This window comes from Musca domestica, unplaced genomic scaffold, assembly GCF_030504385.1.
Source record: "Musca domestica strain aabys unplaced genomic scaffold, Musca_domestica.polishedcontigs.V.1.1 27, whole genome shotgun sequence".
NCBI classification, from domain to species: Eukaryota; Metazoa; Arthropoda; class Insecta; order Diptera; family Muscidae; genus Musca; species Musca domestica.
This window is the reverse complement of record NW_026712286.1, coordinates 5,650,647-5,794,825: the sequence shown is the minus strand read 5'-3', so window position 1 is coordinate 5,794,825 and position 144,179 is coordinate 5,650,647. Positions and strand designations below refer to the sequence as shown.

Sequence of the window (144,179 nt, the reverse complement as noted above, 5' to 3'; positions counted from 1 at the left end):
ACCTCTGAGCTCATCTATTGCGATAGAAGACCTCTGAGCTCTTCTATTGCGATAGAAGACCTCTGAGCTCTTCTATTGCGATAGAAGACCTCTGAGCTCTTCTATAGACATAGAAGACCTCTGAACTCTTCTATGGACATAGAAGACCTCTGAGGTCTTCTATTGACATAAAAGACCTCTGAGCTCTACAACTGATATAGAAGACCTCTGAGCCCTTCTATTGACATAAAAGACCTTTAAGCTCTTCTATTGCAATAGAAGACCTCTGAGCTTTTCTATGGACATAGAAGACCTCTGAGCTCTTCTATTGCGAGAGAAGACCTCTGAGCTCTTCTATTGCGAGAGAAGACCTCTGAGCTCTTCTATTGCGAAGGAAGACCTCTAAGCTCTTCTATTGCGATAGAAGACCTCTGAGCTCTTCTATTGCGATAGAAGACCTCTGAGCTCTTCTATTGCGATAGAAGACCTCTGAGCTCTTCTATTGCGATAGAAGACCTCTGAGCTCTTCTATAGACATAGAAGACCTCTGAACTCTTCTATGGACATAGAAGACCTCTGAGGTCTTCTATTGACATAAAAGACCTCTGAGCTCTACAACTGATATAGAAGACCTCTGAGCCCTTCTATTGACATAAAAGACCTTTAAGCTCTTCTATTGCAATAGAAGACCTCTGAGCTTTTCTATGGACATAGAAGACCTCTGAGCTCTCCTATTGCGAGAGAAGACCTCTGAGCTCTTCTATTGCGAGAGAAGACCTCTGAGCTCTTTATTGCGAGAGAAGACCTCTGAGCTCTTCTATGGCGATTGAAGACCTCTGAGCTCTTCCATTGCGATAGAAGACCTCTGAGCTCTTCTATTGCGATAGAAGACCTCTGAGCTCCTCTATTGCGATAGAAGACCTCTGAGCTCTTCTATGGACATAGAAGACCTCTGAGCTCTTCTATGGACATAGAAGACCTCTGAGCTCTTCTATGGACATAGAAGACCTCTGAGCTCTTCTATGGACATAGAAGACCTCTGAGCTCTCTTCTATAGACATGTAAGACCTCTGAGCATTTCTATGGACATAGAAGACCTTTAAGCTCTATTTCTATCGAAAGCCTCCATGGTGCTCTCCCTCTTCTGATGGCATTTTATGTCTTTAGAAGGTCTTAAGGTTCTCGTATCAATTTCTTTGCCACTTCTAAGTAAAAAGTTTAAAATGCCTAGTAAATTTCTTTTTTCATAAAGTTCCCAACATCATAATTCAGCCTTTTGCTACGCTCCTACCCCTGCTCTCCACATTTTCTAAAAAATATGATCCATTTTCCTGCGAAGTAATGCCATAACTTGAAGCAAGTTTCAAATTACCAAAACTCCATTAATTCTGGGGCTTTAGCTTTAACTCCCCTGCCACAAAGAATATATCAAGAGGTTTATGCGACGTGTCTATAGCCTCATCCATTACATCTTGGTTGACCTAGTTTCCAAGTGGTCGCCCTCCCTTCTTTTGCAGTGGAGAAAAAAATCCACCCTTAAAAAAACAACTTCTTTGCAAGTTTAGCCACAACAAAGCCCTGTTGTCATTCTCACATGGCCCAGATCCTGTTGCAGGAGTACAGTTGTGAATGTTGGAGTTTTTTTTTTTTTTTTTTGGCATCCCAACTCCTGTACGCAGGAGTTTTTTCCGCTTGTTGTTTTTATCAACTACGCAGTTTGAATTCGCCGTCCTTCCAAAAAAAACATAAGGTTATTATCACAGAATCCAATAACGTTTTTTTTGTACCTCTTCTTCCTTCAGAACATTCCATTTGTTACATTCATTAATTCAAAATTTCTTCCGACACATTCACACGAAATCTGTTTTGGTGTGGTGCAGGCTAGGTCTTTGCCATTAATTCCTACGCATATTGCGTTTTTTCTTTCCCAGTTTCCTTTCCCATCAGCAAAAAACTCCCGCAAAACAAAAACTTCGTTTACGAGGGGTGGGGGATGCTCATTTCATTCCAGCACGTGTCTGAAATTTCTGCAGGTGGTTGGGGAACTGCTGGGGTTCGATAACATTTGCCATTGCACAAAAAGGAATTAATATTACTTTCATTGGCTTTAGAAATCCCCCCCCCCCTGCTCGCCGAGACCTCTTCTCAAGGAGTTTTCCTTGAGTTTATTGCCATTTATGGTTGATAACCTCTCACAACAACATTGCCATTTCCATTTCCTTAAAGCAAAGGAACATCCACCCTCCCCCCCTCTTTTGTCGTTGGCGGTGCGTTCATTGCCTTACACAACAGCTCTTCCGTGTACAGGGGTCTTTAGAACTTCAAGGTTATCCTTGGCTAAGGGTAGTTCCTAGGGCCACAAGGAGAGAGAGGAGAGGTGGAAAGAGAGAGAGATAGAGAGTTGCTTGAGATTCTCTGTCGACAACCAACAGCAAGGTTGCCTTCTCCCCCCCCCCCCCCCTCCTTTCCGGGAAGCAGGCAAGGCAAGCGGAACCCTGGCATTACTTTGCCAAAGACTTTTGCGGAAACTTCCTAATGCTGGAGTCATAATAAAAAAAACGCCTAAAAACACCACCAACAAGGGTGGATTTTCTCTCTGCCACATTGCCAAGCTTGAGCACAAAAGTCACTGACATGTGTGCGCTGCGGATGCCGTCAACATTTCGGGCTGAACGTTTATGCAAACCTGCCCTGCGTGTTGGCGTCGTATGGAAAAAAAACAAATTCAAGGGTGTGGTTGATTTCACCCCAAAAACACATACCGCCACTTGTCATGACGCCAAAGAAAAAATAACAGCAAAACAAAACTGTTTACGAAACTTATTTCAGGACTAATGAAAGCTTAGCCTTACAGGAAGCACGCCGCGTCCTTGATAAGAATGGCAGACAATTACACATATATATAAACAGCACTGGGGCACAAGAGCGTAGGGGGAAAAGAGAGCCTCAATGGGGAAGGGCACATCTATCCAAAAATAGACATAAACGAAGAAGTTTCAAAACCACTTCAAAAAATTAAAAAAAGTAAAAAAACTTGCCGAGTTTTCTATGCAAAAAGTTAGCCTATGTTAACCTTTTCATGTGAAAAGTTGACAGTCTGTTAATATTTCCATGCAAAATGCTAACAGATATTAACGAATGTAATCTCTGTTAAAATTTCTGTGAGAAAGGCTAAACTCTGTTAACATTTCTATGAGAAATGTTAAACTATATTAACATTCTAAAAGAAATAGTAGGCACTGTTAGCTTTTCTATGTTATGTTAACCACTTCAAAATTTTTTGAATAATGTTAACTTCTGTTGACATTTCCATGATGACTCTGTTAACATTTGGGTGAGAAATATTAGCACCTGCTAACATTTCTATGAAGAAATAGCCCCTGTTTACTTTTTTGTGAAAAATGTTAACCTCTCCTGACATTTCGATAAAATCTTTCAAAATTGGTTTGAGAAATGTAAACCTCTGTTACAATTCTATTAGAAAACCTAACATTTCTAGAAGAAATATCAAATCTACAAACATTTCAGTGAGAAATGTTAAGGTATGTTAACTTACAAGTCGACCTCTGTTAACATAATGTTAACCTATGTTAATATTATATGAAAAATGTTAACATTTCTATGCGAAATGATCAACTCTGTTAAAATTTCTGTGAAAAATGTTAACATTTACATAAGAAATGCTAAACAATCTTAACTTTTCTATGAGAAAAGCTTACCTCTGTTAACATTTCTATGAATAATGTTAAATTTTTTGAGATATGTTAACAATGTTATGAGAAATGTTAACACTTACATGATAAATGTTAACCTCTTCTAATATTTATACAAAAAAAATGTTAACTTATGTTAATATTTATCCACGAAATGTTAACCTCTGTTAACATTTATCCAAAAAATTCTGGAGAAAAAAATGACCTATGTTAACGTTTCTTTGAGAAAGGTTACCCTCTGCTAATATTTCCATGAAAAATGTTAACCACCGTCAATAATTTTTTTCAAAGTTCATCCAAGTTATTTGACCTCTTTAATATATTTATAAAAACTCTCTTTTAACATTTATCCAAAAAAATTGTTAACCTCTGTTAATATTTATCCAAAAAATGTTAACCTCTGTTAATATTTATCCAAGAAATGTTAACCTTTTTTAACACTTCTGTGAAAAAAATTAACCTCTGTTAACATTTCTTTGCGAAAGTTTCATGAAAAATGTTAACCACTGTTAACATTTTTCCAAGTTCTTCCAAGTTTTTTGACCTCTGTTAATATTTCTATAAAAAATGTCTTTTAACATTTATCCAAAAAAATGTTAACATCTCTTAATATTTATCCAAAAAATGTTAACCTCTGTTAGTATTTATGCAAGAAATGTTAACCTCTGTTAACACTTCTGAAAAAAAACTTGACCTCTGTTAACATTTCTTTGCGAAAGGTTAATCTCTGTTAATATTTTCAAATGTTAACCACTGTTAACAGTTTTCTTAGTTCTTCCGATTTTTTTGACTTCAGTTAATATTTCTATAAAAAATCTCTTTTAATATTAATCCAAAAAAAATGTTAACCTCTGTTAATATTTATCCAAAAAATGTTAACCTCTGTTAGTATTTATGCAAGAAATGTTAACCTCTGTTAACACTTCGGAAAAAAATTGACCTCTGTTAACATTTATTTGCGAAAGCTTAACCTCTGTTAATATTTTCCTGAAAAATGTTAACCAGAATTAACAGTTTTCTTAGTTCTTCAAAAATTTTTTGACCTCTGGCAATATTTCTATAAAAAAAATTAGTCTCTGTTAATATTTCTAGGAGAAATGTTATCGTATGTCAACATTTCTATGAGAAATGTTGACTTCTGTTAGCTTTTTTATGAGAAATTCTTTGCGAAATATTAATTTCAGTTAACATTTCTATAAGTAACGGTAACCTCTGTTAACGTTTCTATGAAAAATGATAACCTCTGCTACCATTTCTATAGCCTTCTCTGTGAAAAATGTTAACCTCTGTTATTTATTTATTTTTTTTTTTTTTTGTTTTTTTTTTTTTTTTGAGAAATTTTAAGTCTGTTTATATTTTTTATGAAAAATTTTAAGATTTGTTTGAGATATGTTCACCTCTGTTAATATTCTATGAGAAATGCCAAAATCTGTTAAAATTTCTATTCGAATATTAAATTCTGTTAACGGTTCCTTGGAAATATGGATCCTCTGCTAACTTCTCTTAAGAAATCTTACCTTCTGTTAACATTTATATAAGAAATAAAAAACAGTGTCAACTTTTCTTTAAAAAAGCTAATCTCTGTTAACATTTCTATGAGATATGTCACACTCTGTTAACATTTCTATAGGAAATGGTAATCCCTGTTAACATTTCTCTGAAGAAACTCACATCTGTTACCCTTTTGTAACCGTTTCTGAAAAAAATTTTAACTTCTATTTACTTTTCTTTGAGAAATATTTACGACAGTTAACATAACTATTAGAAATGTTAAATTCTATTAACAGTTCTATGAAAATTGAATCCTCAGTTATCTTCTCTGAGAGAAATGTTAACAACTCTTAATATTTCCATGAACAATTTTAACATATCTTTAACATCTCTGTTAACATTTCTATAAAGAAAATAGTAAACTCTGTTAAAATTTCTATGAAAAAATTAACATATATAACCCCCTGTAAACTTTTGAGTGAGAAATGTTGAACTCTGTTACCTTTCTTTAAGAAAAGTTTACATATGTTAACATATCTATGAGAAATGTTAAATTCTGTTAACAGTTCTATGAACATTGGATCCTCTTTTAACTTCTCTAGGAGAAATGTTTACCTCTGTTAGTATTGTTAATAATATTTCAAAGCGCAATTTTAACACTTCTTTGAGATATGTTAATTTCGGTTAACATTTCTTTGAGAAATGTCAAACTCTGTTAATATTTCTATAAGAAATGGTAACTACCCTGTAATCTTTTCTATGAGAAATGTTAGCATCTGTTAACTATTCTTTAAGAAAGGCTTATATCTCTTAACATATCTATGAGAAACGTTAAATTCTGTTAACAGTTCTATGAAAATTGACTCCTCTGTTAACTTCTGTGGGAGAAATGTTAACATCTGGTAATATTTCTATGAACAATTTTAAAATTTCTTTGAGAAATATTAATTTTTTAACATTTCTTTAAAAAATGTAAATCTTTTTTAACGTTTATTTAAGAAATGTCAAACTCTGTTAACCTTTCTATAAAAAATTGCAACCTCTGTTAAAATTTTTATGAAAAAATTAACGTATGTTACCCCCCTTGTAAAATTTCTGTAGGAAATTTTGAACTCTGTTAACTTTTCTTGGAGAAAAGCTTAAGTCTGTTAACATATCCATGGAACCATTAAATTCTATTAACAATTCTATGAAAATTCTGGGAGAATTTTTAACCTCTGTTAATATTTCTATGAACAATTTTAACATTTCTTTGAAAAATGTCTAACTCTGTTAACATTTGTATAAAAAAATTTAGCCTCTGTTAATATTTTTATGAAAAAATCAACATATGTTACCCCTGTTAAATTTTCTCTGAGCAATGTTGACCTCTGTTAAATCTTCTTCAAGAGATTGGACGCCCTGTTAACTTCTCTGGAAGAAATGTTAACCCCTGTAAATATTTCTAATCGGAATTTTAACATTTCTTTGAAAAATATTAATCTTTGTTAATATTTCTATAATAATATGAACCTCTGTTAACTTTTCTGTGTGGAATATTAAGCTCTGTTAACTTTCCGGTGAGAAATATTAACCTCTGCTAACATAAAAAATCTTAACTTTTTTTAAGAGATCAGTGAACCTCTGTTAACATTTCAATGAAAACTTTATTTTTATTTATTTATTTATTTTATTATTATTTTTTATTTATTTTTTATTATTTTTTCTCTTTATTTTATTTTTTTTTTATTTTTTTTATTTTTTATTTATTTTTTTTATTTATTTACTTTTTTTGAGAAATATTTACCTCTGCTAATATTTTAATGAAAAATGTTAACATTTATCCGAGAAATCTTATTTTTTCTACGAGAACAGTTGAGCTCTGTTAACATTTCTATGAGAAATGCCAACCGTTCTTTGTGAAATGCCAACCTCTGTTAATTTTTCTGTTAACATTTTTTATTAAAAAAATATTATTTTTTGAAAAACCTTAACAACTGTCAACAAATCTCTGGCAATCTTTTACCCTTTTTAAGATAAATTCTAACCTCTGTTAACATTTGTTTAACATTGAGAAATGTTTACCTCTGTTAATGATAACCTATGTTAAATTGCCTAACATATTAAGCTTCTGTTAACTTTTTTACAAAACAAAAGTTCACCTCTGACTGTTTAACTGTTTATCTTAACATTCTGCTCTCTCTCTCTCTCTCTCTCTCTCTCTGAAATGTCATTGAACTTGATGCCATCTTATTAGGTCATTGACTTCTTCTGGACTCCTATTCCCAAAAAAGTTCCTCCCTTGACAATGGATTTTCTTGGAATTTCCCAAATTGCTACATTTCTTTTTTATTTCCCTGGGAAACGGAAACTTATTTACCCGATTACTACCAGAAATAGCACAATAACTATATGAGGCCAATTTTAATTTTTCTTGCCTCTCCCCCCAAACAAAAAAAAGTGGAAAGGAAACAACATAGTTCCTGGCATTTCCTTTCCTCTGCGAAGCATGTAAAAAATCTCTACCCCAGGTCTTTCGTATCGAAGGTCTTGGAACATGATTATGATATCATCATACCTACGCCGTTTCGTTAGAGGCAGCTTGAAGCAGAAAAGAAAAGACGTAGTAGGAAATGACAAAACTAGCACGAGGACAATGACCCAAAATATACGAGGACAATGACACCACTATAAAATGGTAACAACAAAACACACACACACACTCACAACAGAACAGAACAAAACAACAGGGCCAGCAGCAGTGGTAGCTGCCGCACAACCTCTCTGCCCCACGCCGAAACATTTGTCAAAGCCTGGAAGTGTGTTTCGTTTTTGGAGACATGATTAATAGGATTTTGTTGCGAACATGTGTATGTTCAGTGTTCGGCTCTGTTATGGAACACTAGGCTAAGGAAGCGACAAGTTCTTTCAGAATGCGAGAGAAAGAGAGCAACACAGAGTTCAAATACCTCGAATCGACGGAAGTCCTGCGAATGAGTAAAAGAAATGGCATACAAAATGATAGGGTATGTAAAGGTCAAGCAAAGGAAATTGTAAAGTTCATCGACCCTGAACAGGGTGGTGAAGAGCAAAAGAGAATTGAGAGCTACGCAGGGGGGAGACGGAAAAGAGGGGAAGCAAACATAAGCAAGGCAGTAAACAAATTCCAGTGCGGTACACGTGTCGGCTCAATCTTAGGGCGTTTGCACTTGACTAGGGGTGCGTATGAGTGTTGATGTTGCTTATACGTGAGCCCGTACTGGAGTGAGAGGAAATAACAGAGAGAGGGAGAGAGAGAGATGAGGGGAATTGTTAAGAATTTCACATTTTCAATGGGAAAAGTAAATAGAACTCCCAGTAGAGCTTTGGAGAGATGTACAATTCTATACCAAATTCCATTAGGGAGATAAAAGCAAATGCTTTTGCCTAATGTTTGAGTTGGAAGTGATACAGATCAATGAGAAATGGTCTTAGACTAATAAATACCAACGGTTGCCTATATACCAATCAGTAAATTCGATATGAGAAAATGATAGAATTTTTCTAATGAGGACAGTAAGAGCACTTTATTCGTCACTTAGTGTAATCGCAAATTTCAAAATCGATTTTTAAAATTTCAAATTGTCCCGAAAAACTTCCATTTCCTAATTCGAATTTCTTCTTCCACCGAGATTTTTGCTTTTTTTGTGCCTGGGACACTCAAAACTCCGCCGAAATGAAAAATGTAAATTGATTCCGCCGTAAGGTTGGTGTTGAGAATTTTGGGCCCCATAATCATTTGGAGCCATAGAAACTTGCTCAGTACCATATGACAGTGACGTGGGATGTAAAACGTATTACAACACCCAACCATTTTTAGGCCTGAAGCACATTCTCCGACTTGATATTGCCAACAGAGAAAATGGTGGGTTGTATCATAGATAATGGGATTTTTGGTGTCCTCGACGGGAAAGAAGTGAGAGTTTGAATCCTAATTTCCTTTTGAGCTGTAGCAACTTGCTCAGAACAAAAAACAGTGATGTATGGCAGTAAAACCTGCTACAAACACCCTATCAATTTTAGATCAGATTTCGAGGAATTGCCATCGGTTTTCTATGGCAAACACATTCTCCAGATTTCTATGGATAACATAGAGAAATATTGAAAGACTTGGTTTCGTGATACAGAATGAATATATAGATTAATTTTCAGAGAGGAAGATGAGGGGTTTGGATTCAGAGGCAGAGCCCTACTATAACACTTGGCATTTCTTAAGTCAAACTTTTTAACAGAAGTACACCAAAGAGAGACTTCAATTTGTAAAGAATAATGAGTGGTCGAAAGGTGTGAGGGCTTGGACTCAGTGCTCTTTTACTTGTCGTAAAATTTTACATGGCTTTCTCGCATTTTCGCTGAGCCTGCAATAGTCCATGGCACTATCTACCAATAAGGACTCCAAGGCTCTTATGTTTCACATACCTCTTACAAAAACCTACAAGTTATAGGTCCGATCTCGTTGTGTAGAGTAGTCCTCGCCATTATGTACTCAGCAAAATATCGACATTATCTTTTTAACAGAGGGCCACTTCGGTTGATGAATGCGAGTTTAAATTTGGTCTTCTCCAGCATCGGCTTTCTCTAACCAACAAAGTCTCCTTCCACTTCTGTCTATTTGGAAATTATATTTTCTTTATACCGCAAGAACCTTCGTTGCCACTAATGCCCTCCATAAGATCCTACATGTTATATGCTCGATCTCGTTGTATAGAGGAACACAGGTAGTCTTCGCAATCCTGTGCTCAACAAAGTGTCCTGCTTTCATTTTTTAAGAGAGAGGCATTTTGGTTTGAAGAATGAGAGTTTTAATTCGGTCCTCTCCAGCATTGGCATCCTTTACCCAACGAAGTATCCTACTACACCTGTCTACTTGGGAATAATATTTTTTCCTTTACAAAAAAGGCTCCGCTCTCCAGAAAATCCTACATGTTATATATCCGATCTCGATGTGTAGAGTACCTCAGGTAGTCCTCGCCATCCATTATACGACATACGTTGTTTTAAAGAGAGGCTGAAAGCTAAGAGTTTGAGATTCGGTCCTCTCCGACATCGACCTCCCCCCGTCCTCCAGTACCATGGAGCCTCTTTATTATTTATCGCAAAGATATTTCGGGTCTATGAATCCAAATTGGGTGCAAATCCTAAAATTTTTATTAGTTCTAGGTCAGGAGGGAAAAAGGACAATATCGACCTATTCCATTAAGTACCTACCTCCCCCACAAAAAGGGTCTCAATTTTGAATAATTATAGCTCTTATAAAATGTGAAATAAGAGTCCTACTGACTTCAAATTTCACACAATATTTCTACTAACACAAGATATGGTATGAAGAATGGTTAGAACGGATCACTCCTTCTGGTAACGCCCTCACAAAAGAGGTCAAAATTTAGTATAAACAAAAATGCTCATAAAATGCGGAATAAGCAACCGATTGTTTTTTAACTCTCCATATCTCACTATTTCTATCAGCACAAGATCTGGTGTGAAGATGGTAGATATCGGGCCACTACCTCTGGTACCTACCCCATAATGGGTCAAAATTTCGAATAATTATAACTCTTATAAAATTTGAAATAAGAGTGCGATTGGCTTTAAAATTCACACATTCCAATATTTTTGCTCACACAAGATCGGGTGTGAAGATGGTAGATATCAGGTCACTCTTTCAGGTACCTCCCCCACTAAGGGGTCGAAATTTTTGAACAAACAACATTATCATAAAATGCAAAATAAGCAGCCGATTACTTTTTTAACTCACCAGATCTCACTATTTATATCAGCGCAAGATCCGATATAAATATGATAGATATCGGACCACTCCCTCTGGTACCTCCCCACAAAGGGGTTAAATTTCTGAGTGACCAAAATACTCATAAAATACGAGATAAGCATCCGATTAATTAGCACATCTCGATATTTTTACTAACAGAAGAACTGGTGTGAAGATGGAACATATCGGCTCACTCCTGCTGGTACCGCCCCCACAAAATGGTCAAAATTTTGAATTAACAGAAATACTCAGAAAATACAAAATAATCATCTGATTCTTTCTAAATTTCACACATCTCAATATTTTTACCAACGTAAAATCTGACCTGAAGATAATAGGTATCGGCCCACTCTCTCAGGTACATCCCCCACAAAGTTGTCAAAATTTTGAATAACCTAAATACTAATAAAAAGCAAAATAAGCATCTGATTCTTTCTAAATTCCACACATCTCAATATTTTTTAGCACCATAAGATCTGGTCTGAAAATGATAGGTATTGGCCCACTCCTTCAGGTACATCCCCCACAAAGTGGTCAAATTTTTGAATAACCAAAATGCTAAAAAAAGAGGAATAAGCTTCCGATTCTCTTCAAATTTCACACATCCCAATATTTTTACTAACTTAAGATCTGGTGTAAAAATTAAAGATATCGACCGACCGAAATTTTGCACCTTTGGGTATTGAATAAATCCCTCAAAATGTCCAAAAATTATTTCAAAAATTTTACTCCCAGAAAATGGCATTCTTTGTCTAATTCTAATCCCGCAACGCTCACCTTCCGTGACTTATTCAATGGATGTGAGTAATAACTACCTATGACGTCTTCGGCAACATGTCGCACATGGCGACACATGAACAGGCCATACCGGCCACCGGTCATGCCAGCCACTAAAATATCGACCATAAAATAATACCACAGTCAAGGTTGAGGTTGAGGTTGGTCAAGGCTAACAACAAACGACCGGTCTCTGTCGTCCAGTGTGCCATTTCAAGCAATGGTTGCGTGATGAGTAGGAACACCAAGGCAATTAAGGCGACACGATATCCTTAAAATAGAATTCTGTTTTTTTTTATTGATATATAAAACTTGGAGGAATTTGATTGATTTTTTGAGGGAAATTAGAAAAAAAAAACGGACAACAATGGGGCTGTAGGAAAATTAAAAAATTATCGAAATAAGTGTGGGAGATATAGGATAAATTATGAATGGGAAAAATATTGAAAGAGGCATAGATAATTGGAGAAAAAATATAATTGTTTAGGTTTTCGATAATTGGCAAATAAAAGCAGAATTTTCCAATGAAACATAGCTTTCAGAAGACAATTGAAATTTTCAGAATTTCTTAGGAAATTCTCTTAGGTTCCGGCAAATATTAGATAAAATGTTGCCAAGAAGCCCCATTCCTCCCAAAAAAAAAAAAAAAATACTGACCCCAATTTCCTTCGTTTTATTCTTCTTCATTCCCTTTCCCTAAATCATGTTCTTACATCTCTAACTCCCATCCATCCCCACACATGTGACCTAAATCTATGCTTCAATAGTTTTCAAAAGTTGTATTACAACCTAAAAGTATGCTCTCATCATTTGTGCCAAAACAATGAAACATAAATCCACCACCTCCCCCAAAAACACAACACTCCCAAAAAAATTGTTTTTTTTTTTTTTTTGACATTCATTTATTTCATCATTTATTATTATTATTATGTTCTGTTTACTTTTAATGTTCTTATCCTGAAACACACACACACACAATTTATGCGCCATGCGATGACGTTGCGAGTGAATAGGCAACATATTTTTTGGTAACCTTTGACCAACAACTGTCTAAAATAAAGTCGAAATAAATGGACTTAGCAGCTCCTTCGATGTTGTTCCAATGATGATGTATAGGAAATTTTTCATTAATGGTCATTTATAATACCAGGCACGTTGTCGAAGCGGCCGAAAAAAAAATGTGCAAATAAACATAAGGTATATCATAACATGCTTAATAACAAAAATATGTGGGGCATACTTTTGGGCGTTAACTGTTTGCATTGTTTTTTCCGGTGAAATTACAAGGTAAATAAATACCAGGGAAATAAAAGTAATAGAACAATACACTCATACCGCAATTTATACAACTCCTACCCCATACACACCTTAAGAGCTTCTCATTACCAATATATCTCTCTTTAGGGGTTTCCTCAACCAATTATTATTTATCCATGAGTAAGACCGCATAAAAGAAGAATTGAATTTTTTTTAACAAATTTGTTGTAAAAATTTTCAAATGCTAGTTTACACATCACATTGGAGTCATATGTAAACATAGTTTTCCAGTTTTATATTATGCGTTTTCCTAGCATACTTTTAGGAGTACATTTCTCCGAATGAAGTTTTAAAAAAAAAATATTTTTTGGGGGCATATCTGTTGTGGTAGACACTTTAAAAATATATTCAGCGACATTTCTGTCTTTCTTTCTAGAGCTTCTAATCTTCTATTTGGACATCTATAGCGGCCTCATATAATTTTCGTAGCTCTTCGACGACTCTTCAAATTCTTCAAACTTTAAACCTGTAAATAGCTCATCTATTCGCATCTATTTTTAGGGGGCCTTAACTTCTATTTGGATTTCAGTAGAAGAGGTCACTGTATTCTATTCGAACCTCTACATAGCTCCTCTTGTTCTACTCTAATCGTTCTATGTATAGAGCTCCCTATCTTCACATACAACACCTCAACTTCTAATCGAACCCTACAAAGCTTCTGCAAGCATCTATAGAACACCTACAAAGCTCCTGCAAGCATCTATAGAAGTATCATCCAACCTATACAACGCTCCTCAACTTATTTTTATATTATATATTAGAAACTCTATAGAGCCTCTTTCTTTCAATCTCTATAGAAACCCTCATCTTCTCTTCGAACCTCAACAGATCTCCTCATCTATTATTCGGATCTATATAGAGATCCTAATTGTATATTAGAATCTCTATAGCTTCTATTTGAACCTTATTAGCGATCCTCATCTTTTATTCGAACCCCTACATTGATCCCCTACATTGATTGTTCAATTCGTATCTCTAAGAGGTGCCTGTCTTTACATACCACTGAAAGCTCCTGCATACATATATGAAACTCCTTAAAGTATCTTTCAACCTACACAGAGCTCTCAACTTCTTTTTGAAACTTATCCGTCATCTATTCGGCATCTCAACCTCTATAGAACGCCTCATCTTCTCTTCAAACCTATACAGATCTCCTCATATATTACTCAAATCTTTATAAGAGACCTTATATTATTTTCAAATCTTTGCAGAGCTCTTCAACTTCTATTCAAACTACTCAAATTTTCTTCGAACACCTCCAGAGCTCCTCAACTTCTGTTCGAATCTCTGTAGAGCTTCTAACATTACTTTCAAGCTCCTAAAAACTCCTCAACTTCTATTTGAAAATCTATAAAACTCCCTAAATTATCTCCGAACCTCTAAGGAACTATTCAACTTCTATACAAACCTCTTTTGATTCTTTCATCTTTTATTTGAACCTCTAAAGAGCTCTCAATCAACATTCCGTCATTCTATTCCGTCCCTAGTATCTTATTAACTTCTATTCGACCTCTATTGATCCAGATATTTTCCATTTTAACTCTTCAAAATTAGAGCCTTTCAACTAATCTTTCTGTGCTCCACAACTTTAATTCCGCCTCCTTTAATTATCTTCCATACACATGCAAAGCTCATCATCTTTAATTCGAACCTCTTCATACGACTCTCTAACTTCTATCCGAACCCCTACAAAGCCTACATATAGGCTTACTTATCTTTAATTCCAACCTATACAAGGCCTCTTAACTTCTCTTACAACCTCAACAAATATCCTCATCTTCTACGGAGATCTCTATAGAGCTCCATATATTTTTGTCGAGGCTCTTCACAGAACTTTCCAACTTCTATTCGAAAACCTATAAAGCTCTCATCTTCAATTCGGTTTCTATAGAACTACTTATTTTCGATAGCAACCTCTATATGGCCTCTCAACTTCTCTTACAACCTCAACAGATCGCCTCAACTTCTATTCAAACGCATATAGAGCCTCTCAACATCCATTCGCACCTTAGGAATGAACCTCTCAACTTTTAGTTCAAACTATTAAGAGTTCAGCAACTTCTATTCGAATATCAAGAGAACTCTTAACATCTATTCGAAGTTCACATATCTTTTATTTGGACTTTATTCCATACCTTCGGTTTTTCCTCTTCTTTTGTTCGATCCTTCGAAAATAATCTTTCAAACTCCGACTTCTCATAGAGAGTCTCATCTTCTATTCGAATCTCCATAGAAAATCTAATCTCCCATTCGAAGCCATACAAAGTTATTCATCTTCTATTACATACCTTTCGTATTTCCTATTCTTGTGTTCGAACCTCTCTCTACAGAGCCTCTCGATATCCTCAAATTATATTTTTGACCTCCAGCTTTCATATAGAGTCTCACCTTCATTCGACCCTATATGTATCTTCTTAACTTCACTTTCACACTCCAACGGGTCTCTCAACCTCTATTTAAACATCTATAGACTTCTTCAAATTACCTTCAAACCTCTATAGAACTCCTCAACTTCTATTCGAGGTTCACCATCTTCCATTGGAGCCTCAGAACTCCTTTTTTAACATCTACAGAGATTTCCAACTTCGATTTGAACTCATAAAATTTTCTTCGACCTGTAGAAGTCCTTAACATCTATTCCTTCTATTCTATTTCGTCCAATCTTAAACTCTACATATCTCCTGATCTTTATTCGAAATTCTATAAAGGCTCTTATATTCTGTTTTTTTTTTTTTTTTTCTTTTTTCATTTTCCATTCTAATATCTATAGAGCCTCTCATTTGCCATTTGAACTATTAAAGAGCCTCTTAAGCATCTATTGTTCAAATTTATTCTAACCTGTTCAGAACTCATAAACTTCTATTCGATCTTCTAGAGGGCTTCTCATGTTCCCATAACTGCTACTCTATTCATCAAATTCAAATTCAAAATCAAATTGTAAAAAGTATTAATTCCCCGAAAAATTATTGCATATTTTTAGGCCCATACAATGCGTATAAAACTCATTTAGTTTCTGCTTGCAGGCTTTCAGCGAAATCTTCATTTTCAAAAACCAATTTCCATTGAAGGACCTTTCGGCACAACTCCCGACAAAAAATATGCAAATTTTCCTTTTAAATAAACCAACGAAAAAAAACTCATTTCAATTGTTATTCAACAAAGGATCACATTTCCCTTTTTCCACAGAATTCGATATTTCCCTGGCATACCTTAAGGCTATGGGATTTTTCCAAATAATCAAGAAATTAATGGGGTTTTTTTTTATTCAAAAACTTCCTAACTTTTGCTGCTGCTGCTGTTTAAATTTAAATTAAAGAAGGAAAGCGAATAAAATTAAGCTTTACAAGCTTGCAACTCTCTACTAGGCTGTGGGTAGAAAGCTGGAAATCTATAAGCGTTGGCCGGCTGGCGTGTTGTTTTTTTTTTATTTTGTCAAACAATTGACCAAAATAGACATAAATATCCTTGACTTTTGAGCGCGCCACTCTTCACTTGGCCACCCAAGCAGCTGGCATTGGAGGTTATTATTAGGGGATGATGGCAATCTCCCCCTACCCTTGAAAAAAATGTGTATACTTTTTTGTGTGGAGGCGACCTCAAGCAATGACAACAGTCAATATCCCCGCACAAGGATGAAAAAGGAGGTAATGAACGTAGGAAAATATAATAAAGGTTAAAAGAGAAATATTAAAATCTTGTTGGAAAGCTTTTTCTCTAGTAATAGAGAAGAGAAAGAGCAAAAGAGAAGAGCAAAACACAACAATATTTCAAATTGGAAAGAGAAAAACTGCTAAAGAGTTAATCAATTGCTGAAATTAATAAAAGAGCTTCTCAAAATTTAAGAGAGGCATTATAGAGGTAACATTATAGGGTTATATGAACTCATAGGCTACAAAACATTCATGGTAACTGAAACTTCAGGAATATATTTAAAAATTCCAAAAAATAGGATTTTTATTAAATATTTAATTACAAGATATACGTCAATATCTGTTATACCCTGGCACCTAGCACTGATTTTAAAACTTTTATACACTGTCATACATTATATTATAACTGTTATACGATTGTATAACTATTTAGAACTATTAAAACTTTAACTGTAAAAGTTACTATATACTGGTATAGGTGCTATACAGTACTGTCATACACTTTGTAAAACTGTTATAAACTTGTATAACAGTTTTAGTTACTTAAAACTATTACACTATTGCAATTTTATACTCTATGTAAAACTGTCATACACTTGTATAATAGTTATAATCTTATATAACTGTTATACATTTTGTAAAACTGTCTCCTAGAGAGCTTCTTAACATCTATAACTGTTATACACTACTATAACTGTTATACACTATGTAAAACTGTCTCCTAGAGACCTTCTTAACTTCTTTTCTATTCAGAGCTCCTCAACTTATTTTTGAAGCTCTCCCGTCATCTATTCGAACCTCTCAACTTCTCCCTCAACCTCTACAGTACTGTTATACACATTTTGTAAAACTGTTATACAAGTGCATTAGTTACTTAAAACTATAATGCTCTTGCAATGTTATACTCTATGTAAAACTGTTATACACTTATATAACAGCTATACTCATATATACTACTATAACTGTTATACGCTGTTATACACTTAGTGGAACTGTCTCCTAGAGAGCTTCTTCTTCTATTCAGTGCTCCTCAACTTCTTTTTGAAGCTCAACCGTCTTCTGTTCGAACCTCTCAACTTTTAACTCAACCTCTACAGTACTGTTATACACTTTGTAAAACTTGTATACAAGTGTATAACAGTTTTAGTTACTTAAAACTATTATACTCTTGCAATGTTATACTCTATGTAAAACTGTTATACACTTATATAACAATTATACTCTTCTACTACTATAACTGTTATACACTGTTATACATTTTGTTAATCTGTCTCCTAGAGAGCTCCTTAACTTCTATACTATTCAGAGCTCCTCAACTTCTTTTTGAAGCTCAACGTCATCTGCTCAAGCCTCTCAACTTCTCTCTCAACCTCTATAGAACGTCTCATTTTCTCATCGAACCAATACAGATCTCCTCATCTATTATGCGAGTTTCTAAAAGGGCCCTTATTTTTTATTCGAACCTATGCGGAGCTTTTCAACTTCCATTCGAATTCGCCAAATTATCTTCGAACACATCCAGAGCTCCTCACCATCTATTCGAAGGCCTATAGAGCTTCTTATATTCCATTCGAACGTCTATAGAGGCAATCAATTCTCTTTCAAAACCCTAAGAACACTTCAACATCTACTTGAAAGTCTATATAACTCCTTAAATTATCTGCGAACCTCTATAGAACTCCCAAACTTCTATGCGAAGTTCACCCATCGACCGTTGGAACCTCTCTGGATCCATTCATCGAGCTTCTATAAAGCTCTCAATTAAACTTTTTTCCGAATCTTTTTAGGGGACATTATCTTCTATTCGTATCCCTTTTGAATTACCCATTTTCTATTCGAACTTCTATAGAGATCCTAATCTTCTATTCAAACTAATATTGAGGTCCTCAACATTCGTACTTATATAATGGACCTTATTTTCTATTCGAATTTTGATGGGGCTCTTAAACTTATATTCGGTCCCCTAGAAAAGTTAAGAAACTCTCTAGGGGACCCTCTATAGATCTTGTCATTTTCCATTATACCTTTTCATAATTAGAGCCGCTCGATTTCTCTTTCAGAGCTTCTCAACTTATTTTCTAACTCCTCGAATTATCTTCGAACCTCTACAGAACTCCTCACATTCCACTCCTCACATTCCGCTCCAAAAGTATTTCTCTCTTAGGCTCTGCCTTTGGATTGGTATTTAGACAATATTTCTTAAATTCCCTTCCGTCATCTAACCGTACCTCTATATAAACCACCGTTTTTTAATTATTTAGGCATCTGCCGGAAACCCGCAATTTCCAGCAGTCAATCTTTCAACTTCCGACCTCTTAAGGCCCATTAAACCATTAAAAATTGTAACCAATTAGAATTTGAATTCTGTTCTCTCTCTCTCTTTCTTCTCTACCTCTCTTAGTTATGTCTGTGATTTTCCATCTCTTTTCCTTAGAGCTTTTACTTTACCTCCCTCTCTTCACTTACCCCTGATATCAAACACTCTCCAACCCAATCCCAAGGTCTTTGTCCTCAAACTTGAACGGCAAAATTTTCCAACTTACTATTATTGCTTCAGCTTGTGGTGGTGCTCCTGATGGTGGCAATGATGTTTTATGGCCAAGAGCAAGAGAGCGGCCAGGGGAAGGCATACGCGTGGCAAAGTAAATTACTTTTATGTGGCTCCCATACTCCCTCCACTTGGCCAACTTGTTCTACTTCTTTGCTCGCTTATTCGTTTGTTCGTTCGTCTATGCTCTCAATGTCATCCATTGGGAAGGTATGTGAGCCGTGAACCTACCAGCCTGCCTGCCTGCCCGCCTTGTTGGCCATCATATTCTTCATGGCCCCAAAACACACAGTTGAAGTTCAAGGTTAGCTGGCTGTATTAGTGTTCGCGTGTGTGTGTGAGTTTAAGGCCGATGTTGCTGTTGTGGCTGCAGCAGATGTTGATGCTGCTGCCTCTGCCTCTGCTTTGCCTGATGCTGGGTTATTAATACAGATTTTGACAAATGTTTTGTATTTTGTCTCTCCCTCTCTTTTTTGTGCCTGGCTTGGGGCAAATGCCACGAGTATCCTTTGAAACCCAAACCATACCCAAACCTCTCCCTTTACTCTCATGCCAGGAAAATCTTGTTACTGACATTACTGCACGACGGTGTGACAGACGTAACGGGCTGCCAGCCAACATGGATTTGGCTCTGCAAGTGTTGCAGGCTTGGAGCCTTGCCTTTACAGAGATTAATAATTGCCTGGGAAGGTAAGGGTGTTTTTTAAGGCCTTACATACTCCAGGTCCTGTTGGATCCTTAAAACGATGTTTTTGTTTTGCTGCAAATTCCCTCTCTCTTTACCCGGCCCCCTCCTCAGCTGCTCTGCACTTTCGACACAACCTTGAGTTTGAAAATGTTTGTGGTAGGCTCCTCTGCCAACCATTCCCCCTGGAAGCCATCATCCTGTTATTCCCGGCATTTGAAAAAGTGGCGCGTGTTTTTGATTTGATTTTTTTTTCTCATTCTGTTGTTCTAAACATTTGGCTTGGTTTTTGTTGTTGTTGTTTGCTGCCTTGTTTGCCATTGTCGATTGTTGTGTCTTATCATTAAGGTACACACTGGATTTCAGCTTTCAACTTCACAGTAATGTCAATGTGTGTGTGTGTGTGGGTGAGTAGGTGGCTGTGTATGTGTGTGCGTGAGTGTGAGTGTGAATCTCTGTTCACCGCTTTAACAGATACAGATGATAATACATATTTCGAAGGATGTTAAAGGTCAACAAAAGGACATTGATGCTTATGCGTCAGTTTTTCCATTTCGTTTACGACCAAATAAGTGGCTTGCCTGCTGCCAGCAAAAGGTAGATGAATTGTCCAATGCAAAATGAGGACGAAGTAAGGACATAACAACACCAACACCGACACACACACGCATGTACGCACGCACTCTCACACACTCCGAACTTTACTTGCGACACGTGTCCTAATAAATGTTGATTTCTCGGTAATGGTGTCGGCTACAGCTCCATAAGTGGCTGCTGACTGCTGACATTTATTTACGAAATGATGACTGCAATAAATTTAAGATTTATTCGGGAGATAAATTTGAGATGGAGATGGAGACAGGCACTTCATTAGGCTTCAAACACCAAACAAAATTACTCTATGGAATTAAGGAACTTATCACCTTGTTATCGATTTTGTAGGGGACCATATAGTTCTTCATATTATCCTGAAAATGTATTTTTCTCAACTCAAACGTCTATCAAACTCCTTTCAACAGCTATCATACTTCATATGTTTTTATCGAACATGTTTTAAACTCGTCATTTTCTCTTCGAGCATCCCTCTGATTTCTCAATTTCTCTTCGAACATCCATTAAACTTCACATTTTCGTTTCGAACCTACATCGAACTTCTAATTGTTTTCCTCGAACATCCATCAAACTTTTTGGTTTTTGGAGAAGACCAAACAGTTCCTCATATTTTCTAGGAAAAACCTTCGAATCAAATTTTTACTTCTTCGTCTATCAAACTTCTTCCAACAACGATCATACTTCATATGTTTTTATCGAACATCTATCAAACTCGTCATTTTCTCTTTGAATATCCATTAAACTTCTCCCTTTTTCTTCGAGCATCCATTAAACTTCACATTTTCGCTTCGAACACACATCAAACCCCTTATTTTTTTACATACTTCATGTGTTTTTATCGAACATGTTTCTAACTCGTCATGGTCTCTTCGAACATCCTTCAGATTTCTCAGTTTCTCCTCGAGCATCCATTAAACTTCATATTTTCGCTTCGAACCTCCATCGAACATCCGTCAAACTTCACATTTAATTTTTGAATATCTATCAAACTTCTCTCTCTATTTTTAAACCCATATGGTCGTCCTCACATTTCTACTCATCCTAATATTTTCATCAAATTATCCTAATGTTACATTTCTATTTCTATAAAACTTTTTCTTCCTTTTTCAAACCCATACAAAGTTTTTAATGTTCCCTTCAAACCTGTTCAGATCAAATGTCTATAAAATTCTTTCGAACATCTATCATACTTCTTTAGTTTTCATCGAACATCTATCATCTTTCATCGAACATCTATTATCTCTTTGAATATCCATCAAACTACTCACATTCGCTTCGAACATCCATCAAACTTCTAATTCCATTTACAAACCTTTATGGTCGGTCTCATATTCCCACTCATCCTAATATTCGCATCAAATCAACCTCGGATTACATTTCTATTCTTATAAAACTTGTTCCTTCCTATTTCAAACCCATACAAAGTTGTTCTGTTCCCTTCAAACCGATGGAGCTCATTATGTTCAGGTCAAACGTCTATAAAACTCCTTCGAACATCTATCATACTTCTTTTGTTCTCATTGAACATCGATCAAAATCGTCATTATCTCTTCGATTATTCGTCAAACTTCTCATACATCCTTATGTTGTCATCAAATCACCCTCGCATTACATTTCTATAAAAATTTCGAACCAATTTCGTATTTCGAACAACCACAACGCTATTCATGTTCCCTTCAAACCGATGGAGTTCATTTCATTCAGATTAAACGTCCAAACGTCAAAACACCTTCGAACATCTATCAAACTTCTTTTGTTCTTATCGAACGTCTGTCAAACTCGTCGTTATATCTTCAAATATCCATCAAACTTCTCACTTTCTCTTCGAGCATCCATTAAACATATCATTATACCCTCCACCTCGGAAAGAAGGGTATATTAACTTTCTCATTACGTTTGTAACATCCCTTAATATTCGTCGTAGACCCGATAAAGTATAAATATTCATAATCAGCATAAAATTCTAAGTCGATTTAACGATGTCCGCCTGTCGGACTGTCCGACTGTCTGTATGTTGAAATCACGATACTGCCCAATTTGTTTGAGGTAGACCTTCGAAATTTAGCAAAACAATTGGGTATTGGGTCTAGGTTGATTGATACTGAAAATGAGATATATCGGTCCACGTTTTGGTATAGTCCTCATATAACGGTACCTCCCGATAATCGGTATTTTGATGATTTTTGCCACATTTTTTCACGGATTTGTTCAAAAATTGGTATTTGTAGGTCTTAATGAGTTCTAGCTCCGATGGCGAAACATTGCATGCATAGGTCACCGTTTTGTTATAGCCCCCATATAACGATACCTCCAGATATTCGGTGTTTTGATGGTTTTTGTCACATTTTTTGACGGATTTGTCTGAAAATTGGTATTTGTAGGTCATAATGGGTCCTATAGCCCCCATACAGCAGTACCTTCCGATATTCGGTATTTTGTTGTTTTTTTTTCACATTTTTTTTTACGGATTTGTCTGAAAATTGGGACTTGTAGGTCATAAGGGGTTATAGCTACGGTGGCGAAACATTACATGTATAGGTCCACGTTTTGGTATAGCCCCCATACAACAGTACCTCCCGATATTCGGTATTTTGATGATTTTTTTCGCGGATTTATCTGAAAATTGGTATTTGTAGGTCATAATGGGTTCTAATGTTTCCTTCACCCTAAGGTGGAGGGTATTAAAAGTTCGGCCCGGCCGAACTTAATGTTTTTTTTTACTTGTTTTATTTTCGAACATCCATATAACCTCTAACTCTATTTTCAAACTTCTATGGTCGGTCTCATATTCACATGCATCCTTATATTCTCATCAAATCATCCTCGTCTTACATTTTCTTTTTTCCTTCGAACATCCATCAAACTTCTCGCTTTCTCATCGATCTTCCATCAAACCTCTCATTTTCTCTTCAAATACCCATCAAAGCTATTATTTTTTTTCGAACCTTCATCAAACTTCTAATTTCTCTATCTCTCTCTCCCTCTCCCTTCCCTTCTCATTTTCTCTTCAAATACCCATCAAACGTATTATTTTTTTTTCGAACCTTCATCAAACTTCTCATTTCTCTCTCTCGAAATAAATTAAACTTGGACTTATTTTGAGCATCGGATGTCTTACCACGCTCTTGTATGGCTTATCATATTATTTTCGAACATCTCTAGTCCCCTGGTAATATATTCCAACTTCTTAGCCTTAATATTTCTTTATTTGGAATTTTGAATATTCCCTTCGAACATCCATCAAACCTCTCATTTTCTCTTCAAATACCCATTAAAGCTATTATTTCCTTCGAACCTTCATCAAACTTCTCATTTCTCTATCTCTCTCTCTCTCTCTCCCTCTCTCTGAAAATAAATTAAACATGGGCTTATTTTAGCAGCAGAGGTCTAACCACGGTCTTGTATTGCTTAACATATTCTTTTCGAACATCTGTAAGACCCCTCGTAATATATTCCAACTTCTATGGAGACTTACTTTTTAATTTTTCTTTATTTGGAACTTTGAATATTCCCTTTGAACTCCTATAAAACGTCTCATAATTTACCTGAACACCCATCGAACTGCTCACATTGTATTCGAAAATATTTAAAATTACTCATGTTCTCTTCAAAGCAAAACGGAATTGTATAAAAAATCCTCGGAACTCGAAATGGAAATCTATCAAACTCCCCATGCCCTATTCGAACATCTATCCAACCACTTATGCCTGTTCCGACCCAATATGGGATTCATACAGTTCGAAACTGTATTAAAATACTCCGTCCATAAATCTTTTATTCTTTCCATTAATAAAATTCTCCTCCCGTCTCTCTCCCACAACATGGCGCCCAACATGAGCAAATTTGATTATTGTTGTCAATCTTCTTAAAGCCCCAATTATTATATTATCCTGTCTCACACTGCCTCAAATTGAGTTTAAACATAATTATAAATCAACTTATTCCTCCATATCTCCCTCCCTGCATTTTCATACCCCTCGCCAACTCCTACACCACATCTTACCTTCGCAGTCAAGTCATCTTGGCATTTACAGCCATCATCAACGTAACGAACACATTTATCTTTCAATATTTTTTTTTTTTTGCTTCTTTTTCATTCCTTGCGATTATTTTCTTCTATTTGTGACCTTTTCTAATTGGAAATGTATAAAAAAAGAAAGTCGTGGGGGTGCGGCGAGAGGGGGAGAGACAGAGAAAAGGACCTTCAGAAAATTGAAAGCGAAAAAGAAAAATCTTTTGAAATTAAATAAGGGATTTCCAAGAAGGCACAGAAAAAAACGAACTGGCAGCGGCTGTGACTGGCAGCCGAATTAGAAAAGAGATACGAAATGTATCTGCGACAATGGCTAAAGAATAGAAAATAATTTTGAATGAATGCTAAGCACAAAGAGCGACCAACCAAAGTTAAATCAAAAGCAACAAATGTTTGGAGGGATATGGGATATGAAGATGGAAGGCAATCTAAGGTAAGAACAAAAGGCCATATTTTTCAGGGGTAGAGCTGGGGGTTTCTTGGGGTAGAACATTTGTTTATTTTATTAAAGTTGAAGAGGGATGCTTAAAGTTTTCAGCCCGTTCCAACCATTTTAGATCCGAGAACTATAAAATAGAAAAAAACTCTAATAAGTCATCTTCATATTTTTCAGATGTTAAAATTGTCGTATCTTAAGAGAGTCAGGAGCTTCAGGCATTCCAACCATTTTAGATCCGAGATTTATAAAACAGAAAAAAACCTCTAATAAATCCTCTTTATCTTTTTTTAGACGTTAAAATTGAGATATCTATACACTTATTCTCCCAATCGGCTTCCTGGTGTTAAATAGAGCCCCTAATCGTATTCTTCTCAGAGAGTCGTATCTTAAGAGAGTCTCTTATCTTCTCTGTATCTCCTAATATTATATTTAGGCCTTCCACAACAAAGAATCTCCTCCCATTTATTGAATCTCCTCTGAAGGCCAACTCATATTCTGTGTAGCCAACTTCCTATATTTAAGCGGCACTCCTATTGAACTCCGGAGCTCATTAAATTATATTTTCATCAAAAAAGAACCATATATCCCACCTTAGCCCATACAAACCTTCACACATGTCTTCCTAGACTATTCCTATTCCTTATAGGACCTTTTACTTTTATCTAGAAATCCCTGCATTCAATTCGAACTCCTTTAGAATAACATTTGAACATCTTCCGAACTTCTGGTTGGATTCAGACATCCATCGGATTCTCTTGCTTTCGTATATTCCAGTCAAACCTCTCCGAAACTTTTTAGAACCTATTCGAGCTCTATAGATCTTAATTTCAAACTTATTTTGAGCTATAGTCTTTTCGAACTTTTTTGGAGATCTTTAAGTTCTCTTTGAGCGTCCATACAGTTCTTCATTTCATATTCGAACTTCTCAGTAGCTCTTGATATTAGGTTCGAACCCGTATACAACTTCATATTTCATTTAACCCAATTACTTTCTGATCGAACTTATTCAAACCTCGACGTATTTACTAATTTTTATTTTTGAGCCTCTTAGGTGACATTTATATTCGAAATACCCTCATAGCCGGTCCAAACCCTTACACAACTTTCCATATTCTATTCGATTCCTTCCTCATATCTATTAGGTGATCTTTACAAGGTGAGATGAAACAAGCTGCAACCAACTTCAGACTGATGTCATTTTCAAGCCATTCATCCGACAGCTGTTAAAATTATTCCAGTGACAGGTCATTACATTATTTACAAGCGTACAAAAGCATTTTGGTGAGAATTTTCCAGAAAAAAAGTTATACGTGATCGAATTCAAGCGTGATTCAGGTGTGATTTTTTAATATTTGGCCGGAAAACCACAAGTGGCTATCGTTAGAGCACTCCAGCATTTAAATGTGAATAAATCTTTTGTGTCTCGTACCATCGCTCGTAACCGTGATGCTGGTAGTGTGGCCCGACGTCAAGGAAGTGGACGGAAGAAAACAGCAACATCAGCAGAAATGGTTCGAAAAATAAATAAGCGACTTAATCGAAACCCGCATCGCAGTGGCCGAAATATGGCTCGTGAACTGAACATATCGCAATATTCCATTCGGCAAATATTTGAAAATGAGCTCGGGATAAGGCCATTGAAATTCCAAAAAGTGCAAGAACTTACACCGCAACAGAAAGAAAATAGACTCAGAAGAGCTAAAGAGTTGCTTCGCTTGGTCGAAAGTGGTGAACTGCCGAATTTGGGTTTCTCCGCTCTCCGATGAGAAAACATTCGTTGTCCAGCAGTTGGTAAACAAACAAAATGATCGCAATTACTGCCAAAGAGGTCAGCTGAAAATGTGCACCTTCGGTTGGCCACCATAACTGAAGTGCCGGCCATGGTGATGGTATGGCGCCGGCAGCCATAATAGCCGATGGTCGCTCTCCGCTCATATTAATCGACCATGAAATCAGAATAAATACCAAAAATTATACCGAAAATATTCTGGAGGGTGTACTAAAGTCTTGGACACGCAAACATTTTGGTCGCAGACATTGGATATTCCAACAAGACTCAGCACCATCGCACTCTGCACGCGCCACCCAAGAATGGTTACAAAATGAGGTTCCTCGCTTCATCTCCAACGCACAATGCCCACCAAAATCTCCGGATACCAATCCGTTGGACTATTGTGTCTGACGTATTCTGGAAAGCAAGGTTGGCACTAAAAAATACCAAAGTGTCGATCACCTCAAGCAAGCGTTTCGCCGGGAATGGGCCAAAATACCGCAGAGCAACATTTGGGCAGCGTAATGACGGTTTCATTGGCCATTTAAAGGCCATAATTCGTGCCAAAGGTGACCAATTCGAACAAATGTTTGAATGAGCTTTAAAGCTCTGTAGGGATCCGAACTTTATGTAAGTGGATCTTCAACTCCAAATAGGTTCGATATTCGAAAAAAGATATCTCCAATGCTTTATAGAGGTTTGACGCGAACATGAGAAGCTCAAAAGCTCTATGGGTTTAAAAATATTATTACCGACGAAATCTACTTATATTTCTATAGAGGTTCGATTAGGATTGCATTTTTATACCCTCCACCATACTATGAAAATACTCATGTCAGACCCAACAAAGCATATATATATTTTTGATCAGCGTAAAATTCTAAGCGATTTAGCGACGTCCGTCTGTCTGTCTATTGTTATCACGCTGTCTTTCGAACGAATTGAGATAGAAGGCTCAAATTTTGCACGCATGTTTATTTTTCCAGTAGGCAGGTGAAGTTCTTAAATGGGCCATGTAGGTTCACGTCTTCATATAGCCCCCACATAACTGTACCTCCCAATATTCGGTATTTTGAGGATTTTACCGACACTATTCACCGGAATTGTTTCAAATTTGGTATTTGAAGTTCGAAATGGATACTACAACCTAAAACAGAATATTGTCTGTGCAGGTCGACGTCTTCGTATGGCCCCCATATAACGGTACCTCCCTACAGTCGGTATTTTGATGATTTTAGCGACATTATTCACCGAAATTGTTTCAAATTTGGTATTTGAAGTTCGTAATGGATACTACAGCCTATGACAGAAAATTGTCTATGCAAGTCCATGACTTCGTTTAGCGCCCATATATCAGTAACCTCTCTATATTCGGTATTTTGACGATTTTAGGTACAATACCCACCGAAATTGTTTGAGATGTCGTATCTGAAGTTTGTAATGGATGCTACAGTCTGTGACAGAAAATTGTCTATGCAGGTCCAGATCTTCGTATAGCGCCCCCTATAACGGTACCTCCCAATGTTCCGTATTTTAATGATTTTAGCTACATTATTCACCGGAATTGTTTCAAATTTCGAATTTGAATATGGTAATGGCTTATGACAAACAATGCCTATGTAGCTCCACGTCGTATGGACCCCAACGGCTATATTCGGTATTTTTAAAATTTTAACCGAATTTTTTCTGGATTTTATTTTTTTGAAAATTTTCAAATTCGTTCCTAATGGTGGATGGTATTCAAAGTTCGGCCCGGCCGAGCTTACTGCTTTTTAACTTGTTAAATTTCAATATTTTCCTATTCGAACCTCTAAAGAGCTCCCCACATCCCAAAACTACCCACTCTCAGGTCACACTTCCCACGCCATTGGCTAGGTTTTTTAAATTTAATTTCGAAATCTAAATGACAAGGTCAACAATAAATGACACTACGGCCCCACTACAAAAAAAAATCACACACACACACACACACACATACACAGAGACACACATATGTTGTATATCCTTATTGTATAAATGTGTTAGTGTCTATACATATTTTTAAGAGGAAAAATGGCCAAACTGTGTTGGATGAAGCAGCAGCAACGGCAGCAACACCAACAAATGCATTTACTAGGAGACCTTTCTATTAGAACAACAACAACAACAAAATCAAAACCCGTCGAGCCAATGATGAAAAGAGGGCATTGACAAACCTTAAACTTGAACTGAACACAGTGATGAACAAGGTTCTCCCATGGAAATGTGGTGGTGATGGAAACAAACACGAGCCAACAATGCGATAGCTTTTACAGTGTGATAAAAAAAACACTGAGCGCCCAGAGAGGGAGAGAGGTGGCAAAAACCTTGAATAAATTTCAAGTGTAAATGTGAATGTACGATATTTTCTCACTCTCTCTCTCTCTCTATGGATTGTTTGGCGCAGAGAAATAGAGAGCTCTCTCTCTCTCTCTCACACAATATGTTTGGGGTTTAGGGCAATCAAAGGCATAGACAAATGAAGTTATAGACAACGAAAAGTTAGTTTTGTCTTTTTATCCAGGTGGCTCTCATCATGTTTTGCATAGTCAACATGCTGATTTACGCGTTCAACCCACTCGACTTCGAAAACACATTTTATCGTTTTTCAAGAATTTTACTTGATTATTCCGGAATTTTTTGATGCCATCACGTAATTTTCACATTTATTTTATTATGGAACAATTTCCATCTGACAAATATCCTACAGTTTTTGTTATTTTTAACGTTTTAGAATTGAGTGACTTCAATATTCCCACTCAAACCCCTGAAACGATATAGACGACATCTGCTGGTTCGATTTTTTTCGAAGATAAACGGTGAGAGCATTTCGTTGTCTATATTTTCATTTGTCTATGTCAAAGGTCGCTTGTACGTCAAACTCAGTTGTGTTTTTGGAGGAGAGCACAAAATATATACATTTAGAGAGGGAAAGGAGTCCGGAGATGGGAAGGTGGCTTTGGCCTTCAGACACACATACACACACCCACAAAGCTTTTTTTCCTGGCTGGCATTTTTATTGAATTGAAGGTTATTTACATTGTTATTGTAAGGTATGTAAATAATAAGAAATTTCACAAATAAATATACAAATGTGGCTAAGAGAACCCAAAGAGAGTGTGCCATTAAAAAGAGTATTCATCACTCTCTTTTCAAACGAAAATTCCCATTAATGTTATGCATTCTCACAACCTTAAACTTGACAACATCCTAAGTTGCCTGCTTCGTGGCCATGATCCCCCAACCCCATATATCATTTGCAAGGTCTACCCCTAGCAAATGGCATTTTGCCGGCCGGTTTTAGCCACAACAAAAATAAAAGAGAATGCAATCAGAAAAAATAAAAACAAAAACAATACTTGGCTTTATTTTTAGTAGCCTTACATGAATGAATGTCGAATCGAATCTGCTGCCGCCGTTCATGCACTGCAAGTGGGAAGACATTGACATTGACGTCAAACCAATGGCCAACAACACCAACAACCCCAAGTATTCTAGCTATTGTCATTTTCAGTTACTGGAATCTATATTTTTATAGAATGCGGTGGTTGTTGTTTTTTTCCCCTTCTACGTCATAGTCCCGAAAATAAATTCCAGAAATTTGTTAAATGTCATTTGCAATTTTTTGTTTCAAACGTAGGTTGCATCAAGGCCATGACAGGATTCTTGAAAGTGTAGGAACCATTTCTTTGAGATTTTTGGAAACAATTTTTTTTTTTTTTTTTTTTTTTGGCTCCATCTGGAGTTAGATTTTCCAAATAATATTTTTTAATGTTCCATCCACAACTCGATCTTTAAATTATATGTTAAGGCTCTATCCAGACGTGGATTTTCTAAAGCATATGTTTCCAGGTTTCATCAGAACATTAGCATTTTTAGAGAATATTTATTTAGGGCTCCATTTTAAGGTGCCTTTCTTAAAGAACATTCTCTCATTCAAGGCTTTGGTGGGATTCTGGAGGAATGTAGAAACCATTTCTTTAAGAATTTTCGAAACATAATTTTTTTTTTGGCTCCATCTCGAGGTAGAATTTCTAAATAATATTTTTTAAAGTTCCATCCACGCCTACATTTTTTGAAGCTTATTTTTTGGTTCCTCCTAGACGTGGATTTTCTAAAGTATATTTTTTCCAGCTCCATCTCAATGTGGACATTTTTTAATCAATCCCTTATTAAATTATTGACATCCCATTTGAATCCTTATAAAGTTCTGCTTCGAGCCTTGAACCCCAATAAAGTCCCCGATATCATATCTGAACGTCTCAGAAGCTTTTGATATTCTCCTCAAACCCATATATGACTTTTCATACTTCCACTTTGTGTTCCTTTCAAACTCATTTAAACCTCTACTGAAGATCTAGATATATTTTTGCATTTATTTGGTGAACGTTACATTCTTATCGAACCTGCACGAGTTTCTTATTTCGCATTAGGGACCCTCCTAAGGCCCTTATTTTTTCGTCTTTTGAATTTTTTTTCAAACTTTGGGTACTACAGGGCGAGTTGAAAAAACTGCAGCCAACTTCAGACTGCTGTCATTTCCAAGCCACTCGTCCGATAGCTGTTAAAATTATTCCAGTGACAGCTTATTATATTGTTTACAAGCGTACCAAAGCATTTTGGCGAGAATTTTCCAGAAAAAAATTATTCGTAATGGAATTCAAGGGTGATTCAGGTGAGATTTCTGGACAACCATAAGTGGCTATCGTTAGAGGACTCCAGCATTTAAATATGAATAAATATTTTGTGTCTCGTACCATCGCTCGTTACCGTGATACTGGTAGCGTAGCCTGACGTCAAGCAACTGGACGGAAGAAAACATCAACATCAGCAGAAATGGTTCGAAAAGTAAAGAAGCGGCTTAATCGAAACCCGCGTCGCACTGGCCGAAAATGGCTCTTGAGCTGAACATATTGCAATATTCCATTCGGCAAATATTGAAAAATGAGCTCGGGGTAAAGCCATTGAAATTCCAAAAAGTGCAAGAACTTACACCGCAACAGAAAGAAAATAGACTCAAAAAAGTTGCTTCGCCGAAAGTGGTGAGTGGTGACTGAGAGAACTTCTGTTACCTTTAGCATTTGGGTGTCACGATAGGTATTAGACGTTTTTTCCTTAAATTGATGGTGATTTGATTATATTTAGGCCCAACATAGGTGTCATACGTCATTAAATATTTAAATAACAAGAAACCTCCGACAGACCATGAATACTGTCATTGCACTCTGCATTCGAGGTGGCACCAATCATAATGAATTCTTTGCTATTTGGACCCCACGAGGGATATCAGCCATATTTTTTTTTATCCGCACATAGAATTTTTCACGTTGGGCGCCACAATAGATATAAACGTATGGACTCCATTTGTCTGCATTTGGGCACCTCAATGAGTACCAAATGATGTCGCAAATCACTGAAATATATATAAACTTGGGAAACCATTCACCTATTGAATGTGATTATCGGTGTCTCTGATTTGCAATTAAAATTCCGAATAAAGATTTCATATTGGGCGCCACAATAAATATGTAGGGTTGAGGCTTTTATAAATGTCTTTGGTAACCTTAATGCTCATTGCTACACAAATCCACTCAGGAATCCGGTGAGCTCTTGGGAAAATGACATTTATGGCGCCACGAAGAGTTCATGTTGGGCGCCATCGAGTTCTCAACAAATATTCGCGTTTTTATACCCTCCACCATACTATGGAGGGTATATTAACTTTGTCATTCCGTTTGTAATAATCAAGGCAGACCCAGCAAAGTATTTATATTCTTGAACAGCGTAAAATTCTAAATTTAGTGATGTCCGTCTGTATGTCTATCTCTCTGTCTGTCCGTCTGTCTGTTCTAATACGCTATCTTTCGAACGAATAAAGATAGAGGCCTAAAATTTTGCACACATGTTTATTTTTCCAGTAGACAGGTAAAGTTCGTAAATGGGCCATGTAGGTTCACGTTTTCATATAGCCCCCATACAACGGTACCTCCCGATAATCGGTATTTTGATGATTTTAGCGACATTATTAACCGGAATTGTTTCAAATTACATATTCAGAGTTCGCAATGGATACTACAGCCTATGACAGAAAATTGTCTATGCAGGTCCAGGTCTTCGTATATGCCTCATAAATCTGTACCTCAATATATTCGGTATTTTGACGATTTTAGGTACAATACTCACCGAAATTGTTTGAGATGTCGTATTTGAAGTTCGTAGTGAATGATACAGCCTGTGACAGAAAATTGCCTATGCTGGTCCAGGTCTTCGCACAGCTCCGATATAACGGTATCTCCCTATATACGATATTTTGATGATTTTAGCTACATTATTCACCGTTTATTTTAAGTTTCGAATTTGAATATGGTTATGGCTTATGACAAGCAATGCCTATGTATGTCCAGGTCGTATAGACCCCAATATAACGGCTATATTCGGTATTTTTTAAATTTTAAACGAATTTTTCAAGGATTTTTTTTTTGTGAAAATTTTTTTCCAAATGGTGGAGGGTATTCGAAGTTCGACCCGGCCGAACTTGCTGCTTTTTTAACTTTAAACTCTCAAATTTAAATACCACCCGGATTCCTGATTACATTTTCAGACATTTTTTGCACATTTTGTTTGGAAAAGTCAATTTTTTAAAAGTTTTGGTGACCTTTCCCGAACTTCCAGACCTTATTTGAAAATTCAAATCTGGAAGTTGTGCATCGAGAACAAAATTATAATTGCAAATTGTTATATTTTTAATATATTTTAATGCATTTTTTTATTAATTATACTTTCCTGCAAAGTCATTGTTTTTTTTTTCACCCCAAGGCAAAGGTGGAGGTGGAGATTGTGGGGGTAAATTTTTATTAAAAATACCTACTGGTTAAGTAAATGAAAAAAAAACAACAACGAGGAGGACTTGAAGAAAATTTACAATGCATTGACTTTGGCGTTATGTTTTTGTTGTTGCTACTGTTATTGTTATTGTTGTTGTTATCGTTGCGGTACTTTTATCGCAATGAACGCTCTTGAACTTGACGATGATGGTGATGGTGGTGGCGTTGACAGTGAATGCATCAGAATTACCCAAAGAAAACAACAACAGCTCCAGAAGGACCAGTCGGCAGGTCATTGGAAAAAAAAACGAAAAGTACACCGGCCGGCGGGCAAATGTGTTTGTGTGTTCGTGTGAGTGTCTTGAATTAATAACAAAAATTAAGAGAATTTACCATTATGGAGAAATCCAGACCCAATTAAAATAAGAAGAGAGTGAGAAAGAGAGAGAGAGAGGGAGAGAGAGCAGTAACTGATATTTGAGCAAAATTCCATTGTCAATATATCCTCATCGATGCAGTTGCTTATAGTTGCTGTGTCATTCCGTTAAATCTCATTTTTCCAAGGTCTCATCACACCAGATGCTCTTCAAAAAACTTTGACATTATTTTGAGAATCTCAGCCTCCACAAAAAGAAATTGATGCAGCAGGCCATTATACTTAAATTCCATTAAAAGTGAACTTTGTCCCACTTCAGAGAACAATAGAGACTGCAACCTATACATACACATTTACACACATATGTATGTTTGTATGTATACATGTATTTAATTACCCATACAATGCACCCATTTAATAATTCCCTGCCAAATCCCTTGTCACTGCATTTGTCCTCCAGGCCAGAGCAAAGAAATGATGAAGAAGAAAACTCATCATCATCGACAATCATTGCTGTGGCTGGATTTTTTTTATGACTCGCCGAATGTCTGTCTGCCTTCTTGAGGCCCAGTACTGATTTAATTAATTCACAAATGTGCGGTTATCCATTAAGCAACAACAACGACGACAGCGACAAAAAGGAGGCGAACAATAAAAATAACTTTAATGGAGCGGAAATCTTCAACTCTACTTCAGAGGCCAATACTCTCTGGTGACCGCAATGCCATCAATGACAACGGTCCGTTTCTGCCATCATCAATGAATGAATGCCTGGCTGGCTGACTGAAGACGAAGAAATAAATTAAAGCTCAGGGTCTTTGCCGTTCAATTCGAAAAGGGCATATGCAAAAGGGCATCTTATGCACCGCCTGAAGTCGAGCAAAAAAAATAAATATTTGCAGACCACAAGACCAGTAGACAATGGGGGAAATTTTGACTGAAAAGGGTACAAAATAAATCAGGATAGGATATTTTTCCATACATAAAGGAGGAGGCTATTGTATGAATAGATGAAGGGAAGGATCTTCGATGAATAAGAGAGGAAGAGGCTCTTCTAGGGATAGAAGAGGGGATAGATACTCTATGGATAGAAGATAGGAAGGCACTTCTATGAATAGAAGAGGAGAAAACTCTTGTATGGATCTTTCATGGATTGGAGATGGGAAAGGTCTTCTATGGCTAGAAGAGAGGAAGGCTCTTCTATGGCTAGAAGAGAGGAAGGATCTTCTAAGGCTAGAAGAGGGGAAGGTTCTTCTATGGCTAGAAGAGGGGAAGGCTCTTCTATGGCTAGAAGAGGAAAACACTCTCCTATGGTTAGATGAGGGCAAGGCTTTTCTATGGCTCGAAAAGGGAAAGGCTATTCTATGGCTGGAAGAGAGGAAGGCTCCTCTATGGCTAGAAGAGGGAAAGGCTCTTCTATGAACAGAAGGCGAGGGAAAGGCTCTTCCAGGGATAGAAGAGGGGAAGGCTCTTCTATGGCTAGAAGAGGGGAAGGCTCTTCTATGGCTAGAAGAGGGGAAGGCTCTTCTATGGCTAGAATAGGGGCTCTTCTACGTATAGAAGAGAGGGCAGGGCTCTTTTATGAATAGAGAAGGGGAAGGCTCTTCTGTGGATCGGAGGCGAGGATAGACGACAAGAAGGCTCTTCTAGGGATAGTAGAGGGCAGGGCTCTTCTATGACTAGAAGAGGGAAAGGCTCCTCTATGGATAGAAAAGGGGAGGGCTCTTCTATGGATAGAAGAGGGGAAGGCTCTTCTAGCCTCTATGGCTAGAAGAGGAAAAGGCTAGAAGAGGGGAAGTTTATTCTATGGATAGAAGAGCTAAAGGCTCTTCTGTGGATAGAAAAGGGGAAGGCTCATCTTTGGATAGAAGAGGCGAAGGCTCTTCTGTGGATAGAAGAGGCGAAGGCTCATCTTTGGCTAGAAGACGAGGGAAGTCTCTTCTAAGACTCCAAGAAGAGGGGAAGGCTCTTCTATAAACAGAAGGCGAGAGGAAGGCTCCTCTATGAACAGAAGGCGAGAGGAAGGCTCCTCTATGAACAGAAGGCGAGGGGAAGGCTCTTCTGGAATAGAAGAGGTAAAGGCTCTCTTATGGCTGGAAGAGGGGAAGGCTCTCCTATGGCGAGAAGAGGGGAGGGCTCTTCTATGAATATAAGACGAGCGGAAGGCTCTTCTATGGATAAAAGAAAGAAAGGCTCTTTTATGGATAGAAGAGGAGGCTCTTCTATGGATAAAAGAGAAGAAGCGAGGTTCAGATTGGACCTCTGGGGTTCTCCTATGGGCCCCGGGGGTTCCCCTATAGGCTCCGGGGAGATTCCCCTATAGGCCCCGGGGGATTCCACTATAGGCCCGGGGGGTTCCCCTATAGGCCCCGGGGTTCCCCTATAGGCCCCGGGGGTTCCCCTATAGGCCCCGGGGGATTCCCCTAGAGGCCCCTGGGGATTCCTCTATAGGCCCCTGGGGATTCCCCTAGAGGCCCCTGGGGATTCCCCTATAGGCCCCTGGGGATTCGCCTGTAGGCCCGGGGATTTCCCTATAGGCCTCTAGGGATTCCCCTATAGGCCCCGGGGGATTCCCCTATAGGCCCCGGGGATTCCCCTATAGGCGCCGGGGGTTCCCCTGTAGGCCCGGGGATTTCCCTATGGGGCTCGGGGGTTCCCTATGGGCCCCACCTTTCTATGCATCCACAGAGTTTTCCCCCTCTTCTGTATATCCTCTCCCACATATATACAAGAGAGACTTTCTCTCTGCTATATATCGAAGAGAGGCTTTCAATCTTTCTCCCAGCTTCTGTCGATAGAAGAGAATAACAAATATTTTCTCTCTCTAAGCCTTTCTTCCTTTATCAAGTGGTTTTGGAGACATTTTGGATAACTAAAAGTATCTGTCATTAATCGGAGAGGCCAAAAGCGTCGTTCATCTGTTGGATATGACTTAAAATCTCTTCTGACAATTCAGAAGCCTTTGTTGTCTCTTCTATCTATAGAAGAGGCCCAAAAGCTGCTTTTGTCAGTCGTTGAGGCCTTAAAGTCTTTTTCATCCCCCGAAAGTGGCCCAGATGCCTCTTCTCTCACTGGAGAAGGACTGGAATCCTTTGCGATCCATTGAAGCCATTTCTTCTTTAGAAGCAGCCTAAAAGAAGGAGACTTTAAGCACCTTCTGTCAACAAAACAGACTAGAAGACTCTTTTATACTTAGAAGCGGCCTAGGCGACTCTTTTATCTGTGAAAGATAGCTAGCAGTTTCCTCTTTCTAATGATAATCTATCTAATGATAGAGGATGCTACTAGCACTCTTCCACAGCTAGAAGACGCTTCTAGGCTTCTTCTAAGTATAAAAGAGTCTTCTAGTCTGTTTTGTTGACGGAAGAAGCTTAAAGTCTTCTTCTTTTAGGTCGCTTCTAAAAAAGAAAAGATTTCAATGGATCGTAAAGGATTCTAGTTCTCCTCTAATGAGAGAAGAAGCATCCAGGCACCTGCTGTGGAAAACTGGGTTTAAAAGCCTCTTATGCATTTAGAACATGACTGAGAGCCTCTTGATTTTTTCCAACTAGCCTAAATGCCTCTTCCATTTTTAATAGAGGCCTTGGAGAACCTTTCATCTATCGGGGGGTATTATAAAGTGACCTGGAAGGATAGCATCCTACAAATTAACACCAAAAATTTATGTTCCATCTTAGCTTTTTTATCCTGGTTCACCAATGTCCCTTCGATTCAAAAGCGCACAAAAAAACCATGCGAACAAAAGACTTTAACGTACTTCGGCCAGTTGGGGGCACAGGAAATGATTTCAGAATCTCGGTATGACAGAAAATCGTGCACTTTCCAAGTTCTTCTGCTGCTTCCTTTTTCATCGGCAACGACAGTTGAACCATTCTTTGGTGATTTCTTTTAATTTATTATTGTTCGGGTGTTTGTGTGCATGGCGAAGTGAGTGCAGAACAATAAATACCGATCATCATGAAATACCAGACAATAACTGACCTTGAGTGTTACTTGACTCCCATGCAACGACGACGACGAAGACGACAGGCTTTGTCGTTGTTGTCGCATCATCTGCAAGCAATGCCTTTGGTTCTGCGTTCCCCATTTATGCTGTGGGAGAGTAGCAACAACAAATTCATCAACAGACCAGCCATATGACCATTTATTTGTTCTTCACATTAGCTATCTGCCAGCCAGCCAGCCAGTCAGACAGACAAGCCCAGCCAAGAGTCATTGCTCATGGCCAAGATTTGTCAGCTGAAGACTGGGGGAAGCAGAGGCAGATAAAACACAAATAAACTAAATACGAAGTTATGACGGGAATTACAAACGAGGTCAGATTATTTCTGCTGTTGCGTTTTCTTTTTTTTTCAAAATTATTTGATTTAGCTGGGAACTAGAGGACCATAGAGCCTGGTGACGGAACAGGAAATAATTCTGGATCCAAGGCAAACCTCTAAACGTCATCAATTTCAATATTATTTCTGATATTAGCTTTGACTTTATTTTAGAGAAAAAGAAACTTCCCTTTCGGGGACCCCTTGCCCTACTCCCAAATTGTCCTGGCAATCAAGTAACCCTTTGTAATCAAATTGAATTAAGACATTTTCGAAACTCCCTCTTGGAAAATTGCTGTAAATTCTGTAAATATTAACATAATTGAGACCTAAAGAACCCACCTTTATTTAAAATCAACCGCCATGAGGGATATCTCCTTCTCCCCTCTGGAGATGGTCTTCCAACATGTATGATGAATCATCATACATGCAATGGCCATGCATGGTTCTTATGCTCGCTGCAAGAAGTTAATCATTATGCCAACAACAAAAATAACAACAATCAATAACCTTCGGGCCATGCAACGGATGATGTGTCAGCCAACTCTGCGAAGGATTTAACAATGGCTGACTGGTGTTGCAGTTGGCACATTAAGTCAAAACATAGGCAAATGAGAGCTTCACCTTTTTTTTGTCGGTTCGCCGTATAAGCGCTCATAAATAACAAACAATAATTTTTGTTGTTACATTGAGGGCTGCTTTGGGTTCTCCCCTCCTTGGCACGAGGAATAGTAGTATTTATGTCAGGGATGAATGATTTAAGACTTCTTCATCTCCAAGGGTATCGATTGCAAAGGAAGGAAATGCATTTTTTTGAGTGGATGAAAGCCCCTTATAAGAATACACTACAAAGAGGAGAGAAGAGGCTTCCCTCCTCTTGAAAAGGATGGAAGAGGAGCCTCTCATTTTCTAAAGAATATAAGGAGAGGCTCTTCGTTTATGTCTCTCGCTTCTATAGAATAGGAATAAGAATCTCTCCTCTTCTATTCAAGAGAAGAGGCATCTCTCTTCTTCTATTGAAGAGAAGAGGCGTCTCTCTTCTTCTATTCAAGAGAAGAGGCTCTCTTCTTTTCCGATTCCATAGAAGAGAAGAAGAGGCTCTCTCTTCTCCTCCTCTTCCATAGAAGATAAGAACAGCCTCTCTCTTCTTCTCCTCTTCCATAGAAGAGAAGAAGAGGCTCTCTTCTTCTCCTCTTCCATAGAAGAGGTGAAAAGGCTCTCTCTTCACCTCCTCTTCCATAGAAGAGAGGAAGAGGCTCTCTCTTCTCCCCCTCTTCCATAGAAGAGAGGAAGAGGCTCTCACTTCTCCTCCTCTTCCATAGAAGAGAGGAAGAGGCTCTCTCTTCTCCTCCTCTTCCATAGAAGAGAGGCTCTCTCTTCTCCCCCTCTTCCATAGAAGAGAGGCTATCTCTTCTCCCCCTCTTCCATAGAAGAGAGGAAGAGGCTCTCACATCTCCTCTTCTTCCATAGAAGAGAGGAAGAGGCTCTCTCTCTTCTCCTCCTCTTCCATAGAAGAGAGGAAGAGGCTCTCTTTCTTCTCTTCCTCTTCCATAGAAAAGAGGAAGAGGCTCTCTCTCTCTTCTCCTCCTCTTCCATAGAAGAGAGGAAAAGGCTCTCTCTCTTCTCCTCCTCTTCCATAGAAGAGAGGAAAAGGCTCTCTCTCTCCTCCTCTTCCATAGAAGAGAAGAAGAGGCTCTGTCTGCTCCTCTTCCATAGAAGAGAAGAACAGGCTCTCTCTGCTCCTCTTCCATAGAAGAGAAGAACAGGCTCTCTCTGCTCCTCTTCCATAGAAGAGAAGAGGAGGCTCTCTCTGCTCCTCTTCCATAGAAGAGAAGAAGAGGCTCTCTCTGCTCCTCTTCCATAGAAGAGAAGAAGGGGCTCTCTCTTCTCCTCTTCCATAGAAGAGAAGAATGGGCTCTCTCTTCTCCTCTTCCATAGAATAAAATAAGAGGCTCTCTTCTTCCATAGAATAGAAGAAGAGGCTCTCTTCTTCCATAGAATAGAAGAAGAGGCTCTCTTCTTGCATAGAATAGAAGAAGAGGCTCTCTTCTTCCATAGAATAGAAGAAGAGGCTCTCTTCTTCCATAGAATAGAAGAAGAGGCTCTCTTCTTCGATAGAATAGAAGAAGAGGCTCTGTTCTTCCATAGAATAGAGGAAGAGGCTCTCTTCTTCTATAGGCTAGAGGAAGAAGAGGCTTTCTTCTTCTATAGGCTAGAGGAAGAAGAGGCTCTCTTCTTCTATAGGCTAGAGGAAGAAGAGGCTCTCTTCTTCTATAGGCTAGAAGAAGAAGAGGCTCTCTTCTTATATAGGTTAGAAGAAGAGGTTTTTCTCCTCTATAGAATAGAAGAGGCTACTCTTCTTCCACTTTTTAAATAATAGAAGAGGCTCCTCCCCTCTTTTATTACGTAGGAGAGGCTCTTCTGGGCCCATTTTCTCCTTGGAGCCAATCTACTTTGCAGCAGACGATCCCGGAGCATATTTACTCTTTGTTATGTAGCCTCGAAGACATCTACTCTGTACACGGCCTCGGAGCAAATCCACTCTCCAGTAGGTGGCCTCTGAGTCCATCTACTCTACAGTAGACGGCCCCTGAGTCTATCTACCCTACCGTAGACAGCCTCTGAGTCCATCTACTCTACCGAAGACGGTGTCTGAGTCCATCTACTCTGCAGTAGACGGCCTCTAAACCCCCATTCTCTACAATAAACGGCCACGGAGCTCATCTAGGGAATCTGATGCCTCTACAGTTCTTAGAACTTTTGCCTCTCCAAAGAAATAAGAATATTTCCTCTTCTATTTGTTATGCCTCTATTTTACAATATTTCCAAACATTTTTCGTTTTTTAGCCGTGAACACCAAAAGGTCACAAGTCTAACCTTAAGCGTAGCTTTTAAATAATTTCAATGTAATAGCATACATTTGACAACAACAGCAACAACAACAACACTAAAACGTTTTCCATTGCCCCTGAAAGTATTCATGGTGTGGTTTGGTGTTGTTGTTGTTGCTGTTTCGAGCATTACTTCCTGATAATCTACCATTCGCCGGCACAACAATGTAGGGTACCATCGACAAGCGACAACGAAATGGACCACAAAAATGTTGTAGACATTGTCGCACAATGTTGCAGTCATGTATGTCGGAGTGTGTGTGTGTGTGAGTTTGCCCGTTCATGATCACCGGTTGTGATCTTATTTTCAATGTGAAAACGATCGCACACCGCACAGCTCACCAATGTTAAGTGCAAACAAAAAAGGTCACCAAAATTTTGAAAAAAAAAAAAATCAAAAAAAACAACACCAACGAAACAAATACCTAGTGCCCCAGACACTTTGTGACTGAACATACGTTCGTCCGTCCGCCAGTCTGTGATTGCCTCTGTGAGTAGTTGAAATCTGTAGTTTTTTTTTCTTCATTTGGTTTCTTCCTAAAATAATAACAAGAGCAACAACAACAACAACCAAAACTAGGTCAAGTATACGCAAACACATTTTTTGAAAGCAGCCAACAAACGGCGAGGCTTCATGTTTCCACCATCCAGCCAGCCCGCCATCAACATCATCATCATCGTATCGAAGAGGCGCGACTTCAAAAGCCAGCGAAAACCAATCTGACATATGGAGTCTTAAATGTCTCATTTTTCCTTCCTTCATTCCATCCGGGAAGGAACAAAGAACACTTGAAGGGGAATTTAAGCCCTAAACTGCTGAAGCTGCATAATTTTGGAAATTCTTCCACAATACGATACCCTAAATCCCTAACCAAACCAAAAACTCAATTTGACCCAAAACCGTTCAAGGTATGTTTGAGCTAAAAAAAAATAATTTTTTTGAAGAAAAAAAAAAACTAAATCAAACAGCCAAACTTGACAACCAAGTGTCGACAATAAACAAAAATTTAACACATTCCGAAGGTTTCGCCCACCATTCAAAGCAATTCCTCTAACATTTCAAATCACGGCAATGGCTGGGCTATGACTTTGGCTAAGACCCCCAAAAGATTTACTTTTAATAATAACTTGTTGTTGCCGTTGTTGTCCCATTGTGATTTGCTTGATTTTTCATTGGGCGAACGAGCGAACGAGCGAGCGATCGCTGTGAGCAAACGTCACCGAACAAATATTGAAAAACAAAAACAAAAACAACAAAAAAACTTCATCGATTAGACAAGACGTGCGTATCGATTACTCACAGTGATTTATGTTCTGCTCGTCATCATTGTTTTGGGTGATCTCTTGCCCCCCCCCCCCGCTCCCTGCCTCTGGCTTTGAAGTACCCACTTAACTACCAAGTTTGTCTGGCTGGCCGTCCATAGAGGTTACTTGTCTTTAGCCAATAACAAAGATTTTTGTTAAACTTCACTGACCTTTGTTAATGGCATTTGAAGTTTATTGCTTTTGACGAGGAGGAGCCGGGGAGGTAGGGGAGAGAAAAGCAAAAAAAAATATCTCTAAAGGAGTAGTTGAAGTAGAAACCTTCCTTACTTAACTATATACGGACCTACTTACTTGCTGCCTTACTTACAAAGCAACATGATTACTTTTATTACTTACCTATCCCCTTACATACATACTTACATATATACTTACCTATTATACCCTCAGCCATATGGCTACAGAGGGTATACATACTGGGTAAGATAAAAATACTGCAACAAAGTCAAACGTCATAATTTTTACATATTTTTTTAAATTTTATTGAAAGCAAAAAATGTCGGAAATATGTGGCCACAGAGGGTATACATACAGGGTGAGATAAAAAAACTGCAACAAGGTCAATTTAATTTTTACATTTTTTTTAATTAAAAATGTCGGAAATTGTACAGGGTTGTCCATATTCGACAGACCCATCTGGCAACGCCATAACTTTTGACAGAGATGTCACATCGCTTAATGACATACCGCGTTTGAAGCGTCAGTCCAAGCAGAATGTGAGAAGTGCGCCTTCTAAGAACACCATTAAGCGTTTATACGAAAAAATTTCGACTGGTAAGGCACTTTTTAATCCGATGAGGCCATATAAAAGTCGACCAAGGCGATCGGCCGAGAATATCGCTGTCGTACAAGCCAGTGTTGAGAGGTCCCCAAGAACATCCCAAAAACACCGTTCTCAGCAGTTGGACATGGGTCGGTCTACTTTACAACGGATTATTCGCATTGATTTGCATTTGTTTCCGCACAAACTGCAATAAAGCCAAACGCCATAATTTTTACATTTTTTTTTAAATTTTATTGAAAGCAAAAAAATTCGGAAATATGTGGCTACAGAGGGTATACATACAAGGTGAGAAAAAAATCCGCAACTAAGTCAAACGCCATCATTTTTAAATTTTTTTAAACTTCATTGAATAAAAGCAAAAAAATATCGGAAATAGCATCAAATTTTAGAATAAGTTTAGATTTGTTCCAATTGACCACCTTTGGCACGTATTATGGCCTTCAAAGGGCCAATGAAACCGTCACACGCTTCCCGAATGTTGCTCTGCGGGATTTTGGTTCATTCCCGGCGAAGCGCTTGCTTGAGGTGATCAACATTTAGGTATTTTTTAATGCCAACCTTGCTTTCCAAAATACTCCAGACACACGGACATAGTCCAACGGATTGGTATCCGGAGATTTTGGGTGGCCATTGTGCGCTGGAAATAAAGGGAGGAACTTCATTTTGTAACCATTCTTGGGTGGCGCGGAGTGCGATGCTGCTGAGTCCTGTTGGAATGTCCAAGATCTGCGGCCAAAATGTTTGCGTGCCCAAGGCTTTAATACACCCTCCAGAATATTTTCGCGATAATTTTCGGCATTTATTCTGATGCCACGGTCGATAAATACCAGCGGAGAGCGACCATCGGCTGTTATGGCGGCCCCCAACCATCAACCCTATCAACCTATTATACCCTCAGCCATATGGCTACAGAGGGTATACATACTGGGTAAGATAAAAATACTGCAACAAAGTCAAACGTCATAATTTTTACATATTTTTTTAAATTTTATTGAAAGCAAAAAATGTCGGAAATATGTGGCCACAGAGGGTATACATACAGGGTGAGATAAAAAAACTGCAACAAGGTCAATTTAATTTTTACATTTTTTTTAATTAAAAATGTCGGAAATTGTACAGGGTTGTCCATATTCGACAGACCCATCTGGCAACGCCATAACTTTTGACAGAGATGTCACATCGCTTAATGACATACCGCGTTTGAAGCGTCAGTCCAAGCAGAATGTGAGAAGTGCGCCTTCTAAGAACACCATTAAGCGTTTATACGAAAAAATTTCGACTGGTAAGGCACTTTTTAATCCGATGAGGCCATATAAAAGTCGACCAAGGCGATCGGCCGAGAATATCGCTGTCGTACAAGCCAGTGTTGAGAGGTCCCCAAGAACATCCCAAAAACACCGTTCTCAGCAGTTGGACATGGGTCGGTCTACTTTACAACGGATTATTCGCATTGATTTGCATTTGTTTCCGCACAAACTGCAATAAAGCCAAACGCCATAATTTTTACATTTTTTTTTAAATTTTATTGAAAGCAAAAAAATTCGGAAATATGTGGCTACAGAGGGTATACATACAAGGTGAGAAAAAAATCCGCAACTAAGTCAAACGCCATCATTTTTAAATTTTTTTAAACTTCATTGAATAAAAGCAAAAAAATATCGGAAATAGCATCAAATTTTAGAATAAGTTTAGATTTGTTCCAATTGACCACCTTTGGCACGTATTATGGCCTTCAAAGGGCCAATGAAACCGTCACACGCTTCCCGAATGTTGCTCTGCGGGATTTTGGTTCATTCCCGGCGAAGCGCTTGCTTGAGGTGATCAACATTTAGGTATTTTTTAATGCCAACCTTGCTTTCCAAAATACTCCAGACACACGGACATAGTCCAACGGATTGGTATCCGGAGATTTTGGGTGGCCATTGTGCGCTGGAAATAAAGGGAGGAACTTCATTTTGTAACCATTCTTGGGTGGCGCGGAGTGCGATGCTGCTGAGTCCTGTTGGAATGTCCAAGATCTGCGGCCAAAATGTTTGCGTGCCCAAGGCTTTAATACACCCTCCAGAATATTTTCGCGATAATTTTCGGCATTTATTCTGATGCCACGGTCGATAAATACCAGCGGAGAGCGACCATCGGCTGTTATGGCGGCCCCCAACCATCAACATGGCCGGCGCTTGAGTTCTGGTGGCCAACCGAAGATGCATATTTTCAGCTGACCTCTTTTTGTTTGTTTACCAACTACTGAACAACGAATGTTTTCTCATCGGAGACCAAACCAAATTCGGAAGTTCACCACTTTCGGCCAAACTAAACTACTCCTTAGCTCTTTTGAGTCTATTTTCTTTCAGATGCGGTGTTAGTTCTTGCACTTTTTGGAATTTCAATGGCTTTACCCCGAGCTCATTTTTCAATATTTGCCGAAGCGAATATTGCGATATGTTCAGCTCACGAGCCATTTTTCGACCACTGCGGCGCGGTTTTCGATCAAGTCGAATAATAATTTTAACAGCTGTCGGACGAGTGGCTTAGAAATGACAGCAGTCTGAAGTTGGTTGCAGTTTTTTCATCTCACCCTGTATATCATTTAATACGACCCAAACGTGCCTCAACGAAATAATTGTTTTAGACTCTAGGTATCTTTGGACCAAATCCGTTTCAGGACATTTGGAGTCGATCTAGCGATGTCCGCCCGTCCCTTCATCTGTCCATCTGTCTGACTGGCTGGTGTGCACGATAACTCTCGAAGGGATCATTCGATTTGGTTCAAACTTGATACATCGCAATATCGGCCCACTCTTTCTGGTAACTCCCCCACAAAAGGTCGAATCATTCAAAAAAAATATTTTACTGTTTATTTTATGTTTTACTGTTTATTTACTGTTTTTGCTCCAACTTTAATAATTTGCTTGCATTACGAGCCTTTATCTTTCTGTTTCTGAAATAAGTGCACAAGTGGCGCCCAACGTTGCATTTGGTTCAAAATTCTAAAAAGTCAAATTCCAGAAAGGTAGGGTTTAAAGAGGTATCACTCAACCTTGGGGCAATGTCTTTTCCGCTCCTTGAGTTGACAATTTTTTGCTGGTGCCATTTACGTACAACTGGCGCCCAACGTGTTTTTTTAATATTTTTGTAAAAATTCTAAAATTTAACCCAAATGTTGGTTGATGGACAGTTACTTCTAGGAGTTAAAAAATAGGCTTCGATCAATTAATTTGCTCCCCTTTTTGGATGGGGGTTCAACTTCTTGTTTCTGAAGTACAACTGGCGCCCAACGTTTCTTTAAATAATTTTATAAAAATTCTAAAAATTAAACAAAAAGTTGATGGGCTTTAACTTCAAGGAGTTTAAAAATAAGCTTCGATTAATTAATGTCTCTTAAGTACGAGTGGCGCCCAACGTTTCAAAGGGGTATTTTATCCTTACATTTGCATCAGTGCTAGGTCAGGTGAGAATGTGGACAATATCGGACCACTCCATCAAGTACCTCCCCCACAAAGGGTCAAAATTTTGAATAATTATAACTCTTATAAAAAGTTGATGTAAGAGTTCGATTGTCTTCAAAGTACACAAATCAAAATATTTTTATTAACCCAAGGTCTGGTGTAAAGATGGAATTTATTGGTCCACTCCTTTTGGTACCTTTCCCACAAAGGGTCAAAATTTTGAATAACCAAAACGATTATAAAATCCGAAATAAGCATCCGATTCTCTTCATATTTCACACATCCCATTATTTCTACTATCGCAAGATTTTCTGTGAAAATGGGATATATCGGCCCACTTCTTCTGGTACCTCCCCCACAAAGGGTCAAAGTATTGAATAACCAAAACGATCATAAAGTCCGAAATAACCATCTACTATCGCAAGATTTTCTGTGAAAATGGGATATATCGGCCCACTTCTTCTGGTACCTCCCCCACAAAGGGTCAAAGTATTGAATAACCAAAACGATCATAAAGTCCGAAATAACCATCTACTATCGCAAGATTTTCTGTGAAAATGGGATATATCGGCCCTCTTTTTCTGGTACCTCCCCCACAAAGGGTCAAAGTATTGAATAACCAAAACGATCATAAAGTCCGAAATAACCATCAGATTCTCTTTATATTTCACACATCCCATTATTTCTACTAACACAAGGTCTTCCGTGAAGAAGGGATATATCGGTCCACTCCGTCTGGTACCTCCCCCACAAAAGGGTAAAAAAATGTGGACTGAACTCTAGTTTAGTAAGAACTTTTTTTTAATTTTTTTTTGCAGTGGTAGGTTTTTTTTCTTGGGGAAAGGACCCAGGATGTTTCACCCGAAAGTCTGGGTTCAAGACCCCCACTGGGATAGGATCCACTTATCCGTTGTAGACAATATAGGTATTAGCACAAATTCTAGCATTTTGGAAAGGTAAGAGTGCAAGCTATAATTTGGCATCAATTTCATTGACCCCCATAGGACCCATTTGACTTTTTGGGGCTCGTATAAAAAATTCGGGTCCAAAAAATCGATAATTTGACTATAACTTTCGAACCGCTTATAATGTGATAGATATTTTCATACGCTTCCTAACGATACATATATTGTCTATATCGGGTAAGTGGATCCGGGTCTTGAGCCCGGACCTTCGTTAAAAAAAATCTGGTGTCCCAGGTCCGTCCACCAAGAAAAAAGTAGTTTCCTGGAATCAGGGTAAAAATACCCACATCTGGAAAAAATTTCGAAAAAAATCGAAGAGTTTCTCATTTCTCTCTTTTTACCTCCTTCTTTGAATACCAGGTTTGGCAATATCGTCTTCAATTTCCATCATTTGGCCCATACTCCTTTCTGGAGGAAGCATAAAAAACCTGAAAATAAAAAAAGAGGATCTCTTTCTTCTCTTAAAAAAAACCTCCATCATCTAAGACTTCGTAGCAAAGAGTTGAAGAATGATCTTAAGTAATTCTCCATCCCGTGTTTATCATACTCACCTCCTTTACAACTTCATCTCCGTTTGTGACTACCATTTATGGGTTACAATTCAATTTTGAAATAATGTATGCAAGTACCACACAACCGATGATCAGACAATAGAAATTATTTATTGCCAATGGTGGTTATTTTTTTTTTTTTTTTTTTTTTTTTTTTTTTTTTTGTTTTTCTCAATTTCAATTAACATTTTGTCGATATATTGAAATCTACAAAACATGGGTTTAACAAATTAATTAATTTGATTTTGGGCGATTGAAATCCAAAAAAAAAAATAAAATGAGAACAACAAACTTGACATAGAAATTAAAATTGGCGCGCAAAACACGTGCTTTGGGTGAGAGAGAGAAGGAGAGAGGGAATTTCTCATTTAATCAAAGCCAAAGTATAAAGTGCAACGGCGTCAGAGTTGCAAAGTAACAACGGCTTTGCTTTGTAATAGCATGTTTACATAATAAAGTAATAGATAAATACGGGGAATTTAAATTTTGATTTATATTTGATGTTCCTTCATGGAAATCTCCATACAGGACGTTTACATTATAAGCCAGTCAAAAAAGTGTTTTATATATTCTCACCTTTATACCATATTGACCTTATTTCAAAACAAATCAAAACCCAATTCCAAGTTCACCAGACAATGTTAAATGACCTCTACTCTACTTGAATTGCAAATTTTTTCTTGATACAACACAACTTTTTTTCGAAAATCATTTAAATCATAACATCTCAAATCAGACCCCTTAAGCGCAACGAAATATGACACATCAAATATGTTTGGCCATACGTCAGCTACTTCATCTCTGTACGTCAGTCAACCACTTGTTTATCCTTCACACATAAATTTGTATAGCTATCGTATGAATACTCCATGAGTTCATACGAAACAAATTGTTTATACATTCAAAAAAAAAGTTGTTGTTTCAAAAATTTGACATTCAGCTGAAAAGTGTTATAGAATATAATTTTGATTTAAAGAGAAAATTCAGTTTTCCAAGAAAATTAAGAGGGGAAATGCATTTTTTGAACCATTTACTGGAAATAGCATTACTTGTAGACAAAACTTGCGATTCAGTGGCTAATTTATACGAAAAACAGAAATTTATTTACAAATATGACACACGTCAACATTAAAGGCACACGCAGAATATAAGACATATATGTAAACAACATATAAATAGAAGATGTCAAATTTGCCATTATTTCTCCAGCAAAGCTTCTGAAGGCGTTGTAAAATACATGGCAGAACAATACAGCTACAGGGTGAGATGAAAAAACTGCAACCAACTTTAGACTGCTGTCATTTCTAAGCCATTCATCTGACAGCTGTTAAAATTATTCCAGTGACAGCTCATTTGTATTGTTTACAAGCAAAAGCATTTTGGTTGGAATATTCCAAAAAAAAGTTATTCGTGATGGAATTCAAGCGCGATTCAGGTGTGTTTTTTTATATTTGGCTTAAAAACCACAAGTGGCTATCGTTAGAGCCCTCCAGCATTTAAATGTGAATAAATCTTTTGTGTCTCGCAGCATTGCTCATTACCGTGATACTGGTAGCGTAGCCCGACGTCAAGGAAGTGGAGGGAAGAAAACAGCAACGTTAGCAGAAATGGTTCGAAAAGTAAAGAAACGACTTGGTCGCAGTTGCCGAAAAATTGCTTGTGAGCTGAACATATTGCAATATTCAATATTCCATTCGGCAAATATTGAAAAATGATCTCGGGATAAAGCCATTGAAATTCCAAAAAGTGCAAAAACTTACACCGCAACAGAAAGAAAAGAGACTCAAAAGAGCTGAGGAGTTGATTCGCTTGGCAGAAAGTGGTGAACTACTGAATTTGGTTTGGTCTCCGATGAGAAAACATTCGTTGTCAGCTGAAAATGTGCACTTTCGGTTGGCCACCAGAAAAAAATAACTCCAGCACCGGCCATGGGGATAGGGTGGGCCACCATAACAACCAATGGTCGCTCTCCACTCGTATTAATCGACCGTGACATCAGAAAAAATGCCGAATATTATAGCAAAAATATTCTGGAGGGTGTATTAAAGCCTTGGAAACATTAAAGCCACACAAACATTTTAGCCGCAGACATTGAACATTCCAACAGGACCATCAGCACCATCGCACTCAGAACGCGCCACCCAAGAATTGTTACAAAATGAGGTTCCTCGCTTCATTTCCAGTGCACAATGGCCATCAAAATCTCCACATACCAATCCCTTGGACTATTGTGTCTGGAGTATTTTGGAAAGCAAGGCTGGCACTAAAAAATACCAAAGCGTCGATCATCTCAAGCAAACGCTTCGCCGTGAATGGGCCAAAATACCACAGAGCAAAATTCGGGCAGTGTGTGACGGTGTCATTGGCCGTTTGAAGGCATTCATTCATTGCCAAAGTTGACCAATTCGAACAAATCTAAGCTTTTTCTAAAATTTGATGCTATTTTCGTCATTTTCTGCTTTCATTCAATAAAATTTAAAAAAAAATGTAAAAATTATGGCGTTTGACTTTGTAGCAGTTTTTTTATCTCACCCTGAACTCCTACCATGCTCTCAAGTCAAGTTGAATTGAGAGTTGAAATCTATTTATTTATTTTGTTAAACTTAAATCTGCTCTCTCCCTCTATTTCTATCTCTCACTCACTCACTCTCTCTCTCTCTCTCTTCCAAAAAAGCATACTCTTCCCCATTTCCTTTAACAATGCCAAACAGCTGATTCATCCATATCCGGTAAATCTTAAACATGGACGTACGTCACATACGCCCAAATATAAAGATTTTATTCATTTTATTAGTTTATTTATAACTATTTATGGAAAAATCATATCCCGTTACACTGCCAGGGGCAATATAACCATTATCTGACAAAATATCGCATCAAACAAACCGGTTAAAAAAACCTCAAACGGAATTTTAAAATAGTTTTCAAATATTGACATTCATATCAACTTCCTCAAGTAATTCATCGGCGAATCTTCAAAAACGAAAATCACGACAAATTGGAAATATGCAAAAGTCAATGAAAACCAAAGAATGGCGATCAAAACAAAACGTTCAAAACAGGCCCGACCCAACCTATGAACGAAAAAAAAACGGAAAAAAACATCAATGGTTATAAATGATGTCCCATCAATGATGAATCAGAAAAAAAAAATTGCAATTTTATGCAAAAGATATGGTCCGAAGACGAAGAATATTATTAATAGTTTTTTTTTGTTTTTTGTTTATTTTTTCAAAAAGCTAACGGTATCAGTTGCAATGTATGATAGTGAAACATATTTAAACAAACAAGAAATGATAATATCAACATAAATACATAAATAATGAGGAAATAAAAGACGCGAAAGGGGTTAGGATGGAGACGTCATAGGAAATTCAAAAAATGTGGCAGCTACAAGAAACAGGTATTTTATGGACCAATTTAGTACTGGTTAAAAGAAAATGTTCTCTCCGATCAAAAGCTCGTATTTTCAATGTGATACTTAGCCAATATCTGAAGATATTGATACCTCACTGTACATTCAAAACAGGCATTGAACTCAAGTTTATAATCCAGTTTTTGGGTAAATTTTTAATTGAAAAGTTTTCAATATTATATCCCTATGCAAGGGCTAGCGTCACTACTTTTAAAGACAACCTAATTCATAAAGATCGAATAATTGCCTCAGAAGATATGGTGTCTGGAAAGGGATCACTCACAATAATAGAAATATTGACCCATTTCCTCATCTGTCTTCATTGGCCCATATCTCTGTTATCTTTAGAGCTACATTAACGCAATTTACACTGGGAAAATTAAAATGGTTCTCCTTTAAGTTCATCTAATTTATTTTGGATCCATAGATTACTTTAGAATATATAGCCTTTGGAAACCGATTACCCAAAATGGTCACAACTATGGCGCATTTTTGCACCAGTTTTCATTTGGACATATCTCAGGTATTTTTAGAGCTATGTTGATGTAATTTTAAATGTGCAAGGATAGATGGTCCTCATTTAAGTTCACCTTATTTCATTTGGATCCAATGAATGCTTTAGAATCTATAGCCTATGAAATAGCATTACCCAAAATTGTCACAATTATGGCGCATTTTTGCACCAGTCATCATTTGGCCATATCTCCGGTATTTTTGGAGCTATGTTCATGTAATTTTCAATGCGCAAGGATAAATGATTCTCATTTAAGAACACCTTACTTTATTTGAATCCAATTATTACAATAGAATCTATAGCCTCTCGAAACCGATTACCCGAAATGGTCACAACTGTGCCGCATTTTTGCACCAGTCTTAATTTGGCCATATCTCCGGTATTTTTGAAGCTTCGTTAGTGAAATTTTCAACGCGCAAGGACATATGGCTCTCCTTTAAGTTCACCTAATTTAATTTAGATCCATAGATTACTTTAGAATCTATAGCCTGTGGAATGTGATTACCGAAAATGGTAACAATTGTGAAGCATTTTCATTTGGCCATATCTCTGGTATTTTTGGAGCTATTTTCATGTAATTTTCAATGCGCAAGGTAAGGTAGGTCTCATTTAAGATCACAACATTTTATTTGGATCCAGTGATTACTTTAGAATATATAGTCTCTGCAAAGTGATTACCGAAAATGGTCTCAACTATTGCAAAATTTTGCATTAGTCTGCATTTGGCCATATCTCTGGTACTTTTAGAGCTATGTTTACATAAATTCCACAGGGTAAATTCAAGAAAATTTCCATCACACATCAAGTCGTATGGTTACCTTACATCGGTTACTCTAAAATTATGACCTCTAGAAAGTGAATACCCAAAACTATCAAAAGTTTGACACATTTCAAAACCTGATTTTATTTAGCCATATCTCTGGTATTTTGGGAGCTATATTGATATATTGTTTACACAGCGGAAAGTTAAGTTTGTTCTCATTCGAGATCCGTATTTTTCACTAAGATAAACCAATTACTTTTAAAGTTATGGTCTTCAGAAACTGATTACCAAAAATAATTAAAAATTAAAATAATGTTTGCACTTGTTATAATTTGAACATATCTTGAGTTTTTCAAGAGCTATATGCATATAATATACACAAAACGAAGGTAGGGTAATGATTATTACAAATGAACTTGATTCATTCAGATTTACCATTTACTTTAGGAGTTGTGGCTTCTAGAAAGAGATTACCCAAAATAATGAAAAAGTTGTCATATTTACGCACCACTTCTAATTTGATCATATCTCTGGCGTTTTCGGAGCTATATGAATATAATTTACACTGAGTGGGTAACATACATTACTCGCTTAAGCTATTATGACCTTCAGAATGTTGTGAATCAAAATAATAAAAAATTGGACACATTATCGTAAAACTTCTAATTTGACCATATCTCTGGTGTTTTCGGAGCTATATCAATATAATTTCCAATGTGTAAGGGTTAGATGACTCTCATAATAATTTAATTGGATAAAGTATACCAGTCCCTTAAGCTATTATGGCCTTCAGAATGTTGTTACCCAAAATAATCAAAATTATGTATATTTTCGCAACAGTTATACTTTTACCATATCTCTGGAGTTTTGTGAGCTACATTATTAAAATTTCCACTGCGTAATATTCAGACAGCCCTCATTTGGAAACAATTAATTTGGGAAGATACGCCTGTAGCTTATGCTATTATGACCTTCAGAATGTTGTTACTCAAAATAAGCAAAAAATATTTTTATACCACTTCTAATCTGACAATATCTCGGGTGTTTTCGGAGCTATATGAATATAATTTCCACTTTGTGATGATAAGATGGATCTTATCTAAAAACAATTGATTTGAATAAGATATACCGGTCGCTTAAGCTATTACGACCTTCAGAATCTTGTTACCCAAAATAGTAAAAAATTAGGTACATTTCCGCTCCAGCAATAAATTTACCATATCTCTGGTGTTTTGGGATCTAAGTATATATAATTCACATTGTGTGAGGCTCAGATAGCTCCCGTTTAAAAACCATTCACTTGAATAAGATGCAAAACTTGATGAAGAAGTTATAACCTCCAAAAATTGTTACCCAAAATGATACAAAATTAGCCATATCTCTGCGTCTCTTATCATTTGACGATATCTCGTGAATTTTGGCAGTGACATGATTATACTTCATACTACGTAAAGGAAAGATGACTCCTTTTAAAAATTATAAATTTCGTCAGGATACACCGATTATTTCTGGAATTATGACCTCTAGAATTTGATTACTCAAAAAGTTTGAAAAATTTCAGTGTTTTTGTATGTGTCTTCGTTTGGTTATAGTTCTGGTGTTTTGTGAGTAACATCGACGAATTTTAGCTGGTGTTAAGCTGAGATAGTCTTAATCTTATAACAGCTTATTTCATGGAAATACATAACTTACTTCCCAAGATATGGCCTCCTGAACGTGGTTACTCAAAATAATAAAATATTTGTTTCATTTTGACACTTGCCTGCAATTTGGATTTATCTCAGGCATTTTGCAAGATATCTAATAGTTATTGAAGGTGCATAAACAAAGCAGAATGCCTTCTTTTAATGCGAGATTTTTTTTTATTTAGATATAACTTTTAATATAAAAGTTATGGCCTCTAGACAATGATAACTTAAAGAGGTAAACAAAAAACACTTTCAATTCGACTTTTGTATTCTGGAGCCTCTGGAACTTTTTTGGGCTTAAATAGGATTTTTTTTTCTGTTACAATTCAGGGTATCCTTCTTTGAAAACCAATTTTATGAAGTATTTTATGAAGATCTTTTGATTACTTTGGAATTTTGGGTCTCTAGAAAATGGTTACTCAAATTTAACAAAACCTTGCCACATTGCAACACTAGGTTTTACGTCATTGTATCTCTGGCTTTTTCGGAGTTGCCATATGATAAAAAAATGCTCGAAACATAAATTCCAAATCAACTTTGTTTGTGTCACCACCCTAATATACCCGCACATGCATCAATAGTTAATAAATGATATTGATTTCAGATTCAATGCTAAACCTATTTCGAAGACCTACTTATCACTGAAATTCTAGAATTTTTCCTTACCATCATTTTTTTTTTTTTTTTATTTTTTGGTTAAACAAACCTCGGCTCATTTAGAACATTCGCATATATATTAATCTTAACAAGAGAAGACTACAGCGGAAGTCACAGCCAGCCGTGGTGCAGAAGGACAACCTAAGCAAACAAGAAACTTGTTGGCCTAAGTATTGCCAAAAGATCTTTCTTGGCTATTTTCGCACAAGCAATTGAAGGTGGATTAGCGCGCCGAATAAATGTCACTGACAATAATGTTTGACATTCCGCAAGGCCGCCAGTCGCAATTTCAGCGACTTAATAAACACGAAGAGCTAGAGCTAAATTAACAAAATCAATATTCGTTCAGCTGAGATTATTTGAAAAATAAATTGAAGATTCAAACGAAAAAAAAAATCGAAAATAAAAAATAAGTCGGGGTTATGTCCCTGGCACAAAACTATTGAATATTTATGTGGGAATTAAATGGCGTCAAAAGGGAAGTTAAGCTATGGCTGCATGCAGATTTGATTTTCAAATGCAAGCGCACAAATTAAGACGGATTGGAAAAGAATTTGATTAAATCTATGCTCGGGGTTAGATGCAAATTAAGACCGTTTAATATTGAATGCGCCAAACCCAAGCTAAAATGAGACCAATTCCGATTAGAATAAGGGTTAAGCCAAGAAAATTCAATAGAGTACCAAAATTTTTTTCAATTGATGCCTTTCATCCCAAAATCCTTCCTAAAATAAATATTTATTTTTTTTTCCAAACATTCCCCTCCCGTCTTATCTGAAATAACAGCAATAATACTAAAATTTGATTTCTGATTGATTGCTTGATTTATGCTTTCCGATTTCACCAAGGTTTATTCTTTAAAAAAAAAAAAAGAAACCATTTGACCGACCGGTTACTAACGGGCCTTTCAAAATGTGTTGTTGAAGAAAAAACTCAAAAACACGAACTCAACAAATTGAAATTCTATTAATTTGATCTTGATCGTTCTGCCATTAAATGGCGATCAAATTTGATTTCTTTGCCGTATAATTTGTCATATCTGAATTGGTCAAAAGAAATATGTATGCTGTTCCGTAACTGATATTTGAGGCAGAGCACAGTGGCTTGAAGTTGAAAAAAAAAATATTAAAAAAAAAAAAAAATTGGAAATAGTGAGAAATGAAACCTCCACATTTCGATCCTATTGTAATTTCAAAAAAATGGAAAATTGAGAAATGAGACCTCAACATTTCGACTCTGCTGTAATTTCAAATCTCCTGTGGCTCGAAGGACCAATGTTATTTGAGATATAAACGGCAACCCATTTCTGAGTCAATAATTCCAATTCAATTTTTTTTTGCAAAGATTTTGACATAAGTGCTACATTTACTAACTAAGCTTAATCCGAGCCATGGTAAATTTAAGAATGTAAAGTCATTACAAATAAGCATATCCATCTCTGCATTTTTCTACCCTGTGGAAATCACTCTATCTTCCGAACGAAATGAAGTAGGTTGATTAAATTTTACTCAAATGTATATTATGTCTGCAGGACTTTTGGTATTGAAAATGGGCCATGTAGGTTCACGTTTTGGTATAGCCCCCATATAACTGTACCTCCTCATTTTCGGTATTTTGATGATTTTAGCCACATTATTCAGCGAAATTGATTAAAAATTGGTATTTACAGTTCGTTATGGATACTACAGCCTATGACAGAAAATTGCCTGTGCAAGTCCTCGTCTTCGTATAGGCCCCATATAATGGTACATCCCGACTTTCGGTATTTTGATGATTTTTGGCGAGATTATTCACCAGAATTTTTTCTAATGTTGTATTTGAAATTCGTAATGGATACCGCAGCCTTAGACAGAAAATTGTCTGTGCAGGTCCACGTCTTCGTATAGCCCCCATACAACGGCACCTCCCTATATTCGGTATTTTGATAATTTTAGCGACATTATTCCCCAGAATTGTTTTAAATTTGGTATTTGAAGTTCGCTATGGATAGTACAGTCTAAGACAGAAAATTGTCTATGCAGGTCCACGTCTTCGTATAGCCCCCATACAATGGTTCCTCCCGATATTCGGTATTTTGATGATTTTAGCGACATTATTCACCCGAATTGTTTCAAAATTGGTATTTGATGTTCGTAATGGATACTACAACCTTAGACTGAAAATTGTCTGTGCAGGTCCACGTCTTCGTATAGCTCCCATATAACAGTACCTCCCGATATTCGGTATTTCGATGATTTTAGCGACATTATTCACCAGAATTCTTTCAAATTTGGTATTTGAGGTTCGTAATGAATGCTACAGCTTAAGGCAGAAAATTGTCTATACAGGTCCACGTCTTCGTATAGCCCCCATATAACTGTACCTCCCTTTTTTCGATATTTGGATGATTTTAGCGACATTATGCACCAGAATTGTTTCAAATTTGGTATTTGAAATTCGTAATGGATACTACAGCCTATGACAGAAAATTGTCTGTACAGGTCCACGTCTTCGTATAGCCCCCATATAACGGTAGCTCCCGATTTTTGGTATTTTGATGATTTTTGGCGACATTATTTCCCAGAATTGTTTCAAATTTGGTATTTGAAGTTCGTAATGGATACTACAGCCTAAGACAGAAAATTGTGTGTGCAGGTTCACGGCTTCGTATAGCCCACATATAACCGTACCTCCCGATATTCGGTATTTTGATGATTTTAGAGACATTATTCACCGGAATTGTTTAAGATTTGGTATTTGAAGTTCGTAATGGATACCACAGCCTATGACAGAAAATTGTGTGTACAGGCCCATGTCTTCGTATAGCCCCCATATAACCGTACCTCCCGATATTCGGTATTTTGGTGATTTTAGCGACATTATTTATTTCAAATTTGGTGTTTGAAGATCGAAATGGATACTACAGCCGAAGGCAGAAAATTGCCTGTGCAGGTCCACGTCGTCGTATAGCCCCCACATGAAGGTACCTCCCGATATTCGGTATTTGGATGATTTTAGCGACATTATTCACCGGAAATGTTGCAAATTTGGTATTGGAAATTCGTAATGGATACTACAGCCTAATGGATACTAGCCCCCATATAACGGTAGCTCCCAATATTCGGTATTTTGATGACATTATTCATCGATTTTTTTAAGTTTCCCATATGAATAGTTTAATATGACAAAAGTTGTCTATGCAGGTCCACGTCGTCGTATAGACCGTAATATGACAGCAACATTCGGTATTTTTAAGATTTTAACAGAATTTTTAATGGATTATATTTTTTTATTTATTTATTCATTTTTTTTTTTTTTTTTTTTTTTGAAAATTGCAAAATTCGTTTCAAATGATGGAGGATATTCAAAATTCGGCCCAGCCGAACTTACAGCTTTTTTAATTCTTTATAGTTGCAAAATACCTTTTAACGCCCTTTAGGGAAAAAATAAGACATTTGAAAGCCTGCAATTGCGATCTTTTAAAGACCTTCCGTATGATTATTTAATCTCTAAAATCTTTAGCTTTTCTTCATTTCGCACCACTGTGCCTGTGCCACTGCTTTTAATTTGTAAAGCAAATGATTGTCAGTGTCAAAATTTATTATCACCTCCAAATGATTGTTTTATCAATATCAGGTTTTCCGCATCTGACATTGGTTGAGCTCAGTTGGCATGAGGGTGTATGAAGCAGTAATAATAGTGCTCTGCCATGTGTTGCGTCTGACAGAGAGAGGGAGAGAGAGAGCACAAATGAAGGGCAATTGAAAGGCCGTTTATTATTAAAACATGCCAATAAGATCTCCTCTCCCATGCTCAAATCATTAACTCTTTTGCTCTCTTTGCAAATGGGCTATGGTAAACAACAATAAATATCATTGAAAATTCTTAAGAATATCACGATTTCTCTTGGTCATTCTTGATTTTTTTGATATTTGTTGACTAAAATTCGCATTTCATTGTTAACAAATAATAATAAAAGAATTAAGCAGAAATGAAGACTCGATTGGATTGATGGCTGCTGCAGTTCGTTTTTTTTATTTTTTGCTGTGTCTCTCTGGCCTCTGCCGGACAAACGTTCACGTTTTCTGTTTCCAATTGTTTGCGCCGAGTGCTGTTGCTATAATGCCGCCGTTAACTTCGCTGTTTGCCTTGATCTTGGCAACATGATAACCCTAACCTTGAAAAACTTTATTTTTTTCATTTGTGTTTTTGTTTTTTTTTTTTTTTTTTTTTTTTTTGTGTGATTCAATGTTGTTGTTGTATCCAAATACACGTCGGCTAATATCGTTTGGCCGTTGAAGTGTTATTGTGTGTTTGCCGCTGCCTCTAGACAATTTATTAATACATTTTTGCCATTTAGTACAGGAAAATAAAATACTATTGCTGTTGTTGTTGCTGTAGTTGTTGTTATTTGCTGTCATATGAATATTACGTAGGTAATTGTGACGTCGTCTATCAATACGCGCCTCTTCTTCTATAGCTTCGCTCTTTATTTGCTTGTCTTCTGTCTGGTCGTCTATTATATTTTTTGTGTGTTTTTTCGTCTTCTTTTTCAACATTTTTTTTTTTTTTGATAATTCTTTGTATTCTTTGAAAAGAATATTTGAAATAATTTAGTTAACATGCCATTGAATAAAGGTGTCTGGAAAATTCATTTAATATTCTAAAGCGTAGCTCCACAAAAAAAATACGTGTCTTTCATTCAGCCACTCCACTCGGGGAGGTATTAAGTAATTCTATTATTTTGAAAAGAAAAAAGAAAAAAATTATGAACATAATGTACTCCGAATATGGGGTCTTATGATGTGTGGATGACATCAATATGAGACTTACAAGGTCTTTTTAAAAAACAATTAAAAATTATTAAAATCTGTAAAAAAAAAGGTTTGGAATTTTCATTAGAACACCTGGGAGAAGACTTATGGATATCTATGGCAGGAATATGGGATTTTAGGTTTCAGAGCTCAAAAATTGGTAAATGGGACGGAAAGATTTTTACCTTAAAATATTGTTTCTTATCCTGAAATTTGTTCATCCACGACGAAAAAAAACGTTAAAAATTCTGTTAAAATCTTAAAAATACCGAAAGTAGCCGTATATTAGGGTGTATACGACGACGTGAACCTGCATAGGCAACTTTTGTCATAAGCTATTATAAAATTCAAATGCGAAACTTGAAAAAATCTTTTTCTAATAAAAATACCGAATACAGGGAGGTACCATGGGGGTTATAAAACGTGGACCTGCACAGACAATTTTCTGTCATAGGCTGTAGTATCTATTACGAACTTCAAATACCAAATTTGAAACAATTCCGGCGAATAAAGTCGCTAAAAGCATTAAAATACCGAATATCGGGAGGTATAGTTATATGGGTGCTATACGAAGACGTGAACCGGCAGGGGCAATTTTCTGTTGAAGGCTGTAGCATCCGTTACGAACTTCAAATACCAAATTTGAAACAATTCCGGAAAACAATGTCGTTAAACTCATCAAAATACCGAATAAAGGGAGGTACCGTTATATGGGGCTATACAAAGACGTGGACCTGCACAGACAATTTTCTGCCATATGCTGTAGTATCTATTGCGAACTTCAAATACGAAATTCGAGACAATTCTGGGGAAAAACTACGCTAAAATCATCAAAATACCAAATATCGGGAGGTACCATAATATGGGGCCTATACGAAGCCGTGGACCTGCACAGACAATTTTCTGTTATAGGCTGTAGTATCAATTGCGAACTTCAAATACCAAATTTGAAACAATTCCGGTGAATAATGTCGCCTAAATCACCAAAATACCGGATATCGGGAGGTACCGTTGTATGGGGGCTATACGAAGACGTGAGCTTGCACCGACAATTTTCTGTCATAGGCTGTAGCATTCATTACGAACTTCAAATACCAAATTTGAAACAATTCCGGTGAATAATGTCGCTAAAACCATCAAAATACCGAATATCTCGGGGTAGTATTATATGGGTGCTATACTTAAACGTAGACCTATATAGACAATTCTCTTACAGACGGTAGAGTACTCAGAAGGAACTCCTTGTGTGGATTTGAAGTCAATTTCATTGAAAAATGTCGCTAAAATCATCAAAATACCGAATATCGGGAGGTTTCGTTATATAGGGGCTATACCAAAACTTGAACCTGCAGAGACAATTTTCTGTCATAGGCTGTAATATCCATTACGAACTTCAAATATCAAATTTGAAACAATTCCTGGGAATAATATCGCTAAAATCATCAAAATACCGAATTTTTGGAGGTACCATAATATGGGGCCTATACGAAGCCGTGGACCTGCACAGACAATTTTCTGTCATAGGCTGTGGTATCTATTACGAACTTCAAATACCAAATTTGAAATATTTCCGCTGAATAATGTCACTAAAATCATTAAAGTACCGAATATCGGGAGGTACCATAATATGGGGGCTATACGAAGACGTGGGCCTGCACAGACAGTTTTCTGTCATAGGCTGTAATATCCATTACGAACTTCAAATACGAAATTCGAGACAATTCCGGTGAAAAATTTCGCTAAAATCATCAAAATACCGAATATCGGGAGGTACCGTTGTATGGGGTCTATATCAAAACGTGAACCTGCAGAGACAATTTTCTGTCATAGACTGTAGTATTCATTACGAACTTCAAATACCAAATTTGAAATAATTCCTGTAATCAATGTCGATAAACTCATCAAAATAACGAATATCGAGAAGTACCGTGGTATGGGGGTTATACGAAGACGTGGGTGGACCTGCACAGACAATTTTCTGTCATAGGCTGTAGTATCCATTACAAACTTCAAATACCAAAATTTGAAACATTTCCGTTGAACAATATCGCTTAAATGACTAAAATACCGAAAAAGAGAGGCACAGTTATATGGGGGCTATACGAAGACGTGGGCCTGCACAGACAGTTTTCTGTCATAGGCTGTAATATCCATTACGACCTTCAAATACCAAATTTGAAACAATTCCGGTGAATAATGCCGTTAAAATAATCAAAATACCGAATATCGGGAGGTACCATTTTATGGGGGCTATATCAAAATGTGAACCTGCAGCGACAATTTTCTGTTGAAGGCTGTAGTATCAATTGTGAACTTCAAATACGAAATTCGAGACAATTCCGGTGAAAAATTTCGCTAAAATCATCAAAATACCGAATATTGGGAGGTACCATAATATGGGGCCTATACGAAGCCGTGGACCTGCACAGATAATTTTCTGCCATAGGCTGTAGTTCCCATTACGAACTTCAAATACCAAATTTGAAACAATTCCGGTACACAATGTCGCCAAACTCATCAAAATACCGGATATCGGGAGGTACCGTTGTATGAGGGCTATACAAAGACGTGGACCTGCACAGACAATTTTCTGTCATGGGATGTAGTATTCATTACGAACTTTAAATATCAAATTTGAAACAATTCGGGTAAACAATGTCGCTAAAATCGTTAAAATACCGAATATCGGGAGGTACCATTATGTGGGGGCTATACCAAAACATGAACCTGCATAGATAATTTTCTGTCATAGGCTGTAGAATCCATTACGAACTTCAAATGCCAAATTTGAAACAATTCCGGTGAATAATGTCGCTAAAATCATCAAAATACCGAATATTGGGAGGTTCCATTATATGGGGGCTATATCAAAATGTGAGCCTGCAAACACAATTTTCTGTCATAGGCTGTAGTATCTATTACGAACTTCAAATACCAAATTTGAAACAATTCCGGTGAATAATGTCGCTTAAATCACCAAAATACCGAATATCGGGAGGTACTATTATATGATGGCTATACCAAAACGTGGACCTACATCACATTTTTTCAATACCAAAAGTCCTGCAGACATAATTCACATTTGAGTAAAATTTTTTCAACCTACTTCATTTCGTTCGGAAGCTAGAGTGATCTCCACAGACGAACGGACATAGAATTTTCTGCTGATCAAGAATATATATACTTTGTGGGATCTAAAATGTATATGACAAACTTAATGTATCCTCCATACTGTGGTGGAGGGTATAAAAAAACAGATTCTTTTTTTTTAAACATGACAATCTTGGAAATGCCTTTAAAATATTTTTTAACGGATTTTATTGTTTTTGAGAATTGCCAAATTCATTCGAAATGGTGGAGGGTATTCAAAGTTGGGCCCGGTCGAACTTATAGCTTTTTTACTTGTTTTAATTTAATTTTTTATTTTTTTCTAAATAATTCAAAATACCTTTCATTGCCACAGAACAAAAAAATTTTTCAGATTTTTTAAAAATAAATAATATATTTTTTTGGATATTTAATTTTTTTTAATATTTTGAATTTATATTTTTAATATATATTTTTAATTTAAATAAACATTTTTTTGTATATACTTTTAATTTAATTTTTTATTTTTTTCTAAATAATTCAAAATACCTTTCACTGCCACAGATCAAATAAAAATTTCTGATTTTTAACAAAAATAATATATTTTTTGGATATTCAATTTTTTGAATATTTTTAATTTAATTTGTTATTTTTTATATATTTTTAATTTATTTATTTTTTTTTTTTTTTTCTAAATGTTTCAAATCGTTCAAATCATCTTTCATTGCCACAGATCATAAATATTTATCGAATGACCCAAAAAAAAAAAAGACGAAACGAAACAAAAATTAAAAATCTTGACTAGAATAATTCTTTATTTAGGTTTTGAATGTCAAAAAATAGAAGATGTGAAGTCTGTCAAGGTTCGTTGTCTTTATTTGGAACTAAAAAAGCCAGCAACTTGTTTTACCTTAACGAGGGTCATGAAGTTGAAATAAAATTCTAAAACCAAGAGCTACAACAATGGCAAAACGGAAAACCTTGTTCTGCTAATATTTTGGGGGTCTTCCTTGTTGGAAGCCAGTTCGTTTTGAGAATGGCGGGGGTCATTGGCCGTAAGGTTAATAATTTTTCTGCACGTGTATTGATTGGTTAATTTGATTTTTTTTTTTTTGTCAAGACTAAGAACAAATTACAAATTAAGCGAATACAATTTTTACAATAACAACAAATTGAAAAAAAAATATTTAAATCGTCAAATAACCATATTGAGAAAATCGAAATAAAAACAAAGGCAAAACACTAACGCATAAAGGTCAATGAATTAGTGAGAGTCCGAGAGAGAGAGCGTACGAGTGAGTGAGTGAATGAATGTAAGTGAGGTGGGCTTGCCCAATACAAAAAACTATGATAAATATACTCACGCACCAACACATAGACACATACCTAGCTACCTACACTCTTAATAGATATTATCATAATTATTTTAGTTGAAATTGAAAAAAATCTTGATCTGACATTTAAACATTTTCTGCCACTTTGATGGCCAGCAACATTGACGGGAAGTCATTGTTGATGACAATCAGGCAACGAATTAGGCCCAAATCGGGCATTGGCATACATAGAGCTTGACCAGCTCTCGTGCTTGCTGGGAGCTAAACCTAATTCGTAGGCAAACAAAAAAATGCTAAACTACTTTACTTCCTTTCAGCCCCTCCCATAAAAATACAAACATACATCTATTCATATTCAAATAAATAGGCTAAACGGCTGTTGGCATTATTATATTTTTCAAGCTAAGCTTTTAAATCATTGAGGTGGTTTTGTTGTTGTTGTATTACTGAAATTTAATTAAACACTCAGGTAAACTTTATTTATTTTTGTTGGCTGCTTATTACCTTGACTATAACCTTTTTTTCAATGGGGGAATACTTGATTGTGTGTATTGGTTTAAAAAAAACAGCAAACAACAACAAACATTTAAAGTTTAATGAGCTTTGGCGCGTTAAAAAATCATTGAAGCTTCTAACAACAGCAGCAGAACAGAACTGATCAAATTCATCGAGTCATTGCCATGATGCTCATTATTCGCTTAGAAGGTTCTGTAAATATTTGAAATTGGATGTGATTCGTGGGTTCATGGTTGTTTTTGAGGTAAAAAAGGCGTTATAATTATTTGACAGGCCGAATTTGCTTCAGAACCTCTACAATTTGAAAAATACATAATTCTGAAATCAGTGGTTTAAAAATTCCCCATTTTGCGACTTAGGACTTGAGATTTTATGGCGATCACCTCAAGCAAGCGCATCGCCGGGAATGGGTCAAAATACCGCAGAGCAACATTCGGGCAGCGTGTGACGGTTTCATTTGCCGTTTGAAGGTCGTTATTCGTGGCAAAGGTGACCAATTCGAACAAATCTAAACTTATTCTAAAATTTGATGCTATTTCCGACATTTTTTGCTTTCATTCAATAAATTTTTAAATTTTTTATTGTAGTTTTTTTATCTCACCCTGTAGATATCTATAGATCGAGTTTTAAACAAGGATTGTTTTCCAGAGGGTGTTTTAAGGATTTTTTTTTAATTTATTTAAGGATAAGTTAAAGTAAATTTTATTTTAATATTGTTGCAAAATAGTTAGTCTTAATTCCATAATTGTTGTTTAAAAAAATGCAGAGATGTTAATGTTTACAAGGGGGTAAGTCTAGTTCCGAAAAGAGCCAAAATCCTTATTAGTTCTTTGGGTTTTTTGCGAATTAATGCTATTGTTTTTTGTTATTGCGTATTAATGTAATTGTTTTATTCTTATGCCGACAAAATTAAAACAATAATAATATTTTGGTTTTATTTTGACATTCATAACTTCGCAGAAAATTCCCTTTTCTCTTCTCTGAGTCGAGAATTTTCTGCGCCATCAAAGTGTCATTTAAACTTTGACGATTTGTTATTGATTTTTTTTTTTTCATATATATTTAATAAAACATATGTTCTTGATTTCATTAATCATTCAATTTTATTTCCCAGTAGTCGTTATTGTTTTAGGTTACTAAACTTTTAAAAAAAACAATAATTTTTTATCTGCGTTTTTTGTTATTGAATGTTATAAGACAATATTCCAAGTGTGAACCTACCTATATACGTACATACATACCGACAGACAGACATACATTAAAAGCATTCAACAATTATTACAAATACAAATTAAACCAGGCAATGCCAACAACCAAATTTACCAATGACAATGACATTGCCTGGCCAAGTGACTGACTAAATGTTGCTGGTGGCCGCTGTTGTTGTTACTTCTGTGTTGCATTGACCCAGTAACAAAATAAAAAGTCATTGGCAGATAAAGGCAAACAACAACAACGAACCAACACACAAGGAGGGCAGGAATGTTTCTGTTTCACTTTTTGTTGGTTGTCATCGCCATGTTTTTTTTTTTTTTTTGGCGGGGTTGCTGTTTTGACTTTCCACTTTGATAACCGTTTTTTCTTCTTCTTCTTCTCTTTAAGGCAACAAGGAGAGTGTAATGACCAGTAATTGTTTTCTCAATAAATATAACCCTGAATGGGGTTATTGAGAATAAAAATTTTGAAATTTTGCAAATATTTGTTAGTTTGAGAATTTTTAATAATTGATAAATAAATAAAATAAATAAAAATAATAAATAAATGAAAATATAATAATTAAAGAAATTAAATATAATTAAATAATATAATAATAATAAAATAATAATAATAATAAAAAATAATAATAAAAAAATAAAAAACATTAAAATAATAATAAGATAAATATAATTAATAAATATAATTAAATAATATAATAATAAATAATAATAATAATAAAAATAATAATAATAAAAAAATAATAATAAAATATAATAATAAAATAATAACAAAAAAATGAAAAAATAAAAATAATAATATAATATAATAAAATAATAAAAAAATAATAATAAAAAATTATATTAAAATAATAATAAAAAAATAAAAAAAATAAAAATAATAGTAGGATAAATATAATTAATAAATATAATTAAATAATGTAATAATAAAAATAATAATAATAAAAAAATAATAATAAAATATAATAATAAAATAATAACAAAAAAAATGAAAAAATAATAATAAAATAATAATAATATAAAATAATATAATATAATAAAATAATAATCAAAATAAAAAAATAATAATAAAAAATTATATTAAAATAATAATAAAAAAATAAAAATAATAGTAAGATAAATATAATTAATAAATATAATTAAATAATATAATAATAAATAATAATAATAAAAATAAAAAAATAAAAATAATAATAATAAAAAAATAATAATAAAAAATAATAATAAAATAATAATAAAAAAATAAAAATAATTATAATATAAAATAATATAATATAATTAAATTAATTAAATATAATAAATAAAATAAAAATAAAAAAATATATAAAAAAGAATTGATATATAAAATATAAAAATCAAAACAACAGATGTAATTTTCTTATAACCAAAAGATTTCCAAAGAAAATTATACCCCAACAAAATTTGTGCCCGAACTTGAAAGCACCTAGTTAGGTGGGGTACAATGACCTGCCCATAAAAAGAATTCTAACAAACATTTGAATGTTTGTCTTTATTCAGCTTGGAAAATACATGACATTAAACATATTTACACAAGCCAAAAATAATTGAGGAAGTAATTCAGCCCAATGTTATTCATTATTTAGATAATTATGCAAATAAAGTGATAAGCTCAGGCAGCAATGAGGCAGAGGTCAGAAGTCACGTTTTTATCATGACTATGGGGAATCATAAAAAAATTAAAAAAAAAATACAACAAAGAAGAACATAAACTTTTTTGGGAGCTTTATTGATTAAAAATTGAAGTTTGGACACGTTTTGTTTTGGGAAAAAATTGGAAAAGTAATAATAACACAGTGCACCCAAAAAATAATAATAATAATAATAATAATAATAATAAATAATAATAATAATTAAATAATTGCTGGGAAAATCCAGCGTTCTGAAAGTTTCCATCCCAAAGTAACCTAAATAAAGCGGATAAGTTCCCTTCTTCCACACTTTTGGAAATGTTCGGTTAAAGATTTCTCAAAATCTTCATCAATATTGCATATAAAAATGCGGAGAATATTTTGGATAAAAATTTTAAACCCCAAGCCCGGCAAAAGACCCCCTTTTTGGTCCATTTATTAAAATAAGGTAAAAACTTCCTTTAAACGGCAACGTGGAGATTCAAAATATTCTACAAAATTATTTGTCAAAAAATTCTACCATAGGTCCCAGAAGACGTCAAATGTCTCAAGCTTAGTCATACAGGGTGAAATAAAAAAACCGTAACAAAGTTAAACGCCATCATTTTTACATTTTTTTGTAAATTTTATTAAATGAAAGCAAAAAATATCGGATATAGCATCAACTTTAAAATGAACTTTAGATTTGTTCGAATTGGTCACCTTTGGCACGAATTATGGCCTTCAAAGGGCCAATGGAAGGGAATGTTGCTCTGCGGTATTTTGGTCCATTCCCGGCGAAGCGCTTGTTTGACGTGGTCGACACTTTGGTATTTTTTTAGTGCCAAGCTTGGTTTCCAAAATACTTCAGACACAATAGTCCAACGGATTGGTATCAGGAGATTTTGGGTGGCCATATGCGCTGGAAATTAAGCGAGGAACCTCATTTTGTAACCATTCTTGGGAGGCGTGTGCTGAGAGCAATGGTGCTGAGTCCTACTGGAATGTCCAAGGTCTGCGGCCAAAATGTATGCGTGCCCAAGGCTTTAATACACCCTCCAGAATATTTTCGCGATGATATTCGGCATTTATTCTGATTAATACGAGCGGAGAACGACCATCGGCTGTTATGGCGGCCCACACTATCATCATCACCATGGCCGGCGCTTGAGTTCTGGTGGCCAACCGAAGGTGCACATTTTCAGCTGACCTCTTTGGCAAGTAAACACGAGCGGATCACTTTGTTTGTTTACAAACTTTTAGACAACGAATGTTTTCCCATCGGAGACCAAACCGAATTCGGCAGTTCACCACTTTCGGGCAAGCGAAGCAACTCTTTAGCTCTTTTGAGTCCATTTTCTTTCTGCCCTCAAAAAAAATCCTTGTTTTCAATCCACTCGACTTATAAAAATAAATTCGACTCTGGACTTTGTCTCTGTGGGACCTCCAATTAAAAATACCTATATAATAAATTACAGATGTTGAACTTCCATTCTGATGGGTCAAACATGTAATGAGTACTCTCTCCACGTCAATCACTCATTGACGCAGGCATTTTTATTTTTTCATTTATATTTATATTTAATTTAAATTAAAACAATTACATTTAAGATATTAAAAAATGCATTATTTTTTTTTTCCCAAAGTGAAAGTAGATCATTGGCCTAACAGAAATTATTTTGTAATTAGAATTTTAAAATTCCAACAGAAATTCAAATGGTATTAATGCGAAAGCACGTGGTTCCGTTGCCGGCAACACAACTATTGTGACGCCGACAAGTCATTAGTTTTTGTTGGTTTGTTTGTTTGTTTTCTAGATTTGGCGCGCAAATCTTCTAACAGAACTCAGTGTACCCAGTTCTTATTGTGTTTCTCATTACTCTTCTCCCTCTCCCTCTCCCTCTCTCTCCACCAAATATTCAACGCAATATGGTTAAATGATATCATTTAGACTTTTTTGCGTATATGGCGTAATAGTTTGTTTGTTTGTTTGTTGTTTTAGAACACTCAGAACATTTAGTTTGGCCTTCATTTTAATGTGATATAAAAAAAAATATCAGAAAACTACATACTTAAACAAAAAGAGGCCGAGTCTTAGAACAGCATACACACAGCCACATACATATATAAAAAACATGGATAGAACATAGCAACAACAACGCCACCTTATGACTACCAAAAACAACAAACACACAACAAATGCCAACGGCAAATATAATTTTACTCAAGGTCATTTGACAATTATTTCCGCATTTCTCAGAACAGCAGTAGTAGTAGTGGTAATTAACACAAAGCCAATAAACCTTACTCTCCATGGTGGGGGGGGAGGGGAAAGGGAAGTGAAAAGCAAATGATGTCTACAAATGCTCATAGGGAGAGAGGGGGTTGGGTTGGAGAATCGATAATTGTATTGGGATTTTTTTTTTGTTTATGCAAATATCTTCATATGTTTATAAATATCAAAGTATGATTGTTTTGCCTCCCGCTCTCTCTCACCCATTATCTGAGTTGCTCTCCCAGTGTTTTTGCGCTTTGAAACAATAGACTTTCATATAAAGTAGTTTTGACCTTGCAAGGTGTTCTTAATGAAATTATACATGCCATTAAATGTTTTGTTTTTTTTTTTTTTAATGAATTATGAAAGTAATTGAGAACCTGTTTACAGGTAGGAGGCAATATGGCAATAAAAACAATTACTTTTTAGTGGGTAAAATGGGAATCCAGTGAGGCAATTAGAGAATTTGAAAGTAATTTTGTGTTTAAAAATTCTAAATTTAATTGAATGATGTTTTATAAAGAAACATTTAGAAAACTTTAAGGAACATTTTAGGATAAAACTTTCATAAAAATATATTTAAAAAACAATGAAATATGTCAAAGGAATTTTTATTTCCCTCGGTCATGGATATAATTAAAGCAAACAAGAAAAAAATCCAAATCATTGTTACATTGGGATGTTTTATTGTGAGAAATGATCAGTAGGGGTAACGGTTCACCGAATAAGGCAATCGTTTTTTTACTGAGAAACCACAACGAACATCCGACAAAGGACAATTAACATTGACGTTTTCGCAGCAAAAGAGAAAAAGAGTTACCAGATCTTAACTCGGATAAACTTTGACGTTAACAAACGCGATTATAAAAATACTTAAAAAATGTTTTAAAACATTTAAACTCATAAAATATAATTAAAAATACTCTAAATAATCCATGCTTAAAAAAAAATCTTTGAAAAAATATTTAAAAATATCCAAGAAAATAAAAATCCCTAAGAATAAAATTAAAAAAACAATCTCACAACAAAAACTATTTGGTTCGAAAATTTCTAAAAATTCAAGCTAATTAAAAAATTCCTACAAAAGAATTATAAGTACCTTCCCCACATAGGGTCAACATTTTGAATAATTGTAAGTCTTATAAAATGTGAAATACAAGTCTGATTGTCTTCAAATTTCGCACATATCAAGACTTCTACCCACACAAGGTGTGTTATGAAGAACAGAAAGATAGGGATCACTCCACAGCAACATCAGCAGAAATGGTTCGAAAAGGAAAGAAGCGACTTGATCGAAACCCGCCTTGCAGTGCCCGAAAAATGGCTCGTGAGCTGAACATATCGCAATATTCAATTTGGAAAATATTGAAAAATGAGCTCGGGGTAAAGCCACTTCCAAAAAGAGCAAGAACTTACACCGCAACAGAAAGAAAATAGCCTCAAAAGAGCTAAAGAGTTGCTTCGGTTGGCCGAAAGTGGTGAACTGCCGAATTTGGGTTTTCCGATGGGAAAACCTCCGTTGTCCAGCAGTTTGTAAACAAACAAAATGATCGTGTTCACTTGCCAAAGAGGTCAGCTGAAAATGTGCACCTTCGGTTGGCCACGACATTTTTTGATTTCATTCAATAAAATTAAAAAAAAAAGAAATTTGTTGTTTGATTATCTTAAAATTTTGCACATCTCAATTTTTATCAGTTTAGATTAGTTAGAATACTTCGGTCATTGAAAATTTTATTTTCAAATTCATTTTTTTCAACATTTTTCTTTGCTGTAAAATTCAGCAAATTTTACAAAAGTCAATGTTCAATATCAAGTTCACGCCCCATACCAATGCAAATACCAACAAAAACAACACTGAAGACAATAACCTAAATAACAAAAAATCATACGACAAAATGAGTAAACAAAAAAAAAAAAAAAAAAAGAATTGTGAAAAACAGACGGTTTCAGCTTTCGCTGAAAATGCGTTTTTTAATGGCAATACCAGGCGAGTTTTAATGCCTGAAAGTGGGGCGGGATTTGGGGGGGGAGTTTTTTGTTACACATAAATATTTATTTGTGGCGCACATAAAAATAGTCAACAACAACAACAACAAAAATGGAGCCATAATCAAAATATTGAATTACAACGAGTGAATTAATGGCGTTGAACTGTAGGTTTGGGGTTCGCAAAATGAATGGAAATCGAAAAAAGTATTTTTTTTATTTTTTCTTTTTGGATTCCCATTTTTTTTAATTTCTTAGAAAACAAAAAATCAGGTGGCGCATTATTCTAATTCATTTTTTTTGTTTGCTATTGGAAGCTATGGCCATATAGTCAGAACAGAACACGCGGTATTTTATATTCGCAATAAATAAATAAAAGAAAAACAAAAACAAAGCCAAGAAAACACGAAAAACAAAACCAATGACCTTGAAAGTATTATTTGTAGTTTTTATTTTAATTTTATTAAATCATTTCTACGTTGTGGTTGATTTGCGGGGGCTGGGAGAAGGGGGCGTGGGGGCAAAGAGCAGCAAATATATTGATCCCGTTGGGGATGGTGGTGCTTTGTATTAGTTCGCACCACGGAACCTGTTCCCCGTTCTGTTCTCATGAAAATCAAATGAAACGTAAAAATATATAAAATAACAACAACAAAAACAATAAACTTTGATTTTGTTTGTTTTTATTTTGCTATGAACAGTAGTTTATGACTTATGGAATGACTGGAATTAAAGGTGGCAACCAGGGGACTCTATGGGGGGAGCACAAACGCCCCTTTCTCTCTCTCTCCTACTTCAATCTTCTTTCAAAACATCAACACCACCACACATAAAGTACACGTGTCAGATTAAATTGTTTATTAACAATTTTTTTTTATTTATAGGAAATGTGGTATATTTTTTGTTTCAAAACGCTCACAGACACACACACTGACATGGAGAACGTGCTTACGCCTTAAAAACAATTATCGCCAACAAAAAAAAAAAACAATCATCATCACCATCGTCATCTCCATTGTTGATGTTGCTATTGCCACTGCTGGGTTTTGTTAATGATATTTTTTTTTGCTTGAATTTGTTTTTTATTGCTCGTAGAACAAGTAATGTGTCTGTTAGCAAATAATTAATTGTTCACACAGTTAGCAATCGTAAGATATAATTAATAAATTATCCAAAAATATCCACAAAAATTTGGAAAAAAACAAATTGTTATTTTATTTTTATCAATATAATGAAAAAACGACATATTTTAGTTATTAGAGAAATTCCCCCAACTAACGAATAGAAAGAATTGAGATATGGCAACGCCATGCAAATGTCATCACTCTCACAAAATGATGCAGAGAGTGTTAATACTTGGAGCTAGCAGAAAATAAAAGAAAAATAAATCTAAAGAAAGTATTTAATTAAAAAAGTAATAAAAGCTTAAAAAATATATAAATTAACAAAAAAAAATTAAATCCCAACTAAAAAAATTGATCTTTAAAATCATTTAAAAATAAATAAAAGGCATCAGTCAATATTTCCTTCAGATGTGTACGCTCTGCAAAAGGCCGTTTGCTTAAATGACTTGCGTTTTGATGATTCAAACAGTTGACCCCTTTAGGGGGTGGATCCGAACGAGAACGAGGTCAATATTTTCCTTTTCGTATTTGATCTAAAACATATTACCATGTGGAAAATCTGGACTATATCTACTTCCTTTACTTAATGTGAGACATGTGATGATTTTTGGAAAATATTGAAATGTGCGTGTGCGGTACCAGATATAGCGGACCGAAATATTTCTTTTTCCATTCTAATTCATCTAATACTGATAAACAATTTTTGGCATGTGCAAAATTTAAAGAAAATTTAACATTTATATCCAAATTTATGCGAATAATTTTTTTAAAGTTTTAAGCTTTTTGTGGGGGAGGTACCAGAAGGAGTCGGCCGATACACCCCAATTTCACAGAAGATGTTGTGCTTGTAAAATTATTGCGATGAGTTATCTTTGAAGTGAGTTGAATGCTCATTTCAAAATTTACGAGGGTTACAATTATTCAAAAATTTTAACCCGTTGTGGGGGAGGTACCAGAAGGAGTGAACCGGTATATACTATATTTACGTCAGATCTTGTGTTAATAGAAATATTACGATGTGTGATATTTGAAGAGCATCGAATCCTTATATAACATTTTATGGGCATTTTGGTTATTTAAAATTTTGACCTCTTTGTGGGGGAGCTACCAGAAGGAGTGGTCCGATATCTGCCATCTTCACATTCAATCTTGTGTAGGAAGAAATATTGTAATGTGGGAAATTTGAAGAGAATCGGATGCTTATTTCGCATTTTATGAGACTTATAATTATTCAAAATTTCGACCCCTGTGTGGGGAAGCTACCAGAAGGAATGGTCTAATATCTACCATCTTCGCATATAATCTTGTGTTGAAAAAAATTTTAGGATGTGTGAAAGTTGAAGAGAATCGGATGTTTATTTCACATTTTATGAGAGTTATAATTATTCAAAAATGTTGACCCGTTGTGGGGAGGTACCAGAAGAAGTGATCCTACATATTCCATCATCTCACCAAATCTTGTGTTGAAAAAAATATTGGAATGAGCGATATTTGAAGAGAATTTGATGCTTATTTCGCATTTTAAAAGAGTTTTGGTTATTCAAAACTTTTACCACTTTGTGGTGGAGGTGCCAAAAGGAGTGACTTGATCCATCCCATCTTCATACAAAACCTGGAGTTCGTTAAAATATTGGGATATGCGAAATATGAAAATAATCCGACTTTTATTTCACATTTTATATGAGTTATAATTATTCAGAATTTTGACCCTTTGTGGTGTAGGTACTTAATGGAGTGGGCCGATATTGTCCATTTTGGCACCTGACCTACCACTGATGAAAATTCTACGATTTCTGATGTTTCTACAAAATTGCACGATCCATTCTTGTTCTAAAAGGTACATTATTTTCTGTGATAATGTTGACCTTTTGCAGGGGAGGTACCAGAAAACGTAGACTGATATTGTCCATCTTCGAACTTGATCCAAGTTTGATGATATTATTACGATGTACCAAGTTTGGACCAAATCAGACAATCCCTTCAAGAGTAATCGTGTGGGCCAGCCATCCAGACGAACGGACATACGAACACCCCTAGGTCGGCTCTAAATGTCCTGAAACAAATGTGGTCCAAAGAGACCTAGGGTCTAAAACGGCTATTTCGATGAGGTACGTTTTGACCCTCTGTAGCCAAATGACTGAGAATATTATAAATGACTAAAAAAATATAATATCTTTGGAACAGTGTTGGCATGTTTGTTCGGGATACCATAGTATTTTGTTGTTGCAAAATAATCTGTCTTAATCCCATTATTGTTGTTTTTTTATAAAAACAACGTTTGTTTATTAAAAAAGTTATTTTAATATTCCCCAAAAAAGAAAATACTAAAAATTCCCAGTAAAAATTAATTTTTTAAATTATTATATATATATATATATATATATATATATATATATATATATATATATATATATATATATATATATATATATATATTTTTTTTTTTTTTAAATTTCTGTCAAAAAAAATCTCTTGACAATTTTTGGCTTTTACATTTTTTTTTTCAACTTTGCACTTTTGTTGTGCCCTAATTTTCTGAAGTAGTCTTCGAAAAATTTCCGCATATTTCATTAACCCACTAATTACAAATTCGTTACATTTTGTTTGGCTGTTTTATGCAACGGAAAAAAAATTGACTTTCAAATTAAATAAGAGTCATTATCTTGCTCCTTATTTCAAAAAAAAAAAATAAAGTTCGCCTGTAAAACTTACAATAAAAAAACAATAATAGGCCCCATTGAAACCAATATAATTTTTAAAATTATGGTTGTTTTATTAACTTTTACTCCCCATTGAAACCAATAGACTTTTTTAAAAGTTATGGCTATTCTATTAACTTTCAGCTAATTTGAAAATAGATGGTCACGCATGCTCATTTTTACGCGTAGCAAGTTAAACAATAAATTTTATTAATTTCCAAACAGCCAATTATAATTATCTTCAATGATTTCGCTCTCTCTTTATGCAGGTGACAACAACAGGTCCAATTTCTCTTTCGGTGACAACAAAATGAAATCAAATTGAGCCCCAATTTATTGGGGAGCCTCAAAGAGAAGAGATATTTAAAGTATTCTCTTTGTTCACAATCTCTGACAAATAAGAGAGTTTGAAAAGTTGTTTTCTCTTTGGAATTTTTCTGACAGAAAGCTCTCACAAGTTTTGTTTTGTTTTGGCTAGCTTTTATTCTGTGGTGAGTTGTCTTGAGCTTTTTTGTAAGTTAGAGGAAAAGAGCTTGCTATCACAGTGAAGACAAAGAAAGCTCTATGCATTTTTAGCCCAACAGATGGCAAAGGTTTAATTTCTACAGGCAGTTCATTCGACTACCAAAACATGGGACCATTTTGTTTTGGATTCGTGTAGTTTTGTAAATTTCCAAGCTCCAAGCATGGGATCCTTTCCAAGATAATACACCAAATATGGGAGCCTTACTAATTTTTATTGCTTCCGCGAATGTTTTTATACCCTCCACCATTCTATGGAGGGTTTTGTCATTCCGTTTGTAACTCCTCGAAATATTCATGATACATGAAAGTGTATATATTCTAGCTCAGCGTAAAATTCTAAGATGATCTAGAGATGTCCGTCTGTCTGGCCGTCTGTCTGTCTGTTGTAATCACGCTATATTTCGAACGAATGGAGATGGAAGGCTTAAATTTTGCTACATGCATAGTTTACCAGTAGGCAGGTTTAGTTCGTAAATGGGCCATGTCGGTCCACGTTTTCGTATAGCTCCCATACAACGATACCTCCCGATATTCGGTATTTTCGTGATTTTAGCGACATTATTTGCCGGAATTACTTTAAATTTCGTATTTAATGTTCGTTATGGGTACTACAGCCTATGACAAAAATTTTTGTATGCAGGTCCAAGTCCTCGTATAGCCCCCATATAACGATACCTCACGATATTCGGTATTTTGATAATTTTTGCGACATTATTGACCGGAATTGTTTCAAATTTGGTATTTGAAGTTCGTTATAGGTACTACAGCCTAAGACAGAAAATTGTCTTTGCAGGTCCACGTTTTTAAATAACCCCCATATAACGATACCTCCCTATATTCAGTATTTTGATGATTTTATCCTCATTATTCACCGGAATTGTTTCAAATTACGTATTTAGAGTTTGTAATGGGGACTACAGTCTGTGACAGGTAAGTTGGTCCACGTCGTATAGACCGAAATATAACGGCTATATTCGATATTTTTAAGATTTTAGTAGAATTTTTAACGGATTTTATTTCTTTTTTGTTAAATTGCCAAATTCGTTCCAAATGGTGGGGGATATTCAAAGTTCGACCCGGCTACTGCTTTTTAACTTATTTTATTTTCATTGAATTCTTGCGGCTCAAAAATGTAGCCAAAATCCGTGAAATGATATTTCAATTCATTGCAGAAACTCCCTTTTAAAACTTCACATTTAGGCTTATAATAAAAAGCTTTATTATCCACTAATTCTATATACTAATATCTGTTATTTATATTTAGTTTATCCATAAATAAGTTGTGCGTTTTTTAGTATTATTACGTTTTGTAAAAGTGTAAAACAATTATACCATATTTTATTATTAATAATCAATTGTATATAAAAAAAAAAAATTAACAAAAAAAACAAATGAAAAAAAGAAACTAAATACATTTTAGCGCATTAACAAATCGGTATATAAATTTCTGGAAATTGGACTTTTATATATATATATATTTATTTAAAAAAAATTAAATATAATCTATTTTTTATTTATATCTTGGGGATACGGGATTCTTCATTTACTGTAAATGAATTTTACTTTAAATTTCTCGGTATTTGTTTTTTCTTCTTTCTTTCTTTCTTTCTTTCTTCCACACACCTCAAATGGCTACAAATTGTTAAAAAAAGGAGGAAAAGGAGCAGAACAGCATGTGTGTCTTAGGAAATATAAATTAATCGAAATAGACTATCCATGGATAGTTAACTTTTTATCGCAGATCTGGACTATCATCGGCGGCCTTTTTAATACGCAGCAATATTGTGGTATACCATTGATCCAATCGCGAGATACTGTCATAGTCTTTAATGGCATCGGTGAAACCATCGATATTTTGATCTTCCAAATGTTCACAAAGTACCTAAAACGAAAAATAATTTTTAAATGTTTCTTTATGTGCCGAAAATTAAGACTTACCTTAATCAATTTATATTCCCTGCAATCCTGAAAAGCTGGATATTGTTGACAATATTTTTCAATGGCATGTTGGGCATTCAACAAATCAATGCTCAAGTGACACAAGGCAGCACGGAAAAAGTAATCCTTGGCACTGTATTTGAGCAATGAACTTTCCAAGGAGGAGGCGGCAACCTATAATGGGAAAACGATTTTTAAATACTTTGATTATTTACGGGTTTTGCCTTCTGAATTGCTGGTAATACTGAGGCTATTTATACTAAAAATAGATGTCTCTTGAGACAGATGATCTTCCAAATGTCTCCCTACTTTTTATGGTTTCTACATTCTACTGCCGGCCAATATAGAGACTAATTGATACTAAAAACAAATTCCTCTTTGGCCTGAAGACCTTCCAAATATCTCCTTTATAAAGAAGACATTTTAAGGGACTTTGAAATCTCTTTCCCAGACCTCAAAACGTTTTAGCCCTGGAAGACAAACTGGGGTCTCTATGAAGAAATCATAATAAAGATCTTCTACTCATAGAAAATATCTTGAAGGTCTTCTGTTCATAGGAGACATCATTATGATTTTCGCTTTTTTGAAAGATTCTGTCGTCTACCAGTCTTCCACTAATCTTCCTCTCTGGATCTGAATTGTTGATAAATTTCTATAATTTTCGGAATGCCCTACTTTTTCATTATTCATTTGTTAAGAATTGCTTTTAAAGGTCTTCTACAGATAACATCTCTCTCCTAGACCCAAAGGGTTATTAGTCATTTGGAGACATCCCAAAGATCCAAACGAAGAAACCATTATAAAAACATCCTAATGAAAGACCTATTCCTATAAGAATAGGCAATCTTTTGTAAAAAGATTTTCTCATCTACCAGCCATTGATTTTTCCTTATTTCCCCCTCAGGTTGTGATGTCTTTGTATAGCTTTCTGACAATTATCGCTGCCTTACTTGTTCATAAATATTAATGGCCTTTTCGTAGTCCTCCAATTGGGCAGCATATTGGGCCACTTTCAGCATACATTTATTGGCCGAACTGGTCGATTCTTCACCCTTAAAATAGTCGGCTGCCTTTTCATATTGTTCGATGGCCTGATGCAATGTATTCGGATCACTTTCATACATTTCAGCAATGCTTTGGTGATATTTGGCGGCCATTGTAAATCTACCCATGTCGGTATAAATATCAATGGCTTTTAGGAGGCATGCAACGGCACTTTCAACATCGACCTACAAGAAAAAAAAATTAATGAAATTGAAAGTTTCATTCTCAAATGTTTGATGACATACCTTCTTATAACAATTGGATGCATCGACATAAGCAATGCCAGCATCATGACGACTTCCACCACGGGAATGTAAGTTTGCTGCCTCGCAGAAACATTCACCAGCCTTCGTCCAGTTTTTAGACATTTTAAACATGTTGCCAGCACGTTGATAACATTCGATGGCCTCCTCTACCTTGTTGGATCCACTGGAAAAATAGAAAATGAATTTAAATTAAACAGACATTTATGAAAAGACATTTACACATTTAATTTAACGAGACTTTTTGAAAAATCCAATGTAATTTTTGATTCCCTTCCTTAAGTAACCTGTGAACTTTATACCTAAAAAATATTAACTTGCCGGACAATAACAAAATTGACCCTTACTATTAACACCTCCTGATTTGCATTGCAACAAATACACTCATATAATATGTGAAATCATATCATCTACCCCCTCCCACCGACCTCTTCCATTATGAAATTCCAATTTCCCAATAAGACACGACAACCCAGCAGTTTTGATTCGATGGGGTCACTTTGTCTTCGAACAAAGGCACAAGTAATTGCAACAAAAAATGACACTTTAAACAAACAATCGCCATCTATTAATACTATATAAAACGCACATTTAATCAATATTTCTATTATTCACTATAAAGCAAACAAAAAAAACATGAACTGGTATACAAACCCAAATAACATTCCAAAGAAACCTTTCTGCTGTGTTAACTTCTTTCCAGCTTCTGCCATAAGCTGTAATGCCTTTTCCTCATTGTCGCCCATCTTTGTGGTGATAAATGATTATTAATTTTTTAATACGGAGTTGCGAAATATAATATTTTTTAATTTTTTCCAAAGCGATGACGTTTTTTCTCTGGTCTTTGTCGTTCCCGAAACGAAGTAGTTCAAAGCAATTATTCTGTAAAAGGAACCAAAGGGACTTTGTCAAGTGTTCACGTTTAACTAGTTTCTTAAGTTCATTTTATTCAATTAGTTCATTCCGTTATTTTGGTTTGTTACACATTTACATGAAAAATTTAATGATTTCGATGTTAAATTAAGTTTTTACATCGATCTTTATGTTATTCGTTATGATAATCAGCTGATATATGTTTACATACAAACATTCTCAGTTCTGCTAACATAAGGTGTGTTTGGTAATACAATAAATCATAACAAATTTCACACATTTTTACTAAAATAAGTAATCGCCTGTCTTTTTTGTAATGTGTTGGGGTCGGACACTCATAGACCACATCCTGCGATTAATGTAATTGGTTGTAAACAGGACCAACATTTTTGACGATTATGCTGTTTTAAAATTTACTGTAAGGATCCCGTCTGGGACCAAGGACTTTATTATTGTAGTATTGGCAAATATTTGAAAAATACTTAAGAAAAAAGATTCATGGGTGAAAAATACTGGTAGATGCATCAACGCATGGAAGTATTGATATGTCAAAAAAAATTTTTTCAACTTTTTGACAAAAATGAGTAGATTTTTATAATTTTTCTTACACGATATGTATTTTTATTTAGATATACCTTTTCAAAATTTTTTTACAAATTTCAATAACTTTTCATTCAAAATTTTCAATTTCAAAATTGGTCCATTGTTCCAGTCCATGCAAACATTATATAAAGCGATTGTCAAGGTCTCAATGCTTATTCCTCTGATATTATAGGTACAGAATTCGAGTGTGATTTTTTAATACCTGTATGATAATCAAGGCTACAATGCGAATCGCCCTTTTTAAAGGTTATTTTAATTTTAGTTCATATGGAACAAAGATATTTAATAAAATGTCGATATTTAAAATGATCTCTCAATTTTTGGTACTTTTTGAAAACGTTATACCACGAGAAATATTTAATATTATTATATAATATGCTACGTTTTATTTGTTTGCTTAGAAAGTGTTTTTTTGAAAAAGAAAAACATTTTTCTATGTATTTGGTATAAAACTGAAAAAATCTCCCAATGTGAAGCACCCTCATTCCTGTTGCATTGCAGTTCTACATGCCTTCAGTTTAGGTAGCACTTTCAACTCAATTGTCAAATAGGCTGGAAGAAGAAGCATGAGACATCATCTCATTCATTCGTATCAGTCTGTGAGAAATTAATTTATACTAAAGTTTAAAGTTAATAACAAAAAAGCGCTGCGCTCGGAAGCAAAGAATAACACTTCAACCAAAAACAAAAATTACCCTAAAGTTGAAGTAAATTGTTGTTTTTGGACGGCTAAACAATTACAAAATTTTCTAACTATTTTTGCTCACGACGACGTACAAATACAAGACGAAACGAAGAGTAACAAATTACGTAGAAAGAAAAAAAGTTTTCCAAACAATAATTTATTACAAAGCCAGCCAACAAATAATACACAAAATAAACGAGTGAATAGCTATTTTTTCTACCATTTAATAAATTCAGAAAAAAAACAAGTTTTCTCTAACTTGCTAAGCAGAGAACGGAAAAAATATATATTTTGTATACGACGATTTTCTTCTGATGGTGGATACTGGCCGAACAAGAACCCTTGAAAATTGATTTTCCCCAACCAGCCATCTAACAGCTGTAATATCGTTGTCGTACCGAGGAAAAAAAGTGCAGAAAAATAAATATAATACATATGTATATATAAAGAGTGTGTGTGTGAGTGCGTGTGTTTATGTGTTTCGCCGTTGACGTCTATTCGTCTCTGTATATAACTTGAGCTGTGGTGCATTTGTTTGTTTGCTAAGCTCTGCCAATTAAAAAAAGCAAAGAAAATTCCACTTTATTAGACACAAAGGCTCCTAGTGTGGCAAACTTCTTGGGTAATACAAAAAAAGTAGTTGCCAAATAAAAAAGAATTTTAGTGTTTTTATTAACAGAAATTGAGAATATTTAAAAAGATCCAACAATAACAAACAAGTTTGTGGAATATTAAGTTGCTGCTGCCGTTTGCGCCGCTGTCTGCTTCTCCGCCAACCATTGTAATTTTCAGTCATATGCAATGAATATTGTCGGCGATTATGAGTATAGTTCGAAGGATATGCTGGGCCATGGCGCCTTTGCCGTTGTCTACAAAGGACGTCATCGCAAGGTAAATAAAATGCATAATTTTTCGTTCTTCTCCCTCTTTATTGTCATTCTCCTGTCTTTACTCCCTCATAAATGAGTGCTTGGCTAGCTCCATTGCATTGGTGTGTTTTTTTAGTGGAGCTCTTTCGTTTGCCTTGGACATTTGCAAATAACTGTAAATTGTTGCTGGGCATTTTATGTATGCAGTTTGTTATTGTTTTTTGTTGCTGTTGTTAGTCCATGAAAATGAATTGCAATAATGAGAAACCACCTGAGAGAAATTGTAGTTGTGTGCTTTTATGCCTGGGTGAGAATTAATGGTTCTCTTTGCAATTCAAGTGGCAATGGGATTTAGGAAATGTCAAAAATTTGCATTAATGAAAGAAAATTAGGGACTGCAAGAACTTGAAATTGAAAGAATTTTATTTTTTAAACGACTCGATGGGTTTAGTAGCGGAAAATGATACCGAGAAGCTATTCAAGTGAGGAATATTAGCCATTTGGAGAGAAGTAAGTGGAAATTTCTTATGAAAAGTTAAAACATGAATGCATTTGATTAATTATGACTCTTTGTAGGAATGTAATTCAGCTTATTGGAATATAGATCCATTTTTTATAGAAACAGTAGAGCTTTGGTATGGCATGCAAATAAAACATAAGAATCTTGAAAGTCATGATAGCCACCATGAACACTGCTACTAATACAACATAGAAAATGAACCCTGGCAAAATTTACTCAAAAGAAATCGAGACCTTGCTTCATGTACTTCATCTATTCTAAAGAAAATGAATCCAGGATTCATTTACTCTTTAGAAAAGGAAGGTTCAGCTACTCTATTGAAAATTATGAATATGTGATCATTTTCTCTGCTAGAAATTCGTCCTGTGATCATCTTTGCCCATGGATCGCTTTTCCAAACAAAAATAAATCACAGGTCAAGTAGATAATGCTAGTTGTTAATCAAAGCCCGGATTCTAGAGGAATATTATGGTCAAATTAATGGGAATTAAAGAAAAAAAATTCTACAAATCCGTCAAACGATGTCATATCACTAAATTGGGTCAAACTACTTTAAATGAAAACGAATGGGAAAATTATTTACCCATTTTATTTGTGTGATCGCCAATGAAAATAGTTGCCTTGAAAGTTTTTGCAATAAGTCTTTTGACAAACAAATTTTTAATTCACTTAATTCGACATTATAGTTGATTTTGTTAATTATGATTCACTCTCCGCCACCTCGCTGCAATAAATTGCGCATTTAATGTCCCCAAAACGAGACGCTTATAAAAACAAAATAAAAAATGTACTTTTACGCATTCACATTCTATTCTTATCTAAATAGTTATAGTTCACCTTTCGTTCTAGATTCTTTATTTGTTTATTCAATAGTTTGGGGAAACTAAACAGCGTCTTTTCTTCTTTGTTTTATTTGAATTCATTTTTGTTTATTTTTATATTTCTCTTTTGTCTTAAATTCGTTTCTTTATTTCGATTTCTGTTTTGCTGCTCTTTTTTTGGTTATTTTGCTTTGTGCTTGAAATTCTAAATATTTGCATGAAATTGTATATAGAAATATATATAGCTATCTATACATAATCACTAATGGGTATTTTATGCATAAATGCTTGTGGTGTGGGGTGTGGGAGGGTAGGCGAGGATTACGACACGAAGATTAGAATTCATTTCGTAGAGCATATCAACAAACAAACGGCCACAACAAAAAATACTTTATTTTTATATTTACTTTTAACCATCAACAAAGCATGGACTTTTGAAATTCCATTCAATAGCCACAAAGCTAGACCAATTTACCGCCCAACCCGCCGCCATTCGATCGTTTTCTGTTTGTATTCGTCTGAAACTTTTGTAGGTGTTAATTCGCTGTCTGTCATTCGTCTTGGCTCGAGGTTTATTTGTTTTTTTTTTTGCAAAAAAATTGTATTTTTAAACGTTATGAATTTAAAATAACTTGAGTACCACATTTGTTAATGAATTGTAATTAAAAGTTATTCCGAATATGGGAAGTAAATAAGCCGGGTATGGTGTGGTGTGTTATGTTTATAATTAAAACGGATTGTAATTTTTTTTCTTTTGTATTGTCAAGTATATGGGGGGTAGTATTATTTAATAATGCATTTTTTAATGTGGCAAACTCTGGTGAAGTGAGTTTGTTTTATTATAAAAAGGATGACAGGTATTCTGATGATTGTAACCAACTTTTTTTTACTGAATTGTATGAAATTTGGATTGGATACTCCCAGAAGTGAATACTGGAATTTTGGCATCTAGAGACATATTTTTACATGATTAACTTCCCATATGATAGAGGGTATATAAAGGGCCCTTTATTTGTTTTAAGTTATCCCAACACTTATTCACTCCATTTCCTCCCTTTTTCTTGGGGGAAACTGGTATGCTGCTCTTTTGAATATTCATTTCCAAATTGAAAATATTCATATTCATGATTTGAAAATGTCAAACATCAAGTTTTTCCACTAACTAATTATATAAATGGTGGTAGGAAAAGGCAACGTTAGAAAAACTTGTCTATAGGCTCCTCTCTTCAAACAACCAGTTTTAAAAACTGCAACGAATTTTGGTTGGGAATTATAAGATTTTTTTTTTTTTTTTTTTTTTTTTGAAATTTGGACAACAACATCTGAGTTTGGAGTTCAAAAGCGGTTGCAGATGCCAATGCAAGGCCTAAATCAAGTTTCTTCTTTTATTTCGCCTTGTGAGCGTTGCCTTCAAGAGGAAATTTATTCCATTCTAAGATTTCTTCCGTGGAATCAAAAACCCTTGCAATATCCAACACAATCCCCTTCAACGAGACTTAATCTTCTAGATTTAAAGTTTTTTAAAACTACAGGGTGAGACAAAAAAACTGCAGCAAATTTAAACGCCATAATTTTTAAATATTTTTTCTAAATTTTATTGAATGAAAGCAAAAAATGTCGGAAATAGCATCAAATTTTAGAATAAGTTTAGATTTTTTAAAATTGCTCACCTTTGGCACGAATTAGGGCCTTCAATGAAACCCTCACACGCTGCCCGAATGTTGCTCTGCCGTATTTTGGTCCATTCCCGGCGAAGCGCTTGCTTGAAGTGATCGACACTTTGGTATTTTTTAGTGCCAACCTTGCTTTCTAAAGTATTCCAGACACAATAGTCCAACGGATTGGTATCCGGAGATTTTGGTGGTCATTGGGCACTGCAAATGAAACGAGGAACCTCGAGCTCATTTTTCAATATATGACGAATGGAAGATTGCGATATGTTCAGCTCACGAGCAATTTTTTCCACTGCGACGCGGGTTTCAATCAAGTCGCTTCTTTACTTTTCGAATCATTTCTGCTGATGTTGCTGTTTTCTTCCGTCCACTTCCTTCTGGCATCGGGCTACGCTACCAGTATCAAGGTAACGAGCAATGGTACGAGAGACAAAATAAATCACACTCTCACGCTTGAATTCCATTACGAAGAACTTTTTTTTCTGGAAACAATACAAATGAGCTGTCACTGGAATAATTTTAACAGCTGTCGGACGAGTGGTTTAGAAATGACGGCAGTGAAGTTGATTGCGGTTTTTTCATCTCACCCTGTATGGTGGCTCAATTTCTTCGGTTATTCTATCTCCATTTTTCATTTTATCTTAAATTCAAAACTTGAAATCGCTTGAAAAATTCTTCTCAATTACCAATTAAATGTTCCCATTAATGATCCCAATTTATTCAAAAATTTAAAAAACAAAACAAACACCTCATAACCGAAAAAAACAGCACACACGCGTTGTGTTCCCATTTTCCCCCTTTCGATCAGAAAACAAGCTAAAGACAAAACTCACTTAAATTTCTTTACAAATTTCATCAGCTGATTTTTAATTTTACTTTCAAAATGTTTTTTTTTTTTTTTTTTTGCTTTTTTTTATTTATTTTTGTTGTCTTTAGTTTCGGGTTTTGTATTGATTTTATCTTCTGTATATTTTTTTCTTTTTTGTTGTTATTGTTTCTTAACAAGTTCATAATCATCATCAGCTGTTGTGCTTGTTTTTTCTGCTGCTGCTGCTCTTTCATGCGGCTACCAGTTGACCAGCAGAAACAAAACGCCCAGTTATGGCCAGGTTTTATTTTTTGGTTTTGTTTACATTTCCATTTGGTGGTAACTGGTATTTTTTATTATTTTTTGATATTTTTTAACGCACAAACAGTATTGATTTCTGATACCGAAAGATACGAGGGCGAATGCAGTTTATGGGGAAAAAAGGTCTGACTTTTTGAAGATATTTTATTATCCAAATAAAAATAAGTAATGTAGGGATCGAAACCCGAGGGAAGCGAATGACTTCTTCTAAATATAGGGTAATTTTTTAAGAGCTATGGCAAAGTTTTGTTGAAGAAAAAAACATGAAATTCAGAAAACTGCATTGAATCTGCGGCAATAGATAATATCTAATAAATAACCCTTATGAACACATCCTTGTTCAATTTAGATTCATGCTTTGAAATGGCCCGTTAGTAAATAAATAGTATCAGTCGGTTTTGTGGACAAATGTATACACCTAGCCTTGAGTTATAAATAAGTCTGATATAAATATTAAAATGTGTCATATTTGGACTATATCGTCTACTTGCTATGCTTTATATGAGATACCATTATTATTCAGACGGATGGACATCGCAAGATCGACTCCAAATGTCCCGAAACGGATTTGTTCCAGAGAGATCTAGAGTCTAAAACCGTTATTTCGAGGAGGCACATTTTGGCTGCATCAAATTATATAACCGTATTAATTGGTATTTGCTTAGAAACATTGGCGAATTTTGTAGTATAAGATTGTTTTTTCAAACTTCTATGTGGCTCCAACATTCAACACACGTATTGGAAATTAGTTGCTATTTTAAAAAATAAAACACGTTAAATTTGCACCAAACAGCAAGGTCTTTGTCAGCAAAACGAATAGGGCACACAAGGTACGAAAAAGTCCCTTAGCGTTGCCATCTTTACTAATAATTCCTGCCGTTATTAATGACTAGAGGAATGATCCCTCTAGAAAAATGCTTTCTGTGGCTTTGATGATAGGGCTGAATTTTTGCATTCCTTCCTAGCTTTGGAAGACCTTCAAAGAGGTTTTCTTTGTGATCACCTTTCAGATTAAAACCGGATTGTAATAAAAAACGTATTTTTTATTAATAATTTATTAACCTTCTCTTGTTTTTTATTATTGTTAGGAGAAAGGCTATCACAATAGACCGACCGTGTGACAGAGACGAGAAACAACAATGTAATTGAACTCCCTCCCGGTCAGTTGTTATGAAGCCGACGCCACCAGAACCGGCATATGCCGATAACAATGTCAATTGTTTGTAATGAAATTTATATTGTGTGGGGATTATTTTTTTTCTGCCTTCAATTCCAGATGATAATGAAATTTTTATTTCTCAAAACACTTTCATTTTAATTGTTGACCATGTAATGGGGAGCAGTGGAGGTGGAGGAACCTGTGGAAAGTGGTGGTATAATAAGGAGAATGCTGATTATTGCAATATTAAGATCAATTTATGGTGTGAGGTTGGGGTCGGTATCAAACAGAAATTTTATGTCGCTGTAGAATATTATTATTAGAAAATTGAGATATAGTATAAAGTACATAACCGAAATTATGCAATTTTCTTATTTGATTTGTGTATTTTCTGTGGAAAAGTAAATATTGTGACCTCGGAAGAGGTCTTCTATGGAATTATAGACTTCAAATAAGTCGTATATAACACAGATTTATTTTGAAGAGATCGTCTAGAGAACAGATGATTGATATATCATCTTCTTCTAGAAAATGAAAAATTTCGTCGGAGTTCGGAATATGTATTTTTCTAAGGAAATATAAATATAGTTTATAGAGATCGTCTTTGGAGAAGAATAACACAGAAGAGATCGTTTATATAATATATGGCCTATCAAGATGATTTCTATAAAATAGATAACCTCAGTAGAGTTCGTCTATAGAATAGGTGAGCTCTTCTATGCAGTTTATATTTATAGCCCATAATAGATTCCAAAGATACCACATTTTCCAACACCTTCCTTAGTCTTTTTGATTCAAAAAGTAAATCAATGAACTTTTAAAGAAATTAATGAATGAATTGTGAAAATATTTGGCTTGCAAGTCCAGAAAAAATCAAAATGTATAAATACATTGCATGACAATAACACAACATTTTCTGGAAGAGGCAAGTGTAAATACAGCCAAAAGAGTATTTTAATACCCACAAATGCCATAGCATCTGTTTAAGATATCAGCAAACAAAGATCATTTCAACACAAAAGAAAGGATCGTCATTGCTTCATTTCGAAAGATATACTCCTTTAATAATATATTTCAGATTTGTATTTTTCTCTAGTCTTTCAAGTTTTATGGCCCACAGATTTGTTGTTCTGTTCTAAAAATATGTTCCCTATTGCATGAGACGACTCCACATCATCCATCCATATTCCTTATATTTATTAATAGGATAGCAACTTCACTACGGCGCTGTTGAGATTGCATTCGGCTGGTAGACACCAGTAGTGTTGTAGGGTGCTGCTGCCTTTGTTGGGAGAGGAGTCTGTCTCCCTCCACGTGTTCGAAACAAAAACAAAAGCCCGCAGTAGAAACCATATATTTTTGCGTTTTAAAAATACCAAAACGCACACACATGGCAAACGAACGAGCGACAAAACGTATTTTTGTTGTTATTTTTGTGAGTGGCGCGAATGACGACAACTAGAACGAGAGCCATAGACTGTCAGACCGACAGACAGACAGCTATATTGCAATCTCGAGGGTAAAATGTATTGCTTAATGAATGCACAGAAAGTAATTTATATTTGCATTAAAATCATCTACCGCACTCACCGACGACATACCGCCGACATCTGGACATTTGTCACTTGAGTGCACACACGCGTCTTCGTTCGCGTTTTTTGCAGGTTTGGTGGAAAATTTTATGGCAGTATTTTTACTCCAGGGATATATTACTTCTTATTTTAGGGCGAAAAAAATTAAAATTAGATGAAAGAAAAAAGTGAGATTCACAAATTTAAAATTAAATCTCTGAAAATGTTAGAAAAAACAACAATATTAATTCTTATATAATAGATGACTTCTCAGGAGGTCGTTTATAGAATAGATGACCTCTCAAGAGGTCGTCTATAGAATAGATGACCTCTTAAGAGGTCGTCTATAGAATAGATGACCTCTCAAGAGGTCGTCTATAGAATATATGACATCTCAAGAGGTCGTCTATAGTACAGATGACCTCTCAAGAGGTTGTCTATATAATAGATGTCCTCTCACGAGGTCGTCTATAGGATAAATAACCTATCAAGAGGTCGTCTTTAGGATAAATGACCTATCAAGAGGTCGTCTTTAGGATAAATGACCTCTAAGGACATCTTGTATAGAATAAATGACCTCTAAGGACGTCTTTTTTACAAAAAGTACATCCGTAAAGGTCGCCTATGAAAAGGTCGACCTGAGTAGAAGAACTCAATAGAAGTCCCTATAGAATCGATGACCTCTGAATAGGTTATTTATGGAATTGATTACCCCTATGGATGTCTTTTAAAGAAAGGATTTCCTCTACAGGTGCCCTGTATTGTATCCAATGCCTTCCAAGAGGTATTTTATAGCCTTTTTACATTATCGACATGGCCTATTATAGCCCTCACTCATCCGTTACAATGTATGTAACTACCGCTAATGCGTAAATTGTAATTTTAAAATTAAACATTTGAAAAACCATTGAGTAATTTACAATACCGCGAACATATGATAAACTAATGAAATGTATTCTTTTTGTCTTCTTGTCTTTTGCCATTCCTGATTCTGCTGTTTGGCATTACTTGGCGGCGGAACGACTGTTGCTTGTGTTCCGATTACTTCTGCAATGTACATATTTACCTTACCACACATATACCTACATATCCGTATATAAGTAAACTGTAATTAACAAAACGAAGCGAAAAAAAGAAAGGTAATAGCGAACAAAGAAACAGGCAATGTAATGGGTTAAGTCAACAAATGGGGGCTAGAACAATAATCTGACATCCGTATCGTCGTTGCCGTTGTTATAATTTCATTTAAACTTACAAGAGATAGGTTAGTTAAATATGTGGGACACGAGTGCAAAATTGTTGTTATTATTTTAATATCGGATGAGTCATGGGAAACTTCTCCTGGTTTGGAATTTCATTTTAAAAAAAATGATACGTTACTTATTATGGGGGAAGAGGCGGCAATGTTTAAGGGATCCCATATGGAGATTTTTTTTAAATGTTGGTATAGAGGGAGTTTTGTAATCTATTTTGATAACAAATAACAAATATTAACAAATAATGATAATGCTACTAGAAATAAAAATAATAATAAAATCCGCAATTTATCTTTATTAGTATTTAGTAGTATTTTGCGTTATTCTATTAATATTTTTTATTTAAAAAAAACCTATTGATACAGGAATTCATAAATAATCGGTCATTATGGAGTTTTTTTTAACATAATTTACAATTTTAAATAATATTCCAATTAATTTACCAAAAACTTTGTTGTCGTTATTGTTTCCTATAATCGAAGCCCCAAATACTTGCTCTTTTTTGCCAACCCTAATAGCTGCCACATAACAACTACAAATTAATTAGATCTCTCATCGATTTCGTTGATATCAAAACCAGTCAGCAAGCACCGCACCCCTATCATCATTACCCACCATATTTCATTACACTTGACCCAATAACAATGAGACGGCCAGAACAACAAAAAATGGTTCCTATCAAAGTTTGTCTGCACTTGGAAATGCTCTCTGATTCTAGAGCAAGCCAAGCAAACAAACAAAACACAAACTGAAAGCAAAAAAAAAACAACAAAAAATAAAAAATAAACAATGGATGAATTAGTGCGAATAACAGAGACAAAATGTTGACAAAGCAAAATTTATAAGCGTCTGGCCCTGTTGCCTGCCTGCCCGTTTGGGTGCTGCCCCTGCCAGTCAACCAGGCGGCCAACCTAGCCTGTCAATAGGAAAATAATTGACTTGGCAAAACAAAACAAAACAATGGAATTATAAAGGCGTGTCCATGAAGTCTATCATGTTTCGGATTGCTACACCTACGTTTCGATTGATGAATCTAGAAGCCTTTAAAAGGTTCTTCCTTAGAATAGAGTAGGTGAAGTCTGAAGGGAAGACAGAGAGAAAGAGATAGAGAGGGAATATTTGCGTCTTTTAGAGAAAAAATGTCCTTCGAAGAGGTTTTCTATGGAAAATTTGACTTTCGAAAAGGTATTCTATGGAATAGATGACCTTCGAAGAGGTCTTCTATGAAATAGATGAGCTCCGTAGAGGTCTTCTATGAAATAGATGAACTCCGTAGGGGTCCTCTATAGAATAGATGTCCTCGAAAGAGGTCTTTAGATTAGATAAACTCCGAAAAGGTCTTCTATGGTATATATGAACTCCGAAGAGGTCTTCTATGGTATATATGAACTCTATAGGGATCTTCTATAGAATAGATGTCCTCAAAAGAGGTCTTCTATAGAATAAATCAACTCCGAAGAGATCTTCTATGGCTGAATTGCAAATTTCTTATGGGAATTAACACTCGCAAGACCTTTTTAGATAATTAATAAAAACGAAAAAGGAAAATCTGATGTAGATTAAGTCCACATTACTACCTTTTTATGGGCTCCCAAGTGATCTTCTTTGGAAGTACGATTTTTAAATGTTATTTTATCTTTTATGAAGTGTTTACTTCCTTGGATCCATTTTTCACATTATTTTTATGTTTTCATGTTTGTCTTCTTTTTTCCTTTTCAGAAACATTTCCCGGTCGCCATAAAATGCATTACTAAAAAAGGTCTAATAAAAACCCAAAACCTTTTGGGCAAGGAAATTAAAATTCTCAAAGAATTGACAGAGCTGCATCATGAAAATGTGGTGGCTTTGCTGGACTGCAAGGAGTCACAGGATTGTGTCAATTTGGTCATGGAGGTAAGTCTGAAACAAATAATAAAGAAGGATTTTTTTTTTTTAAATTAATGATATCATGACAGATCACATGAGGGTCCTCAGAAGGCCACTAAGTATTTCAAAAGAATTATTTCTGTATATCTGGTATGGGCTGCCTGATAATGTATATGAGAAAAATTCTAATTGCAATAAAAATCAAATAAAAGTTTTTCTCTGGAATACATTAAAAGCTGATTTTTATTGTAAAAAAAAACGAAGAAATTTAATGAGCCGAATTTGAACTAGTTCAACCTAATTTCCTTTGTTCCTTTGTTTGTCCTCTTACCTAAAAACCTGCCGAAGAATTATGCAACATAAATTATCTTATGTATTATAGGCCGTTATTCCTGAAAAGTCTTTTTATATAGATTTAAAAAAAATGAAATATTTTCAGTATAATGAAGGCATTTCTCTCAGAACATTCCATATTTCATGATAAATTTAGGAGAAATAATTTCCGAAGATGGCAACGCTAAGTGGTCGTTTTCGTACCTAGTGTAACCTAATTGCAAAAGGGCGCAATTTTGTTTGTTTATAAAAATTAAGCAATTTAAACCAATTAATTTTTAATATTAAGATTTAACTATATGTATTGAATGTTGGTACGTCTGTGGAGCAACATAGAAAATCCGAAGATGCAATATCAATTTCACCACTGTTCAATCAAATTCGGACCTTCCCCTCTGTGTATTCTGATGAGCAATTTCCTTCAATTTTTTTATTGTTTATGTACTTGGTTATTTTTCTATAGGTTATTTACCCAACAAAAAGAACAGAATGTGCATTTTCTGCCTCCCACCAAGTGTGATTCACACATTTAGCGAATTAACCACCAATTATTATCGACCACAAAAATTTTCGTCTCTGGATAAATTTCATTCACAAAGACGACAAGAAGAGGCCAAGAAAGGAAACCTCAGTGCATTGTCTTATCGAAATGAAGACAATCAGTTAAGCCTACATATTTTGGGTGGCCTATAGTATAAATTTCTAGAATTTCGTCATATACATATGTACGTTCACACATAGGCAGAACTCTTTATCCGTACATGGAATAGAAAACCCTGCTGCTCTACTCTACATGCCAACTATATATTTTAATTTGTTTATCATTGTTGTTGCTTTTCGTTTTTTTTTTTTTTGGTTGAGATAAATAAACAATTTGAATACGAATGCAACAAAGAAGAACAAGAAGAAGCAACACATTTGAAATACGTTTCTTTTTTGTTGTTTGAGTTCATTGACTTACCGAACCTAAAGGCCATGAAGCGTTTTTTTTTTTTTTGCTCCTCTTCCTATATTTATTTCAATTTAACAACATATAAGTTAATTCAAATATTTGTTTAAAAATTTATTTTTTCTTTTTAAATATTGGTTTAGAAGCCTCCCCAAAATGCAACGCAATTCCATGTTATTTTGCGTAGAATGAGGCCATCGATTTTCACATGGATGGATGAGTTGTGGCGCAAATGGCCATTGCCTCTTTTTCTTTGGAATTAATTTCCTTGTTTCGTTAAATAAATGACCTATTAATTAAGTGTATGAGTGTGGGATACATAAATATATGTATTTGGCAATTGCAGAATGAGTTTTTTTGTTTATATCAAGATGATGATGATGTTGTTATAATGCAATTCATTTTTAAATTGTAAAATTTGCTTCGACCTCCTTTCATGGAATTTGTTTTGAGGAAAACAGGAAGTGCTTTCTTGCTTCACTTCATGCATCTTCTGTTAATTTTGTTGAGTTAGAAGACTTTCAACAGATTTTCTTTATTGAAATTCTTGTTTTTTATATCGAAAAATTTTGAACGAAACGAATTTGAATACTTTTGCAGTGGAACAGGTGTTGAAATTTTATAACCTTCCTAGTCAAGTCAAGTTTTTGTTTTTGCAGTTCTTGTTAGTGCCTAAGTAAAAAGGTTTTTGTTCACATTTAATTATTGTTTAATTATTATTATTATTATTATTATTATTATTATTATTATTATTATTTGAATAATGGTTATTATATCTTAAAAATAATGACTTATTTTAATCTTATTTTCCCTTGGACTTATTTTTAAGAAAAAAAGATAACTTAGCATCTGATCGTAACAGCCGATTAAAATCTAAAGGCAGGGATCTCTAGGTGTGATAATTGATAACAATCGATGACACGACAACATTGAATAAATATCATTTGTAATAAATTAGGGCCTGAAATATAACGAAACGAAATTGAATTTGCAAGAAAAAACGCCAATTTAAAAGTACTTTTTAAATTAAAAAAAAAAAACAACAAAATTTTAACAACACACGAGGTTTTTTCTTTCGGTGTCACTTTCGAATCTTCATATAAAAAGAGGCTATAAATATTGAAAGAATTAGATCCCACTTGTTTCTGTATACATTTTCTTTCTAGTCTATCTAAAATTAGCTTTTAAAAATTACTTTCGATCGAAATTTTTTTTCACATTCAATGTGGGATTTATTGGCCAGAATTATTCCAATATTTAAAAGATGGCTTTCCTGTTAAAAAAATACTTTGACAGCAATCCTTTACACCCTCCACTATAAGGCCTCGATTAATGGAAGATATTTCACAGCTCTTCTATCGAACTAGCTCTGGTCCCACAATGGTATAATCAAATGAAACAGTGTTTTTATTGTTCTACATCCCCTTCCAAGTCTTTGACCTGCATTTCAGTTAATTTTATTTTTTATTTGTGAAAATTAAAACATGTTGTGATATTTTCTTCTATTTTAATAACAGCAACAAAGTCAATGTTTTTTGCCTCCATCATCAAGGTTATGATGACAAACATGTGGTGGGATACGGCATGCTTATCAATGTTTCCTACTTTTTTATTTGTTTTCATACTACATGGCTTCTGTAAAAAAAGTACAAGAGTAACAAAACAACCTTATCATTGCTTTGTTACGGTAGCTAGAAAGTATAAATTGTATTGATTTTCAAAAATTTATGAAATCAATATCGGCTCATCATTGCTGACACTCTTTTGTCTCTTAAACTTAGATTAACTTTTGTTTGGTCAGAAGGCTCATTGAAGGAACACTGTTCCAGAACTGCAAGAAGTCGCAAAAATAGTAGATTCTTGCAGGTTCTGCAACAGCCTTTGTGATGGGCATCATTGAGTTGCTGTGAAGTGAACAAAAGATTAAATATAAGAACATCAGGGAAGAAATACTATCACACACCTATTGGGAATTATAACCAGTCCAAATTTGTTAAAATTTCAAAGTTTTGATATTCAAATTCTAAAATTTTTTGTTATTATAACATTTACAAATGCTAGAAAATAGTTTCGAATTCGAAGAATTAGATGGCGAAAAGGTATATAATTTTTTAGAAACCCCCTGGGTTCAGTAATATGAAGAAGAAACATAAATTCCGCAGGGATGATATAGTAATTAATATTTTAGTCCCTTGGGTCAGGTTCAAGTTGAAGTTTGTTAAAATTGAAAAATATATCAAAGTTTTAAAGAATGTTTTAGTTTATATAGGTCCGGAGGATGAAAGGATGGAGAAAATGTTGTATCATTCCGTTTGTAGTGCCTCGTAATAATAGTCGTGAACCCGCCCCCCCCTAAAATATCACCCCCCTTAGATCAATCATAAATATCTGCATGGAGTATCATTTCCAAGGATATAATTTTCCTCGTGAGATAATTTTTCCAATCACATCATGGTAAAGAAATAATTTGATTATGGCAATGCCAAGTGTCTTTTTCGTATCTAGTGTGCCCTACTTGTTTTGCTGACAATTGTTGATTGATGCAAGTTTTATAGAAATTAAGCAATGTAATCCAATTAGTTTTCAATTTTAAGCTTCGACATTATATTTTGGATGTTGACAAATCTGCAGAGCAATATAGAGGGTTGAAAATACGAACCTAAAAGGCCAATTATACCAAAGTTTTTGGGTCGTTTTTTAAGCAAGTGTTGAAATACAATGAGAACATAATTAAATAACCACTGTATATGTTAATAACATGCTTTCGTATTGTCTTACAGGAACAGATCCTATAAAAATATTTTCTTCTAAATAAAAAATATATTTTCTTCTAAATACAAAGATTTTGGAAGTGTTTTCTTTTGATCGATCATCCCTTTAAGGGCCTTGTATGAACACACAAGAGGTCTTTAAAGATAAACGGTGATCGATAAGAACTTTTGTTATTCTATTACAAAAGGTAAATGGAAATGATGAACGGATGTTAGTATATATTTATCACAGAATGAAAAAAACATTCAAAATGAATATAAATAGATCTTTTCGACGAATATCTAAGAATCTTCTCATGGAAGAAAGGCACGTATTTTAGGATTTTCCTCCGAAGAGTCGATAGAACAGATTTCCAATATTTAAAATTTATATGAAATATAAGAAAATAAATTAATATATATGAAAAAACCAGCACTAACTGACACGTTACGTTTAATCCGTTTGTCATATTCCCCAAACTTCAAATTTCATTTGGGTATTTTTCAAAAAATCTTTATTTTCTTCCCTATAACTTTACAACAATTGTGCTAAGCTTACTATTAAATAGTAAATGTTTAAATATATAGTTTTGTTTTATATCAAAATATAAGCAAAATCTTCAGTGTTTTTCTAAATGGAAATTCAAGGTGAAAATACAAAAAAAAAAAAAAAAATTGTTCAAAATAAGAAAATTACAAGACTAGTTACTACACCAACAGATAAAAATAGCAAAATTCTAAAAACAAAACTTATGATATGTAGATTTGGTAAAATTGAATAGAGCTAAAATATAAACTTAAAATTAAGAAAAAAATTGATTAGTCATTTATGTTTGTTCTCCAAAATAACAGTAGAAAAGATCAGTGGTAAACAAAATTAGTTTTTTCTTTACAAAAAAGAAGAAAACATTGTTATTTTTATACAAGGCTTGAAGGACTTAGTTCAGATAAAAACTCTGAATAATGTATTATTTATAAAGTTTTATTTAGCAAATATGTTTTTTGCTAAATTCGAATGTAGTTTTCTTTAAAGGTTTGTTTTCAACAAGAAACTTATTGTTTAGATGCTGTTTAATTTAGTGTTCTTTTTTGGCAAGGCTTTTTAAATATTCATTTTAAACACCTCATTTACCATCTATGGTTGGGAAATATAAGGTGATTATTAAAAACATTAATTTTCTCTTTGTTAGCAAGATACATTGGAGAAACCTAATATCTTACCAAAAACTGATATTTCCGTCATTATAATCGGATTTAATAATTCATTCAAATTTTCCTTTTTCACAAAGTTTTGGGTTTAATTTGTTAATTATTTAATTAATTTTAATTCTATTCTTTTTTTTTTCTTAAATATCCTCTATTACTTTCCTCCATAGATGGCAAAATCATGTCTATGTATGTGTTTTTTTTCACTACGAATTATTTTAAAAATAATAAATATTTACAATTTATTTTTGGGTTTTTGTTTTGTTGTCACTATCTTTAGAATGGAATAAATACATTTCTCTGTGATTGATTTGAAATGGAATGGAAGTAACTTCTCCCGCATTCCATTGGCCCTTCTCTTCTTTCCTTCAACTTAAGGTAACTTATTCAGTGGTATTTCTTCCGGGGCCTGGCCATTACTTTCAACGGCCTTATTTTCCTCGGGTTTTTTGGTGCGGCAACATTTTGTCTTCATGCCCCAAACATCTTTGCGACAGAGTACACCAATTATAATGCCAATTACGGAGATTATCATGAGACCTGGAAATGAATGGACACAACATTAGGAATAGTTTTCTTTTTGTTGGTGACAAAAACTTTACCAATCAACATTTGATTAATGGCCTCCTGTGATATGGGTACCTTATAGGCCTCTTCTTCATCTTTTACATCGGTTTTGGTTGGTTGATTACTGCCGGCCAGGCCCACAGAGGCCTTCACGAATTCGGTTTCATTGTCAGCTGCCAACAGCACCTCGGGCGTGAGTGTGGTCGAACTTGACGCCATGGCCTTCTTATCTAAGTTTGGTGTGAGAAAAGCAAATATTTATATCTAAACAGAACTTCTATTGTTTTAGTTGTTTTTCACCTACCACTTGCTACGTTTCCAGCAGCTGCAGCCGTTGTTGTTGATTTTATACTATCCCCACTTACAGTTGATGCTGTTATGGCTTCTGTTGTGGTCGTTGTACTTGTTTCAATTTCCACTGACGTCGGCTGTCGGTATGGTGGATCTGTCACCAAGATTATACTCTCATTGTAGGTGGCACCCAACACCAATTCATAGCAGCTGACTTCGAAACGTTTAAAGCTAATGTTGTCGATGAATTTCAACAGATTGCATAGCTCCTCGGTACTTTTTTGGTCCAATTCCGGAACGCGTAGTTTTATTAAACTTTTTAGGGGTATAAACGCCCGGGTATTGATTTTCTGTTTATGGAAAGACAACGAAAACGAATGGTGAATAGAGAAAAAAACTAGTGAGAAAGGTCGAATGGAACGTCAATGGAAGAGAATGAGAATGACTTAAATGGACGAATGTCAATAACAAAATAAACAAAACACAAAACCAGACAATGCAAAGATAGCAATAAAGCTTTTTTTGTTGTCAAACATATGTGTGAAAGCTGCTTTTATCGTCGCTGGATAGCGGCATTGCCAGATGAGAATTTTAGATATGATGAGGAATTGCCAAGGCATTTTAGGCGGTAACTTGGCGTTGGATTGTCTGATAAATCTAAGAATTGAAAAATTTTAATAATTTTTAATTAAGGATTTATAAAGACACGTTTTAGGAAATGAAAAATTTATTTTTTTGTAGAGGGAAGTTCAAAACACACAAATTTTCTTTAAAAACATAATCTAAAATAATTCTTCGCGTTTAGTTTTAAATAGATTTTGGAACGAAAGACGGAACTTATCCCTTTATTGATAAGGATAAATGGATCAAACCGGTTCAATTTAGCACTATTTTTAATTTCCTTTTTTGGTGCTGTTTGAGAAGACATTTGCCTAAATAACTCCCAAAAATATGACTTGGGTGGTGACGTGGGCGGAGTGTGAATAATATGAACAGCTTCAAACATTTTTCCAAATTTTTCTTCTAAAAATGCCCTTGGGCCCTGTTACCCTGGTTTAAATCTATTCCAGCCAAAACTCACCTTATTGAAATCATTATTATCTATCCGTAATGCTGTCAATCGTGGAGTATTCTTAAATGTATCCTCATAGATTTCTCTCCATGAACAATTGCGGCAATTCAATTCCAACAACGATGGCTGATTGAGAAATGAGGCATCAGCCGGCAGGTGGATGGGATTATTACTCAGATCCAATAAACTTAGATCGCTGGCACCGCGGAATGTATCGGGCTCAATGGCTGTCAAAAGATTTGAGGATAATCTCAAACGTTGGAGACGTGGCAAATCTTCAAACATCTGTTAACGGAGAAAATGGAATTATTTTTATTTGGGTGGTGGGAAAAAAATTGAACGCCTTACCTCTTCGGTGACATTTTCCAATAAATTATTACTTAAATTAATCTCTTGCAATTTGAGGCGATGTGAAAAATCACTTGGCTTAATTTCCTTAATACGATTGTGGCTTAAATCTAAAATAACAGCAGTATTTGGTAGGTCATGGGGTACTTCGGTCAAACGGCCATTGGAGCAATCAATGTATTTGAAATCTTCCAGGCACAGACATGATTTCGGGCAGACTGGCTCCACCACATGATTGCTGCGTTGCGGTGGGTGATCTGAAAAGAAATTTTAGATAAATTTTAATATTTGTTAGTGTTTTTTTTTTTTTTTTTTGGATCACTACCTGGTTTATCTCCACCACTAAACAAATTAAACAGGGAATTTGCCAAATTCACTGCTGTGGAGGTGGCTGTTGCATGCGATGAGGGTGGAGATGCCACTGCCTGCTGTTTGCCTTGGTATTCTGTGTCATCATAATATTCATCATAATCATCATCGGGATAGTCTTCTTGATTTGTTGAGGTTTGATTTTGGGCTGGGGCAGCCCGTGTGTGACAGAAACTGTAATAAGAGAGGAAAAAAACATAAATTATTAAATTATTGTAACTCAAATTTACAAATGACGATGATGGCGCCTTAAATATTTAGTTTTCTCCATAAATAACAAATATTGTTTTTTATATTTGCCACAAAATAAAATGATGCCTTTCCACGCCACAAACAAAAACAATACAACGTTTTCATTTGTAAATAATCCCACATTACAAATGTCAATAGAAAATGGGAGATAAGCAAGGAAAAAGAAGGAAAAAAGAACTCATTTCATTAGCACACATTTGTTGGGGAAAACGGATATAAGGACCTTTGAGGGTGCTTCAAAGACATGAGGAAGAAGAAGCCAATACATTCCTTATGCCCAAAGACAAGTCAATGAAATGTGAAAAGAAAAATTGTGGAAAATGACGTAGACAGTATCCGTTCTAAGGAGTGTTGTGGGAAGATGTGTGAGTGTGAAAGTGTTTTTTTGGTTTTAAATAAGGGACCAGACTAAATGTGAGTGGAATATTCAATACGTAGCTTGAATTTTAATTAGCTAGCTGTCGTGTTTCTTTACAACTTAAGACGACTCAAAGTGTTTAAATTAAAAATGATTCATTTGAGAGAAAACTAAATTACATGGAAATTTAAAGGGAAAAATTATCTGTCCGGTCATGATGAATAATTTTTTTTAGTGAGGAGATAAGAATTTTAAATAAATCTTATTTAAAGTTTTTTTATTTAAATTTTAATTTACTTATTATTAAAAAAAGAAAAGTACGTTTGTGTTGTTATTTTCAAAGGAAAAAGAGAGGAAATTTCCTTTGAATTTTTTTTTCAATAAATTAAATGGTCTCTTTGAAGTTTAACCACGTGCAGTGTGTCACAAATCAAGTTACCTTTATTTACACCTCAAATTTGAAAACTATCTCCATATTTTTATACCCGCCACCTTGAAGAGGAGGGTATATTAAGTTTGCCATTCCGTTTGTAACACCTCGAAATATACACTTTAGACCCAACAAGGTATAAATATACGAATATTCCGCATAAAATTCTATGTCGATTTAGCGATGTCCGTCCGTCTGCCCGTCTGTGGAAATCACTCTAGCTTTCGAACGAAATGAAGTAGGTTAATAACATTTTACTCAAATATGTACTATATCTGCAAGACTTTTGGTATGGAAAATGGGTGATGTAGGTCCACGCCTGCGTATAGCCCTCATATACCCGTACCTCCCGATATTTGGTATTTTGATGATTTTACCGACATTATTCACCGGAAATGTTTTAAATTTAATATTTGAAGTTCGCAATGGATACTACAGCCTATGACAGAAAATTGTTTCTGCAGGTCCACGCCTGTGTATAGCCCTCATATAACCGTACCTCCCGATATTCGGTATTTTGGTGATTTTGGCGACATTATTCACCGGAATTGTTTCAAATTTGGTATTTGAAGTTCGTAATGGATACTACAGCCTATGACAGAAAATTGTCTGTGCAGGTCCACGTCTTCTCATAGCCCCCATATAACGGTACCCCTTGATATTCGGTGATTTGATGATTTTGGCGACATTATTCACCGGAATTGTTTCAAATTTCGTATTTGAAGTTCGTAATGGATACTACAGCCTGAGACAGAAAATTATTTCTGCAGGTCTACGCCTGCGTATAGCCTTTATATAACCGTACCTCCCAATATTCGGTATTTTGGTTATTTTAGCGACATTATTCACCGAAATTGTTTCAAATTTCGTATTTGAAGTTCGTAATCGATACTACAGCCTAAGACAGAAAATTGTCTCTGCAGGTCCAAATCTTCATATATCCCCCATACCTCCCTATTTTCGGAATTTTGATGAATTTAGCTGCATTATTCACAGATTTTTTCTATTCAAGTTTCGCTTTTTAATATTGTAATGGTTTATGACAAAACTTGCAGGTCCTATGCAGGTCCACGTCGTCGTATAGACCCTAATATAACGGCTACATTCGGTATTTTTAAGATTTTAACAGAATTTTTAAAGGATTACGGACGGATACTTTTTTGAAAATTACCAAAATCGTTCCAAATGGTGGAGGGTATTCAAAGATCGGCCCGGCCGAACTTACAGCTTTTTTACTTGTTCGATCTAAAGAATTTCTTAATGGAAAATGTCAACATCGTGGGTAGAGTTTTTTTTTTCAAAATTTTCAAAAATATTCTCCGAGAAAAAAAATTATAAAAAAATCCAAATAATTAAACTATTGGAAACATATTTGAAAATCAGCTCAGATAAAATATAAGATTGCAAATCAAATCCCTGAATTTGTTGACAAATTTCTCTTTAGATTTTCTCTCCTTTTTGACTTGTGCATGTTTGTTGCTATTTTTAATTCAACCTGTCAGGCAGACTTACATGCTCTCGTCCGCCGATATGGGGTTCAACTTACTTGAACTATTTTAATGAAAAAAAAAAAACGAATCACCATCAGACATTCAGACACACAGAAATCACAAAAATCGAAACTTTCCGACCCAAACGCTTGTGTTGCTGTTTTTGCGCCAAAAGTCTAAAGGTCCATTGCTTGGAACGTCACATCTGAGAATGGAAATAATTGTTATTTCATGAAATTCCATTTTAAAATTAGAAAATGGAATTATATCGCATTTTTACTATAAATTCTACAACAACGTGTGTGGTAACAGCAACGGCTAGCTTAAGGTTTTTTTTTTGATATCAAACAAGCAAAAACAAAACACTTACTTTATAGAATATATATCAAGCAATTACTTCTGGACTTTGATCGAATATTAATTTTTGTGTGAAATTTACACTCAACATTACTCGACTTCTTTTAATAATTCACTTCGAATTGAGTCATAAAAATACAGGCAGGTCGTGTGTGCGAATGTGTGTGGCCCCAAGTATATTTATTATCACAATAATAATAATTACTGTTTCATTTTTTTCTAAATATTATTTCGAAACACCTTCAAGTTCAGGTGGTTTATCTACACTTCATTTTGGCCAGTTTTCTATCACTTTGAAAAAAAAAATAATTTCAATTTGTTGTGTGAATTTTCAATGTTATTGACTTATCGCAGTTCGTCTAAAACCCCGCCAGCCACTTCCTGGCCCCATATCCCCAAAATAGTTGTTAAATTTTATGTTTATTTGCCAGTTTTGTTGTTTTTTATTTGTATTCTTTTTTTATGGAATATCAGCCGCCAGTGTGGTGCGGTAATATTTAAAAAGAATTTTATTTGAGTCGCACAACAAGGAATTTTGTCAGCAACAACAACCATATTAGCAATAATTTGTTGTGTTTTTTTTTTCAAATGAAAAGTCTATTTTTGTAATAATTACTTGTTACTCCTGAAATAAGGTCAATTTTGAAATGCAAGGTAAAAACATTTCAAAACAAATTAAAAAAAAAAAAAACAAGTAAAAAAGCGTAAGTCCATTTGGAATGAATTTAGCAATTTAAAAAAATAAAAAATTCTGTTATAATCTTAAAAATATTAGGGTCGATACGACGACATGGACCTGCATAGGCAACTTTTGTCATAAGCCATCACAAAATTCAAATGCGAAACTTAAAAAAAAATCTGGAAATAATGCAGCTAAAATCATCAAAATACCGAGGTACCGTTAAATGGGGGCTATACGAAGACGTGGACGTGAACAGACAATCTCCTGTCATAGGCTGTAGTATCCATTTCGAACTTCAAATACCAAATTTGAAACAATTCCGGTAAATAATGTCGCTAAAATCATAAAAATACCGAATATCAGGAGGTAACGTTATATGGGGGCTATACCAAAAGATAGACCTACATGACCCATTTTTATCAATCTACTTCATTTCGTTCGGAAGCTAGAGTGATTTCCACAGACGGACAGGCGGACGGACATCGCTAAATCGACATAGATCAAGAATATATATACTTTATGGGGTCTAATATCTATTTTTGGAGGTGTTACAAACGAAATGACAAACTTAATATACCCTCCATACTATGGTGGAGGGTATAAAAACCATGAAGTAGCTCTAAATGGGCTCAGGGGTCGTCTACTGTAGAGTAGATGGACCCCAGGGACCGTCTAGTGTCGATTATATGGTTCCCGAGGACGTCTAGTGTAGAGTAGGTGGTCCTAGAAGACGTCTACTGGCGCGTAGATGGACCCAGGGGCCGTCTACTGTCGCGTAGATGATCTCCGAGGACGTCTACTGTCGAGTAGATGATCTCAGGGGACGTCTACCGTAGAGCAGATGGTCCCCGAGGACGTCTACTGTAGAGTAGAGGGTCCCCGAAGACGTCTACTGTAGAGTAGATGGTCCCCGAAGACGTCTACTGTAAAGAAGATGGTCGCAGAGGATGTCTACTGCAAAGTATATGGTCGCAGAGGACATCTACTGTAGTGTAGATGATCCCAGAGGACGTCTACTGTAGAGTAGATGGTCCTCGAGGACGCCTACTGTAGAGTAGATGGTTCTCGAGGACGCCTACTGTAGAGTAGATGGTTCTCGAGGACGACTACTGTGGGGTAGATGGTCCCCGAGGACGTCTACTGTAGAGTAGATGGTCCCCGAGGACTTCCACTGTAGAGTAGATGGTCCCCGAGGACTTCCACTGTAGAGTAGGTGGTCCCCGAGGACGTCTACTGTAGAGTAGGTGGTCCCCGAGGACGTCTACTGTAGAGAAGGTGGTCCCCGAGGACTTCTACTTTAGAGTAGATGGTCCCCGAGGACGTCTTCTTCAGAGTAAATGGTCCCCGAGGACGTCTACTGTGGAGTAGATGGACCCAGGGGCCGTCTACGGTCGCCTGGATGGATCCAGAGGTCATCTACTTTTCTTTTTTCAACCGAAATTTTTTTATGGGAATTTTTTTTTTAATTTTTCTCTCCTAATTGGGTCACAGGGACTTCATTTTTGTCATTATTCTGTAAAATAATATAAACTTCTTACACAAATTTTCAATACCCACCTTAAACTTATAATAAATATTAAAAATAATCCAAACTTGTATGAAATATGCATTTTGTGTTGATTTTCTTTTGATCTCCTTCTTCTGTAGAGGTTTTTTTTTGTTTTCTTGATTTTTTGCAATATTTTGCAATTTGTTGTCAGGCGATTTTTGTGCAATTTTTATGTTGTGTTAATTTTTGTGTGTTTTGTTATTTTTTATGAAAATACATGTCTGCTATGTATTCATGTCATCTCACTGTAATAGAAAATAATTACTTTATTTTTTTTTATTTTATTATTTTGAAACACTAAAAATTTTCCATTCCATAGGTCACAAAATTGTTCTTTCATTCGTTTCCCTTCTCTTTTTTTGTGTAATTAGCGGATATTTAAATTTTCGTTAGTTAGGTTTCGTTTCACAATTGTTTTAATGCAGCATTTTTTAATTGGGGATATTCGTTTGCCTTTTATTGGTCGGATTGTTCTTTTTTGTTTATTAATTATGATTCGTATTATTGTTTTTTTGTTTGTTTGTTTAACTTGTGCTCAACCTGTCCGTTTGCCTGCCATTACTCAACTAACGTTTTTATTTATTTTTTCTATTTGTTACTTTCTTGACCACCAACATATGAGTGTTGGACGACGTCGACTGTAACAACAACATCAACAACACCATTAACGGCGTGAGAGTGAGTGTTGTTGTCCAAAGCCCGACACACAACACAATCGAACCTTTCATATTCCCCCATGTCATTTGTCTACGCAAATTTCCTCAGCTGATTAAAGCAAACCCTCTATGAACACGTAATTGTTTTGTTTTAAAGAATAATAACGGGCCATCATGATCTGTTGTCTCCACTCTCTCTCTGTCTGTCTTTATGGGGGAGCCAAAATTATTACCAATCAATCCCCACTTTCTTTGCTTGCATTTTCATTCATGAATTTCTACTCTCCAGGAAATTTCTCCCCAATGTCTTGCTCTCTCTCTCTCTCTCTCCCACTCATAAAAATCAATTGCATGCTCATTACTTTTAAACGGTTAGCAAGCAGCAATTCTCTAGGGGTTCACTCAAGGTAGATGTACTAGGTAATCGCATCAGCCCAGCTGACGGCACCATTAAATGTCAAAACAAATTGTTGTAATGGAGAATTCGCCCTAAATGAATGCAACAACAAATTTGTTTATGTTGTCTTCCCTAAAAATATTTTTATAATATATAATATTTCAAATAATTTAAGAGCAAGTTAAGAGTGAAACCAGTAAAAATAATTAAAAGAAAATGAAGGAAGGAGTATAGAATGGAGTGCAGCTTTAAGAATTAAGTTAGCCTCAACATATAAGATTCCCAAAGCACATCACGGGAAGTGGTGCAAGAATTCGACTCTTGTCATTTGCAGTTCCGGAAAACTTTCGGTTTAAACCAGTAAAATATAGTCATTATAAGTTTCTTGGTTTAAAAAATATCGCAATACTACAATTAATACTTATTTTACTCTTATTTGTTTTACAATAAAAACTTTTATTGCGAAGTTCGTTTACGACGAGAGGCACACAAAATAAAATGTAAACAAACACCTCGTTTCTGATTGGTTGAAACAAATTTGCCGCAACCTTTAAATGTCATGGCGAATCTATGTTTTTCGCCTTAGATGTCAATTTTGACATTTGAGGGGACCACAAAAGTTGCTTTGTTGTAGCAATTCGCCGATGCGGTTACCTGTTAGATCTACCTTGGGTTCACTTCATAATAGTTAGATAGTATGTGTTTTATTTTAGTTCTTGTTGTTATTGCTGCTGCTGCTGCTGCTGCTGCGTTTGATTTTATTGTTTATGTTTGTTGTTTTACACAAGTGATAATCTTTTTCGCCCTCATAATCTTATCAAGAGAAGAGAACATTATTAGGAGGAGGTTAGTAATGTTTTCTTTTCAACGTTTGTGCTGTGAAGGGTGTTGTTGCTGCTGACATTTTAATCATTCCTATAACAATTATCAGAGTTTAGTTTTTGCTTGCGATTTTTTTTTTTTTGACAACCATTATCTCTTGCAGGCAGCAACTAAGGTGTTTGTCGTATTTTGTGTTTTTCTTTGTTTGTGGTGCGGATTAGGGAGAAACATAAATAAATATGCTACTCTTTGACATGATGTTTTGACTTAAGACCATGTTCATACGTAGCAATGAAATTAGGAAGTTGCCTGGCCACAGTGTGAATTGCATTGACCATAGGATTTTTAAGATTCTGTGACAAATGCATGTTTAAATGGGGAGAATTATTAATAAAATTGTTTCAAAATTATCCACTAATTGGTAATTTACTGTGAGGTAGTTATTTTTTGGGAGTGCTTGTAAGAATTTCTTTTTCATTATTTTGTTTTTCTTAGCCTAGGACCATGTTCACACGTATAAATGAATTTATGAAGGCGTCTGGCCACATTGTGAATTGCATTGACTATTGGGTTTTTAAGAAATTATGACAAGTGCATGTTTGAATGGGGAGAATTATTAATAAAATTGTTTCAAAATTATCCAATAATTGGCAATTTAACGTAAGGTAGTTATTTTAGAGTTTTTGTAAGAATTTATCTTTCATTATTTTGATTATTATAAATAATTATAAAGTTGTCAGGCCACAGGGTAAATTGAATTGACAATCGTGTTTAGCAGCTATTACAAATGAATATATGAATTTTAGAATTTCTGGAGGGTATTATTAAATTGTTTAATTAGTTATACTCCGACGCAAGACAGTTATTTTACGATTCTCATAAACATTGTCCCTTTTTGCTTATTTTGGCTATCTATGCTTTATGCTATGTTCACACGAACCAAAGAAATTATGAATGAATCAAAGAAATTATGAATTCGCAAATGAGTGTTTTGAGTTGCTTTTAGAAACGAATGTTTAAATTTTAGAGATTTTGGAGAATATTATTTGACAATTAAGTTGTTTCTTTATAATCAAATCCACAATGCATGTATACCACGTTTACATGTGTCAACGTAATTATGAAGGTGTAGGGCCACAGGGTAAATTTCCTTGACTTTTCAGTGTTTAGCAATTATCGAAAATAATTACTTAAATTTTACTGTTTTATGCTAGTCCAAGCGGTTGTTCTTTCTTTGCTAAATTTTTCTCCATTGAAATCAGTATTTATATATATTTTTTGAAAATATTCTGGAATTTAAGTCATGCTTTTGCTTTTTTACAGGCTTTTATTTAAACAAATATTATCAATTTAGCACTTTGCGATAAGGCAAATTTACTTGATAATTGCAAATTAACAACACCGAATAGTTTAAATAAAAATACAGATCACAGTTTTTTTGTTGAGCTTTGCACAAAAAAGAGGAACTAAAATTGGGAAATACATTGGGTTAAAGGAGAGAAATTTTCACAATTTTTCGCAAATATTCTAAATTTACTGGTTTTATTCCAAGATCGTTAAATTGAGTTCCGATAAAGATTTGGCACTTCAAGAGTCCTCAGTGTGGCATATAGAATGTCCAATGGTCGTTAACGCCTCTCATAGCAGTTTCTTATTTATTTCCAAAATTAAAAAAAAAAAAACTGAAAATAAAAACCTACTGAAAATGCAAACGAATTCTGGAAATTATTTAGTCACTTGATAAATTAATCATGAAAGCAATAACAAAACCATAGCCCAGGGAGCTAGTGTCAAGTTACAATGGATTTTCATTGACTATTCATGAAATTAATGTAATTTTTTTTTTGTGGTTTGCATTTGTAGTATTTAATACGATTTGATATTTAAAGTCAAATGTTTTGTTTTCTTTGGTTAATTGATTTCATTTTCTACAATAAACCATTAACTGAAGGCACTTTTTATGAAAGAATATTCATTTTACCGGTTTTTGTGGAACATGAGAGAAAGAAGGAAGAAGTACGAATTTTGATCGTTTTGATTTTTAATCCTTTGTTTTTTTTTTACAAAATTCCACTTTTTTCATGTCACTTTTAATAAAGGAATATTCATTTCATTATTTTTTCTTTTATTTTATTTAAATTCTTTATTTCCTCCTTATTACTTTGTTTATGAAAGATCTGACAATCAAGAGAGAGAGAGAGGGAGAGAGAGCGAATAAAGGAGCAGGGGTTTTATTTTGCTTAATTTTTTTTTTGCAAAAGTCCATTAATTCCTGGGCAGTTATCACAATTACGCTTGATTTAATTATTGTTTGTTATATTCCATTGACTTTTACACGTATTTATATGAAAAACGTCTTATTTCCCGCTTTTTTTACATACTCCTCATAATGAGAGATAAAAAACTATGGGAGTGAGAGAGGGGGAAACCAAGGAATAAAAGGTGTCATTGTTTTCCTTTTTTGCAATCCTTTCATGCTACTCTTTTTTATAATAATATCATTTATTTTCATTATATTTAATTGAATTTTGATATAAATTTCCTTTTTTATGTAAATAAATGCTTTATTTCCTTCTTTGGTCCTCAGTAAAACACTGAGAGTCAGAGAGAGTCAGAGAGAGAGAGTACCACCAAGTTAATTGAATTCATGACAGAATGAAGTTTTTTTTCTTGACAACAAAACAAACTAGACTCCAATTTTTTTGTTTGTTATTTTTTATCATCAATATATTCTTTATATTTATTTATCTTCAATTCAATTTCTTATTTTTTTGGTTTTATGTTATTGACTGGCCTTTTCAGTGGAATTTGTATTAAAGGTCGTTCATCATTTGCTTTTGAGAGAAAAGCACGCAAAACCGCAATCTGCTTGCTTGTTGTGTTCGTTTTCTTCTATTTGTTGCATTTGGCTTTCTATGACGTTTGCATTTCATTTACACTTTTTTTATTTCTTGTTGTGTTATTGATTTTATTTATAATTTTATGTTGATTTTATTCCCTTTTCTTTATGCAATTTGATAATTATTTTGCAAATTTCTTGTTATTTATTGTTTTATGGGGATTATTTTTTTTATTTATTTTTCATTTTCCAATGAGAGTATGGGAGAATTCCAATAGGATCTTTTTCTATTGTGTTCTCTTGGCGATTGGTGTGTTATGTGAGTGAGGAAATGACGCGCACCGCTGCCGAGCAAATATTACCGTTGTTGTCTAAAGTTAAAACAGAACTGTTGTTCGTTTCATTTGATTTCATTTAAGCGGTTTTTGCCAGCCATAAAAATACTTGTTGTTGTTTTTTATTCCTCATTGGGGCTATGGGGCTCTTGTTGTTATTATATTTCTTAATGCTCTTCCTCTCTCTCTCTCTGTCGTGTAATACCAATAAAAAAACTTGTTTCGCTTGTATGAAAACAATCAATGGCTCTTTGTTGAGTATGGGTGATTCCATGACAGAGAAAGAGGGTTAAATATAATAATGTATTCATCTTAAAAAAATTTAATATATATTCATCTTAAAAAAATTTGTAATTTTTACAACAAAATTAAAAAAAAAATTAAGTATGACAAATTTAAAAAAAAATATACAAATTCTGTTTTCTTGTGGTGGACGAAAAGTATTAAGCAAAAGAAAATGAGAACTTTTCCTAAAAGTTCAATAAAAGTTTTTCATACAAAAATCTTAGATATCAACAAAATCAAACGCCATAATTTTTACATTTTTTTAAATTTTTTTTTGAATGAAAGCAAAAAATGTCGGAAATAGCATTAAATTTTAGAATAAGTTTAGATTTGTTCGAATTGGTCAACTTTGGCACGAATAATGGCCTTCAAACGCCCAATGAAACCGTCACACGCTGCCCGAATGGTGCTTTCCGGTATTTTGGCTCATTCCCGGCGAAGCGCTTGCTTGATGTGATCGACATTTTGGTATTTTTTAGTGCCAACCTTGTTTTCCAAAATACTCCAGACACAATAGTCCAACGGATAGGTATCTGGAAATTTTTTAACCATTCTTGGGTGTCGCGTGCTGTGTGTGATGGTGCTGTGTCTTGTGTGTAGAATGTCCAAGGTCTGCGGCCAAAATGTTTACGTGCCCAAGGCTATAATACACCCTCCAGAATATTTTCGCGATAATATTCGGCATTTATTCTGGTGCCACGGCCGAGCGGAGAGCGATAATCGGCTGTTGAGCTAATTTTTCAATATTTGCGGAGTGGATGGAACATTGCGTTATGTTCAGCTCTCGAGCTATTTTTCGGCAACTGCGACGCGTTTTTCGATCAAGTCGCTTCCTTACTTTTCAAACCATTACTGCAGATGTTGCTGTTTTCTTCCGTCCACTTCCTTGACGTCGGGCTGCGCTACCAGTATCACGGTAACGAGTGATAACACGAGACACAAAAGATTTATTCACATTTAAATGCTGGAGTGCTCTAATGATAGCCTCTTGTGGTTTTCCAGCCAAATATAAAGAAATCACACCTGAATCACGCTTGAATTCCATCACGAATAACTTTTTTTCTGGAAAATTCTCACCAAATATTTTGGTACGCTTGTTAGCAAAATAATTAGCTGTCACTGGAATAATTTTAATAGCTGTCGGCCGAGTGGCTTAGCTTAATGACAGGAGTCTGAATTTGGTTACAATTTTTTCATCTCACCCTGTAAAGTTACCTTCGGGGTCTGATGAAGTATTTTTTGTAAAAAATCCCCTCAGGGTCTGAGGAATTCTTTTCCATAGAAAGAATCTCCTCCAGGGACCTGAGGATTTTTTGTTTATATAAACTTCTTTGCTGATTTACTACGCCATCGGACGAGTGGCTTAGAAATGACAGCAGTCTGAAGTTGGTTGCATTTTTTTTCATCTCACCCTGTATAGACTAAAGATTGACTAAAAATCAATTTCGAATTCGAATTGTTTCTACCATTCTTCTCTATCTAAGCTATTAACTTTTTCAATTTCTCCTCTTCTTTAATATTTTATTAAACCATCTTCACGTTTTATATAAAAATATTCAGCTAAATTTATTTGTTCAAATGTTGTCACTTCTATTTTATAAATTCATTTAAAATTACTTCCAAGTGCCTTTACTTTTCTCTCCTTTATGGAATAACCCATATGTGTGGCTTGTTTTGAACAAAGAGGACAAAGAATTAAAGAAACCTGCTTATCATTACAGATGGAGATGCAATGCAACTCACTTCTGAAGTTAGCCCCTCTCTCTCATTCTCATGCTCATATTGAGTAGTGCATGTTGTTGATAACCTTGTCAACTACTCTGCATATAAGTCGTCTATCATTACGGCTATAGTTGTCATGAGTGAGGCATCTCGTTATTACAAGTCATCTCGACTAAATCAGAAAAATCAATCTAATAAGAAAATTGATTTTTTCTATTCTTAATAGAAAATTGATAAGAAATTGAGAAATGCAAAATAAATGAATTTCTCTTCTCAATAGATGATAACGGATAACACAGTTAAATGAGCTCTCTCACTAGCCTTTACTCTGTACATTATCTCTGTGACTCTTCTTCTTTTTCCTCGGGGTTTGTTTTTTTTGTCTTGACGCGTTTTTTAATTGTTATAATCAATTGACTTCCGATGTGTGGTGGTGAATGGATGGATTTAATGGCTGGCTGGTAAGGGGTCAGCCATTGTTTTTGTTGTGGTTTCTCAGTTGACGAAGGGGTTTTTTTCGGGTGGCATTTTATTGTTGTTGCGGTTCTTTTGTTGTTTGAAAACAAACGCTGCTGTTGCACATCAATTGCATTCTAAACAAAGCCAGCTGATGCATAGACGTTCATAGACAGGCTGGACCCATTACAAAAACAAAACAAAACAAAAGTCATTGACATGATTAGCAAATGATAAGCACAACATTTCTCGAGCTTTGACACTTGGTATGGAAGGAGGGATAATAACTAAGTGAGGTTATGAAGTTGTGAATGAATTTAGAGTGGATTGAAGCTTTTATGATTTATGGCGGGAAAAACGACAAATCGATTTCCTTTTTGTTAAAAAACCTGAAAATGCAAATTAGTTGGAAAACAAATGTCACACAATAAAAATAAAAGCTTTTTGTCAACACAATTTGTCAATTAAAATCGACAGTCGGACAGGCACTCATTCATCCGTCATTCATATTTATATTACCTACCTACCTATCTTTGTTTATGGATGTATGTACAGTATGTCAAGAATGACTTTACACATGCATAATTATTAAACATTTTCAAATGTAGAAGCTTGAAATAACACTTATTATATTATTTTTGATATTTATTGGCTATTTATAATAATTGTGTGATGCACATAATACAGTTTGAGTAAACGAAAATAAAATTTAGTGCAAAATAAAAGAACAGTGCAACAAAAACAAATATGGCTCTGTTTTACCAGTGTCAAATAACTCTTTACACATCTCTTGTTTTTTTTTGTTAATGCGAGCACTGTATGAAGATTAACGGTACACTACCGTTAGCTTTTGCGTGTTCTACTCTTTTGTTTTATATTGGGAATCATTTGATGACAAAATCTTTAAGTGTGCGCAACATACCTTGAAATAAAGTATTGAAAAAATGCCAGGCAAAAGGTTATCCTATGATGTAATTCAGTTGATATATTACAATCGCCAAATGGGAAAAAGTGTGATCGAATTATCGGAAATGTTTTCAGTTACACGAAAGACGATTTACAATGTATTAAATCGAGCAGAAAACGAGGGAAGATTGGAGTTAAAGCGAGGTGGTGGTCCGAAGCCCAAAATTAATAAGCGTACTGAGCGCATAATTATTAGAAAAATTATGCAAAACCCTCAAATTTCCACAAGGAAGCTTGCGAGGGAGCTCGAAGAAGAGTGTGGTGTTAAAGTTTGTCACGAAACAATTCGACAGACAATATTAAAAAACAAATACTCATCAAGAGTAGCACGCAAAAAACCCTTACTATCTGCAGCAAATATAGAAAAGAGATTTTCCTTCGCCAATACGAACGTTTCACACCCGACTGAATATTGGGACAACGTTATATTTTGCGATGAAACTAAAATTATGTTATATTATAACGATGGGCCAACCAGAGTATGGCGTAAGCCTTTAAAAGCACTGGAAAGGCAGAACATCATTCCAACAGTCAAATTTGGGAAAATGTCAATAATGATTTGGGGGTGCATATCAAGCAAAGGTGTGGGAGACTTAGCGTTTATTGAAACAACTATGGACGCACAACAATATTTAGATATTTTAAAGAAGCATTTGGTAACCAATGCTATGAACTTTGGGTTCATCAGGGACAACAAGCCACATTTTAAATTTTATCAGGATAATGATCCTAAGCATAAGTCACATATAGTGCGGATGTGGCTTCTATATAACTGTGGCAAAGTTTTGGATACGCCAGCCCAAAGTCCCGACCTTAACCCAATAGAAAATTTGTGGGTCTATTTAAAAAAAAAGGTGGCTAAACGGCAGCCAAAAAATATAAAAGCATTAAAAACTGCAATATTGGATGAGTGGCATAACATTCCGAACAATTATGACTTGCAAAAGTTGGTCCACTCGATGAAAAAACGTCTACAATGTGTGGTAGATGCAAAGGGTGGCCATACAAAATATTAAAACTATGAAAATGTGTACATCAATATTATTATTTTTATATTATATACCTTAACATTTACTTCTTGTGAAAAGAGTTAATTGACAATGTTAAAATTGAATATTTTTTGTTTTTGTTAATTTTTTTTATGTCTTTAAACTGAAGTTGCTATTTTTTTGCATTTTATCTCTGTACATATGTATACAATTATAAAAAAATGAAAAAGATAACTTTATTAAAAAATAATGTATGTTTATTACTACTAAAGTTGAAAAAATTGTGTATTTATTCAATGTGTAAACTCATTCTTGACATACTGTATGTCTGTATGACTAAAAAATTACAACATTTTTATTACCTACATAAATGATGTCGTCTTTCTTTGTTTGCATTCGACGAAAGTTGTAAACCTCCGGCGAGTTGAAATTTGAGAAATGGGAACGCAGCGTTTTAATTAGTTTGGCTTTTTTAAAGCGCCGTGAACTCAGCTGCAAATGAATTACGAGCCAGCGTGGAAATATCCATATGGTAATTTCTTTTGTTGTCATTCGATAGGTCAATGGCATTTCCGGTAAAAAGCGGTAATTTCTTCAAAATACCTATCAGCATTTGGGAGTGAAATGTTTGAGTGGAAAGACGTAGAGATGGCAGAGTAAATCAGCAAGGAAGTTTCTATAAACAAAAAATGCTCAGGTCCCTGGGAAGAGATTTTTTCAATGGAAAAGAATTCCTCAGACCCTGAGGGGATTTTTATAGAAAATAATTCCTCGGACCCCAAAGGTAACTTTACTTTTATAAAAAAAAAAATGGACAAAACCCAGAGGATAATTCACCTTTAGAAGAATAAAATCTCTGGACCCTTTCTTTAAAAAAACATTTCTCAGTAAAATTTTAAAATTTTCTCAGGGCCTCTAAGACAATTTCTTCTTTAGAAAAAAATTCTTAAGGCCATGAAGAATTTTTCTTAGAAAAAATCCTCAAGGCCCTGAAGGCCACTCGTCCGACTCATATTTGTCTATCATTAGAGCACTCCAACATTTAAATGTCAATAAATTTTTTTGTGTCTCGTACCATCGCTCGTTACCGTGATACTGGTAGCGTAGCCTGACGTTAAGGAAGTAGACGCAAGAAAACAGCAACATCAGCAGAAATGGTTCGAAAAGTAAAGAAGCGCAGCGACTTGATCGAAACCCGCATCGCAGTGGCCGAAAAATGGCTCGTGAGCTGAACATATCGCGATATTCCATTCGGAAAATATTGAAGAAGGAGCTCCGGGTAAAGCCATTGAAATTTCAAAAAGTCCAATCAAGGAAATACACTCAAAAGAGCTAAAGAGTTGCTTCGCTTGGCTGAAAGTGGTGAACTGCCGAATTTGGTTTGGTCTCCGATGAGAAAACATTCGTTGTCCAGCAGTTTGTAAACAAACAAAATGATCCGCTCGTGTTTACTTGCCAAAGAGGTCAGCTGAAAATGTGCACCAGAACTCAAGCGCCGGCCATGGTGATGGTGTGGGCCGCCATAACATCCGATGGTTGCTCTCCGCTCGTATTAATCGACCTTGGCATCAGAATAAATGCGGAATATTATCGCGAAAATATTCTGGAGGGTGTATCAAAGCCGCAAACATTTTGGCCGCAGACCTTGGATATTCCAACAGGACTCAGCACCATCGCACTTAGCACGCGCCCCCATGAATGGCTGCAAAATGAGGTTTCTCGCTTCATTTCCAGCGCACAGTGGTCACCAAAATCTCCGGTTACCAATCCGTTGAACTATTGTGTCTGGAGTATTTTGGACAGCAAGGTTGGCACTAAAAATACCAAAGTGTCGATCACCTCAAGCAAGTGCTTCGCCAGGAATGGGTCAAAATACCGCAGAGCAACATTCGGAAAGCGTGTGACGTTTTCATTGGCCATTCGAAGGCCATAATTCGTGCCAAAGGTGACCAATTCGAACAAATCTAAACTTATTCTAAAATTCAATGCTATTTCCGACATTTTTTGCTTTGATTCAATAAAATTTAAAAAAAAAAAGGTAAAAATCCTTAGAACCCAGAGGACATTTTCTTCTTTGGAAGAAAATTATCTATGGTCCCTTTCTTTAGAATAAAAATTTTCTCAGGGCCTTTAGAACAATTCCTTTGTTAGAAAAAAATCTCCAAGTCCCTAATTACATTTTTTATAGAAAAAAAAAAAAAAATACTTTCAGGGTCCTGAGAAATGTTTCTATCCTCCATCCTCCAAAAAAGACTAAACAAATCACTGAGAACCATATTATTTACACATAAGTAGCTTAATCACAGAAAAAACACACACAATTCAATCTTTCGAGTTGACTGCTGTGCGTCGCAACTGCCACACAACCCGCCGCCATCTCCCTTTCCATCAAAATCGCAATCATCATTCTCAATTCATATGAGACGTATTTTAATTTATTCGCATTCAGCAGACAAATTTGTTGTACAAAAACTAACAACATAAATGGCTAGCAGCAGCGGCGGCGGCTGCGGGTCTTATCCACAAGCTGGATGGATGAACGACACAGCGAACGACAATCATCCATGGATCGCCAGACACATTTTATTTCAAGTCATTGCTACTTGTGTGTGAAGCTGCCCGGCCACTGGCTGCCTCGGCTGATAATGAGCCTCAAGAGTATGTTGAGATAATAAAAACGCGCTACGACATGCCTCCTACTCCTCCCCATCCTCTTAAATGTAAATTTCGAACCTAATATCCGTTTGACAAAAATTAAACGGATATTCCTTCAAGACTCTGTGACGGCTGCCTGCCAGCCAGCCAGCCTTGTGTAATTTACACTGGCTCTAATTTGTTGTGTGATTTATGACATGCCCGCTTCCACTTTGCTCTAGTACAGGTCAAGTTCAAAATGATAATCTCTACAAATTTTGAAGATGAAGATCATTTATTTCGAAATCATTGTTTTGACATTGTTCTAAATCTGTTTTCTGTTCTGCAGAGAATTTACTTTTATTAATTTGCACATCACAAATAATTTACTAAATTGTTGTTGTTGTTTTTTTTGTAATTTCAGTATTGCAATGGCGGCGATTTGGCTGATTATTTAAGTGTCAAGGGTACTCTGAGCGAGGACACGGTGAGGTTATTTCTGATTCAATTAGGTGAGTTATTTGCTGTGGGAGCCATTGATATTGAATTTTATTTAATTTGGAATATTTTTCTTTTTCAGCTGGTGCCATGAAAGCTTTGTATACCAAAGGAATTGTCCATCGGGATCTGAAACCACAAAATATTCTACTATCGCACAACTATGGCAAAACACTGCCAGCACCATCGAAAATCACATTGAAAATAGGTAAATAAAAACCAGTAAAGAAAGTCTTCAAGTCGGGCGGGGCCGACTTTATGATACCCTACACCACTTTGCTAATTAAGTAGAGCTCCACATTAAATTAAAAGTTTTTATGGCAGAATTCAATCATACACGCTATGATTATAATTATAATTTAAAGTTTAAAGGACTAAATATGCCGAAGCATTTGTATCTTTTAAATTCGGCATTGTATTGCCCATTTGGTGCACAATTAATTTGAAATCGGATAAAGATATATATATGGGAGCTATATCCAAATCTGAACCGATCTCGATAAAATTTGGCAAAGATATTTCTGAGCTGTATTTGATATATTTCCCAGAATATCGTTGTTACGGAGTGCATATTACGGCTGTGGGTAACAAATATAACAAATCGGATGAATTATATATATGGAAGCTATAGCTATATCTGAACCGATCTTCAATGACATACTAGCTTCTAGACTCAATTCGGTCGTAAGTGCCAAATTCCATCCCATTTGGACAAATATTAGACGTTTGGTGCACAATAAATGGTAAATCGGACGAAGTTATATATGGGAGCTATATCCAAATCTGAACCGATCTCGATAAAATTTAGCAAATGTATTTCTGAGCTGTATTTGATATATTTCCCCAAATATTGTTGTTGCATAGTGCATATTACGGCGGCGGTGGACAAAAATAACAAATCGGATGAACAATATATATGGGAGCTATAGCTATATCTGAACCGATTTCGATCAAATTTGGCATACATATTTTCAGGTGTATATACATATTTGGGTGTATATGCAAAATTCCATACAATTCGGGCTGATATTACATGTTTGGTGCACAATAAAAGGCAAATCGGACGAAGATATATATGGGAGCTATATCTAAATTTTGACCGATTATTTCCAATTTCAATAGGGTTGGTCCTTGGGCCAAACAAAAGATCTTTGCAAAATTTCATCTGGATCGGTCAGTAAATGCGACCTGTACTTTGTTTACAAAAATACATGGACAGACGGACGGACGGACATGCATAAATCGACTCAGAATGTGATTCTATGCAGATCATCAAAAGGAACTATGGGTCTATCTCGTTTCCTTCTGCCTGTTACAAACAAATGCACAAAGACATAATACCCTGACCACCTTGTGGTGTAGGGTATAAACAGCAAAATAGAACCAATAAAAATTAAAAAAAAATCGTAGCTTTGACTAACATATGGTCCTGGAAATTGAATGAGATAAAGTTTTAAGTTACACATATTACACCTGGTGGGCACTTTTTGATTATCTTTTGTCAAAAAGTGATCCTTGAACTTGTAGGCTTTATGTATTTGGAAAAGACGATTTTTAGCCCTTGATATCAAAAATACTTTTATATGTGGCTTAAGTCCATAAATTCTTATTAGATTTTTTAAATATAAAGTTCTACGAGACCAACATAACAGTTCCATTTCTTCTAGAATATTTAAAAATCAAAAATCTTTATAAATTCCAAAGATAAGATAGGTTTACAAACCCTTCAGAATTAGATTTTGAGTCTGAAAGACGACATATGACATTTACGCGATCCCTTTAATCTCTCTGAAACCCTTTCTATTGAAAACATTCTTTATATCAAAAATGTCCTTGGCATTTTTATGGTCCTGTTTAAAACGTAATCTAGCAGATTTCCTTCTGATCCCTTAAGAAGATAAAAACATAATCCATGGCTGTCATACTCCCCATGAACATAATCCCCATTAAAATCATGGCAATTATGAGCGTATTGAAAAAAGGAATATGTCATAAGCCCCAGAAAGTAGCGGACATAATTCATATAAAAATTGGGATTTTTTGGATCCCCATAATTGCAATGGCCACCAAATTTTCTACTGAATGAATAGATTAGGTTTTGAATGCCTAAATGTTAAATGCACCGAGAAGCCTATGCCCATCTGAAAGTCAATGACCTTTTGAGAGCCTACAGGATATCATATTACCCTCCTCACATTTCTTGTGCGACATGAAAGTATTCAAGAAAAAAGATTCCATAGATCAATTTTGTTTAAGACTTTTGGAAGAGTATTCTCCATCTAACCAGGACACTGGATATAATTTAGAAATGGTAGGAAAGATATTGAACTTCATAAGCACCAAGCATTGGCATGCTTTCAGTCTAAAATTCAAGGACATTTGTAGAGCCTACAGAATGACATATTACCCTCCTCACATTTCTTATGCTCTACAGCGTGAGATAAAAAAGAGTGCAACAAAGTCAAACGCCATAATTTTTACATTTTTTTTAAATTTTATTGAATGAAAGGAAAAAATGTCGGAAATATCATCAAATTTTAGAATAAGTTTAGATTTGTTTGAATTGTCCACCCTTGGCATGAATTATGGCCTTCAAACGGCCAATGAAACCGTCATACGCTGCCCGAATGTTGCTCTGCGGTATTTTGGCCTATTCCCGGCGAAGAGCTTGCTTGAGGTGATCGACACTTTGGTATTTTTTTTGGTGCCAACCTTGCTTTCCAAAATACTCCAGACACAATAGACCAACGAATTGGTATCCGGGGATTTTGGTGACCATTGTGCGCTGGAAATGAAGCGAGGAACCTCATTTTGTATACATTCTTGGGTGGCGCGTGCTGAGGGCGATGGTGCTGAGTCCTGTTGGAATGTCCACGGTCTGCGGCCAAAATGTTTGCGTGCCCAAGGCTTTAATACACCCTCCAGAATATTTTCGCGATAATATTCGGTATTTATTCTGATGCCACGGTTGATTAACACAAGCGGAGAGCGACCATGGGCTGTTATGGCGACCCAAACCATCACCATGGCTGGCGCTTGAGTTCTGGTGGCCAACCGAAGGTGCACATTTTCAGCTGACCTCTTTGGCAAGTAAACACGATCATTTTCGTTGTTTACAAACTGCTGAACAACGAATGTTTTCTCATCGGAGACCAAACCAAATTCGGCCGTTCCCCACTTTCGACCAAGCGAAGCAACTCTTTAGCTCTTTTGAGTCTATTTTCTTTCCGATGCGGTATAAGTTCTTGCACTTTTTGGAATTTCAATGGCTTTACCCCGAGCTCAGTTTTCAATATTTTCCAAATGGAATATTGCGATATGTTCAGCTCACGAGCCATTTTTCGGCCATTGCGACGCTGGTATCGATCAAGTAGCTTCTTTATTTTTCGAACCATTTCTGCTGATATTGCTGTTTTTTTTTTTCGTCCACTTCCTTGACGTCGGGCGTACGCTACCAATATCACGGTAACGAGCGATGATACGAGACACAAAAGATTTATTCACCTTTAAATGCTGGAGTGCTCTAACGATAGCCACTTGTGGTTTTCCAGCCAAATATAAAGAAATCACACTATCACGCTTGAATTCCATCACGAATAACTTTTTTTCTCCTGAAAACTCTCACCAAAATGCTTATGTATGCTTGTAAACAATATAATGAGCTGGAATAATTTTAACAGCTGTCTCGAGCGAGTGGCTTATAAATGACAGCAGTCTGAAGTTGGTTGCATTTTTTTTTCATCTGACTCTGTAGAGGCTTCAGAATGACATATTACCCTCCTCACATTTCTTATGCGACATAGAAGTCCTCAAGAAAAAATATTCCACAGATCAATCTTATTTAGGACATTTAAAACAGGAAGTAAGGGCTCTGGATTTAATCTGGAAGCTCTTAAGCGAAACCTATGCGTTCAGTCTGAAAGTCAATGACACCTTCATAGCATACGGAGTTCCTATCATCATTCTCAGTCATGACCGCCATAGAATTCATGGACGATCGCTTGGAACTCACCTTAGTAGCGATAAATATATCTAAATACAATTTCTTCAGGGGACACATAGATTCAGCTATCAGTGTATGAATTCAACCACTAATCACCCCAAGATCCTAGGGAAACTGTGGCTGCTATCTGCGTTTTTAGCTAAGAAAAGTTTATCAAGACTCGTATCGGCTGTACCATGTAAGCAGATGATGAGATAACCTTTTTACTTTAGTATCCCCCTCCTGGTTTCTAACGGTCTTCTACACCAGAAGCCACAAAGGAGACGAAAGGAAAGTTACTTCGTAAGAGTACCGCTTTCCAATGCTGCGGTTAATGAGACTAAGCGAGAATTTTTTCCCCACGAGATTCTTGCATTACTTATTAATCTTCAGACGAAAACTTGTTTTTCATTTCGGTCAAAAAATCAAAGGTTTCTTATCCCGAGTTGTTCTCTACTTCATCAATTCCCTTATACCATAAAAATTCTCCTAACAATCTAATGACAGTTTAAAGACCGTTTTAGCTATTGATGTCCGTCTAAAGGTATAAAACCTCGCATGCCCCTGATAAGACTTTTTAAATTCATATATTATTTTAATAGGAGCCGGTAATTTCGGAATTCCAAAAAAAAAAAAAAAAAAAAAAAAACAAAAATGAAGATCTATTTATCCTTCCTTTGAATATTTTTTGAAAATGTATCAGATTTATATAGAGATTTTTGGGAAAACACATATAATTTCCAAATATTGCTTAGAAGTACCTCAAACCCTACACGGATTTGGTATCATTAGTATCCCAGACATAACCACACTTTTTGCTGGATTAAATGTTGGTCTCTTTTAATGTCTATTTTCATAATATTAAAGCTTTTTTAAAATTCAATTTGTTACCCAGTGTATTTGAAAATAATTGAACAACAATATGTTCTATCTCCCTAATCGTTTTCTCTTTTCATTGCAGCTGACTTTGGCTTTGCTCGTTTCCTTAATGAGGGTGTTATGGCAGCCACCCTGTGTGGATCTCCCATGTATATGGTAAGTTCTTGTCTTTTATTTGCTGTTTTTTTTTGTAAATTTTTGTTTTGTCTTATTTTTATCCTCCACATAGGCTCCCGAGGTGATAATGTCTTTGCAATACGATGCTAAGGCCGATTTGTGGTCTCTGGGTACCATTGTCTATCAATGTCTTACGGGCAAAGCTCCCTTCTATGCACAAACCCCGAATGAATTGAAATTCTATTATGAACAAAATGCTAATTTAGCACCTAAGTAAGTTCGGATGCCGACATGTGTTTCCACTCAATCAATGTAGTACCAAAAAAACATAGCATAAATGTATGCCCTGCCCCCCGGGGCGGTCGGGATATATATTGTTGTTTTACCTAAAAATAATGATTTCAAATGCGAAATTTTTCATTCATTCATTATTTTTGGGGCTATGTTGTTGTTGTTGCTGCTGTTTTGTTTATTTGCTTGTTTTTACGTCTTGTGTTTTTTCCCTTGGTTTTCTTTCGTTTCTTGATCTAGAATACCCAACGGAGTGTCACCCGAATTACGTGATTTGTTATTGTGCCTGTTGCGGCGCAATGCCAAGGACAGAATTTCGTTTGAAAGTTTTTTCAATCATCGTTTCTTGCAGGGCAAAAAAGCGGCCACATCACCAGGTAAGTGTGTCAAGTTCAAATCATAATTGCGAAAAATTATTTTGAATTCTTATTTTTTCCCCTGGGAATTCAAGCGGATATACCAGCTTCATTGGCTATGGGTACTACGCCACCAACCAAAGCGAAAAGTCCATTACAGCAACAGCTTGAACAACAACAGCAGCTGCAACAGCAACATATACAACAGCAGTTACAGCAACAGAAACAGCAGCAGCAACAACACCAGCTACAGCATCAGCGTTCCGATGCCGATGATGATCTTCAGGATGAAAATGCTGGTAAGAATTTTGAAAATCCTAATGGGCTTTATTTGCTATAATTTATTTTCTGTCTTCTCTCAGTTTCTGTGGTAGAAAATCCCGCCATATGTGCCACCATTACCAATGTCGGCATTTTATGCGAAAGTGAAAATAATACCGAAGATTCCTCGGGATCCCATGAGGATTCCGATGATTTCGTATTGGTACCCAAAAATCTTCCAGAAGATCAAAATGTTATAGACTATGAAAAGAAGTAAGTTAAGCAATTCACTATAACAAGAATATGATACTAATTCCCTCCCCTCTCCCCCAGGCATTCCAATAAACAACAGACTGCAGACAAAAATGCAGCCGGTCAAAATCAATCCAGTCCTCCAAGACCTAGTACTTTACCAATTTCAGAACCCAAACCCGTACCGGCTCCGGTGCGTCGTTACTCGTCGAATAACACAAATGTGGCAGCCGGCACCTCACCCATAGATAAGAATCATGTACGTTATAGGGCCGACAGTGATCAAGTGTCATCGCCAAAACTCTCCACAACGGCACCGGTGGCGGCAGCAGCAGCAGCAGCAGCATCGGCAGCCCAACCCATACCCCGTTCTCAGCCCATCAGTGTAAAACAGAGACCAGATCATCGCAAGAGCAGTGTCAGCAGTGATATTAACTCCATTTCACCACCGGCGGTGCAATTTGCCATTGGCACCCCACCACAGGGACGGCATCGTTCCACCTCGGGCGGTTCGCTGTCAGAGACACCACCCCCCTCGGCCCCATGCACCTGGCAGGTCAGTCCAGGTGGTCAAACCCAATCGCCTCTCAGACGCTCCGGACATAGTTCACCCGTGCTTCCGTCCGCTCTAACTAAACTACCCACATTGGGCAGTCCCACCTTGATGGTGGCACCCGGTTCGGTGGGTTCATTGGGTTCCGGTGGCAATGGCTCATCGTCGGAGAACAACAATCAACATCCAATGCTGGGACCACGGGCATTCACCCTACCCGAGCTGGGCGCCACCGGTGGTCTACAAAGTCTCTTGGACACAAATGCCGCTGGCGGTGTTGGTGGCAATTCATCCGATGTCCATCATCATTTGCATGCATTCCATGCTCCCGAACTGTCGGAGGAAACTCTAATGGATCGTGAACACAATGAAACTTTGTCTAAATTGAATTTTGTCTTGGCCCTCACCGATTGTATACAAGAAGTGGCCGACTCACGATGTGCACCGTTGTCGGCCTTAATGGCGGCCGCCTCAAATGATCAGCCACAAATCCCACCGCATGCCCCGGAACACTGTAAGAGGGCGGAACGTTTGGTATTGCTGGTAAGAGCATTGCAGCTATTGTCATCCGGCTTGAATTTGGCCTCTCAGCAATTGAGGAGTGGCAATTTGAAGCCCTCGTCGAATGTTAAGAATGGTAGGTCGAAAAAAACACACATGTTTCAATGAGAAATTGAAAATAATATGTTTTCGTCTTTTTAGCTCTGCTTACCATGAACTCCAAATACCGCAGCATTTTATTTGAATCGAAGAAATTAAATGGCACTGGTCTCCTGCAAAAAGCCAATGCATTTAATATAACCGCTGATAAGATTTTATACGATTATGCTTTAGATATGGTGAGCAAGGATAATTTTATTCTGGGCAGTATTTGTTTTTAATGCTTGCTTTTGTTTTATTTTTTATTTCAGTGTCAAGCAGCGGCCTTGGATGAGCTGCTGAGCAATACCAAAAATTGTTTTGAGCGCTACAATACCGCTCACATTCTGCTACATTCTTTGGTACAGAAATGTAATCATCCACAAGATAAAATGCTTTTAAATAAATGTAAGTGAGACAGAATCTTTTTTCGAAATTGAAAAATTTCCTGGAAATAACAGGAGATTTTGAAAAGACTAGCAATTCCAAAACTTTGAAGAGAACACTTGGAAAAAGCATCTTCAAATGTCGAAGAAGACATATAAATTTTTTATATTTTGATTGAATTTAGTAACTTCTGCGTTTGGGAATATTTGGAATCAGTGGAAGTACAGGGTGAGATAAAAAACTGCAAAAAAGTCAAGCGCCGTATTTTTTAAATTTTATTAAATGAAAGCATAAAATATCGGAAATAGCACCAAATTTTAGAATAAGTTTAGATTTGTTCGACTTGGTCATCTTTGGCACGAATTATGGCCTTCAAACTGCCAACGAAACCACGTCACACGCTGCCCGAATGTTGCTCTGCCGTATTTTTGCCCTTTTCCGGCGAAGCGCTTGCTTGAGGTGATCGACACTTTGGTATTTTTTAGTCCCAACCTGGCTTTTCAAAATACTTCAGACACAATAGTCAAACACCCTATATCTATCAATACACCCTTCGGAATATTTTCGCGATAATATTCGGCATTTTGTCTGATGCCACGATCGATTAAAACGAGTGGAGAGCGACCATCGGCTGTTATGGCGGCCCATACCATCCCCATGGCCGGCATTGAGTTCTGGTGGCCAACCGAAGGTGCACATTTTCAGCTCACCTTTTTGCAAGTAAACACGATAATTTTGTTTGTTTACAAACTGCTGGACAACGAATGTTTTCTCATCGGAGACCAAACCAAATTCAGCAGTTCTCCATTTTCGGCCAAGCGAAGCAACTCCTTAGCTCTTTTGATTCTATTTTCTTTCTGTTGCGGTGTAAGTTCTTGCACTTTTTGGAATTTCAATGGCTTTACACCGAGCACATTTTTTGATATTTGCCGAATGGAAACCAAATTTGGGCGTCCACCACTTTCGGCCAAGCGAAGCAACTCTTCTTTAGCTCTTTTGAGTCTGAGTCTATTTTCTTTCTGTTACGGTGTAAGTTCTTGCACTTTTTGTAATTTCAATGACTTTACCCCGAGCTTATGTACTCCGAGCTCATTTTTCAATCGAATGGAAACCAAATTCGTCAGTTCACAACTTTCGGCCAAGCGAAGCAACTCTTTAGCTCTCTTTGAGTCTATTTTCTTTTTGTTGCGGTGTAAGTTGCACTTTTTGGAATTTCAATGGCTTTACCCCGAGCTCATTTTTCAATATTTGGCGAATGGAATATTGCGATACGGTCAGCTCACGAGCCATTATTTGGCCACTGCGACGCGGGTTTCGATCAAGTCGCTTGATTACTTTTCGAACCATTTCTGCTAATGTTGCTGTTTTCTTCCGTCCACTTCCTTGACGTCGTGCGTACGCTACCAGTATCACGGTAACGAGCGATGGCCAGCGACAAAAACGATTTATTCACATACAAATGCTGGAGTGCTCTGACGATAGCCACTTGTGGTTTTCCAGCCAAATATAAAGAAATCACACCCGAATCACGCTTGAATTCCATCACGAATATTTTTTTTTTCTGGAAAATTCTCACCAAAATGCTTTTGTACGCTTTTAAACAATATAATGAGCTGTCACTGGAATAATTTTGAACAGCTGTCGGACGAGTGGCTTAGTAATTACAGCAGTCTGAAGTTGGTTGAAACTTTCGGGGTCTGATGAATTATTTTTTGTAAAAAATCCCCTCAGGGTCTAAGGAATTCTTTTCCATAGAAAAAAATCTCCCCCAGGGACCTGAGGATTTTTTGATTATATAAACTTCTCTGCTGATTTACTCCGCCATCGGACGAGTGGCTTAGAAATTACAGCAGTCTGAAGTTGGTTGCAGTTTTTTTCATCTCACCCTGTAGAGGAGATTTTTTAAAGGAAACCAAATTCAAAATATTAAAGAAAACACTTGGAAAAAGTATTTTTCAGTGTCGTCCTTTTCGACACTGAAAGATAATTTTCTTGAATATTTATATTTTGGTTGTAATTAGCAACTTCTGCTTTTGTGCATATTTGGAATCATTCGATGTATATTCCATTTTGTACCACTTTTTAAGATTCCTCCTTACTTCCTGCTTGATCTTCTTCTAATTGTCTTTTTTTTAACATCTCTAATTTGTTACAGATCGCGATGCTGTGGAAAAACGCTTAAATATTCTACAACAACAAGGCTACATTTATGTGACCGATGAAAATTCGTAAATGATTCAACCCCGTAAAACGTAAAACGGAGACACAAATTTAATCCAAATGCATCAAAATTTGATTATGTTTAAGAGAAACAGTAACAACAAGCAAAATCCACAATAAAAACAAGGAACAAAACAAATAAACAATACAAGAAACAGAAATTTGAAAACGGAATGATGTAGTGGCAGAAGGAAAGAAAGGATAATTTCTGTAATGTGTGATTCATTATCAAACTGCATAGACACCATTAACTCTAACCATTTATTCACAACTAGTAGAACATTTTAATTTTTTTTATATATAAAAATACTATACAATTATCATTACTCGTAAACTATCTATTATAATTATAAAATAATTATGTTTGGCAAAATTTGTTTCTATCGAAATTAGAGGCAAGAGATGAGAAAACAATGGAACAGTATGTAAATATCATTAGATTTCAATACCTAGATTTCTTGAAAAAAAAAAGAAATTCTCAAGTATTTTTTCCTTAAAACATTACATAATTGCCAAGGCAAAGGTTTGAAAGCTGGCAGAGGTAAACTGCAAAAAGTCTTCTTAGAAATTGGTAATTGTCCCCCTCCTGGTTTTCTATTACAATTTTCCCTGGATATGTATTTATTTAATAAGTATAAGAAAAAAAAAAGAGATTTAGAAACTAGCAAGTCTTTCATTATTTAATTTAGAAAAAAAAACAAACGATGACTTTAAAGTTTGAAAACGGAAAAAAGTTTAAAAGATAAACATGCACAGCCCCCTAGGAAACCGTTCTAAAAAACTTCCCCCCAAAAAAACTGAATAAAATTAAACATCATTTGAGATCTTGGCATTATGAAAAAAAGAAATAACCCAAACATATGTCTCGATATCAAGCAAAGATTTCATTTTTAAAACTATTTTCTATTTTATTGTTTTATATGTCCTTTTCTTTTTAAGTTTTTTTTTATGTTTCCATTACACACATTTTCTCACACTTTTTTCTTCCTATTAACTCTTTGATATATATTTTTTGTTTATGTTATTTAAGTGAAATATTTCTCAAATTTTTAATTTATGTTGCAATATTTAAACATAGTTTATTGTATTTTCATTTTTAATTGTTTTAAATGTGTTTTTTTTATGAAGAAATAAAAAGAAAAGATGAAAAGAATTTCATACTATATAAAAAATGCTAGTGCATAATATTATTACATATACATACAAACATACATATGTAGAGAGAAGGAAAGTAACAACCAACCAACCAACTGATTAAAACACATAAAAATTGAAATATAAAAAGAAACAACAAAATAAATAAATAAATCATGAATATTATTATAAAAATCATGTTTTCAATATTTATTTGAGAGAAAAAGACATTTTAAAGTTATTTCATCCTGAATCCATTTAGAATCTATATACGTTATGGGCCCTCGGTCGAATATTTGGAGGGTTTGAAATCGAAATTAAAAAAATAAAAGTGACTACCTAGCAGTGATTCTTGTTTTGATAAAAACCCTTCCAGAGGTTTTTTTTTACAGGTGGCCTTTTGAGATATCGATTTAATAACAGGGTCTATTTGGTGAAGGTAAATTTACCGCACTTTTATCTAGAGTTTTGAAATTTATGACAAATTTTCGTATTATGTTTCTAAGAGGTCCTATATTTGGGATTTTCAAAGAAGAGAAATCCTCTCCCCAGAAAGTTGCTAAATACAGATTCACCAATTGGTACAGCCTTCTAAGGAGGTTTCGAACTTTTCAAGTTATTTTGATAGGCAATTCGAAGAAGGTTAATATTTACAAAATTTTAATGAATGAGTTATTTTTATGAGTTATGTTTAACCCTTTAAGGGGGAGGTTCCGAAGCAATTGGGCAATATTAACCAATTCGTATCTGACCTAAGATTTATAAAAATATTACAACGTTCCAGATTTGGACTATATCGACTACTTCCTATACTTTATATGGGATACGTGCACATTTTTGAAAAATGTAGACATATGAGTGAGGTGACAGATATAGCGGACCGAAGTATTTCATTTTCAAACTTTATATAATACAGATAAAAATATTGGTATGTGCAAAATTTGAAGGAAATCGAACATTCATATCCATCTTTATGCGAAATCATAAATTCCGAATAATTACCCTTTGGGGTTGAGGTAACAGAACGGGTTACCAGATATCTATCATCTTAACAACAGATTTTGCGCTATGAAAAATATTTGGATATGTGAATTTTAAAGAAATTTGGATGATTATTTCGCTTTGTTTAAGCGTTTTATGTGGGGGAGGCACCAGAAGAAATGGTGCGATCTCTACCATCTTTATAACAGATCTTATGTTGATGGAGACATTGAGATGAATCAAGTATGAATGGAATCGGACGTTATTTTCGTGTTTTATGAGCTTCATGGATACTCAAAATTTTGAATGGAATCGGATGTTAATTTCGTGTTTTATGGGCTTCAAAAATGTTTAAAAATTTAAACCTTTGTGGGAGAGGTACCAGAAGGTACCTGACATTTTGCTGGGAAGGCACTAGAAGGAGTGGACCGAAATAACCATTAATGGAACAGAATTTTGGCAAACACAAGGTCTATCGCCAAACTTTTAACAATCTGAACTTCTTCCAGAGTGAAGTCCCGAAAATCGTGTGAACGTAAAATCTAAGAAAGTAGTTTTTACAGTGGCTACGCTTTTTAAAATAAACCAATACTGTTTCCTTTCGACCAATCTTGAAGGATTAAATTGGCCAGTCCCCTGTGGATTAATCCTTGTTTTATGGAAGTTTAAATCAAGAAATATGTTGTTATTTACGAATTTTTTCCTACATAAAGAAAAATAAATGTTTTCATGTCATACTTTGCCAAATTTAGCGTCTTGGATATATAATTTCCCTAATTTAATTCCAGATGGCTTTTACAAAATTACATTCCAATTGGCTCTGGAATCAGTTCCAAAACTCCATAGGTTCCATTTCCAATCACACAAGTCCTTTTTCACAATGAAAAATCATGAAATTCCTTTATCTTCAAGAATTTACTTCATTACCCACCTGTATAGTCGCGTAAATGAAACAGCCTAGAAGTATGCTTTGATTTTTCCATTTAACTTTCTTTGCAAATAAAGGAAATGTTATGCAGTTTTTTTTATTAAAAAATCGTATTTTTTATTGCTTAAAAACAAATTAACACTAAAATTACACTTAAACTAATTTGTACAGTCTTAAAATATTTAAATTATTGCTATAGAATTATGATATGTTTACATTTGACAATTTTATTATACAAACAATAGGTGGGGTTGTTAATGCAATGTGGGTGTTTGTTAAGCATCACATGACCGAGCACAGATCGTGTTTTCTACTGCTGAAAATCAAATAGAAATAACAATTCACAAAAGTAGAGCTTTAAAATACATGGCAATGATTCAAAATAAATATTATGTTTACATTGAACTGGATTTGAAACATCAAGGGGCTTTATATTATTTATTCCATTGCATAACCTCAAAAAAAATTTTATAAAGGAGGTATTTACCTTATTTACACCGAACGTGTTTTGATAAAATACCTTACTTGGATTGTCAATTCCATTGGTTATATGTCAAATAAATTACAAATCTTTGTAAAAGGCGTAATTTAGTAGTCGGTATAAATCAGGCTTAAAGTCTTGTCTACACTGAGCACATCTTAATAAAATCCATTATTTGGATAGCAAATTCATCTGATTATGTTAAAAAATTACGTATCTCTGGTCGCTGTAAATATTCTTTAACCCGATAAAAAGCTCAAATATAAATATCCTATTAGAGACGATATCAAGCCATGGTAGAAGAATATAGGTAGACGCATCGGGACAGCTGCTGGGAAAATGAACTGTCAAACTGATTTTGGAATTGAAAATATTGAATGAAAAATTATTGGAATTTGAAAAAATTGTTGGAAAATTCATATTATAAGAACCTCCTATTGGCGTCGTGTAAAAAAACATTTAAAAATCTACTTATTTTTGATAAAACATTTAAAAATTCAATGTTCTCATGCGTTGATGCATCTACCTATATTCTTCTACCATGATATAAAGCCCACAATGTCCTTGCCCACTTTGGTAGTTTACACATCACAGTTTTTCAAATTCACAAATCAGGTTTACACATTTCGCTTATTTTGTCAGTGTAAATTTCTTTAGCATAAAATGTACGGAAATTATTAAAATATTTCCAGATAACACATCTCTATTAGAACATTTACATATGTAAATCCTGTGGATTTCAATATTCAATTCCATTGAGGTTATGTCAAATTAAATCCAATGGATTTCACATGTAACGCATACTCAAAGATATTGAAAGTTAAAATATACCGGATCTATTATGTCTAAACATACGTTTAGATCGACCCGAAGATCCCCGCTTTCATTGCTGATACATGTGAGGAGCGTGAAAATGGTGTGGCCACGATTGTGGTGAATGGATTTGATGGGGAGGAGGAAATGCATCTAAGAGAGTATTGTTGTGCGGAAACGATATGGGATTTTGAATTGGAATATCATTCTCTGAGGGTGGAGTCATGGGTATTGCCATCATCGAATTGGGTCCACAATAAGCCATATTATATTGTATGGGTGCTGGTGCTGGTGCTGGTGGGGGAGGGAAAAATGTTGACGTTGGCTGTTCTGTTGATTGCGGTGGTGTCAGGAGAGGTGAGTGCGAGGTAATAAAGGGTGGAGGTGGAAGTGGACCTGGTGGCAGGTGGTGATTGAATATTGGAGGTGGTGGTAGTTCAAATGCAGGTGAATAATTTCGATTATATGATGTTGATGGCGGCCGGCAATTAATCACATGGGCTGGCAGTTGGTCTCTCAGTTGTATTTGTTGCTGAATTTGATTACAGTTTGGAGGTGGTGGAGCTTTCATGTCATAGCCACAGGGATATGGCGGAAAACTATGACCTGGAAGCTGAGCACATAATTGGGGGTCGGGTGGTGGAGGTATCTCAAAATGTTGAGGATATGGAGGAAAGGGCAACTCAGAGTGCATTTGCTCAGCGGGAAATGTAGGTATTGACGAATTGTAGGTTATGTGATGTGGGGTAGGTGTTGGATGGTTTGGATTGTAGGGACCACATTGAATTGGATACGTCGGATTTCCATGGGGAATATGTTGATTTGGTGTTGATGCTAAGGGATATGATGTGAAGGCCTCCCTTGGTAAAGGGTGAAGGAAATCAGGTGGACCCACAGAGGTGTTAGATGCTGGGGATCTTCTTAGGTGTTGGTGATATACTCCTGGCTGGTTGCTAAGAGGTAAATGGGAAGTAGGCGGAATGTGTTCTGAGTGTGTTTTTCGGGACGGATGTTGGAAATGCGGTGAATGAAGGTTAGGCACTGCTGAATGGGAGATCTGGGGCTGAGATTTCGAAGGTGGGCGGTGTTGTGATTGGTGTAGCCCCACAGGTATCACATGATGGGTTGGTGAGACAGTCATTGGCTGATTATGACTTTGATCGTTTTGTATCGCAGACCCAATTGCAGTCGGTATACTCTGTTGTTTGTTTTGTTGCTGTTGTTGTGGATGACCTACAGACGGCGGTACAGAATATGATGAGTTAGACCCCTTTAGCCGTTCTGAATTTAGATCGTTTCGGATCGATGAAGCGCCAGGAGAATGGAGTGCATAATTTTGTTGTTGTGGCCGTCCTCCTGGCGTTTCTGAATGGGCAAATGTCCGATCGTAACATGGGTAGTTAGTTGGCACATATTCTAGCTGTTTTTGGTTAGAATTAGCTATTCTCTGTTCTCTGTTTTGACAGGGGTCATTTGTGGTGATGGCGGGCAGATTGCATGGGTGGTTGGTGGAAAAATTGTGCATCGAAGGTTCTTTGAGACGAGGAGGAGTTGAAGAATGTTGTATTCTCGTATTACTAGTTGGGTTTTTATCCCTTGAAGTCGGTGTTGTTCTGAGAGGATTAGCCGTATTTTGATGGTCCCCCACATTCTGCATTTTTTTCTTTTTAGACATAGACTTCATTTTCTTGGCTGGAATATTCGAAATTGCAGATTTTTTTGCTTCCTGTATGGATAACAGGGCTTCCAACGAGCTTGCCCTCTTCTTGGCTTTATTGACTTGCTTGGGCGCCATTAAATTATCAGGGAGATTTCGAGTGTTAGCAGTTTTTGTCGTTTCCATAGAATTGCTAATAGCCTGGGTGTTAGTTGGCATGGGTTCTAAGCCTGATTGTGTTTTAGGATTATATCCCTGCTTGGGCGCCAATAAATTATCCGGAAGATTTTGTGTGTTTCCAGTTGTTGTCGTTTCCATACAATTGCTAAGAGCCTGAGTGGAAGTAGACGTGGCTTCAAAGCCTGATTGTGTTTTGGGAGTATATCCCTGCTTGGGCGCCATTAAATTATCCGGGAGATTTTGAACTTTTTTAGTGGTAGCCGTTTCCTTACAACTGCTGTAAACCTGGTTGTGAGTGTCTGTGGGTTCCAAGTTTGAAACTTGAAACTGAGGAGTTGATATTTGGGTGTCCTGGAAATTTGGAAACTCTTTGCTAATAGTGTCAACATCAAGTCTGGTTTTCCGATGCGGCTTTGAATTAAACTCTACCCTCGCTTCCTTTGGCATATTTTTCACGGGCATACTGTTTTCAAATCCAGGAGCATAGTTCATCTGTGAATCAGAAGATGGTGTAGAATTTGGATGACTTGTTAGATCCTTGGATATTTCTTTGGTAACGGTCGTGTTATCCAATCTCTGGGCAGGGTGTGCAGGTGTACTCGAAAAAGATGCCCCTTCACTCGGCACTCCTTGCATGGTGAGACTGTCATCCAATTTATGGGCAGGATTTTTAAGGAAATCGCTTTTCGAATTTGCAGGGCTCTCTGCTTCCCTAGGCATCTTTTCGAAGGCTGTACTAAAATCTGGTGTGTGAGTTGGTGTCGGATGCATTTGGGATGTGAGTAAAGCATCGCTTGTTTTGGTTTCCTTCATTTGATTGTGAAATTTGGAGACCATATGCTTTTTGGGATTCAAAACCTTTTCTAGATTTTGACAACTTCTGGATGATTCACATTTGGGTTTTGTTGTGGTGTTCAGGGCTATTACACCTGAGTTTCGGAGCATATCTCCCTGAGATGGTTGGGGGCCTTGTTGGCCAGGAATTTCACATATCTTTGCCTCTTGACCCGTTTCGATGTTAGATATTTCATTCGGATGAGAGGGATTTAAATCTGGCGCCCAACTGAGTTGATGACTCGTAACCAATTTATTTTCAGTTCCCTGATCTTGTAGAAGAGCATCATTATTTTCCTTGGACAGCAGGACAGATGAGAGTAACGCCTCATGTGCTGAGCCTCCTTGGCATAAATTAAGAACATGCCTTAAATACGGAGAATCACGTATTTCATGGACCACAGATTCTCGAGGAGAATATAGTTCGTGTTTTGAAGAAATTTTAGAATTACGTTCTTCATTAGCCTCACTTTGGCTTTGAGATTCTGGCACAGTTTCCTGATTGGTGGAATCTTCGCTTCCTCCAAGTGAATCATGTTTTGAAGAAATTCGATTATTAACATCATTGGCGTTTTGAGATTCCGTCACATCTTGCGGGCTGGTAAAATCTCCACTTCTCTGTTCGCCGGAAAGATTTAAGGTGTGACATGTGTCCGACTGACATTTACCGGTATGATTTATTACACTACATCTATGAACAGTGAGAATAGATGCTGGATTGTCAGATGACGGGTCGCATGAGGTACCGACATGTTCCTCCGGGTTGCTGTTTGATGATACCTCAATTTGCTTTTCTTCCATGGGTTTACTTGTTTGATGAGCCTCTTGTGTCTTATCTGGTGTTGAAAATCTGTGTTGGTCTTTCACCTCATCCTCCTTTGAAATCTCCAGACATTGATGTCGTTGGTCCAGTGTTTTAGGGATTTCTAAGGTTTCCATTGGATTAAGCCGATGAGGGAGGATGTATTTTTCAGAAATTTTCCTAGAAGAGAGAAAAAAGTGAAAATCTTATTAGAATTTAATAAATTTGATTTAAATTCATTTATTCAGATGTAGATGGCGTTAGAGAATCTAAACTGGCAAATAGATGGCGCCTGAGAATCTAATCCCTTGGATACAAGGATTTAAAGGTGGTACTTCAGAAAATAGATGACATTAGTGGTCATATATTTCGAGGCTCGTCTATTAAGAGAGAGAGGATGACAGAGTTGATCTTTCTACAATAGATGTCCTAGTCACATTTACCCACGAAATTGTTTCAAATTTTTGTATTTAAGAAGATTTGGTAGATGACAATCCTTGAAGTTATTGATGCCATGTGAGGTCATCAATTTCAAAAAAGAAGCTATCTGAGGTAATCGACTTTTAAATATATGCCATCTATTTTATAATAAAGGTCACCTGAGGTCATCTACTTTGAAATAGATGCCGCTGGAGGTAATCAATTTTGGTGGAGTTGTCATCTACTTTGAAATAGATGCAACCTTATTCTCTTTAAAATAAATGCCACATGGTGACAACTACCTGGTGACATCTATCTTTGAAAATATGTCTTCGGAGTTTATCTATTTTGAATTAGATGTCATCTGAGGTCTCCTGTTTGCGAATAGATGTTATCTAAGGCCATCTACTTTAAAATAGCTGCCTCCTGATGACGTCTGAGGTCATCTATTATCGAATAGTTGTTTTTGGAGTTCATCTACTATAAAATATATGCCACCCAATGACATCTATTTAGAATATATCTCATCTGAGGCCATTTACATTGAAGTAACTGCTTCTTGACGCCATCTACCTTTGAATTGACGTCATCTGTGATCATCTCTTTTCGAATAGATATCTTCTTAGTTTACTTTTTTTAAGTAGATGTCACCTTAACTCTAATCTGTGTCACCTGGAGATTATCTATTTTGAAATAGATGTCATCTGAGGTCAACTATTTGCGAGTAGATGTTATCTATGGTCATCTACTTTAAAATAACCAGCCCCAGATGAAGTCTGAGGGCATCTTTTTCGAATAGATGACTTCCGAGCCACCCAATGACATATATTTAGAATAGATCTCATCTGAGGCTATCTACTTTGAAATAGGTGACTTCTTAGACCGTCTACTTTCGAACTGATGTCATCTCATTTCGAGTAGATATCTTCTGAGTTAACCTATTTTAAAGTAGATGTCACCGGGTGGCACCTGATCTCTAATCAGAGGCCATCTACTTTAAAATCGATGACCCTGAGGTATTCTATAGATGTTTTCTGAGTTCATCTACTTAAAAGTAGTTGCCACCTGGTGACATCTAATCAAAAATAGAGATGCCACCTGATGACATTTGTTTTAAATTAGATGTCATCTGAGGCCATCGATATTCGAAAATATGTCTTGGAGTCTATCTACTTTAAAAAAGTCATCAGAGAGAACCTGTTTCTAAGTAGATGTCACCAGGTGACAACTTTTTTTAAATAGATGAACTCAGCAGACTTATATTCTAAAATTGAATATCTCAGGGGCAGTTTTTTTTTTAAAGTAGATAGCCTCAGATGAGAGGCCAGGTGCCACCCGGTGACATCTACTTAAAAGTAGATGTCATATGAGGTCATCTCTTTTTGACTAGATGTCATCTGAGTACAGCTATCGTAAAATAGATGACATCTTTATAATACTGTATAATAGATGCCTCCAAATGACATCTTCTTTAAAATAGATTCCACCTAAGGTCATCCATTTTAGAATAGATGGAATCTGAATCCATCTACTTTCGAAATATTGGCATCTCATAATTGAAATCTATTTGAAGCTAGATGACACCTAATGACATATATTTTACAATAGATGCCACCTTATGTCAGCAATTCTACAAAAGAAGCCAAATATTGTCTTCCATTTTCAAAACATTTAACTTTCAAGGATTTGATACCACCCGGCATCACATATTCCACCCATAATTTATTTTCTGCAGATATTTTCTTCCAGAAATCTCACCTTTGTTCATACTCCAAAACGTCCAAATCCTCATAGGTTTTATGCAGAGCAATTGCAAAATCATAAATCGAATTCTCAATAGACTGCATATCACTCAGAATTGCCTTATCCAGTTCTGAGGCAGGATAAACAGCAATGGATTTGGTCAGAAGTTCTTGAAATTCACCTGCCTCCGATAAGGACTTTATGAAACTATAAACCTCATTAACGGCCTGTGGGGCAAAGCTTTTGTCGGGGGAACTGTGTTGCACGGTAATCACATGTTGATCTAGAACAATGACATCCTCCAGGGAATCATTTAAATCAATTATTTCGTTCGTTTGAGATTGCTTGGAGTTCAGAGTTTCCTGTAACTCTTCTGTTGAACTGTTTAAATCAATTATATCTCTAAAATCATCTGCCTGATTTGATTTGCCTATATCCTCTGTGGCTTCCGTAAGTATTCCAATTTCTACATCACTGTCTTCATCGTGATCATCTGCTGAGCTAATTGCCAAACCCATATTCTTTAAGGTATTCTCAATGGCGGAATATTTTTCCAGTTCTCTCTTGGCTGTGTTATTATTCCTCCGAATCTCCAGTTCCTCTTCCCTCGAATTCAACTCCTTTATTAGTTTATTTCCTCCATAGATTCTCTCAAATCGTCGACGAATTGCTTTTAATTTATTGCCACCTTTAAATTGAATTTGTCTTCTTGGGCGCCGAAATCCGTCTTTTCTTGTGGACTTTTGTTGTTGTGGGAAATTGCGCTCAGAGTTTATTTTGGAGTTTCCTACAATGCTAGAATAACTATTTAATGGCTGCATCACATTGGGCGGACTCTTTTTTGAAATCCATGGATACTTTTTTTGGCTATTGATAGGTATTTTCTGAAAAAAAAAAATGATGGTAAATGGCAAGTATTAAATGACTGAGATCCTTACTTACCGGTATAAAAATGCTGGACTTAATGTTGCAACGTATTTTACGAGCAGATTCCCTGGAAGAAGAAAAAATGAAGGTAAAAGCCCATGTCAGTTTAGGTGTAGAATGAACTGTCAAACTAATTTTAGAATTGAAAATGTTGAATGAAAAATTATTTAAATTTGTAAAAATTGTTGAAAAACACGAATTATAATAACCTCCGAATGACATCGTATAAGAAAACTAGTAAAAATCTAATTATATTTGAAAAAAACATTTAAAATTTTTTGACATATCAATGTTCCCAAGCGTTAATGCATTTACCTGTATTCTTCTACCATGTGTAGTTGAAGGTTTATAGCATGTTTACATTGGAGCTTTTCACCTGCTTATCATCTTTATGAATGTTTTTGAGGATTGGAAGTGACAAATTTAAAACCATTAGCTTTTCTAAATCTTTTACATAACAAAGACATAAAATAATCAGGTTCGAATATCGAATATACTCTGTTATACCTATTATTTTAATATAAACATATACAGTTCTGCATTTTTCTGCAATATACCTCGTAAAATTTCGCTGTAACTGGTTACCATATCTGATTTGTGTAAATATAAATTTATGTTGATTGGTCAACTATTCCGTTAAAACGGTTCACTGTAAACATGCTATTAGGCCTACTAACTTTTCCGTAAGGGATATATAGGTCGTATTTCGATAAGCCTTTTAAGTTGAAGTGGAATTTTGTCTCGACATTTCGCAATTAATTTCTGACCACGAGATCACAGATTTTAGGCCGACTTATTTTTATACAAACGGAAAATATACATCGACTAATAAATTTTTAGTTTTTTATACCCTCAGCCATATGACTAGAGAGGGTATATATCATTTGTTACCGTAAAAACGTTCCTTCTCGAAATAACGGTTTTAGACCCTAAATTTCTTTTGACCAAATCCGTTTCAGGACATTTGGAGTTAGTCTAGCGAGGTCCGTCCGTCTATCTTTCTGTCTGGCTGGTGTGCACGATAACTCTCGAAGGGAATATCCGATTTGATCGAAACTTGGTACATCGTAATATTATTGTCAAACTTAGATCGAGTTCGGCGATGGGCAATATGGGTCCAATCCTTCTACAACTCCACACAAAAGGTCGAAATTAAAAAAAAATTCTGCACAGAAAGGGAAAAAGTGAGCCAATTTTGCTTCAGCTTTGCAAAGCCTAATATATGTGCTAGGTCAGAGGCGAAAATGAACAATATCGGCCCTCTCCATCAAGTACCTCCCCCACAAAGGGTAAAAATTTAGAACCATTATACCTCTTTAAAAATGTGAAAAAAAACAGTCCGATTGTCTTCAAATTACACATATCACAATATGTTTATTAACTCAAGGTCTGATGTGAAGATAGAATATATCGGCCCACTTCTTCCGATACCTCCCCAGAAAAGGTCAAATTTTTGAATATCCCTGAATCTCATAAATAGCGAATTAATATCCGATTCCATTCAGATTTGCTACATCTCAATATTTCCATCAACACAAGATGTGTTATAAAGATAGTAAAGATCGGACCGTACCTTCTGGTACCTCTCCCACAGAGGGTCAAAGTTTTGAATAACCAACACGATCATAAAATCCGAAATATGCATCCAGTTCTTTTCCAATTACACACATCCCCATATTTTTATTAACCCAATGTCTGGTGTGAGGATGCAGTCCTTTTGGTACCTCCAACACAAAGGGTCAACATTTTGAGTATCTATGAATCTCATAAAATAACGAATTGGTATCCGGAGATTTTGCTGGCCATTGTGCGCTGGAAATGAAGCGAGGAACCTCATTTTGTAAACACACCATCGCCGAGCAACTCTTTAGCTCCCTTTGAGTCCATTTTCTTTCTGTTGCGTTGTAAGTTCTTGCACTTTTTGGAATTTCAATGGCATTACCCCGAGCTCATTTTTCAATATTTGCCGAATGGAATATTGCGATATGTTCAGCTCACGAGCCATTTTTCGGCCATTGCGATCAAGTCGCTTCTTTAATTTTCGAACCATTTCTGCTGATGTTGCTGTTTTCTTCCGTCCACTTCCTTGGCGTCGTGCCTACGCTACCAGTATCGGTAGCAGTAACGAGCGATGGTACGAGACACAAATGAGTTATTCACATTTAAATGCTGGAGTGCTCTAACGATAGCCATTTGTGGTTTTTCAGCCAAATATAAAGAAATCACACCTGAATCACACTTCACACGAATAACTTTTTTTCTGGAAAATTCTCACCAAAATGCTTTTGTACGCTTGCAGACAATATAATGAGCTGTCACTGGAATAATTGTAACAGCTGTCAGACGAGTGACTTAGAATTGAGAGCAGTCTGAAGTTGGTTGCAGTTTCTTCATCTCACCCTGTATTTTTCTTAACTGGAAATCTAATATGAATATGGCAATTATCGAAATTTATTATTTTGCATAAAATTGGATATAAATATTTGATTTCCTTCAAATAGTGCACATACCAATATATCTGTATGAATGAAGTATAGAAATGAAATACTTCGATCCGCCATATCTGCTACCCCATGCATATGTCTACATTTTCCCAAAATTCTCATATAAAGTATAGGAGGTCCAACTCTATAGTCGATAGTCCAAATCCGGCACGTTATAATATTTATATCCGTTTTTGGTTAGATACGAATTGGTCAATATTGGCCACCTGCTTTGGAACATCTCCCAATAAAGGGTCAACTGTTTGAAAAAATCATACAAAACTCAGGGCTGAGACTATACATCTGTCGGCAACACCGACTGATACCATTTTACGTGTTTTGCCTATTTTTTAATACTGCCCACCAAAAAGTCAAACAATTGATCCTATCATCTGCCTGGAGAAACTTAAAATGGAAATCGATTTTGGTTTGGAAAGCCAAAAATCGATAATTGGTTCTAGGTAAAGTTTTACAATTTATTATTTCACTGAGTGCTGATCTTTTGTTCATTTTACAACAGTTTCGATCTACAACAACCATTATTTTTTTCAAAATTTAATTTTTTATACAACTTGACTTATTCACTTTACAAAACACAACGGCACAATTTAGTTTACCCGCGATAAATATGATATTCAGCCAGAGTTTGTTTATGGTATGAGTCAGTTCTTTAATGATTTTTTTCTTATTAGCACCGAAATCCAAACATTTGTGTTTTATTTGTAAATAATAAAATTTAAATGTATTTAAAGATACCTTAAAGGTTCCAGGTTCCTTTACTTACAGGGCCAATGTGTGTCTTGCCTCCAAACTTAAATGTTTCTTGTGCGGCGATGTGTTGTCACTGCTGCTGCTGCTGGACGCTTCCAAGTGTGTTTTTCGAAAATCCATATTTTAGTTTTTAGAATAATTATTATCATTAAAACAAAAAACAAAACGAAAAAATACAACAACAAAACACAGAAATAAATAAATTTGTTGTTACTTGTTTTGGTTTTCTTGGACTCTTAATTTTGTTTTCCAAAAACAATGAATGAAAGAACATTGGCCGTTCTTGCTCTTACGAAGTCTCAATTAGATCTGTGACGAAATTCAATGAGACATGAAAATTCTCATTTGAGCAGGCTCTTTGTGAAATACATAACAAAAACATAATCATACACACACACACACACAGTTATGGCGCAAAAATGCATCCATGATGCACTCGAGAGTAGTAGTAGTGGAAGGCTTGCCAATGAGTTGTTATGTATTGATGTCTGTATGGGTGGGTGGTCGTGTGTGTGTAAAATTATGCTGAGTACAAGCGGATTTTGGCTCCATACGGATCTGACCAAACATTGTGGTCATCGTAATGTAAACAAAGGCGACAATTTTTACGACTTCAAACAGAAACAATTCTACGACGAATTCAATACCATATTTTTTACAACAATCAGGACTGTCGGCAGGCCGCACTGCGTAACCGAAACCACTTGAAACGCAAAAAGTGTGTCTCATATTTCACATGTGTGCCTGATATGTCATGCCCAAGTTAGTCTCAAAAAAGTAATAATATTTTTTTTTATTACTTGCAGGTTCTTTTTTTAAATGTAAGATCTGGTTATTAATTTTTTAGAATTTTTTGAAAAATATTCCTTTTGTCTACTGGACATTTGCTGAGCCAGTATCAAAGACATAACTATTGGTTGAGGATATTAAATCCTCCTAAACTTTGTGGAGAATGAATATATTCTGGAATTTTGAAAAAAAATTTGCTGAAATTCTTAAAAAGTAACTTTTTCAAATATTCTTTTTTTAAAAGCCATATCATTTGACATTCAAAAACATATTTTTTTTCAAAAAATATTTTCAGGAAATTTTATTTTCGTAAAGATTTTTAAGGAGAGGTTACATAGGCAACTTAAAGTCATGGCATGGCATATTTAGTGACATATCATAAAGGAATGTCAGAGCCGCACTCGAATCCTGCCGCCGTTTCCCCTTATAATTTGACATTAATATGTCTAGCCATGATGCCAAGCTGCTTATGTACCCTCACCTTTAGAGATTATTTTTGGGAGGGTTTTTAATAGAATATTTTTGGAAGAGGTATGGTATGCTCTGTTCCAGAACATGCAAGAATCTACTAGTTTTCAAATATTTTTTTTACCCTCTCACCATTCTATGGAGGGCATATTAATTTTGTCATTCTGTTTGTAACTCCATTTGTAACTATTCATGTCAGACCTAACAAAGAATATATTCATGATCGGTGTAAAATTCGAAGTCTATTTAACGTTGACCGTCTGTCCATTTGTGTTTCTGTCTGCCTGTTGTAATCACGCTTTCAAACAAATTAAGATAGAGGGCAAAAATTTTACACACTTGTATATTTTGCCAGTAGGCAGGTTAAGTTCGTAAATAGGCCTTGTCGGCCAACGTTTTCATATAGCCTCCACATAACGATATCACCCAATATTCGGCATTTTT

At 35.4% G+C, this 144,179-nt stretch overlaps 4 protein-coding genes across 5 annotated transcripts; 1 reads left to right on the top strand and 3 right to left on the bottom strand.

Annotated features, from left to right (window-relative positions):
- Positions 1-77,969: 77,969 nt before the first annotated feature.
- Positions 77,970-80,637, bottom strand: LOC101894306 (alpha-soluble NSF attachment protein). The gene is made up of 5 exons (XM_005175806.4): positions 80,415-80,637; positions 79,743-79,926; positions 79,404-79,682; positions 78,454-78,627; positions 77,970-78,397 (listed from the first exon to the last, which is right to left on the bottom strand). The coding sequence occupies exons 1-5, from the start codon at positions 80,504-80,506 to the stop codon at positions 78,248-78,250; spliced, it is 879 nt and encodes a 292-aa protein (XP_005175863.1). The 5' UTR covers positions 80,507-80,637; the 3' UTR covers positions 77,970-78,247.
- A 1,147-nt stretch (positions 80,638-81,784) lies between these two features.
- Positions 81,785-129,653, top strand: LOC101894134 (serine/threonine-protein kinase ULK2). The gene is made up of 13 exons (XM_011295645.3): positions 81,785-82,812; positions 92,639-92,812; positions 118,314-118,401; positions 118,470-118,595; positions 123,331-123,404; positions 123,478-123,638; positions 123,897-124,033; positions 124,108-124,311; positions 124,375-124,546; positions 124,607-125,715; positions 125,781-125,917; positions 125,990-126,125; positions 128,260-129,653. The coding sequence occupies exons 1-13, from the start codon at positions 82,723-82,725 to the stop codon at positions 128,334-128,336; spliced, it is 2,685 nt and encodes an 894-aa protein (XP_011293947.1). The 5' UTR covers positions 81,785-82,722; the 3' UTR covers positions 128,337-129,653.
- On the bottom strand, positions 97,316-106,542 carry LOC101893961 (oligodendrocyte-myelin glycoprotein). The gene is made up of 7 exons (XM_011295637.3): positions 105,797-106,542; positions 100,627-100,844; positions 100,302-100,558; positions 99,963-100,238; positions 98,895-99,231; positions 98,626-98,820; positions 97,316-98,563 (listed from the first exon to the last, which is right to left on the bottom strand). Exons 1-7 carry the CDS (start codon positions 105,847-105,849, stop codon positions 98,397-98,399), a joined length of 1,503 nt encoding a protein of 500 aa, XP_011293939.1. The 5' UTR covers positions 105,850-106,542; the 3' UTR covers positions 97,316-98,396.
- Positions 129,654-131,381: 1,728 nt separating the features above from the next.
- Positions 131,382-143,238, bottom strand: LOC109613411 (putative uncharacterized protein DDB_G0291608). Of its 2 annotated transcripts, none has more exons than XM_059124205.1 (4): positions 142,492-143,238; positions 139,240-139,291; positions 138,313-139,181; positions 131,382-136,314 (listed from the first exon to the last, which is right to left on the bottom strand). In XM_059124205.1, the coding sequence occupies exons 1-4, from the start codon at positions 142,596-142,598 to the stop codon at positions 132,732-132,734; spliced, it is 4,611 nt and encodes a 1,536-aa protein (XP_058980188.1). In that variant the 5' UTR covers positions 142,599-143,238; the 3' UTR covers positions 131,382-132,731. The 2 variants fall into 2 exon arrangements, with proteins under 2 accessions (XP_058980188.1, XP_019893728.1); XM_020038169.2 differs by having other exon boundaries at positions 142,464-142,563.
- Positions 143,239-144,179: the final 941 nt, after the last annotated feature.

Excerpts from the sequence above, each read along its gene's own strand:
- LOC101894306 (XM_005175806.4), bottom strand. The coding sequence starts at position 80,506 with ATGGGCGACAATGAGGAAAAGGCATTACAGCTTATGGCAGAAGCTGGA. Across the intron at positions 79,927-80,414 it reads TTCTTTGGAATGTTATTTGG|TGGATCCAACAAGGTAGAGG; the intron begins GTTTGTATACCA and ends CTATTTTTCCAG. Across the intron at positions 79,683-79,742 it reads CATCCAATTGTTATAAGAAG|GTCGATGTTGAAAGTGCCGT; the intron begins GTATGTCATCAA and ends TTTTTCTTGTAG.
- LOC101894134 (XM_011295645.3), top strand. The coding sequence starts at position 82,723 with ATGAATATTGTCGGCGATTATGAGTATAGTTCGAAGGATATGCTGGGC. Across the intron at positions 118,596-123,330 it reads GAAAATCACATTGAAAATAG|CTGACTTTGGCTTTGCTCGT; the intron begins GTAAATAAAAAC and ends TTTTCATTGCAG. Across the intron at positions 126,126-128,259 it reads TAAAATGCTTTTAAATAAAT|ATCGCGATGCTGTGGAAAAA; the intron begins GTAAGTGAGACA and ends AATTTGTTACAG.
- LOC101893961 (XM_011295637.3), bottom strand. The coding sequence starts at position 105,849 with ATGCATATTTCATACAAGTTTGGATTATTTTTAATATTTATTATAAGT. Across the intron at positions 100,845-105,796 it reads ATATTTATTATAAGTTTAAG|TTTCTGTCACACACGGGCTG; the intron begins GTGGGTATTGAA and ends CTCTTATTACAG. Across the intron at positions 98,821-98,894 it reads TGCTGGAAACGTAGCAAGTG|ATAAGAAGGCCATGGCGTCA; the intron begins GTAGGTGAAAAA and ends CACCAAACTTAG.
- LOC109613411 (XM_059124205.1), bottom strand. The coding sequence starts at position 142,598 with ATGGATTTTCGAAAAACACACTTGGAAGCGTCCAGCAGCAGCAGCAGT. Across the intron at positions 139,182-139,239 it reads AGTCCAGCATTTTTATACCG|AAAATACCTATCAATAGCCA; the intron begins GTAAGTAAGGAT and ends TTTTTTTTTCAG. Across the intron at positions 136,315-138,312 it reads GTTTTGGAGTATGAACAAAG|GAAAATTTCTGAAAAATACA; the intron begins GTGAGATTTCTG and ends TCTCTCTTCTAG.